The sequence below is a fragment of the Arvicanthis niloticus genome, chromosome 1 (genome assembly GCF_011762505.2).
Source record: "Arvicanthis niloticus isolate mArvNil1 chromosome 1, mArvNil1.pat.X, whole genome shotgun sequence".
Classification (NCBI taxonomy): Eukaryota; Metazoa; Chordata; class Mammalia; order Rodentia; family Muridae; genus Arvicanthis; species Arvicanthis niloticus.
Genome location: NC_047658.1, coordinates 150,159,943 through 150,281,838, shown reverse-complemented (window position 1 = coordinate 150,281,838; position 121,896 = coordinate 150,159,943). Strand labels below are relative to the sequence as shown.

Genomic DNA, 121,896 nt, shown 5'->3' with positions numbered 1-121,896 from the left:
TTCCCAGCATGCCACACATAGACGAGCCCTTCTAAATGTTTTGCCTAACTTAAGCAATGGATTCTTTTCTTGTTGGTGAATGTTGAGAACACTCGATATTTCCTGAATAAGTTATTCAGAAATATTATTTGTGAGTACCAGTCACAACCCCCACAAGGGCGGTAGGTATAGCTTTACATTCCAACGTGTGTGTGTGCAGGGCCTCCCATAAGCACTCTTCCATTGAACCCTTAAAGCTCTTTCTGTCTGTCCCCTGCTTCTTGTAGAAGCTTTAGAATGCCTTGGTCTAGCTGCTGCCACAGGGTAAGACTTCTATTCGTAAATCCCCTCAGACTACTCCCTATGGAATTCTGGGTCTGTCTGATACAGCACCTTGGAGGTAATTCTCACACACCAGGGCCAAATGTTCTGGAGCAGGTGTTACAACCAAGTTTTAGTGGTAAGTATGATACTTCAAATCCCAAGCACAGCAGGATTGGATGAGATACAAAAAGTAAGTGCTCTTTGGAAATCTTGTCAATTTCATCGGAGCCAATGGAGCTTGCCATTCTTAGTGGCCTCTAGACCCCCAACCAAAATCATGACCAAATTAATTAAAGCAAGCCTTTTTTTTTTTTTTTTTTTTTTTTTTTTTTTTGTATTCACGTATATAGGATGCCTCCCCTAAGGTGTGTAATGGGAGATATTTAGAATATGACACTCGGTCCCTTGTTCCTGGGCAGCCACCATGTTTCCACTGCTCCTTGGCTCTGACCAGAACTCTGGCTAACTAGAAATGCCTGCCCTGGTACCCACGAGTCATCAGCATAGTGGATGGCTCTGCCAATCTACCATTCTGCTTCCACAAAGCTCGGCTGAACCCCAGACAATATCTGCATCTACCAGGTAGAAATGAGACTCTTAAAGCTTAATGATTATCTAAAGGATTTATATATTTAGAAATGCTCAATCTACAAGATGCCCACACAATTAGAGGTGTTACCCAATATCTAACCTTTTGATTAGAAGTTGCTACCCAGGACAGCTTTCGACCCATCCGTGGTTCTCCATGGCTGCGCCCTCTCTCCTTTTCTCTTCCCCTTCCTCTCCTCCCAACTCCTGTCTACCTTTCATATTGCTCAATCACCAAGCTTTATTGCAAATGTAGCAGGGAAAATATCCTGCTACGAAGGTGGGGTTCAAGAGATCAGTTTTGAATGTGGGAAAGATAAGGAATTTTTAATATATGTTTTAATTAGGGTTCCCATTGCTGTGAAAAGACACCACAACCAAGACAAACTCTTATAAAGGCAAACATTTAATTGGGGCTGGCTCAGAAGTTCAGAGGTTCAGTCCATTATCATCATGGTGGGAAGCATGGCAGCATCCTGGCAGGCCTGGTGGTGGAAGAGCTAAGAGTTCTATATCTTGATTTGAAGGCTGCTAGAAGAAGACTGGCTTCCAGGCAGTTAGTAGGAAGGTCTTGCAAAGCCCACCCCCACAGTGACACACTTCCTCCAACAAGGCCACACCTCCTAAAAGTACCACTCCCTATGGGCCAAGCATATTCAAACCATCACAATATATAAATATAACTTTTTCCTATTTTTATTTCATGTGCATTGGTGTGTTGTCTACATGTATGTGTATGAGGGTATTGGATCCTCTGGAATTAGAGTTACAGACAGTTGTGAGCTGCCACATGGGTGCTAGGAATTGAACCACGGGTCCTCTGAAGAGCAGCCAGTACTCTTAACCACAGAGCCATCTTTCCAGCCCCAAGATAAGGGTTTAAAAGCATAGGGGTAGGTAGTCTCCAACTGGGGGATTTGGCAAGCAAATAGGAAGTTTTACAGAAGCAGAAAATAACAAGGCAGTCATAACAAGGTGGTCCTAACAACAGGTAGTTATAGTAACCTTTTGAAACAAAGGTAAGAGTTTGCAAGGTGGCCATAACTTTTTTAAACAAAGGCATGATTGCCACTTCCTGGAACTAGGCAACACAAAACTATTTGTTGTTGAGATTTCAGATGGGGCAAACATAGCCCAATCCTTGAAAAGCAGATTTAGTCACAACACAGAAATAAACCTAGTTTGTCTCTGCTATAAAATGGCATTCAACCCTAAGAAGGAGGCAGAGTGGTTCATTACTTGCTGCCATTACAAATCACCATGAATTAAATATCAGAATTTCAAAATCAAGGACTTGTTCTTTCTGGAAGCTCCCGGAGATTGCATTCCCTTACCTGCTCTGACTCTGTCCTCAGCTTGTACCTCCTCCCCTAACTCCACAACCAATGCTGTAGTGTGTCTCAGCATCCATCTCCACTGTCACCATCTCAGCTCAGCAAAGGCTCCTCCACTGAGCCACACCCCTGCTGCCAGGCTCTGATTATGCGGGGCATCTGAATAACCCAGCATCTACCCTTTCCATTCCCAGTCCGTTAATCACAATAACAAAGTCCCTTTTGGTAGTGAAATGTGACCTGTTGTCAGGTTCTGTGTATTCAGTTGTGAACATAGCTATTATAAGAATATTTTTTGAGGTAAATTTCTGATAATGTAAATATAAGCCTGAAAAAACTTCTAAACAAAGATCTAGAGATTACATATTTAGGGAACAGAGGCCACAAAATCTGTTATGACTTAACTCTGCATTGCAACATAGAAGCAAAGATGGCTAATATAAAAATGAAGGAACAGAGCTGTGCTGGAGAAAAAAAGTTGAATATACCAGTTTGTTTTTAAAGATTAAAGGTTCAAATGAGCCTAAAGTAATTTTTATTTTCTTTTTAAAGTTCCACTTTTATGTTTATTTTTACCTAAAAGGGATAATACCTAGTGTATATTCTTTTATTTTTCCTTTTCTACCTCTTCCCTAATTTTTTTTCTCTATAAGAATTGAACTCCAGCTGGGCAGTGGTGGCACATGCCTTTAATTCCAGTACTTGGGGGGCAGAGGCAGGCAGATGTCTGTGAGTTCAAGGCCAGTCTGGTCTACAAATAGAGTTCCAGGACAGCCAGGAATGTTACACACAAAAAGAAATCTCAAAAAAAAAAATAGATAGATGATAGATAGATAGATGATAGATAGATAGACGATAGATAGTAGATAGATAGATGGTAGGTAGGTAGATAGATAGATGATAGAAGCACAACAGTTATTTATAGGAAGTAAAAAGAAAGGCTATGAAAATGGAATAATTCTTACATTTGATTCTTTGAAAAAATTTATAGTCTTTTTCTTGTGTCATTTTCAAATAATGTGAAAACTTTTTAAAAGTTCATTAATAGTCTCTATGGAAGACTACCTCACACTTAAAGTAGAATATAGTCTTTGTTAAGGAAATCTAAGCTACATAAGTTTAAATATCTGTTTGTACAATGTTTGCTAACTGTCCCATCAATGCCTGATTAGTGTGCAGTTGTGATTAAATATATTCTCATTCTTTTGCCTAAATAGAATGTATTTCTTCACATATTTCCAAAAGCTTGCACACAAAATAAGCTTAGAAAAATAAACAAACAAACAAAAAGCAAAAATCCTTACATCGGGCTGGTCCTCTGCTGCTGCTGTTTGCCAAGAAGAATCGGTGTGGTTACTTTGTTTTCACCTTTGCTTCCGAGGAAGCAGTATGGCTCATCTGATGTGGGAGTTTCTGAAGGACAACAAAGAATTGGTTCTATGACTGTCTGAAGGGCCATAGACAAAGTCAGTATTGCTGCTTGTCTGAACGGCTGTAGTGGCGACACTGCTGAGCGAGGCTGAAGGAATTAGAGCAGGCAGGGAGAAAGCTTTGCCTCCTCTAGGTCTTTCTGCAGCAGCTCCTAAGAGTAGAAACTCATAAGGGTAGGATGTGATGCAAACAAAAACTAGCCAACCAACCGACCAACCGACCAACCGACCAACAGACCGACCAACCAACCAACCAACCAACCAAACAAACAAACAAACAAAAAAACAAAAAGACAGGATTTATAAATCCCAGCCTCAACTTTACAGAGCAGAGGCAGGAAGGCTAGATTAGAAAGTGATAAGACAGTAGCTTAATAATGACCTAAGCATCTTTCCATAGTTACAGGACATTTGGAGAGATGTTGCACAGTTTGCTGGGATTTAGTTGACCTTGGAAGACAAGGGGGAACCATTCTCCATTTTATTTCCTCTTTAATATCACTGTAGGTCTCCCTGTAATATCACTGTATAGTTATTGAACAGCCAGTGGGCCAGTTGCACCAGCTTGGTATTTCTGACCAATTTACAATGTTTATATAAAGCCTGAGTAGAAACTGAACACTTTAAAATGAATCTTGATTAGTCATACCGATGCACAGAAGGGTCAACAAACACAGGAAGCGGCCAAAAGATCACCGGAGATGATGGTGGCATTTTGGAGGGGTTTCTAGTCCTCCGTACTTATCAAAACTGCCCCAGAAATTAATTTGCTGACTTAAGAATTTGTGAGGGGAAGATTAACTGACAACACAACAGAATTGAATGTTTATTTAAATAAAATAGTTTTTATTTATATTAAACGACTTTTAAAATGTTAGACATTTAATAGATACTACATAAATAGAACTGGCTGTGAATCTAAGTTCTCTACTGATAATAACACAAGGAGCAGCCTGGGCTGATTAGTTTCAGAACTAAATGGGGAGGTTGGTAGGGCTCTCCTCCTCCATCTTCGATGCTTTATTCTGGTGCACGGCTCGGGGTTGGGCAGTTACCGGTACTCAGCAGATGTAAACTGCTCCTTCGGTTTCCAGTGTTCCCCTTGGTTCAACAAATGTTGTATGTCCAGAAACGTGTTTTTAAAAGCACACTGGAGAATTGTGCGGATTTAGAATGTACTTGAGAGGAAAATAAGGATATATTTTTTTTTAAAGTATAGAACAAGAATGTTCTATTACTTAACTGATTATCCGGAAGTGAAAAAGAAACTGAGCTGAGGAAGAGGGATAAAGGATGCTCTGGTGGCGGAGAAAGGAAACAACAGAGATTGGGAGGGGGAGGGGAGCAAGCAAAAAGAACAAACCTGAGTATCAGAGCTAAAGGTACATCATAGTTCTGACCGAGCGTTAGAGGTACAGGACTGTATTAATCAATCCTCAAAAGTCACTCCCCTGCCACAAAAAAATGGGAGGTCCCTCATGCAAGGCATGCCAGGTTTAATTGTTCTTTCTGAGTACATAGGACAATGGTATTTTTACAACAGATAGACTGTTAGATTTATGTCTACTAATTTGCAGTTATAGGAACTTAGGTTTTAAGTAAGTTGGTAACATTTCAAAAGCTAGCTTTGAAAACTAGCCACTAATCGTCAACTATTTACAATGTATCCAATCTTCGGAGTCAGGGAGGGGAAGGTCTTCCTTTAGCCAACAGTTTGATACCTACCCAAGCTTGTTGATCACCATTCATGTGCTGGAAACCGGAACACTGTTACCTAATCTGGACAGCTTTTAGAGAGCAGGGAGAGTTATGATTTGAACAATGGATGCAGCTATACCCTTAGCCATAATGTTAGCCATACCCTTCCTCTGAGAACCTCACTAAATATGAAATGCTGGATAGAGTCAAGTCTTCATAATGGAGGGTTAAATCCTCAAATGGAAGAATACAACCATCCTCCAGCAAATCCAAACAAGGGCTGTAAGGTTGGGGCAAAGGCAGGCAGGTTTCCAAACCCCAAAAGCTTAAGTCTACCTCTGTCAATAATATAGGACACCAGTTAAGAGATAAAACCAAAATAAACCCACACAGACTCCTCTGATAACCCTGAGTCTTGTGAAAAGCTACTTTTGAAATGCAGGTAAATGAGGAACATAGAATTCAGGCGTCAACAACAGCCTCAAAAACCCGTGCCCAGCACCACCTTACACAACAGCCACAAAAACCCGTGCCCAGCGCCACCTTACACAACAGCCACAAAAACCCGTACCCAGCGCCACCTTACACAACAGCCACAAAAACCCGTGCCCAGCGCCACCTTACACAACAGCCACAAAAACCCATGCCCACCGCCACCTTACACAACAGCCACAAAAACCCATGCCCACCACCACCTTACTATTTAATTGAGGACTCTCCCCGAGACTTGTAAATCACAAACCAGGTCTTATCTGGTTGTGCCCCGAAGCTGCCTGAACCCCCTGGTTTGGACTCTTAGTGTAAAATTTAGTCCCAAGAGGCCTGGATAGCATAGCAGGTAGCTGGCAGAAGCCTTCAAATTTTCTCTTAGAAAGAGTCTGGGTTTAACTTCGACCTCAAAGAATAGTCTCAGATCAAATTGTAAAGTAAATAAAAAGCTCTTACCTCAAAGAATAGTCTCAGATCAAATTGTAAAGTAAATAAAAAGCTCTTAGCAAAAGTTGAGACAACAGACAAAGAAATATGACACCATAAATAATACAATACGGGGGCTGGAGAAATGGCACCAAGGTTAAGAACACTTGCTGCTCTTGCAGAGGGCTCAAGTTCAATCCCAGTACCCACAAGGTGGCTCACAACTGTCTGTAACTCCAGTTCCAGGGGCATCTAAAGCCGTCTTCTGACTTCTGATGCACATGGTACACATATATGCATGCAGGTAAAACATCCATTCAACAAAATAAATAAATCTTTTAAAATTAAAACTAATTAAATTATTAAAATTAAAAATTAAAAAAATAAGTCAAGTAAAAATTGGTATTTAAAAGGCAATAGATGAGAAAGAATCCAGATGCTGAAACTATGAGATGCAAGATGTTAAAAACTGTAATAAACTCAAATGTACCAGAAACACACAAAAAGATACTGAGCCTCCACAGAAGCTGGGGACATACAGCGAAGCCAAAATAAGATCTTAGTTATTATATTCACTGTTTAAACCAGAGCTGCTCAGAATGTACATGTAAACATTACACACACCCTTTCCAAACTGTAGACACAAACGCAGCATCCCAGGATGTGCATAGCACTGATGTTGGTAACAGAGGAGAAACCCAATGCTCGATCCCCTCTGTCAGTAGGGAAAGTATGATCTGCTTGCACAATGCTGTGCTACTGAAGAACAGCCAGAGAGAGTGAGCACAGCCCGCCATGCGCATGATGTAGACGGACTGCAACTGTATTGTTAACAACGGTGTAGCCACGGGAGACAAGCTGCACGAGTTCATTTACAAAGGCAGTAAACACTGAAACAACAGGCAAAAGAATTACGACATTTAGGAATAGCGGTCATTTCTGGGAACAGAGCGAGGGTAGCAAGAAACTATGATCAAGGCGGGGCAATGAGAGGCTTCTTTTCTGAGGTGTGTATGTAAGTGTTTGTGCGTGGGGGACGTTTTAAAGCCTTTGGCTCTGTCCATCTAGTGGTTTTGTTGTTGTTTTGTTTTGTTGAGACAGCGTCTCTTTCTGACCTGGAATTTTCTAAGCAGGCTAGCTCTGCCGGCTGACCGGCTAGTGAGCCCTAGGACCTGACTACCTCTGGCTCCCCAGCACTCAGACTATTATTATCTGCAACTATGCCCATTCTTAAAAAAACAATACCAAGGGCTTCTGGGAATCAAACTGGATCCTCATGCTTTCAAGGCAAGCACCCTAAGAAGCGAGCTATCTCCCCAGCTCAGTTGTGAATTTTCTAAGGTATCTGATACTATCTATTTAAATATTTATTTATGATACTCTTTTAAAAGTGTATATTTTTACAGAGTAGCTGAGACCAGAGATTGCTTGAGCCTTAGAGCTTGGGGCTAACCTGAGCAACAACAACAAAATATGTATCTCTGCCCCTGCGACATAGTCACAAAAACCAAAGTAAAAAAAAAAAATGTTCTTATAGTCCACTAGCCACAGGACCAGCTGCTAGAGCTCTGTGTTGTTCACATTTTCAATGCCAGCTTCCTTGGCCATCAGATAGAAGGGGCCGGTGTTGGACAGCAGTTCCTCAGGACTGCCGTACTCAACAATGTTGCCACTGTCTAGGACCATTATCCTGAAACAAAAGAGGAAAGAAACGCTTCAGAAAGTCGTGTGTGCCACGGCTTACCATTTGTAAGAACCAGGACTAAGTTGTAGTCGATAAATCACCAACAATGAGTGAGCCTCAGCAGAGAACGGGGTCGGGGCTGGGGGGTGGGGGAACAGCGATGGCTCTGTGTCTCTCAGGTGACAATCACTGAACCTCAGCAGTGAGAACTAGCCGTCGGGGTAGGCTCTATGTCTAACACTCAGCAAGGAGCCAATGCAGGAGGATACCCGTGTTTGCTACAAAGTACTTGTTGTTTAAGGATGCTTGGAATAAGACCAGGCTCTTTCCTCTCCAAACAGTGGTGCTAAGGTAGGAACGGTTGAGGCTGTGGTAGCTGGGACGTCCATGTCCACCTCTGTCATCTGTGTAAGACTGACTAGGCTTCCACCTTCCCCTCGTCCATCACTACAGTTTCTTATTTTATCCTTGGCCCCACTAGCTTTTATTAGCTTGATGTACAATTTTGGCAAAATGTATTAAAACTGTAAGGCCTCAGGGTTCCAGATGACATCCTTAAGCCTCCTGCTGTGAAGCGCCTCTGGGTTTCTAGCCGCCTCTGTGACTGCTGCTCTGGGTTAGGTCTGCCCCCTCACTGGTCACTGTGTGGTGCGCACACAGCCTGTGGGCAGTGGTGATGGCCCTCACACACTCACTTGTCACTGTCCATGATAGTGTGCAGCCTGTGGGCGATGGTGATGACCGTGCATTGGGAGAATTCGTTTCGGATGGTCGTCTGAATGAGACTATCTGTCTCTAGATCCACTGCAGCCGTGGCTTCGTCCAGAATCAGGATTTTGGATTTTTGAAGCACAGCCCTGCCCAGGCATAGGAGCTGCCTCTGCCCTATGCTGTGGTCAACAGAAGAAGCCACATATAAGTCCCAAAGACCAGGGGGGAAGCTGTAGCTTGGGGTCAGTTTCATGATTTGGTCCAGTCCAGATTTCCAAAACTACTAAAAAAAAAACTTCCTGTGGTCACCATTATAGGCAATGTTTTCCAAACTTCCTCAGTAAGAAGACTTATCGGGGATACTTGATTTAAAAAGTTTGTTTCTGGGTCTCCTTTTATATGGATTGGGAAACAGCCTAGAGTTATGCATTTTTAATAAGGACTCTGGATACTTTCCTGTTAAAGCAAGTTTGGAAGACATTGGCCCAGAAACAGTGCTTTGTGTTTGGCAACGGTGATGGCGGCGATTGCCAATAACATGAGCATACTACAGCAGTGTCTGCCCTGACACTGCTGACATAGGGTGGCACTTCCTAAGGATGCCCCAGTGCCATTTCTTTGTGGCCTTAGCAAATGCATTCATTATTTTAATGTGCAATTCTAGTCCCAGGCTAATTATCTGTTCAAGGCTTTCTGCCTTGATTAGAGACAAAGCTATCTAATGCGCCTGATGTCTTGGTGTGAGATGCAATGTATGTGGAATTCAAATATACTTGCAAAATGCAAATAGCTTTAATTTGGTAAAAGCAGATAATGAAAGCTGGACCTCTTGCTTACATAAAGGAGCTTTGGGAAATGATGTGGAGGGAAAATTTGGGAATTTGCTGATTACTCTTCCCCTGCTGTGGTCATTAGGGATTGTAATAAACGGTAGTTAGACTAACGTCCTGTAATTCCTCTGTAAGAACATTTCTGCAGGAGATAGGAAACCAAGCAAAATGAACCTCCAGTGTTTGTTTGCAGTGTAAGATCAGGCATGCTGAGAATCATGAACTTAGCTGGTACCAAAGTTCCGCCTGGGTCAACTGTACTTTCCGATAACAGGTACTACCTCGGCTTTCCACTGCTCCCTGGTGCTCACCCACCCATCAGTTACCATAGATATTTTCATCTGTTTTGTTCCTCCTCTGATACATGTAAGTTCTAATTCCCTAAACCAAGTCTGAAACGCAGATCTGAAGTAAAGACACTGGTAAGAGAGTAAAGTATCCCTAGGCACGGACAAGACGGGAGATGTCACTGTCACATCCTAACATAATGTCCCCATGTCCCCCCTGCAGTATTAACAGCACGGCCATTTATCCTACAAGCCTGTCTCTCCCACTATGTTCTATGTGCTTGGAAATCTAGGGTTGGATCTGTGTTGTTTGCCTCCAGTGCCTGGCACATAGTAGGTATTAATACATATTTACTGGCTGCATATTTGAGTGGTCTTTATATGGGGCCAAACAGCTATTTAAGCCTTGCTGCCTCCTGTATCTGTTGAGAGAGAAAGCAAGACAGATGACATTCACTACCAAGTCATGCAAGTGTCCCCCAGGTGAAGTCAGCTTGGTCCTGGGTTCAGTTGGTTTTGAGGGACAGTCTGGATACTGAAACTTAAGTTCTCTGGGTGAGTCCCTTAGTCTAGTTACGGACCAGGGATTTAAGCAGGCTTCTTGGGTTGCAGTGTGCACACAAGTTACCTGGGAACCTTGCTAAAATGTAGGTTCAGATTAGAAGTCGTATGATCTGGGATTCTGGGTTCCTATGAAGCTTCTAAATTGACCCAGAGCTTCCAGACCATTGTCTGATCTACTGACTTTCCACTTCCTGTGCTTTAGCTGCTGCTGGTCTCTGTCCAGCCTTCTACTGCTGAGGTACCTGGGTCAGCAGCAAGAACTGTCCATGAGCTTTCTCTAAGGGCTCTGCTTCTGGTATGTGAAGGGGAAGCCTAAACTCTCACAGGGAGAATGCCAGAACTATGCATTAATAACTGTACAGTGAAGACAGCAAGTAAAGTGTCAGGATATAAAAATATATATATTTTAAGGTAAAAACTATAAACTCAAAGAGTCATTGTTATCAATTTAAGGTGCAATGCCCAAGGGCTTTTCAGGCAGTAAATCTCATCCATGTCCCTTTAGATTGGTGGTTCTCAAACTGAGATGCCTTTTATAGCCTGAGGGAATCTTCATGTCCCCATGTCTATCCAGTCTGTACTTCATAACGAATAGATTAGGTTGGACCAGGGATCTGGTTGTTGCTATTGAGACTCTGTGATTCTCCACTACAGTGACATTTGAAGGCTCATGTGACATCATGCCACACAAAGGGCACATTTCATAACAAAGGTTTTCAAGTGTTCCTATGAATTTTGACATCTCTTTTATCATATGTTTACCCATTAGGAATTTGACCTACACAGTATGAATCGCACAATGCCAGACAGTATCTAATACCAGAACACAAGGAACAGTTCCCTCACATCCTCCCACGGCCCCCGGAAGAAGTAGCTTACCTCAGGTTGTCACCACCTTCTGTCACTTCATGAAGCAACCCAAGTTGCAGGCCAGCCACAAAGGATTTGAGATGAGCCAATTCCAGGGCCTTCCAAATCTCCTCATCTGAGTATTTGTTGAAAGGGTCAAGATTCATTCTCAGATTCCCAGAGAACAAAACAGGGTCCTGCGAGTCAGAGAATGGGGAGCCATCAGGGCTTATACCAGCAAAGGGCTTAGTCATTCTTTGTAGCCAGAAGAACGTGGGTAGGAGTGGTCTGGCATGAACTCTGGGTGGGAAGCTGGTTCATGATGGAGCTTTTAGAGGCCCCTGAAGGCCTGGAGTATCTGCAACTGAAAAACTAAGCCGGGTGGGGGTGGGGCGGTCCTTGGTTTGCACCTGCTTCGTCCTGTTCTATCTGTAGACAACCAGATTTGCTGCCGAATCTCTTTAGAAGATGAAAAGACCATCCTTTCCTGAAACAAAACCTCCTGGCTTAGGACAAGGGAGACCAAGAGAGGTAGGAAAAGATCATATAGAAGCCGGGCAGTGGTGGCGAATGCCTTTAATCCCAGCACTTGGGAGGCAGAGGCAGAGGCAGGCGGATTTCTGAGTTCGAGGCCAGCCTGGTCTACAGAGTGAGTTCCAGGACAGCCAGGGCTACACAGAGAAACCCTGTCTCGAAAAATCACTCCCCTGCCCCCCCCCCAAAAGATCATATAGGCATCTGAGAAGCACTTGCATTTTGAAAAGGCCACAGAAAAGAATGTACTAAACTAAGAAAACACGGGGGGAGGGGGGAAGGTGCTGGGGGGAGGTCTGAAGAGATGTTTCATTGCACAAGCGTGAGGCTCTGAGTTTGAGTCCCCGGCATCCAGTAGAAAGTTGAGCCTATGTGCTCACACTGGGAGGGAGAGAGAAGCAGAGACTAGAAGTTGTCTGGAGTTACTGACTACTGGCCTAACCAAAACGAAAACAAGAGACCAAAGACAAAAATCCTCCAGAGGTGGCTTGTGGTTAAAGCACTTGCTACTGACTGCTTGCAGAGGATCCAGATTCAGTTCCCAGCACCCACACGGCAGCCTACAACTCTCCCTAACACCTGATCTTAACGCCTGGCCTCTGTGAGAACCAGGTCTAAATGTAGCAGCACACTTAGATACACACAGGCATAACACTCATAACAAAATAAAACATCTTAAAACAACAACAACAACAAAAATCCTAAAACAGAGAACTACGGATTCCTGAGACTTTGTCTCAGTGAAGTAGAGGGGAGAGTGACAGAGAGGGCATCTGATGACACACTGTACTAAGCAACGTCAAACCCTCCACAGGCACCTGGCCACAGTGCAGAGGGAGCAATGGTTCTACAACCCCTGTGAGTGGAGAGGCCTCGGCGGCAATCCTTACTCTCCTTACTCGGTAGGGTCTATAGAGCAAGCCAAAGGGAGGGCTTTCTTGCTGATACAATGAATGTTCCGCTTGCTGGCAAAAACCCGCAGCAAATTCCCTCCTCTATCTTTTAGCCACATCAAATGAGGAGTATAAAGCTTAATGGCTTCAAGCTTCGGCAGCAAAATTGCTACTGCTAATTACAAAGGTCTCCGCAAACCCTGATGGGCTAACAGAAACGCCAAGTAATCATCTGCTCTACCTGACTGCTGTCGCGTTGCTGCCACCTACTGGTCGCTTTTAGCAGCCGCAGGTCAGATGCAAGATACAGAACTTGTAGTGGAGAAACAGAATCTCTGAGAATTAGTCTGGAATTGTGGTGTGAAGATGAATCTTGACAGTCAGCTTTTGGGAGAGAGTACCTATATTTGGTGCTTGGAGAGTGCAGATGAAATATGACCATCTGTCTTACACATACGCTGCTATGCCTTACCATCAAGAACTATGCCCCTTCTCAGAGAGCCAAAATAATCCCTCCTCCTGTAAGTTGCTTCTTGTCAGGTATAAGGACAAGAAAACTAAGTAATACAACTGCCAGAGTTGTATTTGTAATTGAATGCATGTCAATGTTTCCCCGCTGCGTGTTCTCATGTAAGTCCTCAAGAACTAACCTGGGGAATGATGGTCAGTCTCCCTCGAAGGTCGTGCAGCCCAATGGAAGCAATATCTATCCCATCAATGATGATCTGGCCCCCTGCAGACTCTAAGATTCTGAAGAGGCAGTTTGTGAGGGATGATTTCCCAGCTCCAGTCCTGCCCACCACACCGACCTGCGAATATAGTTCATTTACATTGACTTCAACATGCAATTCTTAGAGAAAAACATTTTTTAGCCTGCATATTTACAATCACACATGATAAAAAAAAAGAACCCCATACCAAATACATAAAATGGCATTTAGTTTTGATGATAGAAAAAAATTGCCCAGATATCAGGAAAAAAATGGCTCTCCCATACTCTGCCTCAGTTGTGTGCTGAAGACTGTGACCGATGGAAATAGACAAACCCTCTCCGAGGTTGTTGTCACAGTCAATCTTGACAGTTATAGCTTATTCCTTTTTTAAAGGTTTTTATTTAAAAAGTAGAGAGAAGGGACCTTTGGGGTGACTCTGTAGGGATTGGCATTCGCTGCTGAGCCAGATGCCCCGAGTTCAACCCCTGGCACCCGCACGGTGGGACATGCACACTCACAATGTAAACAAAAATGTCATAATTTAGTTTGTATTACTTCTCTTGTCTTTTGAGATTATAACTACACTTCTCCGTCCTTTCTCTCCTCCAAACCTCACCTACCCCCTTCCCTACTCTCTCTCAAATTCATCACCTTTCTCATTAACTGTTGCTACGTGCATACATGTAATGTACATATTCATATGAATACACATACATACACGCCTAAGTATAAGCGGCGTGGTCTGTGTAACTTCGCTTCAATGTTTCCAGGGCTGAGCATCTGCTGTGCTCCTCCTTGGGGCTGACATCTCTCCATTCCCAGCATTCCCTGGCAGCCTGCAGTTCTAAACTATGGAGCACTTCAATCTTGATCTGTGCATCTCCTTGCTCAGAAGCCATGCTAATCTTCCCATGATGCTCTAGTTTGAGTAGATGAGCTTCAGAAGGGCCAGCTGGGCAGTTTGTTTTCTATTTTAGTAGAGAGAAGGAAAGCCCCCTTGCCTAGGTTACTTGCTTGATGGATAGGTTTGCTACATTAGACCTGTAAGAGGCTACGCAGCTTCAAAGACCAGGAGAAACACTAGATTATCTCCTGCTTAGGGTCAGCCAGCTACACACCATTCTCAACAGTTCTTCATCCAGGTCTGAGGCTTCCTCATTTCTTTCCTGAGTTCTTTCTTCCCCACACTTTAAATCCCCACAGGAAACCTGCCAGTGGGCTGCCACGGAGGCAGGATCCAGCCCTCCTCGTGGATTCCTCACGTGTTCCCACAGTACAGGAAGAGTCCTAATCCTCTCCCTGCACCCAAACGATGAAGACCCGGAGCCTTCCTTCTGTGCCCGACTATTCTCTGATCCCCAGTCCTCACAGCAGAGTTGTCTTCGCCACCCACCTTCTCGGCGCTCTTGATGTTACAAGTGATCCCTTTCAGTACCAGATCCAGCTCGGGCCGGTACCGCACTTGATAGTTGATGAACTGGATCTCACCTTTTCTGGGCCAATCTGCCGGAGGCCTCTTGTCAGTCACCCACGGGGCCTAGCAAGGGAAAAGGATGAGAAGTGCTGGACATGGTAGCAGCTCAGCCAACAACTGCCGTGGGACTCATGGCATTTGACAGAACAAGACTTGAAAACTGTTCTTTAAAGCTGAAGATGCCCTCTCGTGAGCATGTCATGGACCTCCTCCCAATCTCAATAAATCTCACCTCATTATCCACATTTATATATTCATTTATTCGCTCGACAGCCACAATGTTGGTCTCTGCTTCTGACGTCATCCTCACTAGCCAGTTCAGGGTTTGTGTGATCTATAGAAGAAAAAAAACATCAAGCATACACACCCATAACACATACACACACACACACACACACACACACACACACACACACACACCCTCAGGTTTCAGAAACCACCTCAATTAGTTATATCACAAGGTTAACTGAGCAGTTACTTTATATCCAAGGGCTGTGGTGGTATAAAAAAGATAATTTTTTTTTAAATTCTTATTTTCTTAGCATAGAAATAAGACCCGTACACTGACTGGCTGGGTAACAACTGAGTACTTAAGCTATGTGGTGCTTATATGAAGGGCACTATGAACTTTGAATAGTTCAGGGGTAAAGCTAGGGCTGAAGAGGCTGGCTCTTGGTGAACTGGTCTCTTGCCTGCAAACCTAGTGCTATTTGTGAAATTGTATATGGTACTCTAAAAATGGGGGTGTGCTATGAAAAGATTCGGGGAATAAATAGACTTTCAGAAAAGCTGCCTTCTCTCTCTGGTCTCAATTCCTTTCAGCCATCAAGGTTGGGAATCCATATGGACCCTTGTCCTCCCTGACACACACAACTCTAGATGTCTCCCTGTCACTACACAGATGTATTTAACCACTAATAAAAAATTTGTCATGGTGCAGGCCGGTCTGCAATACTGGGATTACTCGGATGGGATTACTTTTTCAAGAAGACATTGAGAGTTTGCGCATATCACAGGAGGTTTGCGGAGTGAATGACAGCTGAGAGAGAAAGCCACACAACCCAGGCCAGGACATGAAGACTGACAGTGACAAATTTGTGTAGGATGGATCATGTATAGTTGTTGATACTTGAATATTTAATTTTGGTTCAATCTAACAGTGTGCTACTCTGCCTTGACTGTTCTGGGGGATAAAAAAAAAAAAGTGGCAAAAAGAACCAAGTGACTCTGGACAGCAACTCTTTTGAGGTGCCCTCTCATAAGCCTCCTTGGGCCTCGTTTATCTCTTTTTTGTTTGTTTTTTGTTTTCTGAGACAGGGTTTCTCTGTGTAGCTCTGGCTGTCCTAGAACTCACTCTGTAGACCAGGCTGGCCTCAAACCCACAGAGATCCGCCTGCCTCTGCCTCCTGAGTGCTGAGATTAAAGGTGTGCACCACTGCCTGCTGAGCCTCACTCATTTCTAATAAAGACAGTGCTGTTTAAAGCACATCTGTGACCATGCAAACCTCCAGAACAGTAGTTGAAAGAGCTGCATGGTGAAATGGCCTAATGTTCAAAGTCGCTAACGTGGTGCTAGCACAGCCTCAGACTCTGGGCTGTGACACGTCAGCATTTATCCCCAGTGTGCTGGGCTGCCACAGTGAGATTTGTTATATGTTTCTGTCAGAGTCCTTAAGATAATTTTGTTTGAACTTGTTCTGTGATATAAGAAAAGCAAACTCAGGAGTTGTTTGTCCAAAGGATTTTCTGATTACTCCTGTATTCTGGAGAATAAATGTGTAATCTCTGTTGTCTTGAACCAATGAAGGAAACAAAATGATTAAGAAACCATTAACATATAAACGTTGTCTTTTCAAGTCACTAGGACAGTAAGAGCTGTGCCTGCTTTGCTAGATGGTACTGTGTCTACTTAAACAAGCTAAGCAGAGTGTTCTTGGTGAAGATAAGGAGCCAGGGTTTGAACTGGTCTTCTTAGCCCTTCTGGATCAGAAGAGTAAAAGCCATGCGCTCCTCAGTACACTTCAGACTCAGTTTTAAGTTAATTGACTTAGCCAGACTTTCAGTCCTCAGACTCACATTGAGGGCGTTGGACAGAACAAAGCCCACAGTGTCTCCGGTTAAGGAATTTTTGTAAATAACCAGAAGCAAGGCTGAACAGAAGATAATCAAGTTTCCAACCAGCTCCAGACGGATCGCAAGCCACCTGTACAGAAGCAGAGGGCGGGGGAAGGGGGTCATTAGTCTCTACTCTCTTCTCTGGACCAGGAACTTGCGGGCTTGTAAAACATTCTTAGAGGTGTGAGTTGGTACACTGTGCTCTTAGAAGCTACTTCATTTTGGTTTAGGAATACTCAAAATTTTAATAATCCATTAAATTGATTTTTGAAGGAAATAAATAGCATTTTAAAAGTTCTAGAAGAGTCTCCTAAACTAAAGGAATCCTACAATGCATATTTCCCGAAGTCCCAAGTTATAAAAATTACACAGGGCAAGTGCTCAAAATATAACATACAAATCCATCTAAACTATTCTTAGTCCTTTTGGACCAAGATCTGATTCAAGGCCACCTGTGAGTTAAGCACCTGCATTCCCTTTCTCTTTTTCTTTCTTTGAGACAGGGTCTCATTGTGCAGCCTTTGGCTGGCCTGGAGCTCTGCTGGGCTTTAATAGGCAAGTACCACCAGCCAGGCAAGCATCTGCATTTGAAATGAGCGGCGATTTCTTTTGATCTGCATAAGGAAGCAATGGCCTCTGGAAGGATCCTCCCGTAGAGCTAAGGAGACTTCAGTACATCACTGCCTTCTTATTTCTTTTGAAATGGATAAAAACTGGGAGTAGAAGCAAGTTAGGTGTGAGTTGATGGCAGGGGGATAAACTGGGATTTGTAGGGAGCTGAAGAATAATACATAGTTTAACATCAGTTGTAAAAAGCTTTCTGAAATAAAATATATTTAATTAAATTTGTACCAATAATTCTAGCAGGTATCACAATAAGGACCCAATGGGTTTACTCATGTGCTTTTTTCTTCTTGGAAAGTCTAAGTAAAACCTCTGACCTCTCCATGCTCCAAATAATACTGATCACCACTGGCCTGCTCTGAACATCGTTCAATTTACCCAGCAGTTGAACAGTACTTGAGTTTCCAAATACTCACAAATATCGTGTGACTTTTACCATAACTGCAAGACACGTTGAAAAAGGTAGACACTGATATTTCCTTAGAGAGGGCAAGGCAATTCACCAAGCTTGGTCAACACAGGCCTGGGATGCAGACTCAGTATTTTCTTCTTTCAACTTACATAGCATGACAGGCTATGTGTGTCTGTGTGGCCAGGATGAATTTTATACCACTGGCTATGCCTGCCCTCCCAAGCCAACTGTCAAACAGGTAGACATTCATTTAAGTAAATCCTTCAGGGGGGCCTCACCTGTTGGAGGTGATCCAGGAAAAGACACATTTCTGGTTGGTGTCAATCTGCTTCTCATTGCACGCTAGAAATCGCTGCTGGTGCTCAAAGGCGCGGATAACAGGCAGACCTGAGACAGTCTCACTAAAGTGAGAATAGATTGGAGATTTGGTGACAGAATCCAACCGTCTCAGCTGGCGGGAAGTAGCCACATAAAACACCTGAACATAAAAAACCAAGAGTCAATTAGTAACAGTCAGGAGGCATATACACTCCTCCTCCTCCTTCTCTTCTTTCTCCCCCTCTTCCTTCTCTCTTCTCCTCCTCCTCCCCATCCTCATCTTCCCTCCTCCCCCTGATCCTCTTCCATCCCCCTCTTCCCCCTCCCTCATCTTTCTTCTTCTGCCATGACTCAACATTGTCACTTGATGGCCGTGGCTCACATCTGTACAGGAAGGAGGCCTGAAATACTATGTCTGGCTAGAAAAATAATGAGGTAGAAGGAAGGGAACAGTAAAAAGACTGTAGCAGTGGGGAACAGAGGGAGGCAAAACTGAGGAGACTGAACTGCAGCCCTAGAGATTCAGTTTCTAAAGCCCAGGAGCTTTGTTATCAGGCCCAAGATTTTCACACATTATCCAAACAGCAGTTTCTGTACTGGTTAGAGAAATGGTTACCAAGAGGATTTTGTATGTGTGTATGTGTATGTATATGCATGTATACATATGTATATGTATATGTATGTGTATGTATATACATATACATACACATACACACATACATACATATGTATGTATATATATGTATATATATGTATATATGTATATATGCATATATGTATATATGTATATATGTATATATGTATATGTATATATGTATATATGTATATATGTATATATCATTATATATTATATATTATATATTATATTATATATTTATTATATATTATATATTTATTATATATTATATATTATATATTATATATTATATATTATATATTATATATTATATATTATATATTATATATTATATATTTTATATATTATATATTATATATTATATATTATATATTATATATTATATATTATATATTATATTATATATTATATATTATATATATATGGACCGAGGGGGGTGTATAAAGTCAGAAAGAAGTGACTCAGTGCTTAAGAACACTGGTTGCTTTCGCAGAGGTCCTTGGTTCTGTTCCCAGCACCTACATGGTGGCTCACAGCCATCTGTAACTCTAGTCCTGTGGGTACCAGACATGTGCATGGTGCATGTGCATGCACTGCAGGCAAAACACTCATCCACAGAAAATAAAATAAATACATCTCTTAAAAATAGTTGAGAGTGAAGTGTGGTTAAAATGAAGATGACTAGAGCTGTGCCTCCATGGCATGCGGTAAGGATAAGTTCGGAAGATGTTCCAGCCTGCCAGCGGAACCTGCTGTAAGAGAATGGAGGCAAACTGTCCACAGATGAAGGCATGGTGGATAGGTTCACAGGTTACTGGAACCTGAAAGGATTTGATGAAGCATGAATGAAAACTGAGCCTTTGAGAGTCAGGGTGCAAAATATTATGACTCAGAGTCACCCCAAATAATCCTGCCTGCCTTATAGATGTGCTATGACTAGTTAAGAGGCTGTTCTGGACGTGGACATGTACCTGCTGTAAGAAATACCTGACCGCCGTTGAGAATAGACCACTCCAGACCACGCGGTTCTAAGGGGGAGAAGGTTTATTCAGGAGATGGGGCAAAGGTGGGGAGAGGACGGTGGAAAGAGAAGAGAGAAGAGGAGTAGAGGCCGGCCATGACCACGTGGAGAGAGAGGAAGGGGGGAGGGGACACACAGAGAGAGAGGGTGTAAGAGCCGGGAGTAAGAGAGTAAGAGAGCAAGAGAGCGAGGAGGGGGCAAGCAGCCCCTTTTATAGTGGATCGGCCTACCTGGCGGTTGCCAGGTAACTGTGGGGAGGAGCATACCTGGCTGTTGCCAGGTAACTGGGGAGGTGGAGTTTAGACGGAATACTAACACCTGCAGTATCACACATGGGCACAAGAGATACTATCTTACCAGGGGATACGAGGCAATGCGATCATATTGTGTACCCTGTGAACTGTAAGCGGAAATAAACCCTTTCCTATGCAACTTGTTTTGATCATGGTATTTCATCACAGCAATAGAACCCTAAGACAGGGAGCTCAGGGAACTGTGAAAATTTACCCCAAGTAATTCTCTCTCTCTCTCTCTCTCTCTCTCTCTCTCTCTCTCTCTCTCTCTCTCTCTCTCTCTCTCTCTCTCTCTCTCTCTGTCTCTCTTTGTCTCTCCATCCACTCTTTCCCTCCCCCTCCCTCCCTCTCTACCTTCTCTATCTCCCTCTTTCACCTTCCTTCTCCCTCTCAGTGCTAGGCAAATGCTCTGCCACCAGGCTATATATTCCTACCCCTCAAAATAGGAGAGATGGCTCAGTGGTTAAGAGCACTGGCTGCTCTTCCATAGGATCTGGGTTCAATTCCCAGCACCCGCATGGCAGTTCACAACTGTCTGTAATTCCAGTTCCAGAGGATCTGACACCCTCACACAGACATACATGGAGGCAGAACACCAATGAACATTAACAAACAAACAAACAAACAAACACTCCTCGTCACTTAACAACATCGTCAACAACAGCAAACGTTATCTTGAATTTGAACATGTTTCCTACCTAAGCTCTCTGGGGGAAGTTTAGAGTGATACATGCTGTGACCAACACACTGACTAATAATGACAGCTGAGCTTTGGATGATTCCCCTGCTTTCTTGGGGACATCAGAGCCACTGGAGAGGAGCTGCCACAGTAAACATAAAGGAAGCATCTCAAGGATTTCAGAGGCAGAGAGGGAAACCCAGCTTTTCTCCCCCAAACCTACCTGCACAGATATATAGAGAATGCCGAGGGGGATGATGATGATGGCGAAGACTGGGGTGGCCATGCAGATCATCACGAGAGTGCTGTCTATGGCGAGGAAACACAACAACCAGCTTCGAAAAGTCTGGGGGAGCATGTCATCCACATTAGAAATATCCTGGGGATACACATTAGGAGTGACAATGAGCCAGTGAACTTGTAAGACGTTGTTCATTTTCCTGATTCCAGCCTGGAATGCTGAAATTGTATTAATTCCTTAGGACTTTGCCATTTCATCTCAAGCTGTCCGTTTGTAATAGATCATATGGGTCACCCAAAATTAATCAAATTTCTGTGGTCTCCTTACTTTTCCAAATTCTTCCAAAGATATATGGCAACAATCTTCAGCTTTTCCAATAGACTTGGTGGATTTCTCACTCTCTCATTCATCAACTTCATTAAACCTACATTGCAAAATACTAGAGCCTTTCGGAGAAGCCCTCAGTTTACGGGTTCTCATTCTGTGAAGTACCAGTAGAGTCTGGTGCACCTTAGACAGCCAATATGCACTTATTTAAAAACTCTGGTCTACAAGCTTTGTCTCCCAGATTTACTTATATTCCATTTGTTTCTTCTGCCAAACAGAGTTTCAAAGGGAAAGAAAAAGGGGACTGAATGTATATCTCCCGGCTGCTCAGTGTCCCAACCAAGGAACCCAGAGGAGAAAGATGGCTTTAACTGCCATACTCTCTTTTGTTGAGTGAAATAAACTGAGAAAATTAACAGAATGGCAGATGGTTTGGAACATGCTCGGAAAGCCTATTTTATCTCATGGTTGCCCTTGCCTGGCTTTCCTAGAGGATTACATCATTCCTCTATATCAGTTGTACATGTGAACACTAAGACAAGCCCAGATGATTCTGGAATTTCCCACATTCAGCCAGGGGCACTAGTTCACAAGAGAGTTCTGCATTGGGTATTTCTGAGTCTGTGGACCTGCTCCACACTCAGCGTGCACATATGTTAGCCATGTTGAGGGCTGGCAGAAAAGCCAAGTCCTCACTAGCTACCAGTTCGATGAGATTATTTTGATCCTTACCAACCATAGATTCCTCACTTTTTTTCCCCTTCTATTCTCTCTTTTCTTAAGGACTCTGTCTTTGTTTCTTGAAGACCCCATACCAAACTTGCTCATATCCCCGAGTCACCTCTGCAACATAACTTGTTATATGATTTTGAATTTTCTTTTTCGGGTAGGACCAGTCAGCAAGTCTGACTGTAGTCTAAGTAGCTCACAGAAAGACCCCTGTGTCCATTCCCAGAAGACAGACCATCTATCTAATGACACTAGAAAGACTGTGGAGGCTGTAGAATTCTTCTGAGAAATTTTGTCATCCAAAAGTATGTGCTTCTTACTGACTAACTAGCAGATAGCCTCTTTAAGTGGTCTTCAGTAAGTTACCTGTCTACTTTCTAAGCAATTGCTGTGTCTTCAGATGCTGACTGTAGGCTATGATCCACCCACAGTGCAGGGCTATTTGTACATCTTATAAAATGCTTTTTCCCTTCCATAAGCAGAGAACTAAAACCTGTGCTGATGTCACACTTGACAATCATTCAGAATTGCCTGGTTTCTGCCTCTAATCCTGAAGCTTCCATTTCAGATGCACTTAGAGGAACCCATGAGTGGTTAGGTCTAGTTCATGGGAGGAGGCCATCTTCACATAGAATAGTACCAGGCTCATTGAAGACACTCAGCTCACTGTGGGAAAGGAATACCCCAGTGCCCACGGTCCCAGGATCTGTGCAGATAGAAGCACTGTTTGGGATCCTCTTACCAGATAGATGTCCCAATCCAAAATTCAGACCTAACTTACTGGTTCTTAAAGCATTGGAAGTTTTAAGAATGGAGATACATCAAGGAAATAGTCAGCCTACGATCCCTCCTATTAGCCGTCCCGGGCAGTGGTCTCTTTTCTGGAGCATCCTCCCCTCCCCCTGCTCTATTGCACCCTCCTCACGGCTACCATGATCACTGTTTCTCTTACTTCAGTGATTTAGTATCCTTTTATGATATTCCCCATCCTTGCCATCCGGTTGGAGCTTGCTCTTTTTCTGTCATTTCTTTGTATTCAGAACACCTCTGCACTTGCCATTGCTGTTTTTAACCATATCGTAAGTTTTGTTTTGTTTTAATTTTCTCCTTTACTAGATAATAAGCTTCTGAAAGGCCTGAGGTGTCCACCCCTGAGATTCTTGAGACTTCACAGGAAGTATCCCAGAAATACTTGGATGCTGAGTGGACAAAGAGTCCTAACTGCAGAGTTGGTTTGGGTGAGGGCTCTCTCCACAATTAGAAAGATCCCCAGTATCTAAGCACCCCAATGTGTTGAGATACGTACACCAGCAAATCTGTTCACAATCCGGCCTGTGGGAGTTGTGTCAAAAAAACTCATGGGTGCTCGAAGGATGTTGGTTAGCAGCTGCCCATGCAAAGTTTTGGATGCATTTCTGAAAGCATACATACTCCGTAGAGTGGAAATAAGAAGAAATACACCTAGAAACAGAGTCAGTATTGTTAATACCATGCACACAGACTCTGAAGATCTATGCCTGAGACACAGTAGCAAATGCTTTCCTGAGTCATAGGAAATGTATAGGGTCCAGACACATCTCATAAAGATGTCTATCATAGCCATTAGACATACCTTGTGCTATTCCCAGAGCTCCAAAGACCCCGATTCTCATGTCCCTCTGAGAAGATGAATAGCTGGTCTCATTCAGGTTTTCGGAGTCACTGGTCCAAGCACTCAGCCAGAGGTTAGAGCCAATAAACGAAACATTATATAACACATAGAAGAAGATGACGAAGAGTATGGACCACCATCCTACTGCTCGAAGATATTTCAGGTAGATGGAGAACTTTACCTGCAAAGACCCCATTCAACACAATCCCTGAGGGCTTTGGGTCAGGAATTAAAGAAAACGAACCATTGTGCTGGCTAGTTATTTGTCAACTTGACAAAGAGTTACGAAGAGGGCACCTCAGTTGAGAGAGTGCCCCCACCAGATTAGCTTGCAGATAACCTGTGCTGTATTTTTTTGATTGATGATTGATATGGGAGGTCTCAGGTCACTGTGGGTGGTGCTACTGCCTGGATGCTGTAGGGAAGCAGGCTGAGCAAAGCCACAAGCTAGTAAGCAGCATCCTCCATAGCTTCTGCTTGAATTCCTGCCTCTGGTTCCTGCCTCTGGTTCCTGCCCTGCCTGAGTTCCTCCCTGGACTTCCCTCAGCAATGGACTGTGATCTGGAAGTGTACGATAAAACAAGTCCTTTCCTCCCCAAGTTGCTTTTGGTCATGGTGTTTTGGCTAACTAAGTCAAGGAGCGATGTCCCCTGGAAAAGTTGTAGCAAAACTTAATAGCCTGTGATCACCATTTCTACACTTGGCCAGGATATGTTGATACTAAGTACTGTGCAAGGTAAATAGCCATTATTAATAAGCACTTAACTGTGATGAAAAACACATAGAAGAGGGTATCAAAGGCCAGCATTTATTAAGAGACTGTGCTTTTAAGTTTCTTTAATTTGCATTGTGTGCTCTGGCTCTGACGTTAGTATTTGCCAGCTCCTAGAAGTGTACTTCAGAGAAGTGTCCCTGTTCTCCACACATCAGAATAGAATCAAACATCCATCCTTTATAAAGACATGATTTTCTAGGAAGTCTCTGTCTCTGCTTTCATCTAAACAATGCATTTGAATGCCTACAAATGGATAGAGGTCATTGTTCCAGTAGATCTGGGGCTAAGTTTCAACTAGTTTCTAAGGTTTTTTGTTTTTTGTTTTTTTTTTTTTTTTTCCAGATTCCAAGCCTCCTTATATCACCTGGATCAGTGCCGGGTGTATGTGCGTGAGCGTGCATGTGTGTGTGTCTGTCTGTCTCTGTGTGTGTGTGTTACCTTCCCAGTTTCCATATGTTCCTTCTTAATTAGTTTTTGGCCGTCCACTACTTCCTCCTTCTTATTCAAGGCATTCACATTTTTAATTTTCAAGGAGTTTTTGAGGGACTTCCCACGCCTGCTGCTGGACCTAGAGCTGAGGTAGAGAAGGGAAAACACCCTTGAGCATGTGGACACTTGTCTTGTACAAGCAGGTGTCACCACCTCTCCACTGTGCTGGTTAACTGCCACAGCCCTATCCTCACCACCACCCAAGGAAACAAAGGCAGTGCTGACTCTCCATGACATCTCTTTCCTCAGGAAAAGTCCACATAGAAAAAGAAAGATCAAGTAGAATTGAGGAAGCAGTAAGAGTTGCCAGCTGAACTCACGAGCTACCTGCGGCTCAGTGTTCGGCGAAGGCTATTTTCTCTTCTCATGGTCAAGGAAGCTGCCTCCTCAGGGATTTCCTCCACAGTTGGCATCAGCCCACAGTCATCGTCCTCTTCCTCACTGTCATTATTGACTAAGGAGACAGACATGTTAGGAGTTAGGGAATAACACAGGACTCATAAAACTATGAGAAAGGGGAGAAAAGCCTCCTCATATATTGTTCATCAAGGGATTAATGAATTACTAACCCGGGATAATTGCCTGAGAACTGGCCTTCATGGTACCAGAAAGGCACCATGCAAACTTCCAAGGGAGAAAAGCAACCAATAGTCCTATCCAGCTGTGCCGAGTAAGAAACACAGCAGTGAGTAGCACAGCATGGTAACCCTAAGGAGAAGCAGTGGTTTGTACAGCTTGCCAGTAACCAACAGGTCTTTAATTGGCTTTAAAGCCCACTCTCACCCACTCAACAGAAAGGAACTACGGCTGGTCCTAAAGGGTTGGAGGGAAGAAAGAAAGTTGGGGAGAGGGAATGACGAGTGCATGGGTGTGTGCATACACGTGTGTGTGTGTGTGTGTGTGTGTGTGTGTTTCCTTCTTTAGCACCTTAAAAAGGAACAAATTCTGCTGTCACCTTGATAATGCCTGCATAGCTTCTAGAAGTATAGACAATGCATTTGTTTTGTTTAAGCTATCTAGTTTATGTCACTTTGTTATAGCAGCTTACAGGAACTCACTACACAGAGTCTATATCAACACAACTCACTTTTCTTCCCCTCATTCCAATTAAATTTCAAGTCTCAGAACCAATGAAATATCATGTTATGCTCAGGGGTTTACATAATTGCTCAGAAGTGACCTCTCAATATTTAACACAAGTCCTAAGTTTTGGAATTCTTTTCCAGATCTCTCTTTCCCTCCCTCCTCCCCACCCCCAATCCTGACCTCTCATTTGTGACCGACACCTGATGCTGTACCCAGTACAACTGTTGGGAGATCCCTGGAAAGAGTCACAGTAATCAGGCTCAGATGCTAACAATGGTTATTCAGTGAGCACAGTGGTGGTGATGGGAGCACAGTGGTGGTGGTGGTGGTAGCACAGTGGTGGTGATGGGAGCACAGTGGTGGTGGTGGTGGTAGCACAGTGGTGGTGGTGGTAGCACAGTGGTGGGGAGGGGCACAGTGTTGGTGGTGGTAGCACAGTGGTGGTGGTGGGAATACAATGGTGGTAGGAATTGTTTCTATGGTTCAAACATACAGTAAATTTTAATATATTAATATTCCTTTGTTAAGGATTACCAAAACCATCCTGTGAAGCTGTCCAGGATTTAATGAATTTGAAGCAGTTGGGTAGGGTGTGTGACTTGAGTAAAAGGAGCTTCTCGTCCCTACAAGTCGATACGGTTGCTCTCCCCCTCCCACCACCATAGGGGCCACTTATTCAAACATTCAGTTGTACATGCTGGAGTTTGTTTTGATTGCATGTCAGAGGCAGCAGAGTAGAAAGTCCCACTCATTTGACCCAGTTTTTTTGTTTGTTTGTTTGTTTGTTTGTTTAGTTTTTTTTTCCTTTTATGTTTCTTTACAGAGACTCAGAACACAGAAGAATGGAGCTTGAATCTCTGGGCAATTAAACTCCAAATGTAATTCACTGGACAATAAATACCCAGGATATAGATACTGGTTTACCATCCCACTAAGACCCCATGTTCCATTCTGTTCCAGCCCTGCTTACATACCTGTGGCTTCTCCTTCAGACTCCGAATGCTTCATGAATGTCTTCCAGTTCTTAGCAAACACTCCCTTCTTGCTCAGCAGGTCACGGTAGGATCCTTTTTCTAAGATGGTGCCTTTCCCCAGAACTACAATCTCATCCACTTGGGGAAGGAAGTGAATGCCATGAGTAACCAAGATCCGAGTCTGTAAAAACAAAATTAAGGGCTGGAGAGATGGCTCAGCCATTAAGAGCACTGACTGCTCTTCCAGAGGTCCAGAGTTCAAATCCCAGGCAACCACATGGTGGCTCACAACCATTTGGAATGGGATCCAATGCCCTCTTCTGGTGTGTCTGAAAACAGCTACAGTGTACTCATACACATAAAATAAATAAGTAAAATCTTAAAAAAAAAAAAAAAAAAATCAAGTTGCTGTGATCATTCCAGGCCCACCAGTCCCTAGATTGCTCTAAGAAGAGAAAAACAGGCTTGTCAGTTCCTCCCTGGAACTTTGCTTTAGAATGCAGGCCCAACCACTTGGCTCAGTTTACTTTACCTTCTGTTCCCAGCATCTCATCTTAAAACATCACCCTGTGGGTGAAACAAGACACCTAGAGTTATGGATCTACTCATAATTATTTTCCTATAGCATCAGTGAGGTTTGCTGACACATGCTGGCCTCCATGCTCCTGAAAGACAACCCTGAGCTGAGAGAATCCCTTAGACTAACACCTGTCCTTATACTGTCCAGATTACTGGCTAATTATTCCTTTTCACCCACTAGACCTTCATGTTCCTAGCCAGCTAATCAACTGTATGAAAAAGAACTGCCCAGGTCTTTCAGTAAGTCAGGAATACTGTGGGGAAAGAGACGCCATTTTTATCCAGGCCTTCCTGGAGTAGGACAGTTGACTTATTTTGTATTCCTATATTGATTACTGAGACAGGAACTCACCTCCAGAAAGACTGGAAAATCAACAAGGAAGCCGAATGGGAGCATATGGGATTGTAATGGCTTCTGAGAGGTGACCTAGGCCTACTGCGCTAACCCTCTGACCCACAATGAAACAGTATCTAGCACCTTCTTAGGGGAAACATCTCAGAGATCCTCATCCCTTATGTCTCTGTGCTTTCCCCAAGAGCCTTGGTACGACATGGGGATTCCTCTAAGGTTTCCAGTGCAATCTGTGCAGAGTACCATTAAAACACTTTCTGTTTCTTTGTTTTGTTTTGTCAACAGACTTGCCACAGGGTCATGTCAGTTCATGAATGACTGAAACCCAGGACTTAGGGACAGACGGCTGGACTAAGAGCAGGAGGAAGAGAGTTCCTGCAGACCCACTGAGCTAACACAGAGGCAGAGTCTTGGTAGAACAAGCTGGCTTGTCAGCCCTGTCATCCCCTGGCTAGCAGCATTCAAGAAATCTTGATGGAAACAAGCCAAATACAGTTAGAATCTCCCTGCCTATTGTGAAAGAAAATGCTATTATCAGCAGAGAGACAAAGATATGTTTATTTCTTGTGATAACCACAGGTCTAGCTTTTCTCCCCAGTATCAAAACAGAGAAAGCCTCTTATAGCCAGGTTCAGTCTAGGCCGTTCATAATGGGAGCCTTCAAGGGACAGACATTAACTGAGAACAGTCTGACAGGAAGAAGATAGGCAAGAAAATCCTCTTCAGGACAACACTGTTCCAAGAGATGTGGATGACACACCCCTGCCTCCCCTCCTGCCCACCTCCCTGAATAACACCTCACCTTGTCATTCAACAGGCCATTGGGGCCCACAACCTTGTTGAAAATGTGTTTTCCCACATGCGCGTCCACAGCTGACAGGGGGTCGTCTAGAATATAGATGTCTGCATTTTGATAGGTAGCTCTGGCCAGGCTGACTCGCTGCTTCTGACCACCACTGAGATTTATACCCTGAGGAAGAAAGTCATTTCTATTAAGCAACACACCCTAGGCCTGATTCGAAAGTCTGCTAAGGAGGGGTAAAATGAAGACATTTGCCCAGTATGATTTCAATGCTTAAATGTGGTTTTTTTTTTTTATACAAACAGGTAACTTCTATTCAAATAACTTTAGCCCAAATAATTATTCCTGTCCAACTTTTCAAAATTATTCCTGTCCAACCAAACAAAAAATAAGTTTGCTTATTTAATACTTTGACACTTTCTGCCCTGTGAGCAAGTGGAGCTAACATAAGGGCTGGGGACCTGTCACTAAGTAGTTGCTCAATTAATGGGTTCTGACTTAAAGGAAAAGACAACCTAGAGCTGTATTTTCACTCATCTCCTAGTGTCTCGAGATCCTTGTCTCTAGGAGGGGTGTAAGGGAACCCCTTAGACCAGCACCTCATCCTTACAGAAAGATAACTGGTTAATTGTTCATGTTCAGTTTTAAAATTGTTTTGTTCATCTTTTAAAAAGGGGAGAAAGGATAAAAAATATTTTAAACATCTAGTAATCAAAAATTTCTAAGTAAATTATGGTATATCTATCCAATGGATATAATATAGTTACTAAAATCAATGTTTATTAAAGATTCTTTTATTTGCTTCTAAGTACAAAGCTTAAAAATTTGAAAGTCAGTTCTGGTGGTGCTGGCCTTTAATCCTGGGTAGCAGACACAGGTAGATCTCTGTGAGTTTGAGGCCCAGCCTAGACTAGCAAGGTCAGTCAAGGCTACATAGTTAGACCATGACTCAAAACACATACAAAAACTAGTTATTGATATGCAGTATGCAGCCATACAGACATGTTTTGTGTGTTTGTGACTATCGTGATTTATCAGCATATTTTTTCACTACTGTCCTCACTGTTTTTCTTCAATTATTGCTGTACCCTTCAAGGTTCCTTGCCGCAAGTACCTTCTCTCCGATCTCAGCCATGTCTCCTCCAGGCAAGATTTCCAGGTCTGGGAGGAGCGCACACGCTTCGAGAACTTGCTGGTACCTCTTTTCGTTGTATTCTGATCCGAACAGGATGTTATCTTTGATGGTCCCATTCTGAATCCAGGACTGCTGAGGGACATAGGCTATGGAGCCCTAAATGGAAAAGACCAGACCATCTGACAGTCACGCTTACAGAAATGGAGGCTGGAGAGTGGCAAGGAACAAGCAACACTCAAGTTTGAAGAAGCTATCCAGCTTGGCTCCCCAAGTATCTGATATTTATTAATTTGTTGACTGGGAAGTAAGACCAACATCTGCCATTAAACGTCCTCTTCCCTGCATGCCTTTTGATCCTATTGGTAGCTTGCCATGATCCTGAAAATCAGAAGGCATGTCCGGGCTGCTGAGAACAGGGGTTTTGTCACATCCAATGACTTGGTTAGAGCCAATAGAATGTTAATTCTTTCACGGCATAGATGACACCCTGGGAAAGAAGAAAAATCCAAAGAGGCTGAAATTAACACAGCAAAAGGATAGAGACTGATAAATGGCTGCTTTTGAGAAATAACTGAATTGTAAGTTAGCAATAAAAAGTCTCCTAGAAGGAGTTAGGAGACAGTTAAATCTGTATTCCCTTCGGCTACACTGGAGATGGAAAAACAAGGGAGTGATCTCAGCACGCTGCAAAAGAAGACATGCTTGACTTCCCAAGCGGGTTAAGGTAAAGCAACCTGGTGCAAACTTTCTCATAATTAAAAAGAAAGCCTTAGAAAGGGGCTAACACGATCCTTGTGGTCCAAATAGTGGCAGACTTAACGATGGAAAGTTCCGTATAGCTTCCTGTAAATCTAACTCTGGAGAAGCCAGGGAGCTCATGAAAATGCTGTGAATTCACTCTCTTCTGTTTTCAAACAACCAAACAAAGCAAACTCAACGTTATATTTTAGGAATTCTACTTGAAGATGTAGCTCCCAAAGAAGAAGGTGCGCTGGGCACTGTGCCCAAGCCTGAAATGAGAGCTACTCAGGAGGTTGCGGGAGGCCATCACAGATTCAAGGCCAGCTTGGGCTGCAGAAGGAGACAGGCTTACAACGTGGTTTAAAACAAAATGCAAGAAAAGAGGACTTGTAGAAACTGTTAGTTTTAAAAGCCCAGGTAAAGCTGAACACAGTAGTATGTGTCATGACGTCAGTGCTCCTAAGGGGAATTGGGACGCAGAGACAGTAGAATCCGTTCTGGAAGCTTGTAGGTCAGCTAACCTGGTAAGCATAGTAGTGAGAACAACAACAGAGACAGCTGAGGTTAGCTTCTGACCTGGACATGCACACTGTGGCACAAGTACACACACACACACACACACACACACACACACACACACACACACACACAGGTGTGGGAGGTGTTAAAGCAGAGACAGCTGGGATACAGCTCAGAGGGAGAGCATTTGCCTAGTCTCTACAATTCTTTGGGTTCAGTTCCCATCACTGGGAGGATAGAGACTCCAGACTATGATGTTAGGTGTTGACTTTTCTGTCATTACTGACGTTATTGCTGCTTATTATTGATACTCTGATTACAAGGTAAAGTGTTTTGTTGTTTGAAGATTTATTTTATTTTTGCATGTTTACGTGTTTTGCCTGAATGCATGTGTATCACATGTGTGTCTTGTGTCCAGAGAGGACAAAAAAAAAAAAAAAAAAAAAAAAAAAAAAACCAAAAACAAAAAGGCATTAGCTCCTCTCCTCTGGGACTGGAGTTACAGAGGGTTGTGAGCCACCATGTGGATGCTGGAAACCAAACGTGGTCCTCTGTGAGAGCAGCAAGTGCTCGTAACTGTTGAGCTATCTCTCCAGCCCTACAAAGTTAAGTTTGTAGTTGGCCTGGCTTTTATATTCTATTACAACTTTTCCTAGGTATGCACGTACAAATCACATTGGCAGCTCATTAAAACTGCAGAGTCTTAGGTTCTTTCCCCAGAGTCTGATTGTATAAGACTGGAGAGAGGCAGAGAACCCACAGCTCACAATTGCATCAGGCGTCTCTATGACCCAGATGAGGGAATCGCAGTAAGGCCTGCATCTCTGCATCTGGGGTTGGGCGTCTTCCCTGTTTCACTGCCGCTCACCTTGATGGTGACGTGCCCGTGGACATTTTCCATTTCTCCCAGCATGGCTGATATCAAAGAGGACTTCCCAGAGCCTACGGTGCCCACCACAGCCACCAGTTGGCCTGGCTTTATGTCCAGGTTCACACTGAAAGAGAGGAATGGTTTTGAAGGATGTGGGTGAGTAGGGGGCAGTCGTTCAAGGCATTTCTCTGAGTCTTTATGAAATCTCACTTCAGATAACTTTGCCGTGGATGCCGGAGACCCCGAAGTGCTTCTTTATTATTGCTAAGTTCTAAGACACTGAAGGATGAGCTCCACTTATCAAATTCATCAAATAAGTTCCTATCCAAGGGGCATTTGCAAGAGTAAATGTTCTCCTAGGGAGAGAAAGTTCTCTTAGGACCAACAGTTGACCATCCTCCTCTCAGGAGCCTAGACACCTGATTTGGTTCGGGTCTCAATGCCAATACTGTGGGGCTGGGCAGTTTTGAAAGGTCACTTCCTTTGGACTAAGGTTTTGCTTTTAAAGTATCAGAATTAGATTTTGCTTCTAAACTAAACTCATTACTTAATGTTTCTCAGGTTTATTTATTCTACGAGCAATACTTGCTGAGAGCAAATTCCCTTACCTAACCCTAACACTGAAGATCTGACTTCTCTGGCTGGGGACTGGTCTACACTGGGCTAGAATCCCAGGAACTCTTTGTGCCAGCATGACTATTTGAGTCCCTAAAGCACTTGGCACATCAGGAAGCTGTCACATAGTCTTTTTTCCAACCTGCTCTGGACTGCAACAGTGGGGTGGGAACTGTGTCTGGTTTCCTCTCTACAAAGGAAAGCTTTTGGCTGGGATGGTTGGAGCAGTGCTCTTTGCTCTGACTGATTCTGGTTGGTGCTGACCCCAGAGTGCACTTCAAGGGTACAGGAATGGGAGAGAGGGCAAGAAGTCATGGAGTTCTTTACTTGGGGTGAAAGAACATACAGCTTCTGAACTGCAAGGCATCCATAACCAGAGTGAACAATGGTTCTGGAGTCCAAAATGGGATGGGCTTAACCAGTCCTCTATATGCAACAGCACACACTAATGAGATGGTTTATAGTAGTTACTCACTGAACAGGTATAGTCTAGAGTAGCTTTTTTTTTTTTTTTTTTAAGAGACTTGCTAGATAGCCCAGATGGATCTCAAACTCATGATCACTTCGCTTGAGCCTCCTGGCTGCGGAGATTGCAGGTGTGTATGGCCACACCCACCTCTGAAATCAACAGCTAGTTCCCATTGTCTAGACTGGGGAGAAAAGCTAGATTCTGAAGTTCAGGAAGTGCATGCACTTTCTCTGCCTAGTATGGGGAGGAACAAATACCTTCATGGATTTTAAACTGGAGACACATGCATGAAGGCAGACAGAAAATAGAGCCATGGGGAAGGCTCACGATCTTTACTCTCAGCTCACCCCTCCAGGGCAGAGCCTAAACTAGTACCCAAGTGAGTACAGTCTTTTCTGGTGTTCCACTGTATAGAATCTTCTGAGAACAGGGCAGGGCAGGAGGATCCTGAGGAAGAGCTGGAAAGCAAGGGGATCGAACTCACTCTTGGATTGTGGCTTCCAAGTCCCGGTCCCAAGTAAAAGAGGCGTCTGAGAACTGCACAGCTTTATCTGTTGAGAGGAGGGGAAAGGCCTTCTCTTTAGGTACAGGTAGGTACTCATGAGACTGTCCGTCTTCCCTTAGCCCACGTGTCTGATTCATCGACCAGCCCCCGAAATCTCCTCTGTTAGCTGCTGAGCTTATACTAAAAGGAAGCACCTAAAGTTGGGAACTCCAATTCCTTGGCCCTCTAGATGCCCTGGCTACACCAATTCCAGCTTCAATACCCCCACATCTCCAACCCCCACCCTTTCCCCGGGCCCTCTGTTACCTAGTCCTCCCTGTGACTTCTATGTCCTTATTTGAGCCCTCCCCGTTTTGGACTCTAGATCCACTACTCTGGCAATGGACGCCTTCCGATTCAGAACCCACCTGTTCCATCACCCCCAAGTTACCTTCCCAATCCCCACGCTTGGCTCCAGGATGAGTTCTGTTTCCTGGGTCAATGCAGGATTCCCTGCTTCTCTCAAAATAGCTGTTGGGCTTAGGAATCTGGCTAAGCACTTTTCTTCAAGTGAGAACATAGTTTGTACTGTTTACTGTACAAGACAAATCAATTCAAAGTAGATTCCCTAGCTCTTTCTTTTCATTAGTTGCTGTGCTTAAGCCCTGCCTATAAATAGTCTGGGTGCCAGCACTGCGAATAATTTGTGGAAATAATTTCCAAATTTCTTTACCAAAATTGCAGACACGGTGAATGGCGGATGTGTCCAGATCATCCCCTCCCAGGTACCTCTCCAGCCTGTCTACAGAAACACTGGCCTAGAGAAGGACACAGAGGATGACCAGGAATAAGAACATTCAATAACATAGCCAACACAAGCTGGACTCCATGGTTTTTGTAGTTGCTTCAGTGATTGGTTTTTCGTGAAGTTGAGTGGGTAGGGAGATGGGAGAGAATCTGGAAGGGGTTGGGGGAGGGGAAAGAATATACTCAAGATCTATTATATAAAAAGTCAAAGAATAAATAAAAACCTCATTTAAAAAAGAGTTGGCCTTGTGGAAATAAAACTAAGGGGAAGAAAGGATTTTGACTTTGTCATTAGCCATGACTTTGCTACAGTTGGAACCTCCTGGCCACTGCCACAGACTCAACCATACCTCAGCCCCGCAAGCCATCCCACAGCAAACGGAGGTATATAAAGACAGCATATCAGCTTTCAGAGACTCAGGTAATTCAACTCTGCTACTATTTCTCTCCAAACTTCGCACTTTTCCAGAAACTGTCTACCTTCTTCTGTGACAGAACCTTGATTTATACCTGCTTCTGGGAACTAGGCCTCAGTCTTGCCCCTATTTGACTGAGTCTATGCTTTGATGAACCATCCAGAATTGTAGCTGATCTACTTACTGTATTCTCTGTAGAGGAACTGGCCAAAGATTAAACGTTAGCTGGGCTAAGCACTGGCAGAACACTCTGAGGATGCTAGACAGTGAGGACTTGGGAGCTTTTTAAGGAGCACCCACACGGCTGGGAGGCTTTCAGGGAGCACCCTCATGGCTGGGAGGCTTTCAGGGAGCACCTGCATGGCTGGGAGGCTTTCAGGGAGCACCTGCATGGCTGTTTTTCATTGTCTTTCCTATTTTCTAGGATTGTTTCTCACAGATATCCAGGTCTGTTGAAGTATGAAGCCTTAACCAGTCAGCTGCCTCATGGACCAGCACCTGAGAAGCAGAATGTCCTACTGCTGGTATTACGACACCACCAGACCCTTTTCAGTTCAGTGTTACATTGTGTGAAAAAGTAAAGGCGTGAACACCTTTGCTGATCTGACTTTTGTTGCGTATACAATAAACTATATCTAAAAAGAGAGTGCTGTGTCCTCACTGGCCAAATGCTCTCTAAGACAGGAAGGCCTTCTCTTCAACCTCAGTCCTTACGGCTGGAGGTGTCTGAATCTGGCTACCTCTCAAATGAATGCAGATCAGCATCAAAGCCCAACATTTCTGGTCCTGTCATCAGTCTCCCATCTGCACTTCAGACTTTCTCCTCAGGTCTAGTCCATGCTAACTATGTACTCAGTGACTATGGTACATTTTTTTATGGTACATAAGACAGTGAGTGCCTCAGGCTCATGCAAGCTTTATCCAAGTCAGCTTGAGGTTCTCAAACTTATTACCACATAGGTTCATTCAAAGTCAGAGTCTTTCCTCTTCTTCTGGGCCATATTTACTTAGTGCTATGTCAACATCTCCTTTGCTTTAGAAAAACAAACAAGAAACTCGTCTAGGAAAGTGGCTCTGAGCAGGTGTCGGGTGTAATCATAACAGTCTCATTGAGTGTCTCTGTAAGATCGTCTCCAGTGAAGTGGATGAGGTCAATACGGTGACCCACATTTTAGTCAGAGAGACAAACTGGGGCTCAGAGAGTTTAGGATGTTACTAAGATCAAACCATGTTTCCAGAAACCAGATGAGGTCTTAACACTTACGAGCAGATGCTAGATATGAGGTATGGTAAGCTGGTAGTATGCGCTGTAAGGCCACCAAGCAGTTAGCAGGCGTGTTCCTATGTACCTGGAGGATTGAAGAGATCACCATGGGAAGCATGGATAGAGGGAAGCGCAGGATATTGAAGAGAGTGATGGAGGTGAACGCCTTCTCCGCATTCAAAACATTGTTGCTATCCACCAGAACATAAACAGAAAATGTGATCACGGACACCTAGGAAGAGCAAGGTCATAAGAAACTCACTACTGAAATGGTCCAAACACCTTTGCAAAAATTTCAGGAACACTGGATATCAGAGCTGAAGGAACATTAGGGATTATCCCAGTCTCTCCCATTACTTATAAAAAGTTTGATCCCATTAGAGGGAGAGGTATCTTGCCCAAGGTGACAGTGTTAATGACCAGATTGGTAGGATCAGACCTTGGGTCTTCTCTCTTCCACCACACCCACATCGCTTTCCCCACAAAGACAAGTCCTCCTGTGCAAATCATTCTTGGAGACCACATTCCTGAGGAACGTTCTGAAGCTTCACTAGTGGCTGCCAATCACCCACAGGGTAGAACTAGAGTTGAGGTCACAGGGGTGGTGACAAGGAGTTTGAGGAAGGAGGAACAAATCCCCTGAAGTTGGGGATCTAATCTATAGATGCTTGGACTCTATTAGGAACAGACTTTTCTGTCCAGACTAGGACCTCAGTCCACACTCTTCCTCTGCTCACCAGGACTGGAGTTAATTGTAAGATGAAGATCAATATAGCTTGCAGCTGGCCGAACCGCAGCAAGTTCTTGAGTTCTTTCTTCCTAATGCCGTTGACTTGCTCTTTAAATGAAGGTTCCCAGGCAAAGTATTTCAGGATCTAATGGGTCAGAGGATAACAAAATCCACATTGTCCCCTGAAAAGGGACCACGTACATACATGTGGCCCACCCTTATTTTAGAATAAGCTACCAAAAAATTGGGAGCTGGAAACCTAGATTGGGAACTGTTAATAGGTTAATAGGAGGAAGCTTATATTTACTGACAACCAGCTAAATGTAAAACAATTTAAAAAAAAAAAAAAAAAAACTGTCTTGGCTTGCCTGTTCAAATATGTGCCAAGACACAGAACTCCCCATGTTAAAAGTTGGAAATTTCTGGGCAAATCAAGGCGAATTAGTCATCCCTGCTTTTGTAAGGAATCATTTCCATGTAGGCAATAAGGAAACAGAAGCTCTGTGGAAGGTTTCTCTGACAGAGTAGATCAAGGAGGTGACATTATCTGAGCTTGAAGGAACAATTCCAAGGGGTCTGAGACCCCTGGCTTCATGGGCACCTGTACTTATATGCACGAGCGCGCGCGCGCACACACACACACACACACACACACACACGGGGGGGGGTTTGGGGAGAGAATGCAAGAGAGAAAAAAAATCAAATCTTTTCATAAACAAAACAGTGTCTGTGGAGGTCAATGCCTTGCGGACTCGCTACTGTTGCTTTGCTAGATGGACTTGTCAATCCACCTTCTAAGTGTCTCCACTCACACCCGTAGGTGGCTGCGTCTCTTGGTCAGAGAAGCTTCTCTTTTGCAGGAGGCAGCAATTTTGATGCAGACACTCACAACTAATCAAAGTACTAAGAATAAGTGAATGCCGGCCGAGCGGGGCTCAGCCTGTTGGTTCTACATCACTGCCCTCCTACCCCGACGGCCCAGGGAACAGCACAGAAGAGCATGGAAGATCCAGTGACGGGGTGGGCACTGCAAAGCACTGTTTTCTATACGTGACACGGACATTACACTCATGAACACATAGCAGCTGTCATTATCTACTGATGGATTCTGTCAACAGTTCCCCAGGGATAGGGGAGGGCACAGGTCACACTCTGAGCTGAGGGGCTATTGGTAGCTAATAGCTACTGGGGAAAGGGAAGCAATTTTTCTTCAAGTGTGTAGCCAGTGATAAATTTTCATAACTCTATATTCATGTGCATGCAAATAATATGGGTTAAACTCAGTAGGTCATACAGTTTTTTAAAAGTTAAGGAGGAAATATCTAGAAGTAAGAGGGAACAGAAGGGGATAAGAGAAGAGAATGGTGGGTGTGGGGGGGAATATTATCAAAATTTGTTATCTATAAAATTGTCAAATAAATTAAAATTTAAAATTTATTTTTAAAATTTTCTACAGTAAAATGTAAAGACAAATCATTCAGGGCAAATAAACAGAAATCAAGTTTCAAGAGTATCTGGAAGGAACAGAGGAGGGAACAGGACTTGAAAGTAGAGGAATCAGGAGCCCTCTGACGCCCAGGCTGAGACCTTCTTCTTACCTTAATTCCACTGAGAATCTCATTCATGATTTTTAAACGTTTGTCTTTATTCTTCATATTTTGGACCTGCCAAGAGACAGAAAGACAAAACCCAAATGTACTTCTGGGAGAGAGGGCTCGAGTTTGCTGCTGATGGCAGGCTCCGAGGAAACTGTGGCTGCCATTTACTCTGAACCTGAGGTGCCCAGTGAGGGCATTTATTTCTCTTTAACTCTTCCTGCTCCCCATCCTGTCTCCTGTCTCCTGTCTCCCTCCCTTCTCTCTGACCCTTGACTATGCCAAGCTGGTTCCCACCCATCCTCCTTTATCCTTTACCTGACTGTACTCTCTCCTCAGCCTGTTCCATGGCTGCTGGCAAGGCTCATTCCCTCGTTATCAGGATGTGTGATTCAGAGCTTGGCTTTAGATGCCCACCTAACAAAGGACCTCCTTACTGACAACGCCTACCACTTACTATGACGTTGCAGTAACTCTCTGTGGAGCACTGCTGGCTTTTCTTTGTTGTCTGTCTCTCCTCCCTGGGAGCAGAATAGAATGAGAGTGGAACCCTTGTCTGACTTTTTTGCAGTGCCCTTGGTAAGATGCGCAGTAAAGAGTCTTAAGACAGTATTTGCTACTCAATGAATACAAAACAAGTGAATGAGTAGACCCCCTACTCCGGGGAGCCCACCTATGAAATCTGTGATCCTGGAGGAGCTACAGCAGCAGGATGATTGTCAAGACACAAACTGAAAGTTGAGATAACCCATGTGACTGCTATGTGAGGTTGGCTTATCCTGCTATGTGATGGAGAAACAAGGTTTTATAAAAATAATCACTTCTAAAGAAGCTCAGCAGAACCAGGTGGAAACATTATAAACTGAGTGACCAGTTAGGGGCTAAAAGGGAAGATCAGAGAGCTGAGCTGTAGCGGGATACTTTCCCACTACATTTGTATAAAGGTCAGCAGTTGGGCTGTATGAGAGGTAGGCGGAGTGAGGAGTCAGGAGGAGAGGAGAGGAAGGGGAGGGAGAGAGGAGGAAGAGAGAAGATGGCGGCAGATGTCCAAGTGTCTCTAGCAGTCTAAGGTGGTTATTAATATCAAGGTTAGGTAATTGGGTTTACAATTTTAATTGTGTGGGCATCTTGTCAATTGAGCATTTCCAAATATATAAACCAATTAGATAACCATTAAGCTCTAAGAGTCTCATTCTACCGGGTATGGCGAGCATGGCAGGTATTGTCTGGGGTTCAGCCAAACTTTGTGGAGACAGCGTGGTGATTTGGCAGAACCATCTCCCATGCTAGCATCTCGTGGGTGCCAGGGCCGGTGTTTCTAAATAGCCAGAGCCAGGGTCCAGAGCTGGAGCCTTGGGAAAATGGGGACAAGCTGGACGGGGGGGTGGGGGGGAGCATTTTCTAAAAATTACCTGCAACACTGAGTACTTTTGGGTTGGTAGAAAGTCTTTTGTAAGCTTTGCCCTTCCACAGATCCCTATAGGAATTAGTAGCAAAAGCCAGAGTTTAGATGTTCAATAAAAAAGACATGCACTCGGGTGACTATTCCTTTACCTGAATCTTCCTGATCTTCATAGCCAGAACTCCATTAACTGGGATCAGGAGAATCATAAGCCCAACACCTGCTAAGATGGAAGGACCCAACTCTCTCCACAGGAAGAAAATGGACAAAGAAATCTGTAAAACATTTGACCACACCAAGTGCATGTAGTTGGTCACGTCCATTAGCTTCTGGGTGTCTACAGACATCAAGTTCACCGTCTCTCCAATGGTGTACTGCCTCCTAGCCAAGTTAGATATGGTCAGTGCCTAAAGGAAAAGATTAGGATTTCGGTCAGCAGATAAGACCAAAGATACCGAGGAACAGACCAGGACCTTAAGGGAATGAGGACAAACACAAGGATGGGTTCCGTATGCACGCAGCTTCTCTATGGGTCTATGGCTTTCGAGTCCAAACTCTAATACAGAATGTCATCTCATTCTTGACCACTGGTTTCTCTTATTTTTCCCCTTCATTAAATCCCACCAAACCACACATCTCTTTGCCCCCACAAAACTCCCATCTATCCTTCCGTGTCATCTTAAATGCAACTTTTGAAATGACTGCCAGTCTCCCAAACTTACAAGAGTTACTTCTTTTGTGTACTCGCACAACATTTTGTAGCTGTTTATTTACCTTAATTATAATGAGCCATGGTTGTTTTGTTTTTCTATAATTTATCAGTTGTAAACCATGAGGACGAGGTCTCCATTTACTCATTTTGCTATTGTATCATGGGATATCCAATGCAGGAAGATGAAAGAAAATGAAGAAACGAGAGATGGAAGGAAAGAAGGAGGAAGACAGCATTGTTGATTCTTGTCTGGTAGATTTAACATTTGTATTACGTTTTATTCGTGTGTGTGTGTGTGTGTGTGTGTGTGTGTGTGTGTGTGTAAAACAGTAGGGTCACATGGTCATCAGCTGGGTGGCAGGCATCTATACCTGCTGAGCTATCTCACCACCCCCTTGTAGACTTTTGATATGGCTAACTTATTTTCAGTTACAGTCTTACAAGGAGGATGTAGGCGTTAGGAAGAAGAAGACAGGTTTTTAGAATGGAGATGAAAGCTGTAGAGTTCACACATCTGAGCTAATATGCTTTCTCTACCGCTTGCAGGCAAGTTCACACGCCTGAACCTTGAGAAGTAGGCTTTCTGCTTTCATGTTAGAAAGACCAGGATACTAAAACTCAGAGCTCTGTTCCTTACTAGGCCTTACAAACTACCTATAATAGTTTACACCTGTAATAGCATTTGGGAGGCTGAGGCAGGAGCATTGCTGAGAGTTTATAGCCAGCCTGTGCTACATACGAAGCTCCTGGCCAACCTGATCTACAGTGTGAGATACTATACATTATGACTGGTTTTCAAATTAGAATTGTTTTTAAAAAGTAGATAGCCTTCCCTAAAGACCTGTCCTGGTTGCTTTAACTGATTGATATCAGGGCCAGAGAGAAATGGCTCAGCAAGCAACATTTGCCACCAAACCTTGATAACCTAGGTTTGATCATCAGAAACCACACAGTGGAAGGAGAGAACCGACTCTTGCAAGTTGCACTCTCACCTACACACACACACACACACACACACACTCACACACAAACATACTCACATACCTACCCACCCTCACATACACACATATACCTACATACGTAACACACACACACACATACTCACATATACAGTCACAAAAATAAATATAAGTACATGTAATTTTAAAAACTGTGTATCAGAGGAAAGATGAGCAAAATCATCTCAAGCAAATGGAACAACACCTCCCAAACCTACAGAACTCAGTAGCGAGAGATGTAGTTAAAATAAGTAAGTAAATAAACAGGAAGGGAAGGTTTGCCAACAGCTGAAGATGGAAAACCCCCAGCACCTTCTTTCTGACTTTCCCTTCTTTCCTGAGGCTTTTGATTTTGTCAGGAAAGGCAGGGAGAGCAACTTTGTAAGCCTTCAGGGCTGAACAGCAGACCCTAGGCAGCTTCTCCCCAGGATGCTCAGTATCAAGAACACATTTCATGTTTGATTTCAAATATGCACTAAGGGAAACCTTATAACTAATCAAAATTAAGTGTGGACAGTAAATTTCATTTCTATCAAATTTTCCTCAATCTTGGAATAACTGTTTATGCTTACCAAGTGTTTTATGTTTTTATTTTTGTTTTGGCTATACTTGGCATGAGCACTTACCTTCTTATAAATAGAAGCCATGATGGTTGTCCGTACATTCATTCCCAACACAAAACAAAATTGAAAATAACACTGAAGGCAAAAAGATTGGATGAGAGTCACAACAAACATTAGGATTGCACAGACATATCCAACCCATGCATATGTGTTACGGTCTTTCACGAAGCCAATGAGAAATCTGCAGAAACAAAAGCAGATTAAATGACACTCACTCAGTAGGCCCCCAAGGGTTCCTCCTCCTCCTCCTCCTCTTCTTCTTCCTCCTCCTCCGCCTCCTCCTCCTCCGCCTCCGCCGCCTCCTCCTGCTCCTCTGCCTCTTCTTCTTCCTCCTCCTCCTCCTCCTCCTCTGCACAGCTAAAACCTCACTCTTGCTCTTTCAGTGACCAAACAACCAGAATTGTCCCTGGACCACTCTAAAGTCAGCCCAGAAGAGGAAACCTCAATTAAGAAACTGCCTACATAAGATCAGGCTGTAGGGCCGGGCAGTGGTGGCACATGCCTTTAATCCCAGCACTTGGGAGGCAGAGGCAGGCGGATTTATGAGTTCAAGGCCAGCCTAGTCTACAGAGTGAGTTCCAGGACAGCCAGGGCTACACAGAGAAACCCTGTCTCGAAAAACAAAACAAAACAAACAAACAAACAAACAAACAAACAAAAAAGATCAGGCTGTAGGCAAGACTGTATGGATTTTTTCTTAATTAGTGATTGATTGGGGAGAGCCCAGCCAATTGTGATGGGGCCATCCCTCAACTGGTGGTCCTGGGTACTGGAAGACAACAGGCTGAACAAGCCATGAGGAGCAAATCAGTAAGCAGCACTCTTTCATGGCTTCTGTATCAGTATCTGCCCCAAGGCCCCTGTCCTGTTTGAGTCCCTGTTTTGACATTTTTTTTTTTGTTTTGTTTTGTTTTTATAGACAGGGTTTCTCTGTATAGCCCTGGCTGTCCTGGAACTCACTCTGTAGACCAGGCTGGCCTCGAACTCAGAAATCCGCCTGCCTCTGCCTCCCAAGTGCTGGGATTAAAGGCGTGCGCCACCACCGCCCGGCAACATCTTTCAAGGATGGACTACAATATGGACGTGTAAGCCAAATAAACCCTTTCCTCCCCAGCTTGCTTTTGATCATGATGTTTCATCAAAGTAATAGTAACCCTAAGACATGTGATCCTTGTATTCAGGTGCTAAGGGAGGGGAGCCAAGAGTTTAATGTTAGCTAGCCTGGGCTACATAAGAGACTGCAAAAAAATTTTTTAAAAAAAGTATCTTTAGAGAAATACACACACACACACACACACACACACACAATACCACTGTAATATTTCAGCTCTGTCACAGGGGGTGGCATTAGTCAACTCATTTTCAGACAGTGCAAGCTCATATCCACGTGAGGTACAGGGCTCTCCGGTTGGTTGTTCATTCCATACAGTGGAAGATTGCAAAGCCTTGTCATGAGCACCCAACCCTCTAAGAAAGACGCTGGCTTAGAAGAGATGAAGTTAGTCACTCTCTCCTGAAGCATGCCACCCACCTCTCAGATGTGGCTCAGGTCACACTAGTTCATTTTAATAACAAAGAGGTCTAACAAGTGTGTGGCCTCCTCTTAGGAGAGGAGGCCCAGAAAAGAGGCTAGCCTTTATCTTAGATCAGGGAAACTGCCCTGTGCTTTTCCTGTGCGCAAAGCTGGGGAGTGGAAGAAAAGTCCAAGTGTTTTTCAAAACATAGGAACTCAATGAACACCCTTGCCTACATATACAAAGGGAAGACAACAAAGAAAATCCTGAGTGCGCAGCAAGTCGGGGTACTCACTTCAGCAGCTGAGGATTCAGAAACACAAGAGCATCATATAATAATTTCAGTACAAATGATTTCAGGATCATCACATAGAAGGTTTTGAAGAGGGCCTTGACCAACCAGGATTTGGGAAAGTCTTTGGTGGTCTTAGACTTCTTTTTCTTCTTTTTAGCTTCTTCCTAGGTACAAAACCAAAAACAACCATGTCTACAGAATTGTTCATTACAAGACTGGTAGGTAAGACTGTGTGATCAGAATGGCTCCAGGCTTCAGCAGGGCCTAAGAGCCGGTTATCCTCTTTGTATAGCTGTAATAGTCTCTTCACCTCCTGCCCACCCTCCTGCTTCTCTCCCCTGCTTCTAACTTATCATCTCTTCTGGACTGGGAAAGCAGACAACTAAACTAGAGAGGAAACATCATAAAGATATACACAGACAGACAACTGGAATTCCAGTACTAAGGAGGCTAAGGCAGATTGTGACTTTGAGGCCAGACTGAGGCTACACAGTGAGGTACACAGTGAGTTCAAGGCCAGCCTTAACTACACACACACACACACACACACACACACACACACACACACAAGTTTCAAAAACCCAAGGTCTGAAGTTTTAGCTCAGTATGTAACAAGGTCCCAGACACTAGCACAAACTGACTTCATTATGGAAGTACCACAAAATTCAGCACAGAGACTGTATCACCTGCCAAACAGAAATAAAGACCTAATCCATCCAGACTGCCCGTCTAGTTGGTGGCTGGCTAATAAAGGCATTCTATTGGTTTAAACCCATGTCTGAACAGTCTTCTCTAGTGACTACCTCATAACAAGTAATATAGGACAAGGTCCTGTGTAAGATTCCAGTATGCGGGGGGGGGGGGGGGGGGGGAAGGGGGCGGTTTGGAGAGAAATACCACCTGAAAACAAAGAAACTCTGAGTGGGGGTCTCATGCACTCTGACAATGAAGGAATCTGCTGATCTGTATTTTGGATGCTCAGAAGCCTTTTCTGTTGCTTCTTTATGCGGTTATTGGAGCATGCTGTAGTTTAAATTTTATTCATCAAAGAATGTGTGATGAAGTCTGTGCTGGCTATTCTTTTTTGTTTGGTTGGTTTCTCAAGACAGGGTCTCTCTGTGTAAGTAACAGCCCTGTCTGTCTTGGATCTTGCTTTGTAGACCAGGCTGGCCTCGAACTCCTGAGTGCTGGGATTAAATGTATGTGCCTTCATGACCGGCTTGTGGTGGCTGTTCTTGGTTGCCAACTTGACTACATCTTGAATTAACTAAAACCTAGAACTGGCTGGGCACACCTATGAGGGATATTTTTTTCTTAATTGGATCATTAGAAGTGGGAAGATCCACTTCTAATGTGTATCTTTGAGGTGAATAGACACTTTAATCCAGATCTTTTGAAGTAGGAAGATCTACTTCTAATCTTGGCCACACTTTCCGAGGAAACCTAGATAAAGGACATGGAAGAGGGAAGGTCTCTCTCTTTGCCTGCTTCTTCTGACCTTCAATAGCAAGTCCATTCCTTCCTTGTGGACTGAACAATTACTGGATTCTTGGACCTTCCACACATAGGCAGCCATTGTTGGGCTAGCTGAACCACAGCCTGTAAATCATTCTAATAAATCCCCTTTCTATATATTTATATATACAGAGAGGTTTATTCTCTGAATTCTGTTACTCTAGGGATCCCTGACTAATACAAAGTCCAAACTCTCAGTATCTTAAGAGCGTACTCCTTTTTGGAACTTGGATCAGTGTGAGTGTAAGCCAGCTGGTCTTTAAGATAGTCTGGTCTTTAAGATCCTCTGTAGCCCAACATGACTGGTGTCCTCGGAAGAGACAGGATAGGGATGAGGTAGCTTTGTGACAACTGAGGCAGAGAATGGATTATACACCTACAAGCCAAGGGATGTCTAGGGTTTCTGGCATAGAACAGAAGCAGGAAATGCAGAAATCATTCTTTCCTCCATGTTTCAGGAGGAAATGATTCAGCTGATAACCTTGACTTCAGATTCCTAGCTTCCACACCTCTGGGATGCTACATCTCCCCTTTCCTCTTCCCGTCCCCACATGGTCCTCTTCTCCTTTCTCTGTGTTTGTGGTATGAGGAATCAAACCCAGGGTCATCAGCCTGTGAAGCAGATTCTCACCCTCCCTTCCCTCCTCTGCCCTTCCCAGCCATTTCTGTCTCCTTCTCCTGCTCTGGGTCTCACTGTGTTGCCCAGGCTGTTCTCAAACTTATGATCCTCCTGCCTGAGCTCCCCGAGGAATCACTGTTCCATGCTTGCTTTGTTTTCTCAATAGCATTTCTCACCCTCGGCACACACATTGGCTTGTTCCTTTCTTCCTAGTTCTCTGTAGATGAGCTTTCAATCAGGCTTGTGTGTTGTGCCCGTTACCCAGAGTAGACACACATCTGTGCTCAGTGACTATGTCTGAGTAAGTGAATTGATGCATTAGCCACTGATGCTAACTTCCAATACAGTGCAGTTTCTAGAAATGAGTGTGTGTGTGTGTGCCCGTGCATACGCACATGTGGGTGTGCGTGTGTGTGTGTGTGTGTGTGTGTGTGTGTGTGTGTGTGTAGAGAGAGAGAGAGAGAGACAAAGAGAGAGAGAGAAAGAGAGAGAGAGAATGTTTATGTGTAGGAGTGATGGTTACAGGTATGCTAAAGTGTGCATACAGATGTCAGGCCAACCTTCATGTGTTAGCTTTGGCCTTCTTACCTTGTCTGAGGTCTCTTCTCTGCTACATCGATCTGATCCATCTGCCTAACTGGCCTAAGAGCTTCTACATATTGTCCTGTCTGCATTTCCCATTCCCTGTAGGTGGTCTAGAATTACAGATACTTGTACCACTGTGTCTAGCTTTTATCTAAGTATTCAAACTCAGGTCATCAGACTTGTGTGGTAAGTGCTTTTACCCACTGAGTCATCTCCCTAGCCTTGGTAATGCTACTGCTAACATCATCATCATCATCATCATCATCATCATCACCATCACCATCACCATCACCACCACCACCACCATCACCACCACCACCACCACCACTACTTTACACCATGAAAAATTTTTCAAATATATTCAGTAGGAGAAACAACAGTATATCATACACACATGCATCAAACACTCAGGCATTATTAGAACTGTGTATACAGTAACGTATAGTGCAGTACAAAGCATATAGAATAGTATGAAAATGTGGGGGAGGGGGTAGTCAGAATCAACACTGCTTCTTGCCAGAGACATACAGTGCATCCACACAGACACTTGTGTTAAGGTTACCATGACGAGAACATCTTGGCTCTGACTCTGCTTCTTATTCAATCCGTGTAGTGTGGCTTCAGGTTTCTGCTGGGACTTCTTCAGCCGCCTCTGAAGAGCCTGCCTGGCTTTCTGCAGGTCCTTTGTCATGATCATCTCAAACTTGCTGGTGACTGACTTGGTTTTAAAACCTTCATCAACATCCCAGATATCTTCAAGTGTCAATGGATGCTTGTAACCTTTTAGAACAGTGCTGGAACAAGAATGGTCCACAGCCTGAGCCCCTCTATGCCATGTCAGTCTGCTTCTATCAGAGCCTATGCTCCAGATCTGAGACAGAGGGATGAAGTTTTGGACTTCTCTACTGTTCCACTATCTGTGTCTCCTGGACTTTCTATTGGACAGAAACGTGGGTAGAAAATACAGAGACGACAGAATGTGCTAGAAGACAACATGGAAAAGAGACGGGAGACGCTCCACTGAATCAAATTCAAAGGCATCACATGCTCCTGCTCCTGCTCCCTCTCTGTCAAGTACCGGCCACCCTTCTACACTGTGGCATGTCCTTGATGGAGCTCCATGATGCCCTTAGGAGATGGAGTGACCTCACCGCTGCCTGCACACTCTATCTCTAGATTGGGCCTATCCAGTTCAGGGCTGGAGACCATGAATGGAAGCCTAGCTGCGTCTTTATTTGTAACAATTCATAACTCAGATCCAGTCTTTTCCCCTAATATGAGCATAACATGATGTCTTTCTTACCAGGAGAAACCATAGATGTTTTCACGGCTAATTTTCACTAATCGCTGCTTTCAAATTATGGTCCTTACAAGACAGATATTTAAGATATTCTTGTTGCTGGGCATTGGTGGCGCACGCCCTTAATCCCAGCACTTGGGAGGCAGAGGCAGGCAGATTTCTGAATTTGAGGCCAGCCTGGTCTACAGAGTGAGTTCCAGGACAGCCAAGGCTATACAGAGAAACCCTGTCTCAAAACAAAACAAAACAAAACAAAACAAAACCCAAAACAAACAAACAAAAAAAGATAGCCTTGTCATTTGATATTTAAATTTAATGAATAGATTTTAAAGTACGTGCATTGCTATATCACACATTTGCTTTTTTAACTTTAAATTGTGTGTGTGTGTGTGTGCATGTGTATCCGTATGAGAGTATATGCACATGTGTGCAGGTCCCAGTGGAGAATGGAGACCTGAGATTCCACTGGAGCTGAAGTTACAGGAAGGAAGTGAGCCTCTTGATGTGGGTGCTGGGAACTGAATTCAGATCCTCTGAAAGAAGAGCAAGAATCCTAGCTGGTAAGCTATCTCTCTAGGCCCACAAACTTGCTTTTTAGATATTCTGACTATGTTTATAGTCTGTGTCCAATATATCTAAAATACTTAAGGGTCTCACCAGCCTGTCAGAGGGTCCATGAACTACAAAGATACCCACTGTAGACCCTCTGGTAGCCCAGGCTGCTGTGTCTCCCTTTCCCTTTTCCTGTTTCACACTCCCTGCCCTCTTTCCTGTCTTGCTGCCTTCTGTTTCTCCCATGAATCTCTCTGGCTACGCAGTTTCTCCTCCTCATTCTAATCAGTCCAACCAAGGGGCTCAACTAAACTGACCTATTATACATTTTAACACTCCCAGACTCTAATTGGAAGAGATGGAGGCCACAGGAGGCATTTTTTTTTTAATGAGCTTTTTGGTTTTTTCACTTTCAAAGAAGTGAGCATATAAGGATATAGAAAGCGCACAGTCCAGGCACTTCTTACCTGTCATACCAACTAAATGTAATGTTACTCAGAAATGAAGTTGTGGCTGATGAAGTCTGAAAATAAAATCATCAGAGAGTGAGTCAGTTGGAAATAAGAACTCTATGGGGCTCTAAAATTAGACTCTGACTTCCTAGACCTAACTTTAGAAACTAGTGATTACTCAGATGCTGGCTGGTCAGTGTACTATGTGGAAGTCAGTATTCCTACGTACTTAGCATTCTGTTTGTTTATATATAAAACATTCTATACTACAGGTGGAGTATCTCTTATCTACAATCTGGGACCAAAAATGTTTCTGGTTTGTACGTTTTTTCCAATTTGCAATATTAAAATTGTATAGTATTTTTGAAGGTTTTTAAATTTGGGGAATTTTGGATAAGAGTTTTGGGTCAATGATATTCAGTCTATACCCTATCATGGGCTCATGAGACCTCCATGAAACCCAGGCATCTCCAAGCTACTTATGCTCAGGCATCCTCCAGTTAAATAATATAAGAAACAAGTGTATACAGAATCTCACATGTGATGAGTCACTTGGTTCTGAAAAGGCTGAGAGAATTAGAATGGCAATCTGGAAACCATAGGAGACGAAGAACAGGCAGGAATAGGCCATGTTGGACTTGCTGTCCTGTGGGTGCAAGGCAAAAAACAGACACACAAACAAAATGGAGTCTTTCATCATTGTCAGGCTTATGACTAAAGGCTATCACTAAACCCTTTGGCATGACTGTATCCCTGAACTCAGACTGCTTGAGGTTGTGCTCTCTGTTGGCTACCAGAGGGTCTAGAACAAGCATTTTTGTAGGTAAGGAATCTCCCTTTCCTCCTTACCTGCAGGAGTGCTCGTATCAGAGTCTGAAATTGGAATACACCACATAATATTGAGAGAATCCAGAACATGGACAGGAACCAAGAGTTCTTCTGTATACACCACTGCCTGGTGTGCTGGATCACCAAGACCAGGAGCTGGAGGAAAATGTATAACTCTGAAGAGCAGTGTCGCCACCGAGGACAGAGGAAGATGGCTATCAAAGAACATGGGGGAGATGGGAGCGGAAGGAGGGGACTGTGGAAGCTAATTTGGCCAGGCAGAGAATACATGAATGTCAAATTTACATTTCTTTCCTGATGCTACCGAATCCTCTCTTCTGGCATTTCATCTCTACACTTGGGTGCAGAGTTAGCAAGAAAGCAGAGCACTGCTGTTGACTTAAGTGGGGTTACTCTGAGAGTTGTGAAAACCTTTTCAGGACAGAAGGAAATTAATATCAGGCAGTGGTCAGGCTGAGGAGGAAGATGCTGATGAATTGATACTGGTCAACTACATCTTAATTCTATAATATTGATCAAAGAAACTAATTTTTTAAAACCCCAAACCTTGCCTTGCATCATTTCACTCAAAGATGTTGGCTCCTATATCTAGCGCTGTGCTGGCTAACCGCTGTCTGGAGGGAGAAAAGGCACGATTTGTAGCAACTGTCATTGTCCTGGTGTAAACAATGCTGTTGTGGTAGGTTTCAGTATCCAATATAATGTCACTGAATAGAGTTGGGAAAAGGTCAGCCTAGTCGGCCCTGTGTTAGCCATCTCCAGGATACCACTGTCTGAGCAGTAACCACAGACCGAGGTTCCCGGAGCAGAGTGTCAGCTCATGATACTGAGTGAAGGCAGAGCAAGAGGAGCTCAGTCGTGTTGAACATGAAAAACATCAGAGGCTCTCATTTCTGAGAAAGTTTGTAAATCCAAACAGTTTTGTGTCAGCATCCTCATTTAATATGATAGCAACTATTCAATAGTTTTAAAAAATAATTTGTTTCTCTCCCCAAATAAAGGGTCCCTGTAGGAGAGATATAGCTTCTTCTTCTTTGTCTTTCTCCTCCTCCTCCTCCTCCTTCTTCTTTTTCTTCTTCCTCTCTGTCTTCTCCTCCTCCTTTTCTCCTTCTCTTCCTTCTCTTCCTTCTCTTCCTCCTCCTTCTTCTTCTTTGTCTTCCTCCTCTTCCTCATCCTCTTCCTCCTCCTACTCCTTTTTTTTCTGCTCCTCCTGCTTCTCCTGCTCCTCCTCCCCATCCTTCTCCTTCTCTTTTCCGTCTCTCTTTTGAGATAGGCCAGAGTAGAATGTCCCCTGCTCCCACTGGGGATTATAGGTGTGCATTGCCATATCTGATTTAGTGCTTTCTGATACCAAACTTATATACAGCTTTAGACCTAGTGATCTGATTAGCCAATCAGTAAAAATTAATATTTACATTTAAAAATTATTTTACATCATGAAACTTAGATCTCATCTGTAGTCCTTAGGTGTCAGGATATGAAGGAGCAAGATGAGAGAAGGTTCTAGAGATTAGAACTTAAAACAAGAAGATTTTGTTTCACTCCTTTAAAATCGAGTCATATTTCTCTGTAAATTCTTATAAAAAAAAAAAAAACAGGTGAAACTGGACTTAATTCAATACCCAAAGAGTACATTTCAGCTGCTTATAGATTAAGAGAATTAAATATGGTGATGGTGGTACTGGACCTTACCCATGTGCATATGTAGAGGATTGGATTCGTATATCTAACAGGAGGAACTGTGGCTTGTCCAGTATCTTCTGTGAGTGCAAGAGACAGGTCTATGGCTGCTAAAATAAGAAGACACACGACGAACACCTGAGAAGAGACAAGACCACTGTTAGGGCCATGACACCGTTTATAAGGCTCCTGGAACCTCTTGGGAGGAAGTGATGGATTTGGACGATGGTACACAGTGATTTAAACAACGCACCGAATAAGCATTCCTAATGTAAATAGCTGTATACAGTCCAAGCAAGGATAAAGTTCAACCATGATAACCATGATCCCGGCACATGGGCAACTGAGGGAGAAAGATGAGTTCAAAGCTAGACTGGGCTACAGAGTGAGAACATGTCTTAAAGTCATCCATAGTAGGCATGTTTGGTGTGATGATTTAAAAGTGTCAGTGATTTTTGTTGTTGCTGTTGTTTCTTCATGAACTTCCCAACACTAATGATAGGTGGCTCCATTGCATGTGCTGCCCTCTTCTGGCCTCTGCAGTTACCTTCAGCTTATGATGCGCACACACAGAGACACATAGTATACCCATTGAATGAATGAATGAATGAATGAATACCTTGAGGAGAAAAAAAAAGAAAGTTGTAGCAGGATATTTATTCTGCTACATTTTATTCACAGTGGAGCTTTGTGATTGGGCAGTAGAAGAGGAGGTAGAGCTGGGAGAAGAAGAGAGAAAGGAGAGGGGAGAAAAAGAGGAAGAGGAGGAGAGAGAGGAAGGGGAGGAGAAAACGGAGGCTATGGACCATGGAGGAAGATGGATGGGTTGAAAGCTGTCCTGGGTAGCAGTTTCTATCAAAAGGTTAGTTATTGGATAACAACTCTAATTGTGTGGGCATCTTGTTGATTGAGCATTTCTAAATATATAAATCCTTTAGATAATCATTAAGCTTTAAGAGTCTCATTTCTACCGGGTACTGCGAGGATGGCAGATATTGTCTGGGGTTCAGCCGAGCTTTGTGAATGCAGCGTGATGGATTGGCAGAGCCATCCCCCACACTGTTGTCTTGTGGGTGCCAGGACCTGAGCATCTAGCTAGTTGGAGTTCCGGTCAGAGCTGAGGAGCAGTGGGAACAAACATAGTGGCTGCCCAGGAACAAGCCAGACTGGGCGCCATTTTCTAAATGTCACTCCTATAGAAAGTGGCAAAAGTAATCATATATGGCTGCTGTTACAAGGTCACAGAAAGCTACACAGATGCTTCGTCTTTCTCAAGAAGCCTGCTAACCCTGTCATGAAGACATTTGGAGTGCTCTAGGGAAACGTCCACTTGGTTAGGAAATGAGACTTCTTTATAATAGCCAGTAAGAAGCTGAGGACTTCTGCTAACACTCATGCAGATGAACGTCTTGGAAGCAGATCCACCAGCCAAGAACCTCATGAGAGAGACCTTAAAGCAGAGTCTAGGCAAGCAGTTCAAAAATTCCTGGTCTGCAGAAAATATAAGGTAAATGTGTTTCTTCTTGGAGGAACCTGTTCAATAACGAATATTTTCTAATTTAAAAGTAAGAGAAAATATTTGTGTTAAAGATAAATGGAGAGGGATCTGGGGAGACAGTTCAGTCAGTAAAGTGCTTGCTACCCACTCATGTGAACTTGAGTTTGATGCTCTTTACTCATGTAAAAGAAGCTAGGCAGAGACAGTGATGGTGGTGGACATATATATGTGTTTGCTAGCACATGCTTGTAATCCCAGCTCTGGGAAGGCAGAAATAGGAGGTTCCCTGGACCTTGCCAGACAGTCAGCGTAGCCTACTCGTCAAGCCCAATGTCCCAGTGAGAGAGTCTTTCTGGGAAAAAAAAACCAAGGAGGATGACTCAAGAAATAACACTAGAGGTTGACCTCTGACCTCCACATGCACAATCATACATGTATGTGCATCCATATTAACACGAACATGTATGCACAATTGCACATACACACACTATTCATTAAGCTGCTAAATTCGGAGGCAACGTGTTGCACAGAAACAGAAAGCTATATACTAAGTTTCAAAGGATATTTGAAGCTTAAAAGGAGGCTGTAATCACAGCACTCAGAAATGGAGGAAGGATGATTGAGTCTCAGGACAGCCTGGGCTACAGAGTGAGTACCAGACCAACCAGGGCTGTATAGCAAGATCCTATTTAAAAAAAAAAAATCAATTTCAACTGTTTGACATTCCTCCCTTTCTTTGGTTATGGGCTCTTGGCTTGACATCATAGAACCTTTGAAGTTGATATTGCAAGCAATTGCAATTATTTTACCTCAGGGTGCCCTCATGCCCTGCCCTCAATTTTTGCCTATGAACCCATAAAACATTATCCACATTGTACTGAAGATCCGCCTTGCGACAACTAGGGGAGAATTATATTTTTGGGAAGTTATACTAGTATCCTTGTCTCCAAATGAGGGCCTTTTCTCCCACCATCTTCCCTTCTATCGGCCTTCCTGCCTTCCACATACATTTAAAAAGTTAATTGTGGCCTTACTTTTAATAGTGAACTGTATGTGTATATTTATACAAATACAAGTACAAACACAAATGTTTGCATGCATCCATCACTTGTAAAAGTAATTTTTATTTGCCTTTAATTGTCGTCTTAGAGGTTTACTGCCTCTGTCAGGTAAATTTGGCCTAGTCCTGGAAGCTTCTAGCCTCCATACAATCTTATCTAGGTCTAGAATGTTTTCAGCTTCTGAGACTTAATGCTTGTGATGGTTTGAATATGCTTGGGCCAGGGAGTGACACTGTTAGGAGGTATGGCCTTGTTGGAGTGGGTGTGGCCTGGTTGGAGTAGATGTGTCACTGTGTGTGTGGGCTTTAAGACCCTCACTCTAACTTCTAACTATCTGGAAGCCAGTCTTCTCCTATTTGCCCTGGGAACAAGATGTAGAACTCTCAGCTCCTCCTATGCTATGCCTGCCTGGATGCTGCCATGCTCCCACCTTGATGATAATGGACTGAAATTCTGAACCTGTAAGCCAGCCCCAATTAAATGTTGTTCTTTATAAGAGTTGTCTTGGTCATAGTGTCTCTTTACAACAATGAAACCCTAACTAAGACAGACAGATAAATAGCAGAGAAACCAAACCCCGAGTGCACCTTAAAAAGGTAGCATTGAGAGACAGCCACAGGGCCACCTGCTGCCTCATGGTACTGGTGGCTGGGTACAATCATATGAGCAAGTACATGATGGAGAGTTGGGAGAGAAAGAGAAGCAGAGGGAGCAGTTAGTGCCTCCTTGTTGTTATGCTGGTAACTCTGCCTGTCCTACAAGGGCCACCTTATGCCTAATTTCTTGAAGCCTACACTGTGATCTCATCTTACAGATGCTAAGCCCCAGATGCCTTCAGAAATACAACCACCTCAACATTTCTTGTTTTGCCTCAGTCATCCACTTCCTATTGGATCTCTGGTACAGTTGCTTGCCGAAAGCTATTCTAGTCTTGTCAACAACACTCCCTTTTTGTGAAATACACTCTACTTAGCTGAACCACATACTCTGTGGAACCAGAACTTTCTCCAACTTCACGAGGTAAATCAAAACCCGTCATGATGGTCCTGGACCTTGTGGCTGCTTTAGCTCTGTGCAATGTGCCAAAATTCTAGCCAAAAATAACTGGAGGCAGTGTTCTAGGTAGAGCTCCTGTTGCTGGGATGAAACACTATGACCAAAAGCAACTTGGAACAAAGAGTTTAGTTGGCTTACACTTCTATGTCACAGTCCATCACTGAAGAAAATCAGGATAGGAACTCAAGTAGGGCAGGAACCTGGAGTCAGGAACTGATGCAGAGGCCATGGAAGGATGCTGCCTACTTGCTTGCTCAGCCTATCTTCTTATAGAACTCAGGACCACCAGTCCAGGGATGGCAGCACCCACACTCAGTGGGCCCTCCCCGATCAATCACTAATTAAGAAAATTCCCTAAAGGCTTGCCTACAGCTGGATCTTATGGAAGGATTTTCTTAACCGTGTCTTCCAGTAACTCTAGCTGTATCAAGTTGGCATAAACCTAGTCAACACAGGTAGTTTGCTGGAGGATTCTGAGAAAGGTTTTCCTCACTGATCAAAGTGCTGTCTATAGCTATAACTCAAAGAACTCTTACAACAAAAGACCCAGCCTAATTTTTTAAAGAGTTGGACAGGCATTTCTCCAAAGGAGTTAGGCAGACAGAAGGGAGTATATGAAAAGATGTGTAGTATCATTAGTCATTAGGGAAATTCAAATGAACACTACAGAAAGAAGGAAGGCTGCTTCAGCAGGTAACCTCATGTGCCATGCAAGTGTAAGAACCTGAGTTCAAATCTGGACACATGTAAAAAGCCAAGTCTGGCACCAGTGCATTGTGGGCCTGTAAGCCCACTGCTGATGGTGGGCATGGGAGGGAGAAGCCAGAGGATTGCTGAGGGCTTCTGGCTGCCAGTCTAGCTCCTGCTACTATGAGAGATCCTTCTCTAAGGAGTGAGGTAGAGTCAAAAGAGACCCAGCAATTCTATTTCTAAGGATGCACCTAAAAATTGGAAACCTATGTCCACTAAAAATATAATGTACATGTATGTTCCTAACAGTATCATTTAATATAGACAAAAGTGAAAATAACCCAAATGTCTACTATCAACCGATGAATAGATAAAACAGAATGTGGACATATAAAAGCAATCAGAAAGAGAAAATATAAAAACAATCAGCTGATTGGCATTTCTGGACCTCTTGCTACACAGAATAATAAACTACTTAATGACTAATTCAACAGAAATGTTGTGGTGTGTTGCGGCCCGAGCTGCCCCACACTTGGGGGCCAAAAATGTTGGGGACCGCTCTGTCAATGTTGGAACCCACACTGCCAAAAGCCTTGGGGGCTAAACTGTTAGAGCCCACACTGCCTCAAGCAGCTCCGGTCCTCGGGTCGGAGTTCAGCAAGACAGAGAGTGAGGACAGATGTGAGGAATGGAGACCAGACAGAGTGTGATTCAATCCCGTTTATTCTTCAGTCTCTCTTCTTCTCTCCAAGTGCCAAGTCTTGAGTTCCTAGTCCCTAGTTCCTAGTCCCTAGTTCCTAGTCCCTAGTTCCTAGTCCCTAGTGCCTCCAAGTTCCAAGCTTCTTTCCAAGCTCCCTTCCAAGTGCCTAATACCTAATAATAATAATAATAATAATAATAATAATAATAATAATAATTCTTCCGAGTTCTCTAGTCCAAGTGTCTTCTTCCTCAATGCTTAATTCCTACTCCAAGTTGTACTCTAAGTTGTACTCTCTAACCTAATTCCTAGTTCCAAGTTGTACTCCAAGTTGTACTCTCTGAAGTGTATGATTCTCTGATCTCTCTTCTGTCTGCCTCTCGCCTTTTATATGTCTCACTTCTAAGCCATGCCTCTAATCATGCCCTTAGGTCTTTTCTCTAAATCTAATCTCTAAGTCATGCCCTTAAGTCTCGGCTCTAAATCACAGCTTTAAGTCTCACACACCCAAGGGAAGATCTTGGGTATCTAAACCAAGATGTTATCAGAGTGTGCTCAGCTATTGTAGGCTGATGTAATCAAGTCTCTTTTCAGGGTATATGGCTCAAGATGGCTGCAAGGATGATAGCTGCTTTCTGTTGGCTCCCCACAGTGGTGGAAGCCTTAACTGGTATAAATACATTCTTTGTAGTCTACTCTGATAGTACATTAGTCAGCTTTTCATCACCATGATGAAGTATCTAAGACAAGCATTGTATAAGATGAACTGTTTGTTTATCTTGGTCCATGCTTTCAGTTCATGGTCAATTTTTTGTAGCAGCAGAGACCTTTCCGTAGAAGCACCTAGTAGAACAAGTCTGTTTACATCATGTCAACCAAGAAGCAAAGAGGAAAGACAGAGTAAGGACCAACATCCCTGTATCTCTCTCAAGGGAGATGTTAGCAATTCCTCTAGGCTCGCTCAACAGCTACTTAGTAACAGCGTGTGTCTCTGCCTGCCAGGGAGCCAAGAGCCAGGCTTATAAGGACTGCTCAGCTTCTCTCTCTCTCTCTCTCTCTCTCTCTCTCTCTCTCTCTCTCTCTCCCTCCCTCACTTCCTCCCTTGCTCCCCTTCCCTTTTCCCTTCCTCCTTCCCTCCCTCCCCTTTGTTTCTCCTTCCCTCCCTCCTACTCTTCCCTCTTATGTTCCCAGCCAGCCTCTGCCTCTTCCTGTCTTCCTTCCTCTCTCCTATCTCTCTTTGTCCTTCTCTGTTCCCCTCCTTTCTCAGCCTCTACCTCTGTCCAGGTCCCTTTCCCTTCCCTCCAATAAACCTTCTTCATACTAGGTCTGTCTCATGGCTTGATTGTTCAGGGGAACACCTTGGCAGGGCCCACCAAGATGTTCCCTTCTGCTGCAACATACTGCATTTATAAAACACAAAAATAACTGGTTCAGTTATACCAGTTTGATTCTTCTTTCCACATGCCCACTCCATGACTGTAGATTCCACTAAACATATTAACTACTAATGCAAAAGAAGTGCACTCTAAAGCATGTGAATACTATCCTGTGGAGGCTTGAAGGTAGTCATAGCACTAGTGGTACCCAAAGTAAATTCATCCCAATTTCTGTGGGTAAGGTAGAGAAGTACAGTCTAAGCTGTTTCTAACCTCCCCCTACCCCCACCAGGGGAACTGGCGAGGGTACCAGACAGCTGTCCAGGACTCAGAGCTCAATGCCAGGCGTCAGGGAGAAGTCAACACAAAAAAGGGAAGAGGTCTGCTCCAGCTAGCTATGTTAATTAAGACTTTTATTCATAGATGCAAATGAATTGCTAAGAAATTGAGAAAAACAATGTAAACTAAGAAGATGGACATGATAATTAAGTAAAATGATTATGTGATCAAACACATAAAAGATAGTAAATGAAGAGAATTTGAAAATTAATATTCTAAGACAGACTTGACAAGACATTTTATCTTTTTAACAGGTGGCTTTTAAAGAAAAAAAATACATTCAGAAATTAAGAAAAATTCTTGGGGCTGGAGAGATGGCTCAGTGGTTAAGAGCACCGACTGCTCTTCCAGAGGTCCTGAGTTCAATTCCCAGCAACCACATGGTGGCTCACAACCATCTGTAATGGGATCTGATACCCTCTTCTGGTGTGTCTAAAGATAATCTTAATAATTGTATTATTAAGTAAAGATTCTTAGAACAAATGAAAGAAATCATTGAGAAAATATGCTAGCATATAGAGAAAAAGAGAAAAATATTTTAAAAGGAGAGAGAAGGGGGAAAGAATTTGGGAAGGAAAAATCCAAAGTCACTGTCTGTTTGAAAGACATTCTGGACCACTCCCCTTCTGCCTCTGGCCCGGATACCGGTGGCTCGAGCAGTCTTCCAGCTGCTGATCTTCTCCCCCCTGGAAACTGAGTCCAGAGGCACCCTAGGGAAGGCACAGACCACAGAGCTGCAGAGGCACCCAAGAGAGGTCAAGGACCCTAGAGCTGCAGGCATCCTAGAGAGGACTCGGCCCACAGAGCAGCAGAGCAGGGGACACCATATCCTGAAGCATCCTAGAGGAGCAACTACATTCAGAACAGCAAACACCTAGCTGGTCTACCACTGTGGAGACTCCATATCCTGAAATATCCTAGAGGAGCCACTGAACCCAGAGCAGCTGGCGCTCAGGATCATAGAGTCATCCGTACCCCAAGGAGTTCTGATACAACCAAGATAACTGGAAAGGCAGACTCCAGTCAGAACCAGTGAGTGCGAGTAGAACTACAGCTAACCAAATGGCGAAAGGCAAGCGCAGGAATGTAAACAACAGAAACCAAAGTTACTTGGCATCACCAGAACCCAGTTCCCCCACCATAACAAGTCCTGAACACCATATCACACCAGAAAAGCAGGACTCAGAATTAAAATCACATCTTATGATGATGTTAGAGGACTTTAAGAAGGTCATAAATAACACTCTCAAAGAATTTGAGGAGAACACAGGTAAACAGGTAGAAGCCCTTAAAGAAATGCAAGAAAACACAACCAAACAGATGAAGGAATTAAACAAAACTGTCCAGGATCTAAAAATGGAAGTAGAAGCAATAAAGAAATCTCAAAAGGAGACTACTCTGGAGATAGAAAACCTAAGAAAAAGTCCAGAGGTCATAGATGCAAGCATTACCAACAGAATGCAAGAGATAGAAGAGAGAATGTCATGTGTAGAAGATACCATGGAAAACATTGACAAAACTGTCAAAGAAAATGCAAAATGCAAAAAGCTCCTAACCCAAAACATCCAGGAAATCCAGGACACAATGAGAAGACCAAACCTAAGGATAATAGGTATAGATGAGGGCGAAGACTCCCAACTTAAAGGGCCAGTAAATATCTTCAACAAAATTATAGAGGAAAACTTCCCTAACCTAAAGAAAGAGATGTCCTTAAATATACAAGAAGCCTACAGAACCCCAAATAGACTAGACCAGAAAAGAAATACCTCTCGTCACATAATAATCAAAACATCAAATATACAAAACAAAGAAAAAAAATACTAAAAGCAGTAAGGGAAAAAGGTAAAGTAACATATAAAAGCAGACCTATAAGAATTACACCAGACTTCTCACCAGAGACTATAAAAGCCAGAAGATCCTGGACTGATATCATATAGGCCCTAAGAGAACACAAATGCCAGCCCAGAATACTATACCCAGCAAAACTCTCAATCAATATCGATGGAGAAACCAAAATATTCCGTGACAAATCCAAATTTACACAATATCTTAGCACAAATCCAGCCCTTCAAAGAATAATTGATGGAAAACTCCAACACAAGGAAGGAAACTACAACCTAGAAAAAGCAAGAAAATAATCTTCTAACAACCCTAAAAGAAGGTAGCTATACAAACATAACACCACCGCCAATAACAAAAATAACAGGAAACAACATTCATTTTTCCTTAGTATCTCTTAATATCAATGGACTCAATTCTCCAATAAAAAGACATAGACTATCAGATTGGATACATAAACAGGACCCAACATTTTGCTACATATAGGAAACGAACCTTTGTGAAAAAGACAGACACTACCTCAGAGTAAAAGGTTGGGAAACAATCTTCCAAGCAAATGGCCCCAAGAAACAAGCTGGAGTAGCAATTCTAGTATCAAATAAAATCATTTTTCAACCAAAAGTAATCAAAAAAGATAAAGAAGGACACTTCATATTCATTAAAGGAAAAATGTACCAAGAGGAACTTGCAATTCTGAACATCTATGCTCCAAATGCAAGGGCACCCACATACATAAAAGAAACTTTACTAAAGCTTAAAACATACATTGCACCTCACACAATAATAGTGGGAGATTTCAACACCCCACTCTAAGCTATGGACAGATCGTGGAAACAGAAACTAAACTGAGACACAATGAAACTAACAGAAGTTATGAACCAATTGGACTTAACTGATATCTATAGAACATTTCATCCTAAAACAAAAGAGTATACCTTTTTCTCAGCACCTCATGGTACCTTCTCCAAAATAGACCATATAATTGGTCACAAAACAGGACTCAACAGATTCAAAAAGATTGAAATAATCCCTTGTACCCTATCAGACCACCATGGACTAAGACTTGTCTTTGACTTGGACAAAAACAACGGAAAGCCCACATACACATGGAAACTGAACAATGCTCTACTCAATGATAACTTGGTCAAGGAAGAAATAAAGAAAGAAATTAAAGACTTTTTAGATTTAAATGAAAATGAGGACACATCATATCAAAATTTGTGGGACTCCATGAAAGCAGTACTAAGAGGAAAAATCATAGCTCTAAGTGCCCACAAAAAGAAAATGGAAAGAACGTACATTAATAAATTGACAGCACACCTGAAAGAGTTAGAACAAAAAGAAGCTAATATACCCAAGAGGAGTAGACGGCAGGAAATAATCAAACTTAGGGCTGAAATCAACCAAGTTAAAACAAAAAGAACTATACAAAATATCAACAAAACTAGGAGCTGGTTCTTTGAGAAAATCAACAAGATAGACAAATCCTTAGCCAGACTAACCAAAGGGCGCAGAGACAGTACTCAAATTAATAAAATCAGAACTGAAAAGAAAGACATAACAACAGAAACTGAGGAAATTAAAAAATCATCAGATCCTACTACAAAGGCCTATACTCAACAAAATTAGAAAATCTGGATGAAACGGACAATTTTCTAGATAGATACAAGGTACCAAAGTTAAACGGGGAGCAGATAAACCATCTAAACAGTCGAATAACCCCCTAAAGAAATAGAAGCAGTCATTAAAAACCTCCCCACCAAAAAAAGTCAGGGACCAGATGGTTTTAGTGCAAAATTCTATCAGACCTTCCAGGAAGATCTAATACCAATTCTCTTCAAACTATTCCACAGAATAGAAACAGAAGGAACAATACCCAATTCGTTCTATGAAGCTACAATTACGCTCATACCTAAGCCTCACAAAGACCCAACAAAGAAGGAGAACTACAGACCAATCTCTCTTATGAATATCGATGCAAAAATACTCAATAAAATTCTCGCAAACTGAATCCAACAACACATCAAAGCAATTATCCATCATGATCAAGTAGGCTTTATCCCAGGAATGCAGGGATGGTTCAATATTCGGAAATCCATCAATGTAATCCACTACATAAATAAACTCAAAGAAAAAACCCACATGATCATCTCACTAGATGCTGAGAAAGCATTTGACAAAATACAACATCCCTTCATGTTAAAAGTCTTGGAAAGATTAGGAATTCAAAGTCCATACCTAAACATAGTAAAAGCAATATACAGCAAGCCAGTAGCCAACATCAAACTAAATGGAGAGAAACTTGAAGCAATCCCACTAAGATCAGGGACTAGACAAGGCTGCCCACTCTCACACTACCTATTCAATATAGTACTGGAAGTCCTAGCTAGAGCGATTAGACAACAAAAGGAAGTCAAAGGGATACAAATAGAAAGGGAAGAAGTCAAAATCTCACTATTTGTGGATGATATGATAGTATACTTAAGTAACCCTAAAACTTCCACCAGAGAACTCCTAAACCTGATAAACAACTTCAGTAAAGTGGCTGGATATAAAATCAACTCAAACAAATCAGTAGCCTTCCTATACTCAAAATATAAATAGGCTGAAAAAGAAATTACGGAAATGACACCCTTCACAATAGTTACAAATAATATAAAATATCTTAGAGTGAATCTAACTAAGCAAGTGAAAGATCTGTATGACAAGAACTTCAAGTCTCTGAAGAAAGAAATCGGAGAAAATCTCAGAAGATGGAAAGATCTCCCATGCTCCTGGATTGGCAGGATTAATATAGTAAAAATGGCCATCTTGCCAAAAGCAATCTATAGATTCAATGCAATCCCCATCAAAATTCCAAATCAATTCTTCATAGAGATAGAAAGAGCAATTTGCAAATTTATTTGGAACAACAAAAACCCAGGATAGTGAAAACTAGTCTCAACAACAAAAGAACTTCTGGGGGAATCACCATCCCTGACCTCAACCTATACTACAGGGCAATAGTAATAAAAACTGCATGGTTTTGGTACAGAGACAGGCATGAAGATCAATGGAATAGAACTGAAGATCCAGAAATGAGCCCACATACCTATGGTCACTTGATCTTTGACAAAGCAGCTAAAACCATCCAGTGGAAAATGGACAGCATTTTCAGCAAATGGTGCTGGTTCAACTGGAGGTCAACATGTAGAAGGATGCAAATCAATCCATTCATATCTCCTTGTACAAAGCTCAAATCCAAGTGGATAAAAGACCTTAACTTAAAACCAGATACACCGAAACTAATAGAAGAGAAGGTGGTAAAGACCCTCAAATACCTAGGCACAGGTGTCCTGAACAGAACACCAATGGCTTATGCTGTAAGATCAAGAATTGACAAATGGGAACTCATAAAATTGCAAAGCTTCTGTAAGGCAAAGGACATTGTCAATAAGACAAATCGGCAACCAACAGATTGGGAAAATATCCTAACCAATCCTACATCCGATAGAGGGCTAATATCCAAGATATACAAAGAACTCAAGAAATTAGACTCTAGACAACCAAATAACCCTATTAAAAATGGGGTACAGAGCTAAACAAAGAATTCTCAACAGAGGAAACTAGAATGGCTAAGAAGCACTTTAAGAAATGCTCAACATCCTTAGTCATCAGGGAAATGCAAATCAAAACAACCCTGAGATACCACCTCACACCAATCAGAATGGCTAAGATCAAAAACTCAGGTGATAGTAGATGCTGGTGAGGATGTGGAGAAAGAGGAACACTCCTCCATTGTTGGTGGGATTGCAAGCTGGTACAACCACTCTGGAAATCAGTCTGGCGGTTCCTCAGAAAACTGGACATAGCATTACCTGAGGATCCAGCTATAGCACTCCTGGGCATATACCCAGAAGATGCTCCAACATATAATAAAGACATATGCTCCACTATGTTCATAGCAGCCTTATTTATAATAGCCAGAAGCTGGAAAGAACCAAGATGTCCCTCAACAGAGGAATGGATACAAAAAATGTGGTACATCTACACAATGGAGTATTACTCAGCTATTAAAAATAATGAATTCGAGAAATTTTTTAGGTAAATGGATGGATCTAGGAATTATCATCTTGAGTGAGTTAACCCAATCCCCAAAGAACATACAGGGTATTTACACACTGTTAAGCGGATGTTAGCCCAAAAGCTTGGATTAGCGAAGACTCAACCAGCAGACCACATGAAGCTCATGAAGAAGGAAGACCAAGAGTGAATGCCTCAGTTCTACTTAGAATGAGTAACAAAAATGCTCAAGGGAGCAAATATGGAAACAAAACATGGGACAGAAACTGAAGGAGGGGCCATCAGGAGACCATTCCACCTGGGTATTCATCCCATGTACAGCCACCTAAGCTAAACACTGTTGTGGATGGCTGGAAGTGCATAATGTGAGGAACATGATATAGCTGTCTCCTTAGAGGTCTGCCAAAGACTAACACACTCAGAGGACAATGCTCACAGTTAACCACTGATATGATCAGGGGTTTCCCAATGGAGAACTTAGAGAGAGGACTGAAGGAGCAGAAAGGGTTTGTGGCCCCAGGAGGAAAGCAACAATACCAAACAACCAGAGCCCCCCAGGGTCTAAACCACCAGCCTGGGAACACATAGGGAGGGACCCAAGACTCCAGCAGTATATGTAGGGGAGGATGGCCTTGTCGGGCATAGGTGGGAGAGGAATTTCTTGGTCCCATAAAAAAACAAACACAGAGTGGGGGGGGGGGATGTGAGGGTGGGGAGGGGATAGTGGGGGCGGGTAGGTGCAGTCACTGCTTCATAGAAGCATGAGGAGGGGGATGGGATAGGAGGTTTCTGGGTCGTGGGAGGAAGTGGGGTAAGGGGATAAAATCTGAAATGTAAATATTACAACCAATTTAAAAAGGGGGAAAAAAAAAGAAAAGTTGTTAGAACCAACATCTTTTAAAAAATGTCAGCCTCCTAGGGGGAAATTTTTTTTTTCTTGATACTAAAACTTGTTCTGAGAATTGTATATTGCAGAATACACAGCCTTGGTGTATCTACTCATCAAGCATACTGAGCAGACCTGCCCAAACCTCCGATGTCCTGGAATTCCATCTGGATTCAGTGAAGACACAGCATCAGAGGCTTATCAACTTACTCTTCCCTCCACCCCTCTTCTAATATCTCAACGCCCGTAATCAGCTTGAAGAAGTTACAGAAGAGTCAGCGCCCCTATTCCCTGGGCTTGGGGACTAATGTGGTTAATAATGGTCTGACTTTCTAGGGAAAAGTAGTGGTTTTGTTGGAACAGGGAGGATTAGTTAGGACTTACTGCATAGCCATAACCTATTGGTAGAAATCTGTATAATTATTATCAAGATGAAGTTATAATTTCTTAAATGGTACAAAATTTACTGTGATTTCAAATTTAAGGTTTTCATTGGTACGAGCTTCTTATTAATATAAAAGTGAGATGAATATTGATACTCTCGTGGGCATTGTGCCTGTATGACACATTTAGGAATACAAGGCCTAGACCCAGTCCTTCTTTAACTTTTTTAACTGATTTGGGATGGTTAACCTATGAGTTAAGGGACTATAGCAAATTCATGGCTTTGAGTTTATTGTTAGGAGGTTTCCCATATTTTATTTAGAAATAGCTAAGAGGAGTGAACAGACAACAGTCCAGATTACCTTACATGGATAGTTGGTTTTCAAAACATCAGAAGTCCATAGAATTGACACTACAAATATTTATATATTAATGTCCATTCTGATTAGAGACCTGTCTTTTCCTGACAGCTTCCTGTCGTGGATTCTAAGAAGAAATTGAGCATCCTTGGAGTTATTCCAGTTGTGCGGTGACAGCCACTAGGCAAGAATTGCCTCTTTCCATCTACAGACAAATTACTGTCCAGAAAAGGACACACATGCAGAATAGTCGACTGATTATATCTGCCTAGACAGAGTAATCAGCCCTTAATAATCCTGCAACACTAAGGTCTGTCAGATGACTCTGGGCCAGAAGGCTGAAGATTTGATGCTCCAACGTTTGGTAGTATAGGGGCTTTTCAGGTGTTCAGCAGTCTCTATAAATTGGCTAAATTTTAGAAGCTATGTTTAGTGCTTCCCATAACTTCAGTTAACTCAGTCATTCCGGATTTCTGACGGGGTTGAAGACCCATAGTCTCATAGCCAATCCTGGCTATTTACTTTGAGAGAAAAGATCTGAGTAGATCTTTTCAGCTGACATTCATTCTAAAGCAAAAAAAAAAAAAAAAAAAAAAAAAGCCAGGATCAAAAGTAAATGTTTTAGTTAGAAGAGATGACAGAGGTTCTGGTTAGTCAACAAAATGATGGACTGGGTATTAGGACTATCTTATACCTCACTGGTACAATTAGGAATAAGTATGCTCTAATTTTATTTTGAGAGAAAAGTTTTACTTTAACAGGAAGAGTGATATGTAGTAGGAACTAAGTGGGAAGGAGTACTGAGAGGAAGAGATGGAGTAAGGAGAGAAGATGAAAAGATGTTGGGTCTAACAGGAGCTAAGGGGGAAGGAGTACCAAGAGGAAGAGATGGAGTAAGGAGAGGAGAAGATGAAGGAGAGGAGAAGCTAGGTGATGAGAGAGAGAAAGAGAGAGAGAAAGAGGGGGGCATGGAGGCAGATGTTCACATGTCTCCACCAGTCAAAGATAGTTTTTATATCTAGGTTGGGTATTGGGTTACGCTTCTGATTGAGCATTACCAAACTTATAAATCCTTTGATTAACATTTAAAAATAATTGTATAAAAGTAAAAAGGAAAGGGGGAGCATGGGACAGGGGTTTTCTAGGGAGGGGAAATGGGGAAAGGGAATGGCATCTTAAATGTAAATAAAATATAAAATAAAATTAAAAAAACAAAAAATAAATAAATAAAAACAACAAAAAAAATGAAAGATACTCTGAAGACAGAACTTCAAAGTTAGAAGAAAGGAAATAAAAGAATGCCATAAAGATTTCCCACAAGAAAGCTATGAGTCTTCAGGGTGAATGACACACTGAGTGTGGTAAAGACCTGTGAAGCCAGACTCTGGGAGGATTTCAATATACAAAGAATAAAAAGCACCCTGTGAGGAGTAAGTATCACAAGAGTCTAAGTGAAAGTATAACAAAATCCTCAGAGCTTAAAAAAAGATCATTGTGGAGCCAGAATCCCATAAGCATATTAGTGTCTTCAAGATGGAAAGATTGAGGGGCTCTACAGTTACCCTCAAAGCTTCAGTTGATGGTGTTCTCCTGTAGAGGGACCTAAGAAATTTGAGAACACTAATCTTCTAAAATCCGAAAGAGCATCAGGAGGAAGAGTGTACAGTTAAGGATGAAAGTAACAAGTAGAAAAAAAATGTTTTGGAGAAAAAAAAAATCCAAAACAGAAAGACTGAAAAGACATTCAGAGCTTGAAGGCTTGACTGAGCCTTTGTGATCAGTCGCAGTGGGACAGCTCTGACTGTCACCTCCTTCTCCCCAGCTGCTGCCCCAGACCACAGCCATATTTGTGACAGAGACTCATCATTTATAACTTGACAGATGAAAAATACACATGTAAATACATCACTGGCAGACACAGATGAAACCATCAAAGTGGCCGTCACTGATGCCTCTGCAAAACAGGACTTCAGGGTAGGAAGAGGAAGAAAAAATGTTTGCTTTCATTTGTCCTTTTTTGTCTCTTAATAAGTCAATGGATGGTAAAATAAGACAGTGTTAATCTGGGATGTATCGGAGGGACATCATTATTGGTAGATTGATTTTCTTGCTCTTTTTCTGGAGCTTCCACACTTCTTACAGTAACCACATATTCCCCTTTATCATTAGAAACATGTACGCAGCTCAGTGCAGAGCAGAAAGACATAGCCGTCTAAAGATTCACCAAGTACCCAATATTCTTTGCTCCGATTTGTGATTTCTTAGATTTCAGACAAGGACTTTCTAAAACTCAACTTTCTTTTTTGTGGTTGTTTATTTTTAAGATTATAATTTAATTGTGTTTCTCTCTTCACTTTCCTCCCCAACCCCCAACCCTCCCACATTCTCTCCCCCCACTCTCTTTTAAATTTAGGGCATTTCACTAATTTCACATATTGCATGCACATATGTAAGTGTGTGTACATATATAGTCTTAAACATAACCTGCTGAGTCTGTGTGTGTAAAATGCAACTTTTCATAAAACAATGCATCTTCTTAGTATCAAAGAGGAGACTGTTTATTCAGACTTAATCCTCCCCCTCTGCAAGACCCTCCTTTACTCAGAGCTCTGGGAATGACACATGTAACAGCCAGATCTGCCCTACCCTGAGGGTGCCCACTTCCACACTCCCCTAACCTGACAGGAACACCTCTTTCAGTTCTAGTGTTCTCAGGGGTTACCTTCCCCAGAAGCCTGTCTACTATGAGACAGCATTTTTACTGGACTTTTTTTCCTGCGTTTACTTAGCTAACTGCTTCCACCCTGGAATAAACTCCACTCTCTCATCTCAGCCTTACTTATTAAAAGTCTTCAGGACATATTGGGCAATGTTTTATTGTATATGTCTGTAATTATCCTCATATCTTACTGGTTTGGCCTCAAGTTTGTTTTTCTGTTCCCTTTGCTCTGACTTTAGCATTTCTACAGCTATCAAATATTTGTTTTGAAATTCAGTCTGCCTTGTTGTCTCCTGTTTTCTGTGTCCTCTGAAGACGAATCTTTAAACGAACCTAGGAAATCAGTTACACAGTGCTCAAGCAAATGAACTAAGTCCACATGAGGTAGCACCTGCCATACTAAAGGTCACACAACCGAAGCAGAGCCAACTCAGACATGGAAGAAAGCAAAAACAGAACAAACAAAACAAAACAGAAAAACATCCCAAAGGCAGGGAGAAGAAAAATGACAAGATGGCGATTTTTACAGAAAAATTAACTTAGGATGAATTATGCTTCTACTATTTGAGAGAAAGAACCAATCATTTCAAAATTTTAGAGAAGTTAAACCTATGCCTGCCACCCTCAGAATAGGGGCCAGAAACTTAAAACCAATTTTAAGTGGGTCTCACACTGGAGTAATATGGGCAGATGAGGAGTGTCTTGGGGGGTGGGGTGGGGTGGGCATTGCTTTTTCTTCTCTATAGAGATTTGTACTTTCAATTTAAACACGTTTAAACAGTGTTAGCTCTATGTCTTCATACAGTGGAACAATATTTAGCCATAAAAAGGGAATTAAGCACTTAATATACTATGAAGATGAAGCGTGAAAACAATACACTAAGAGAAGGCAGTCCTGAAAAACCACATACAGCATGGCTCCCCCATGGCTCCCTTTGTCTATCAGAGACAATGAGGAAATCGGCTTCGCTGAGAGGTAAGAGAAACAGAGACTAAAGGATTTCTTTCTCTTCTAATGACCAGAACTGTTCTAAGGTGAACCATGGCGATCACTGTACAAATCTGTGGATATTAAAAAAAAAAAAAAAAAAAAAAACACTTAATTGTATTTAAATGGGAAAATTATCATATCTCAAAAAGTGGATTTTAAAAACTTACAGATTGTAGTAGGATTGGAGTCTGATTTGTACACTGCCCACTCTCTCCTTGGAAATTCAAGAAAAATGGAAGAAACCTCCTGAATTAACTGACAATAACTGAAGCTAAATATTGTCTAATATATGCTTGATGCAGACTGCATAACTAGGCGCATTTGATACCGACATTGAACTAACATGGTGATCAGCCTCAGTGCTTTGTTCTGTGCTGGGCACCTAAACAGACAAAGGGGACAGTGACCCTGTTAAGCTCTCAAAGAATATTCTTTTCCTTTTGAAAGGTTGACAAAACCCCACTCCCAGCCCCCAGCCCCAGCCTGCAGCTCCCAGCCCCAGCCTGCAGCTCCCAGCCCCAGCCTGCAGCTCCCAGCCCCAGCCTGCAGCTCCCAGCCCATACCTGCAGCTCCCAGCCCCAGCCTGCAGCTCCCAGCCCCAGCCTGCAGCTTCCAGCTCCAGCCTGCAGCTCCCAGCCCCAGCCTGAAGCTCCCAGCCCCAGCCCCTACCTTTTACCCAGTAGCTCCCAGTCCCACCTCCATCCCAGGGTTCAGGATTCCTACTGTCATCACCTCTAAGTCCCAAGGTAACAATAGGCCACAGGTACAGAAGCTCACCAAACAAAGGACTCTAAAAACCTCTTTTAAAATGAGGACAGACAGAAGAGAAGAAAAGCAATGAAGGAAGCGATGGTAGATTTTATAAGGTGACTTCACAGTCTCGTCAGACCGCACTTCTCGTCATTACTAGCTGCCTGAGTGCTACTTCTTTCATTCTCTGGGGATCTCTGCTGTAGCAGGGAAGGAATGGTCACTGTGCATACTAACCCTTCTTTCCACCGTGAGTGCTCATCCTGACTGGTGAAAGACTTTGGAAAAATGTAAAACCCCATTTCAGGTCTAAGTTTGGAGAAGTAAGTGACTGTGGGGCGTCGGTGCAAAAGATAACGCTGTACAGTTCGTTTGCATCTCAGAGTAGGTGCCGACTGAATAGCAGCCTCCTGATTTATTAGAGCGGTTTAAAGAGGTTCACGCCTCAAACCCATAAAAGACAACGCTAATTTGACCCCTCGTATGTACTCGAGGAACTTAATATCCACAAGAATTCAGGCTCACTCTTCTCATACAAAAACCAAAGCTACTTTGGCTAAGAAATCTGGCCAGCAAGACATCGGCAGGACCATAGAATGGCTCTACTTGAAATAGGATTACCTGACAAACTGGTTAGAGACTGGGACAAAGACACTAACCCCAAAGAAAACACCCCACCTGTACAACAGGGGCTTAGAGTTTGAAGACGGTGAAATTACTGTACCTGCTTGGCAAGGTAGAATTTAGTTATAGAAGATCTCTTGGTCCTGGATCTGTATACACTGTAAAGTTGCCAAGGAGCCAAGAGCCAAAGAAATCCCAAGGGAATCCACACAAGAACAGTTTGCTCAAAACAAAGAGGCAGGTTGGCTTCTGGACTTTCCAGTAATGAGAGATTCTGGGGGACCAAAAGGAAAAGACTGTTGGATACAAACTTTTAAAAGACACCCCATTGTCCCAACATTCTCCACATGCTTCCAATAAACTTGAATCCAACTCTACGTTTATAACAATAACAAGCTTTACTTCATAACTATGTGTATTTTCTTCAGGCTCATCATTAATACAATATATCACACTAAAACACATTCACCATTTAATGACATTTAGTGGCTTTTCTCCTCTCAAAACATATCTTCATGTGATTTTAAGTGAATTTCTACACTGACTAGTCTGCATAAAACTTACTAAAATATTTTCCAAATTATAGATAGATGACTATTCCTCTACCCAAAGGGAAAAGCAATTTCCCAGACCTAAGAACACACTACGTGGTTTCTAGCACTATTTGAACTCATTGGTAGATACTCTAACCTGCAGGCATCAGACAGAATGGTTAGGTACTCTATGACATTAGCCTATTACAGCTTATAGCAAAAACAAGAGGACCTGGTACATTCCAGTGCCAGGATAATAGTGCACTGTTAGACAGGAAACATGTTCTGAACAAGAGTTTCATGCAATGAAGAGTCCTTGGAGATGGAGTCATAAAGAGGTAAGAAATTCCTGGATCGGGATCAAACAAAGGTAGGCTTTTCTTTTTTCCATAGATACTTTAAAACAGATCTATTGATACTGATGTTTTAAAGGAAAAGTTAAAGTGTCTGACAAGATGATTTGCAAGATAATTCTTGAAAGGAATTCTCTTTCTCTCTCCCTCCCTCCCTCCCTCCCTCCGTCTCTCCCTCTCTCCCTCTCCCTCCCTCCCTCCTCAGGGTTTCTCTGTGTAACAGCCTTGGCTGTCCTAGAATTTGCCTCGTAGACCAAGTTGGTCTTAAACATACAGAGATCTGCCTGCTTCTGTCTCCCAACCAAGTGTTGGGATTATAGGTCTGTGCCACCGTGCCCACCATGCCCAGCCTTCACAGGGGATTTTCAAGAGATAGTTAGCTACCTTCTAATAGTCTTCATGTCTTGACCATGGGGGCATGGGGAGCTTAATTTCTTCCTAACACATTAAGGACTATATAATGTCTTTCCTGCTCCTCTCAACATTACAGAAGGTCACTAATGACATCAGTACACCCCCAAAAGGCTCAGACATATGCCTTCTCTTTTCCTCCTACCCTACAAAGTATAACTTAACAACCCCCTTCCTAGGACTGACTGAAGAAATTACATTTTTCTTTATTTCTCTGGTAAAAGGCTCTTCTGCAACTAGTCCAAGAAAAACATCTGCAATGCACTAAGCAATGCTAAAGAAAAATGGAATGTCTTTCCCAGGTGTTAAAATCGTGTCGCTAAATTAAACATTTTTTTTTCTTAAAAAAACAGAACTTTAGGCCAAATATACCTCTAAATTTACTGGTTCCTACGGGTGGCCATGCTTGCCTGAGTTTGAAAAGAGGAAAACGCTGGGCGGTGGTGGTGCACGCCTTTAATCCCAGCACCTGGGAGGCAGAGACAGGCGGATTTCTGAGTTCGAGGCCAGCCTGGTCTACAGAGTGAGTTCCAGGACAGCCAGAACTACACAGAGAAACCCTGTCTCGAAAAACAAAACAAAAAACAAAACAAAACAAAAAAAAATGAAAAGAGGAAAACATGAGAATAAATGTAATTTCTCACCCAAAAAGTTGAGTTGCAGAACTCATCCATAATGATTTCCAGTGCCCTCTGTTACAACTTTTCTATGATTGTCTTGTTTCTTCTTTACCTTTTTCCTCGAAAAAAGCAGATGTTAAAGAGTAATGTGCTTTTCCCATCCTCACTGCCCAATTAAAGGCATGCCTCCTGACCTTTCATCCTAACAACTTAATAGTTAACTTTGCTGAGTATACACTATGTCATCCCAGTGAGCAAACATGTGACCGGGAATCACCAGGTACAGGGAGGCTTATCACCTCTCTGAAGCCCTGCCCCTGTAGTGTGACCAAATCTAGAAAGAACCAATCAAACACATTAATGTAGTTGGTAGGTCAGGAGCCCAATACACGTTACCTCCAAAAAACCTGATAGAGTGACCTATGTGTCCCTATATGTGGGTTTCACTTCAGTTTGAACTCACTTAAGAGTTCACAGAGATGCTAAATACCTGTTCCTCTGATTTTTGGGTTGTTTTGTTTTGTTTTGGTTTGGTTTGGTCTGGTTTTTTTGAGACCAGGTTTCTCTGTGTAGCTCTCAATGTCTTGGAACTCACTCTGTAGACCAGGCTGGCCTCAAACTTCACCTGCCTCTGCCTCCCAATTTTTGAGATTAAAGGTGTGCATCACCATGCCTGGCTCCTCTGAGTTTTTGATTAAGAACTTATAATGAACATAATACATGGCTTTAAAGTATTATAAACATTGTTCAAAAAGGTCAAGTTATATGAAAGAGCAAAAGCATTGGGAACCAATGAACATAATTTGAGGAATAAAATGTTAGTCTTATTGGCAGGATTAGGTAGTTTTTCTTTTTATTTTCTATTTGTTGTATTTTTGTTTTTTCATAATTATCAAGTATTATTTGCATAATAGCATTTAAAGGTGGATAACATAAAATGTATCATCCTGACTCCTTCTAAGTATATAATTCAGCAGTGCTAAGTGGACTCATATTGTGAATCAATTTCTAGAACTTTTCACCTTGCAAAACTGAAATTTTATGCCAACTATATATGGCCCCTCTCCTTCCAGTAAAGAGAGGTTGTTTTGTTGGTAATAGAAACAACTTAATATATTCTTTATTTATCTGTTTTTTTGTTTTGTTTTGGGGAACAAGGTCTCGATATGGAACCCTGGAACTCATTCTGTAGGTCAGGCTGGGATGAAACTCACAGAGATCTGCTGGCCTCTGTCTCCTGAACACCACCACAGGCCTGGCTTATATTCTTGTTTATCTGAATAAGGCATTATAAATGCGTTCTGCTATTCAGCCTCAGAATTGAGTTTTGTGTTTGTGTTGATTTAAAACACCAGTTCTATATAATCCTCCAGTCTGTAGTGTTTACCATGTCAGCAGACATGTCTTGACTCAGGATGTTCTAATTAAAATGAGATCTGAAGATATTCAGAACATCACATTTTCATTTTCTGCTAGTAAAATATAACATAAAAAATGGAAACATATTTCTTTTCTAAACTGAGGGATTTGCTACATTTGTCATATTCCTGAGCCAGAAAAACAAAACAGTGGTACTCACAGAGGCATTTAAACTCAGTAGCTACTGTGGTGACTGACAGGGACCATCACCTCAGTTGACTTTCCAGGTAGATGCTGCCCCAGTGGTACTCCCAGGAGAATCAGAACAATCAATCACCCAACCAGCACACGAATTATGAGAAATAGTCAAATGTTTTAAGCCACTAAGTAATTAAGCTGCTTTTTCTGCAATGATATTTTTACTATCTTACTATAGTGTGTAACGCGCGCCCCCAAAATCCCTTTTCGCCCGAGAATAAAGACAGGAGGTGATAGTCGGGTTTACTGCCACGAGGAACTTTTTACTACTCCATACGATAAAGCGGAAAGACCCAAGAAACCGGAAGAGGGTCCCTTAAATACACCCTAGAGTGACGTATTCACTTCTGAATGGCTGTTCGCTCACTACCCAGTATTACGCCTCGGGATAGGCCAGTGGCTTGGCGCTCTTTCTGCCTAGCAGCTGCTCAGAATGATTGTTTACTGCTGGGGAAACATGTAGCCAGCGCCATGTTGGAAAACGCATGTGTATAGCCACTGAAACAGTGGCTCACTACAATAGTGTTTTGTTTTTTTTTTTATAATGTTGGTCATTGACCCTCTAAATCACTTAAATGAGCTATAGTTAGCCTGAAAGTTCCCACCAAACCAGACATTACTTTTTTTAGTTTTAGGACTTGTGAGATTTTTCAGGGGGTTCTTGCTACCAAGCATGTCAACATGAATTCAATTCCTGGAACCCATAAAGGCAAAGGCAGAGTAGCAGCTCCAGCAAGTATTCCTCTGACCTCCACACGTGCACCCATGTACATGCACAGATAATGTAAATAAGTGTGGTTTTGTTGTTAGCATATGTCATTTGTACAGTGCAAAAAGTTTCATTATGAGACATTTGCAAAGGTACACAGTGTACTTTGGTCATGTTCATTCATCCTTCAGTGGTTTGTAAGTCCTTGTCCCCTTTGATTGGCTCCTTTTAGCCTCAAATAGGTCTCTACTTTTATGTGTTTAAATTTTTAAATCTAGATTCCATGTCTGAGAGAAAACATGCAATATTATCTTATTTTGCTTGACGTTTTCCTATGGTTTTTTTCCCTAGAAGTTTCAAATTTTCCTATCTTCCATTAAAGTCCCTGAGTCATTTTAAATGAATGTTTTATATAGGATGAGACATCATGATTGAGTTTCTTTCTTCTACTCTGGGACATCTAATTCTCACAGAGCCATTTGTTGAAGAGGTTGTCTTTCCTTCTATGTATGTTTTTAGAGCCTTTGTCATGATGGCTAGAACTTTATGGGTCTATTCACGTCTATCATTGGTCTAAGAATCTGTTTCTATACCAATACTTTAGTGTTTTTGTTACAAGGGCTCTGTGATATAACTTTAAGTCATGTATAATGATCTTTCCAGCATTGCTCCTTTTGCTCGGGATTGCTTTAGCTATCTGGCATTTTTTTTTTTTTTTTTTTTTTTGGTGCCTTCTTGTTATATTTTTCCATTTCTGTGAAGATTTTTGTTGCAATTTTGATGAGTTTTGCACTGAGTCTGTAGATCATTTTGGCGACACTACCATTTCAAAATATCAATTATGCCAATTCATTATTTTATGTTTTAAAGGTTTTATTATTTTGTTTGTTTTGTTTTGCTTTGTTGCTTTGTTTTGTTTTTACCTTCTTATTAGATTATTCTTAGGTGTGGAAGGTTCTTTGAGGCTAATATGAATGCAAATGCTTCTCTCGTTTTCTTTCTTAGCACTTTTGTGACTAGTATACAGAGAAGCTGCTGTATACTAGTGTTTTGCTTTTGTTATTGCTATTTTAAGACAGGGTTTCACTAAATATCCCTGGTTCACAGATATCTGCTGCCTCTGCCTCCCCTGTGCAGGGATTGAAGGTGAGCACCACTGCACCCAGACTGCACCCTGTGTTGCTTTGTCTCTGTGCTTTGCTGACGATACTTGTCAGAGCTAAATTTCTAATGGAATCATTAGCGTGTGGTTAAGTATAGGATCATGTGGTCCGCAAGCAAGAATACTAAGACTTCTTTCTTCTCTCTTTGTATTCTTTTTATTTCTTTCAGTTGCCTTATTGCTCTGGCTAAGAATCCAAGCACTATATTGAGTAGGAGCAAGAGTGAACACCCTCAGTTTTGAGAGAAATGCTTTGAAGCTTTCCCCCATTTTATAGAATGTTGGCTTAGGTTGTTCTATACAGCCTTCACTATGTTGTGGTGGAATCTCTTTAGTTCTAAATTTCTCCCCAACTTTTATAATTATAAAAGTAACTTTTATTTGACTAATGTAATTGTCGTCTTGGAGGCTTACTGCTAAAGTAAGCAGTTACTTTCTAGCTCTTTCTGAACTCTGACTGGCTGGTTCAACTCAGCTGTTCCAGCTCAAACTCCTCTCCAAGCTGACTGGTTCAGTCTAACTTCTCTCAGCTTCTCACTGAATTGCTCTGCTTGGCCTCAAACTAACTCTAGCAATTTGTTCTAATCTTCTGGCTCCTTTTTTCTCTGGCTCCAACTGCCTCTGCTGCCCTGCACTGAATGGCATGAACTCATGAACAAACTCAACTCCACTGCACTGCACTCACTGCACTGACTCCCAACTGACTCTCTGTTCTGCGCGCCTCCTGTGTCCCCTCTGCCCGTGGAAGAGGTACACGTGAGACAGTATTCGGGTATCACCACAGCGAGGCTTTAATCTGTATCAGCAGACGTGAAAGACCTCGGAAGGGCCAAAGACAGGAAGAGGCACAGCTTAAATACACCCTAGAGTGACGTGTTCACTTCTGATTGGCTGTTCACTCATCACCCATAATACGCCCCGGGATGGGCAGTGACTTTTGGAGCGCTTTTGCCTTTTGCACCTGCGCAGTTAATTGTTTACTAGTGGGAGGACACGATGTCCGGGCCATCTTGGAATGGCGGATACTGACATGCTCACTGTGGCTCCCAACAACTCTCAACTGATAGACTCAACTCAGTTCAACTGAACCCCACTCACTGAACTGCCCTCCAATTAGATGTCACTTTCAAACATGGCTGCCACCTCCTACAACCTAACCTTACCTACATTGGGATTAAAGGTGTGTCCTAAGGGTGTGTCTGTACTCCAGCCAGAGGGATTAAAGGTGTGTTATTTCAGACAGATCATATAGAACTAAAAGGTCTTTGGATGTGATCCCTTGCCAGAACAGCCATGTTGTTGGATTAAAATTCCTCTACATATCATGAAGGGATATTGAAATTTTTCAGGGTTTTTTTTTTTAAATCTATTAAGATGATCAAATGACTTCTGTCATCGAGTCTATTTATACCCTGTATTACATTTATTAATTTGTATATGCTGAAACTTCTTTACATCTTTAGAATAAAACGAGCTTGATTCTGGCATATGATGTGCTATAGAATTTGGTTAAGGTATTTTATTGAGAAAGATTGTGTCTACATCATGAAAATTGATCTACAACTTTGTGGTTGTGTCTTTATCTGTTTTTGACATGAAGCAATACTGGCTTTGTACAGTAAATTTTGTTAGTCTTCTCTCCTCCCCCACCTCCTTGCAGTTTTAGAGACTGAACCAGGGTCTTATTTGTGCTAGGCAGGTGCTTTACCAGGGTGCCACATCCCATTTAACTGCTTTTTAATACAAGAATGAACAGGTACCTGGATAAAATAGGAAGGGTATGTTATGACACATCCCCCTCTGGCTGTAGCCATTGTGTTCCATACTTGCCAACTATTTCCTATTGTTGCTATAATATGCCTACCAGTCATTGACACAGAGAAGTGACTTGGCTCCGAGCAAGAACATGTTGACCACATACCTTGTTTTGTTCTGTCTGTTCTGAATGTTCTGTATGTATGAGGTTTGCTAATCTTAAGAAATTCCACAAAGCTTTACACAGCACCCATTAAATCAAAGGTCAATACGAATTGTTATGTCTGAAATATCTTGAGTCAGAGCTGACCACTGGGCAGTACTTCCTGTATCTGCATATGAACTCATTGTGTTTTCTGTGGTTTTACCCTTTATGAACTGACAGAAAAAGATATCCGTTATCTTAGTTCAGATATTCTGAGCTATGTCCCTGATCTGACCAGTATCGGGGTGTATGTTCAATAACCTATTCTTGCTTAACTGAGATCAGTGTTCATATGGTTCGTGTGGGGATTCATGAACCGCAACAGGTGCTTCTATGCTGTGTTGAAAACTGATGGAGAGTCTGATGAAGAGTCTGTGGAAATTAGATCACCATTGCTAACAGAGAGGCCTGTTTATCCACAGGCCAGTGAGGCCTTGGGGAAATTGGGTTACAATAAAAAGGAAACAGAAGCTCAGCATTTGTTTGTTTGTTGTTGTTGTTGTTTTGTTTGTTTTTTTTTTTTTTACAAAGAATGTTATCATAGTTTATTGACAACAACAGCAATGGCTCTAAACTTGTAAAATTTTACTTCAAAGGCAAATCACATATTTCCTTATGAATCACTGGGATAAATGTAGGGCGTGGACCTCAAGTTCACAATGAAGAAAACACAGCTCATAATTCTAAAATAATAATAAACAGTAAAATTGTTTCCTTATATATCAGCTGTGATGAATATATGAAGTTTTGAACTCTCAGTCTCATTCTAACTATGAAGGAAGACCAACTGAGCCTTCAGAACTAAGAAAGGGACGCCTTAGCAGGTCCAGGCCTTATCAGTCCCTTAAAATGGCCTTTGTCTCTTGGTTCAGGGAAAAAGACTATCTTTGTCTATCTTTGGGATAGACAAGCTCAAATACAGGGTCCAGTCCCAGCACAAAGTCAGCACATCTGTATTGGCATCTCTTTTGATTGTCAGGGTTTAGCTTAATAGGATGAGTTAATCAGTTTTCTAAAGAGTAGAAAGGGGTAAATTATAAACTCAGGAGTTTGTTTTAACATCCAGTATTTCAAAGTTAACAATTTAATTATTGCCGTTAAAGACTGTTGTCAACTCAAACATTTAAAGCAACATTTCCTAAAATCTATCAGGCTAAGTTAATCAATAAGTGAGCTGAAGCAATTGCGACAGTCTAGGGATGTCACACCACAGTCTGCTGTGACCCTCCGAGACTCCTCCTGCTCTGACGCATTCCTGAGAAATGACTGAATCTTTTCGGCTAGTTAAAACACTTTTCAAACCGCAAAATGAAGAATGGAGGGAATATCTACTCCACCCTTAGAGCAGGCTGACTTCGGAAGACCTCAGTCCTCACTTTGGGATTAGATTTACACATGCATTTAAGATAAAACTAATGTAATAAACCTGTTAGCCAGAATGCTCTGGCAATCTTTTAATTTCTGTAAAATAAAAAAAAAAAAACGTACCTATGCTTTTTATTTAAGAAGTCAAAGTATAATTTTTGGGTTGGAATCTTTAAGAAGCTAAGAAAGAATCTGACAGTTTTCAGATGGAAATGAGAAGCATTAGGTACCATTCCTCCCAGGTTTCTTCTAAAATGAAAGGCTCAGATTTGGTATATCAAATCTTTCAGTTTAATGACTGTTACAAAGCAAATTTTAAAGCAAGTGAGGCTATCACAGAGATCCCTAATCTTCTCTGAGTGTTTGGCATCTCAATAAATAGTGTTTCTTTAGCTCTGCTTTAGTGAAATACGGGGCAATTTTTATAAGACATAGAAGCATTGTAAAGAACACTAAGATAGCCCACAGCTTGGGTTCTGGAACATTGATAGCTATTTCTCCATATTACCTATGTAGTAGTCTTCCTCAAGAGAATAGTAGATGTATCAGTAAAAGGTAAATCAGATCTAGTGCAGTAGACAGAAGTGTCATAGGGTACCAATAGAAGGAAGGTATAGATGAAGTCAGTTTAATATGATGCTAACCTTTGGCTCAACTACACTTAAATCACAAGCTACTGCTGTTCTTGTTATATGAAGAGGAAAAGGCAAGGACTATATGAAAATAAAAGATCCTCAGAAGTCTATCAGGAAGATACTCCAAAAATTCTTAAATGATATAAAACCAAGTTAATCCAGCTATGAACCAAAAGTTACATCCTGCCGGCTCAGTTTTGTTAAAATAAAATACTTCAGTGGACCTGAAGCTAAGAATGCTTTTGATAAAATGTGAAGAATATTCAGTGATAAAGGTTGCTTGATTTTCTCTTTTATCCCACAAAGCCCCCACAATTTATGTGGCCCCTTATAAAAAATAAATAAATAAAAGTTGCCTAACTCCTGAATTGCACTTCAGAAATGACAGAAGAGAGCCAAATAAAGTAAAATGACAGCTTCGTATCTCTGTCGGAATGAGGGTGAAAAAGAGGAGAAATCTACATTAGGTGGTGTTCTGGAGAACTCAGATTCACATCTGCCTAATTTCCAGGCCATGCAAGGGTCTGCACAACAGCTTAGAGTCTACAGCACCAGCCAGACACATGACTCTGAACTCTTCTGCTGCTAGCATTTAGCAAATGCCAAGAATTGTAGGTATATGTTATTGTAAATGTATCAAAACAGATAGACTACATAGAACCAAGAAGGAATGTAAACTATGAGTTTTGTGTGCTATACAATTATAGAGTAATTAAATAAAGCAATTATAATAGTGGATATTGAAATTAAGGGAGGCTGTACCTTTATGGGAACAGAGTTTATAGAAAATCTCTGCACCTTCAATTCAAGTTTGCTGTGAACTAAAATTGCTCTAAAAGAGATATTTTTGAAAGGATGCTCCTTTTAAAATATTTATTTATTTATTTATTTATTTATTTATCTGAGTGCTTATTCTCTCTATTTGCATGTATAGCTGCATGATAGAAGAAGGCTTCAGACAGAAGAGGGCATCAGGTTCCATGATAGATGGTTGTGAGTCACTATGTGGTTGCTGGGAATTGAACTCAGGACCTCTGGAAGAGAAGCCAGTGCTCTTAACCACTGAGCCATATCTCCAGCCCATAAACACAAATTTTTAAAAAGCAAGTAGAACACATGTTACTTCTTTTTTATAAATATTATGTATTTATAGATTCAAACAATTTGAATATTGTTGAAAATGAGATGGTTTTTATTTGTGTGTTGTTTTTAATTTTATTATTATATCATATCTGTATGAGTGTTTTCCTTGCATGTATATCTCTGCACTATGTGCATGCCCATTGCCCAAGAGGCCAGAAGAAGGTATTGGAATCTCTGGAATACTTGAACCTGGATCCTCTGCAAGAGCAGCCAGTGCTGATAGCCTCTGAGCCACTCCTCCAGCTCCTTCTTTTATTTTTAAGACTGGATCTTACGTAGCTCAGGCTGGCCTCAAACTCACTATTTACCAAAGCTGGCTTTAAACTCCTCATCTTCCGGACTCATTTTCCCAAGTGTGAGCCAAATGTTTGGCTTTCAAATGAATTGCTAATAGTAGTTTTTCTTGGACTGTGAGACAACTAGGGCTTCTGAAACTTGCTTTTTATGTTAGACACTGGAAGCCAGGGAACAACAGCAAAGCTTTTGGAAGCCTAAAATATATTTTATGAGAACTTACATAAGAAATAGCAAGACCATTACCTGGAATCACTGAGAAGAGCAAAAGTATCAGAAGACTGAATGGGCAAATACCTCACAGTATTTTTAATAGAAAAGGATGAAGAGATGCTAATAAAACACACACACACACACACACACACACACACACACACGCACGCACGCACGCGCGCACGCACACGCGCACACGCGCACACACGCACACACGCACACACACATGCCTGACTTTAACTATTGGGAAAAAACAGAATAGTTTGTTAAGTAAAGAATGTTTCGGGGATTAAAAGAGATGATCACTAATGATAGGAGTAAATACTTTAAGAGCAGACATACAAGCTAACCTAGTTTCTGTTTCTGTGTGGTCTTATTAAATAATCAGCAGGCATATATTGTGAGCTGGGCAAGGCATTTGACAAAATATCATGATTTCTGAGTAGTTTAGGATTAGAGTATACTATATTAGTTGAACACTGATATATTCGAAGAAATTAACAGAACGAAGTAATGGGTATGCTGAGAGGCTCTGCTAGTGTCGCCTGCATAATTTTAAACATTTTCCTAATGTGTGAGAGATACACACTGTGTGTATGTGAGGTGTGTGTTGTGTGTGTGTGAGTGTGGGCACGTGTGTACCACAGCACACATGTGGTAGAGGTCAGAGGACAATTTTTAGGAGTCTGCTTTCTCCTTCCACCATGAGTTCTGAGGACTGAACTCAGCTCACCAGGCTGTGTAGCAAACACTTTTACCCTCTGAGCCTCTTACCAGCCCACTTCATTGATTTCACCGGCAGCTTGTAGGCATTAAGAGAACTTGCATTTAACAGATATCTATAACATTACAGTGTTCTCTATGATATCTGGACAGAGTCACTCTGTATAGCTTGCACCAGCCTCCTGACTCACTCCCTTTTGTCTCATTTAGTTATTTAACAATTCTACAAGGTAGGTATTTTTATTCTTGTTTTACCAATCAGGAATCTGGGGCCCAGACAGCTTAAAAGAATTATTCTGTACTCAACAAGTTATAAAGAATAATGTTTCATAGCCATATGGCAGAAATACCAAAAATTCTCTTTCTGTTCCCAAATGAGGTATTAACTACTCTGGGAAGAAGGCAACTAGAAAACCTGCAAGGTTCTAGAATTCAGTGAATATAAAATTTACACAAAAGACAAATAGTTTGATGGTCCCTTTACCTAAAGACAAACCGCAGGACTTTGTTTTACATCGCCAACTCCCCTAGGACCTTGAAGATGGAGTCAAAGTCCAACATATGCAAAATTTTAGGAATGTTCCTAGTCTACCAAGTTAGGCCTTTTATTTCCTTAACGAACTTCCTCCTTGTAAGAGCTACCTCTCATATTTAAAGGCCGTACTATAAAAGACTGTAAGATAATAAAGGAGTCGGAAAGTTGGTTTTATGTAAGAGGATTTCTCTTCATTTCTTTTCTTCTTCGATCATAGTGATGCAACCTAGGACTTTATTTAGGTTAGGCAAGAGCCCTTTACCTCCCTGCTATAACCCCAGCCTCCAAATCTTCCCTTATCTGTTCCCAAAAGCATGTTTTAATAGCTCAGTGTGTGTGTGTGTGTGTGTGTGTGTGTGTGTGTGTGTGTGTGTATGCCTTTACTGCATGCTATTTCAATCAACACAATGACGTATACTCACAGTAGAATTCTCAAAAGCTTCTCTTCTTCACTGATGTTGCTTTACTAACTTGCATGACTTTACAGAAAGAAATTTCCTCATGACACAGTTTTCATCCTTGTTCCGCGATGCACCACTATAACTAAGCAGATATAATTGACAGGAGATGGTTAGTCACAATGACTCAGGAGAAAATGCACTGCATTATTGGTACTTAGCAAGCAAAGTCTGATTAGTAAGTCATTAATTCAACAAGCTAGTAAAAATCTTTTTAAAAGTTTACACAACTTCAGTGACTAAGATAACTCTAAGAGTTGTACACTTCGGGTTAATGATTAGAGATATTAAATTTAAGGAAGGTTTGCCTTTCCTGTGTAATACTTAGACACCCAGAGTAAGGTGACAACTGTAAAAAGATGATCTTTGTCTTCATATTTTAAAATTTATTCATGTATCTAGACAAAAAAATTAAAAAATAGACTATGAAATAGCAAAGACATTTCTCCATCAAAGGTAGTATGTCTATTCTCATACTGCTAAAATGACCACAGGTTTTTGTTGTTGGTGTTGTTGTGGTTTTTTTTTTCACTATCCAGGAACTAAGGGCAAGAGTTCAGTTCAGGGTAGAAGACTTACTTACCAATGTGCAAGGCCACAGGTTTTAAGTCCAGCACTTAAACAAACGAACCAAAAATCCATGGGTCAAATTAAAATTAACGTCATTTTAATATTGTACTGTAAAATTATTTTCATTTCAATTGCCAAAACCTAGAATATAGTGAAATTCTTCCTAAAGGGTAAGTTGCAAAGAACATATTTAAATAATAAATGAACTTATTAAATTATCAATAAGACTTAAAGCCTACCAAAAAAAGGTGCTTAGTAAAAAGAAGTTTATGTGGGTTTCTAAATTCATACTTTCGCCGGGCAGTGGTGGCGCACGCCTTTAATTCCAGCACTTGGGAGGCAGAGGCAGGCGGATTTCTGAGTTCGAGGCCAGCCTGGTCTACAGAGTGAGTTCCAGGACAGCCAGAGCTACACAGAGAAACCCTGTCTCGAAAAAACCAAAAAAAAAAAAAAAAAAAAAAAAAATTAATTCATACTTTTAGCCAGGCAATGGTGGCGCACGCCTTTAATTTAAGACATTTCTCCATCAAAGGTAGTATGTCTATTCTCATACTGCTAAAATGACCACAGGTTTTTGTCTTTAATGGTGGCGCACTTGGGAGGCAGAGGCAGATGGATTTCTAAGTTCGAGGCCAGCCTGGTCTACAGAGTGAGTTCCAGGACAGCCAGGGCTACACAGAGAAACCCTGTCTTGGAAAACAGACAAATAAATAAATAAATAAAAATAAAGTCCATACTTTCAAAATTGATAAAAGTTGGTCCAGCAAGTGGGTGAGGTGCTTGCCAAAGAGCTTGCCAATTTGAGTTTGTTCTCTGGAGCCCATGGAACAGTTAAAGAAGAGTGGCCACTCCCCAAAGCTGCCCTCGCATGTTTATGCATGTCAGACACACAAAATGAAAATAACTGAAGTTATAAAAGCTATCAATGGCACTGAATCAATATTCCTAGTAGGCTCCTAGAATACACTTTGTTTAGGGGTTGCAGGGTTTGGGGGGAAGGGCTGTTGTTTTTTTTGCTATCAGGCCTTCCTGTGTAACCCAGGCGAGCTGGAGCTTCCCATCTTCAAGCTTCAGCCTCCTGTGAGCGCTGAGATTACAGCTTTCAACCTTTGACAAACCACACAGAATGGCACGTCCTAGAAACAATGTTCTTTGGACAGCAAGATAGCAACATAGAAAAAACAATGATTTTTTTTTTAAGATCTTTACTTCACACCATCCCATAAAACATAATCTCGGCAAATCATAACACAAGGGTAAACAGACTAGCACAAAGACCTATGCAGTAGAAGGAAGATGCTCCTCTGAGTTCTGAAAAACACAGGCAATATAGAAAATAAGAAAACATGATGCATCATTTTTCAAAAGGGGCTTTCTAAAACAAACACTGATATGAAGTAGCCAGATAGAAAGTTTATCTGACATAAATTACATACAGAGAAGGCACTTTAGACTATAATATCATGGGGAAACATTCAACTTTCTGAGCACTAAGTATATTACTAGCGAAAGTTGTATGATTTTTCTTGAGACAAGGTCTCACTGTATTGCCTAGACTGGCCTCAAACTCCTGGGCCCAAGCAACACTCCTGCCTGCTTCCCACCTGTTTGGGAATACAGGCCTGAGTCACTGACTAGCAAGAAATCCTAGCCATTGCTTTCAGGAGAATTGAAGGAAATGACACAATCTTGCCTGTACTGGTTTGAATAGTGCAGAATATTGGTTCCCCAAGTTCACATCTGTGTGATCTGGTGATGGTAGCAAGAACTACTATCTTGACATATGCCTGTGAACTTGCTTCATCTCCAAATATCAAATATCTTATAACTGATGACTTAGAGTTATTATAGACAGTAATGTGAACTGACACCATGTAAATAGCCAAATTAGTGGTCTCAAGAAAATTTACTAGACAAATATCTTTAAATTACTTGTGTGCATTTACATATATTCATACATAGATGTAGAAGTTTGCAAACACTTTTATTAGCAGTTAGCTTTTACTTGTTTGAAGACTCCTTTGAAGGTCCACCAATTAGTAATTTTAAGAAGTTTGAACTAAAAGGCCCATATTTTATTTAAATGATACCTCAGTGTAATGTGTGTCTTCTAAAAATTTATCTAATATTGATACATTATTTCTCTGCCAGTGAAATGAGCCAATTCAAGCCAGATAAAAGTATACATAGGCAGGCTTATTGCCATGAGCAGGGACAAGGGGTAGTGGAGGGTGAGAGAACGAGGAGGGACCGAAACATGTGGATATATAGAAGAGCCTCTGGGGTAAAGAACCCTGGGCCGGAAAGTTCAGGCTTGACAGGCAGGGTATGCCAGATAGGACTGAGTGAGGGATGCTGGGAGAACCTGGTGGCCAGGTCTGCTTTGGTATATAAAATATGCACCAACTGGAAGCCAAACATGTATTTGTGCCCGTAAAGACACGTGAGGCAGGACCTGTTGTAAGAACCTGCTAGCTCTCAGGTAATTTTATTTTCTTAACTATTTACAAATTCCAAATTTACAAGCCTGATTCTACAACTAAATTGTTGTAAAAAATCTTTAGACATCTCTGTGTCAAACTACCGGGCTAGTCTACCTTTCTCTTGAGCTCCTCCAAACCCCAGAGGGCTCCTTAGCTCTCTTTCCTGGAATCCTGTTTCACCTGTGTCCTGCCAGCTGCTTCTCTGTGGTTCCTGCAAGCCCAGAGAGAGAATCCTTATCTATTACCTGGAGCTTCTTCCATAAAGCTCTTCCAAGACAAAAGCAAAAGAACCTCAAAGCCAGAGTCAGCCCAAGAGCCCCAATGAGCGCTCTCTCAAAGGTCCAATTGCTATAAAGTTCTCCCTACACCACCCTTGTCAGACTGAGCCAAGTCATTGTCATGGTGGGGGGCTCCAAGCCAAGACGGGCTGGGAGGATAATCAATCTTTACACTGGAGCAGCTCAAGGTCATACAGTTAACTTTGCCTCTCGTGATAGAGCAAAGACTACAAGACCTCTCCCCAAGCACTTGCCTTAAAATAGGAGGGAACTTTCCATTCTTTAGGTCTTATCTAAGGAGGCTTTTATAGGTACACTCAAACTGCATCTCTACAGGACACACCTGAATGCAGCTGACAAATGCAGTATCTTTTTAGGCTTTTATGTTTTGCTAACAACTAGGTTTGCTATGAATCATAATCAAATATCCTACAACACCTTAAAATCTATAATCTATTTTTAAAATCTTTTACTAAGCACGTTGCATCTGAAGGGCTTCAAGCACAGGGAAGGCATACAGATTTGGGCTGAACAAAAAAAATGCTGTTCTCGAGATCATGACTTTGACATGAGAGACAACTGTGTTGTATCAGCCTCACGAGACTCTCTGTGGCCTCTGAAGACAGGGAGGACTATCGCCTCATATCTTGTGATTAGACCCTTGAGAAATAGGTTACAAAATGAGCAAACACGATGACCTATGAGGCAGTGTCCTATCTTCACAGAAACAACAGGGTCTGAGCAATCTTGGGTGTAAAGTGCGTTCTTCCAGGAGCAGACTCAAACTTAGAGCAGATTCAGCAAGTTCCAACAAACTTCTGAGGCCTTTGAACTCAGTTGAACCAAGAGACTTATCTTACTAGTAAGATTGCATTTCCAAAGATAGGTTATCTCTTGCAAATTATTGACACATTGCATAGCTTTAGTTTTCTTAACTCTTAGCAACTGCTAGACTGGGAACTGACTCAATTTTGCATTCGTTCGGGGCCCTTGCAAAGGTGGCTTGAAGGAAAATATTTGTTGGTTTAAAAAACTAAAACCCCGAAAACCTGCAGTGCACACAGTTAATTCCAGTGGCTCTGTTCCATCTGTCTCTCCAATTTTTTTGTTTTGTTTTTTGGCATGTCAGATTTATTCTTTTAAATAGGTGTAAGGTTACGTCAATAGCTTCAGGCAGGACTCCTCTCTAGATCTACATTAAGCAAGAAAGGATCATTTTCAGGAGGACTTCCAAAAGCAGAAGCAAACTCTCTGGCCTCTCAAATGATACAAGTTCCTCAGTCAAGTCCTCACTGGGGAGTGAGACTTGCAAGAGACCCCGAATACCCAGGGCGAGCTGCTTATATACCCTCAGCCCTGGGGGGAGAGGGGTGTAAAGCGCGTGGAGGTGCGCGAGATTGGTCAGAACTGCAGTGCTTCATTAGCATACCACATTAGCATACCCCGCTGGGGAGGGGGTGATTGGTCAGGATCGTGGTACCCCATTAGCATACCCTGCTCGATTGTGGTACCTCATTAGCATACCCCATTCGGGAGGGGTTGGTGCCAAACTGAGTTGACACATGTGCAGTGCACTATTTACTAGTAGCCTATACCAGAGGCCGAGGCTGGTGCCATCTTGACCGGCCGAGTCGGGTTGGTGGCCTACACTTAATGAAGCTCATCCCTGAACCTATCTATGCTGAGGACAGCCTTCTCTAAGGCACTGGTCCTTCGTGGGAAGCCTTAATGGTTTTGTTCCAGTACAGACTCAGGATAATATGAGAGCAAGCTATTTTCATATCAGAAGAGGACTTAACATGTTTTTGAAAAATACATAAAATATAACAAAATTACAAATGAAAAGAAAAGATTCAACAAGGGACAAGGCGATTGTGCAAAACTCACTCTGCTTCCATCTACATAAAGGCAGCAAATTTACCTCTGCTGTTCTCATCAGAGAATGAAAGGAGGGAAACTTGGTAACTTAATTAGTAAAGATAACCACACACTTATGGTCTGGCAGCCAGTAATCTTATGGGGCAAGTCACTGAGGAGGGAGGATTTTTTTTTTTTTTTTTTTTTTTTTTTGGTTTTTTTCAAGACAGGGTTTCTCTGTATAGCCTTGGCTGTCCTGGAACTCACTCTGTAGACCAGGCTGGCCTCGAACTCATAAATCCGCCTGCCTCTGCCTCCCAAGTGCTGGGATTAAAGGTGTATGCCACCACTGCCCGGTGGGAGGATCATTTTTGATAGTTCCAGAAAAGCATCTTTGGTAGGACTGTATTTGTGCTGTGTTCCCATCTCTGGGCCAATGAATGTAGACAAACAAACAAGGTATTCTGACTGACTGGCTTGGGTCATGTGGTCTCTCCTATAGGCATGGGAAATGAAGTTATATGGCTGACAATGTTACCAAGGGGATAAAAATCATTCTACAAGAGCAGCTTCAGAGACAAAAATATTGCAAATTTCAGACAAATGGGATGCTGTATACATTATGCCTGCATTGCATTTACCAGTTGTTGTTAACGAACGGTTCCACCAGACGTGGTGATGCAGGCCTGTTATCATTGCTATGCCGGTGGCTTAGGTAGGAGCATTGTTAGTTCCAAGACTCATTGTTGGGGGCCGACTTTTAGCAGAAAGCGGCTATCAGCTTTGCAGCCATCTTGAGCCATATACCCTGACATGAGACTTGGATTACAATAGCTTACAACAGCTGAGCACACTCTGATAATCTTGGTTTAGATACCTTGGGTGTGTGAGATTAAAGGTGTGTAACTTAAGAGTGTGACTTAGAAGTGTAGAGATCTGATTTAGAGACAAGACCTAAGGGCATGATTATAGGTGTGACCAAAAGGCATGGCTTAGAAGTGAGACATATAAAAGGCAGAGCCAGATGAGAGAATCAGACACTTCAGGGAGTAAAATTAGGAATTAGGAACTAGGAACTCAAGACTTGGGACTTGGACTAGGAAGAGAGACTGAAGAATAAACAGGATTGAATCACACTCTGGTCTCCATTCTTCGAGTTCATCCTCACTCTCTCTCTTGCTGAACCCCGACCCGTAGACCGGAGCAGCAGCTTGGGCCAGGATACAGTGGCTGCCAAACACACAGGGCAGCCCGGGCCTCAACATTTTGCTCAGGCTGCAACATTTTTGGCACCCGAACAGGGACAGCTCAGGCCTCAACAACTCATTTGGTCAACTTCAGAGTTTTCACATCTCAAATGCTCTTGAAAAGTGCTATGTAGGCTTCTGTGGGGGCAAAAACAAAGTGATCCTTTATATCTGTGAATCCTATGAACTATAATACCAACTTGCCAGGCTTAAAATTGGCACAGCTGCTTTGATTTGAAGCTCATTCCACAGGAGGGGGAATTCATACCTGGTATTGTTAAGTCCAGTCAAAAGGCCACAGCTCATGAACTTTTAGGCTTTAAGAGGAAATGTAACTATAGTTGTTTAGCTAACATGAAATGCCACCAAACCAACTTCTATTTTGTTTATATACTTAGACCAACACTTTACACAGCTTTAATCAGAGAAGCTTTTCTTTGCAATGAACTGCACTGATGCAGACTTGTGGCTGCTCAAGGCATTAGGTATTAAGTGATGGTTGAGAACTAAATAGGAAATTCATATCACTTTTCTAAGCCTCAAGGAACCTCACAGTAGAGAAAGCAGAAAGAACGTAAGATTGGGAAGACGGGGAGAAGCCTGTAAATGCTACCTTCTGGGCATCACACAGTCATTACAAACACCTCACAGCAACTAAAGCTGCTTCTGCTGGGTCTTCACAAAGCTGGGCCTGTTACTGGTCAATCATGATGTAGAGGAAGTATTCACAGGACCACCCTTCCTGAGGAACAACTGTGTGGCTAATAAAGGCAGACATTTTCTTCAGTTACATACCCACGAAGTAAACCCACCAAGCTCCAGTGGATCGCTTGAAACCTATGGTCACACAGATATTCCTGGTTAGATTCAAGTGAGTCACAGGACAAAACAAAGACAAGAATGTAAGATCTATAAATGTGTGGGGGTTAACAAGAGTGGGAAGCAGATCATCCTTAACTCTTATTGGGAGCTGCAAATGATTATTCTCTAAAGGATAAATGATAGTACCAAGACATCCATGCACCAAGCTTTTGTGTAGGCACTCACGTACTTACAGTTCTTTGGGGATATCATTGCTGAGTCATGTACTCCTCTGTGTTTAACACTGAAGATTTCCCAGACTGTTCTACAGAGATAGGTGGACCATTTTACATCACCATTATCAGCACATGAAGGTTCTAGTTACCCCACATCTTTTCAGCACTTGGAGTACAGTTGTTTTATGCACACATCCTTGTGTGTATAAAAGAGGAAGTTATTGTGGTTTTGATTTGTAGTTCCCTAGTGACTAAAGACAGTAGCCATTTGTAACTTTCACTTAGAAACTTCCATTTAATCACTGGCTATTTTAGAATTGGCTGGTTTTCATAATTGACTTTTCAGTGTTCTTTATATATTCTAGCTATTATATACTATCAGACATGATTGGAAAGATTTTCCCCATTGTGTCCAGTTGCTCTTCTGGTTTATTGATGCTATCCCTTTGTTTGTTTGTTTGTTTTGTTTTGTTTTTTTGAGACAGGATTTCTCTGTGTAACCCTGGCTGTCCTGGAACTCACTCTGTAGACCAGGCTGGCCTTGAACTCAGAAATCCACCTGCCTCTGCCTCCCAAGTGCTGGGGTTAAAGTCGTGCGCCACCACTGCCTGGCTGATGCTATCCCTTGAAGCTTAAGGTTTTGATTTTGATAAACTCCAGTTTGTTCCTTTTTTACATTAGCCTGGGCTCTTTGCCTGATTTATGGTTACAGACTTATTGCTTTCTTCTAAACAATTTTGCTATTGGTCTCATCTTTAGGTTTAGGATTTATTTTATTTTATTTTATTTTATTTTATTTTTTACAAGATCTAGCTCCAATCTTTTACATGTGGATATCCAGTTTTCCAGCATCATTTGTGAAAACTCTCTTAAACAAAATTTCCCAGTGAATTGTCTTAAAACTCTACTGTATTAATTCTCTGTTGCTGTGACAAAACACAGTGACCAAGGCAAATGTATTTTAAAACACGACTAAACTGTGAAAAAATTAAGGAAAGGATTGCCTTATTGTTTATACTCATATAGTACAGTACAAAAGAAGTGCTGGCTTCAAAACTCTATGCGTCTTGATACTAAGCTAACATGGGAGAAAAGAACAAACAATGAGTGTTTCTTATGTGCCTGGTGCTTTAGTATACCATTTAGCAAGAAACTGTGGTTTAGTTTTTATTCCTGACTCAGGAATGAGAGGTAAGATTCAAAAAGTTAGTGTTCTTCTGATTACATTATGAGGTAAGAAACAATCCGTGGCATGTCTGCTTGCCCACAAGTACTGTCCTTTGTACAACCAACCAAAGTATCTTAAAGATGTCAACTTGACCTGGAAGGTGAGGCGCTGGATGTTCAGTCTTTTAAACGACCGGAATTCATTATTAAATCTCAAGGAATTCATTCACCTCTTAGAGACTTTGTTAATTTGTTTAGATAAAAGAGAGATAACAGGACAATTTTTATTTATGGAGGATTAGACTGTCCAAGCGTGGGAGAGGATCAGGCCAAAACACTAAATTACACTTCTTTGTATATATGATACAGAGTATATATGATACAGAGTCTAGAAACTTATTTTGCCTTTCTTGTGTCTTGTGTATAGGTGTTTTCCCTGTATGTAAGTCTGTGTGTCACATGCATGCTATATGTCCACATAGGCCAGAGGAAGGCCTTGGATCTCCAGAACTTTAGTTACAGATGGCTGTAAGTCATCATGTGGTTGCTGAGAACTGAACCGGCTCCTTCCGAAAAGCACCCAGTACTCTAAACTGCTGCTGTCACTCAAGCTTGTTATTTCATTTTTTGAGACAAGGTCTTAGTTTGTAGCCTGAGCTAGTCTCAAATCCTGGTACCCCAGTCTCCTAAGTGCTGGGATTACTGGCTGGCCCTAGGGACTTTTAAATCCTGCCTTCCAGGTCTGGGGAGTTAACAATTTAAATAACTTTATTATTTACCATGACCACTGTATTGTCCTTAAAGTAATGTGATTTTCTGACCTTGACTGGTTCATCCCTCTTTAGACAACCTAGTGGCCATTTGACCCCCAGAGGTTACTGTATTGATGTCAAAGTTAATGTAGACAACTGAGTGACATAGTATACTGCAGCCCAAAATTCCTGCCTCAAGCTATCCTCCTGCCTCAGCGTCTCCAGCAGTGTGAATTAGAGGCATATATCATTGTACCTGGCCCCAGGATGACGTTCACTTCCAAATTACCACTGTTGAATGTACTTTCTTTCTGAGCTCTGGCTGGCCTTAGCTGTGGCCATCACCATGTCACCCAGCACTTTGAGTCCCTGCCCTCCCTTCAGATATAGATTTTTGGTTCCTATATTGTTAGCACCATTTTTCATTGCAGCTACTGGAAGATCCAGAGAAGTCTAGAATTCCATACTAAAAGACACACCATGTCTTTGCCTCAACTTGGATGACAGATTGTAAGAGAAAGAAAAATAGTCGGAGTTTGGGAATTCTTATGCTGTGACCTTTCATCCATCCCAGAGAAACAAAGCCAATGAGTGAGTACTCAGCAGAAAGAAAAACCGAAAGAAATAGAAAAGCAAAACAGTCTTCTTTCATAGTAAGTTACTGACGATATTAAGTGAAAGAACATGAGACTATAACATAATAGAATAAAAATTTTTATTTTACAAAACAAAAGGCAAAAAAGTGACACTAAATTGACCCCGAAGCAAACTCTGATTTCATACCCTGCAGATGAACTTTGCTAGTTCAATGAAAATGACTAAGCCTCTCTTTGCCGAAAAAGCAAGGACTAAATTTACCCATGATGACAGACAGCAATGACTACCAAAGAAAGTGACTGCATTACTGTTCCAATGTCTTTTTCTTCTTGGAAACATTCACGGCCACGTGGAACGTTAGTGCTGTGTCAGAGATTGTCCGTCCAACTTCTACCTTCACACTGTAATATCCATGTCTCTCAGACAAGTTTAACTAAACTAGGACATCCTTGGCAATAGCATTCAAAGTCCTTACTTTTGTCACATCTGTTACCTTTAGAGAATATTCTGAATGAGCAAGTGAAGCTCCCATTGCAACAGAGGAATTTCTGCAATAAGAATAACAAAAAACAGAGAGTTAATCATAGCGTTGTTAAATACACCCTTCTACTGGCACTTCGCTTTGTATACTAAGTAATTCATGACTCAGAATACGGGAAGGTCAAGGATGCTGGACCACCATAGCGTACAATTTCTATTAATTAATTACTTGAAAAGTCTAGTAGCTAAATCTACCAGGCAAGAGGTTGGATTTTATAGCTGAAAATGTATATACTAAGGGTCTTCCTTTTTTATATTGTACCCCCTCAAGTAGTAAATCAGATGATGATTCAAGTTCAGTTGTAGGAATCCTTTGCAATATTGAAAAACACCACACAGTAGACTAAAGTCCTTAATGAGGATAAAATTTCAAAACAACTGCAAGTAGAGAGCAAAGGTAAAGGAAGACTATTTACCACAGGAGAGATAAAAATGGTATTGAGGCTGCCATGTATCAATGATTAACTTTGTGAAAGGAAAGCGTACAGGATGTGTACATGTGAGCATCTGACTCACTGGATTAGTTGATTTAATTATTATGTTGAATTAATCTATTAAGTGCTTTAGTTCAGTAATGCTTTAATTAGGAAATCATTGAATGAACAATGTCTCTCTTAGTAGACTCACAGACTAGATATAACCTTACCAATGGTGAGGGCTAGCAAGACCAAGCAAAGACTGTATAAAGTTTTACTTATATTCTAAAGTCACTGCTTATTTCTGGTAGAACAACCATCTTAGGAATAGTTTTCAATTGAAAAACAAATCGTAATCTTACTAATCACAGTATTCCACTATTTAATAATGGCATTAGTTAAGGTTTTCTTAATTAAGATTAATTTCATCCTCTCCTGTATATAAAAAAAGAATGTATTTGTACCGAAACTTCATTCCTGAGTCTCTAGAAGATCGGGCAGAACAGTGGAATTCTGTGGCGCCAGAGCCTTCGAGGATCCTTTGCAGATTTTTATCTGTTATTCCACCTCCTGTTATAAGGAAAAAAAGAATACATTAAATGGGACAGAATATCACATAAAATTTAAATATAGATAAATCTTTATTCTACATAAACTCTTCACTCTAATTTTTTTCACTGACTCAAGAATTACCACCTCTAAGCTAAAGTGGGATCAGAAAAACAAGACCTGTCAATGGAAATTTGAGTCTTTAATTTTTAAAGAAAAAAATGTCAAACCACAAAATATAAAATTGTTATTTTCATAGAAAATTATCAAACTGCTCTGGGGAGTGATGGGAGCTACACTTGCTTCCAAAAGGCTGAGAATATGAAGACTGCACTCAACACTGGCAGTCACCACCATTTCTAAATGCACTCATCTGCCTTTCTTCTTTTTTAAGGACAGGAATCATGCATGGGGACTGAGGACTGTAAAGAAGTGATATTTAAGCTTTGGGGTGGGGTTGGTGGAGACCAGGTGAGAGTTCCTAGAGTACCAGGGGGTCTGCACGGACTGGAGAAGAAATTACAGGTATTCCAAACACGTGGAACAAACAGCGCGTGCATGGGTCAGTGATGGGTGTGAGGGAGGCCAGAGGGAGAGATGTGTTTGAAGTACAGGTGCGACTGTGCAAAACCATGAGGACCAGGTTAAGGACCTTGGAATTTGTCCTGCGATGCCAGTGGATACTCTGGAATAAAAAGTGGCTAGTTCCCACACCAGCTTGAAGATTACTGTGGCTGCAGTGGAGGAAAGCAGGTAGGGCCACCCTTTCATCTGCCGGGGCCTCACTGAGCTGCTTTTCTATTGCATTCTTCCTAATCAAGCTGGTCCCTGCTCACCGGTCAATCACGTATGATGTTCTTCTATCAAGAGTTCTTTATGTGGTCTTGAAGGAGTCTAACAAGTGGACGTGTACGTAACTGCTATCTGTTTATAGCTATTCAGTGCATGCTATTACAAACTTATTTGTATTCTTTGCCTTACTGTATACAGACACAAATTTCAAACTATATGATCAATAAAAAACTGTGTGATGAAAGTGTGAAAAAATTCATGGACATGCTAAATGAAAAAACAAAACAAGAGTCAGGACAGTGAAGACCGATCAGGAGAAAGGGGTGAATACAATAGATAGTGTCTTCGCACACTGAACAGAATAGTATGATTCCAAGGATATTAGGAAGATTTTGAGACAAAAAAAATATGTGAGAACCACTGTTCTGTAGCTTTAAAACTACTCTGTAAAGAATGGCAAATTTCGTATATTTGACAGACACACTGGAGAGTCTGTCATATGAATCCCGTGTCAACGTAGTTTGGTTAAAAAAAATTAATTAAAAAGGTACACATGGAGAACAGGAAGAAGAAAACAAGACCTATGCTACAGATGCTGGAGAACTGTAAGGACACAGAGCTTGCAATGGAATCTCAACTCACTCACTGATTTTTGCCACAGTGCTATGCATTACTATCCTTGGATTTAAAAAAAAACTATGTGGGCCAGGAAAATCATTCAGAACTTCATAATTGCTTTCCCCTCAACTTAAGCAAAATCATGCACATGGAAAGGTGAAGACCGGTTTGAGGAAGAGGCTACAAAAGCATCGGAAACTTATGTTCAACAGAGAACCTGTAATGTTTCGCTGACTCAGGGGTGAGAGCCCACTGACTGTACTGGAAATGAATAAGCAAACTATTTACAGCTTGTACATCCAAGATTAACTTTTGTTTCATTTCACTGAAGAATCTAATTTTACTTTATTTAAACCACATAGCCAAGTACTTTAAGATGGCATTTATCTTGATAATCTTTAATATATTTGTAACAGTCATAGTCTGAACTGATACCAATAATTATAAATATGAAATTATTTATCTTTCTATTCTGATATAGAAGATGTATTGAAAACATTTTAAGATGGTATTAGTTAGCACTTAGTACTTTAAGCTATGTTTTAAGTATACTTTTTCAGACTCATTAACTTGGCTTTTTGTGGTGGTTGTTGCTGGTGCTACAGTCATATTGCTGAGCCCTTAAGAACACCATGCCACAGGGGCACGTGTTCCACTATGTTTATTGCAGCCTTGTTTGTGATAGCCAGAAGCTGGAAACAACCCAGATGTCCCATGACAGAAGAATTGATACAGAAAATGTGGTTCATTTACATAATGGAATACTACTCAGCTATTAAGAACAAGGACATCCTGGGTTTTGCAGGCAAATGGATGGAACTAGAAAATATCATCCTAAGTGAGGTTACTCAGACTCAAAAGGACATGCATGGTATGTGCTCAGTAATAAGTGGATATTAGACAAAAAAAAAAAAAAAAAAAAGTACAGAATACCCAAGATACAGTCCACAGAACTCAAAAAGGTCAATAAGCTGAAGGGCCCAAGTGAGGACACCTCAGTCACACTGGGGAGAAGAAAGCAATCACAAGTGGAAAAGGAGGGAGGGACCTGGGAGGGAAAGTGGACAGGGTGGGGGTGGGGGAGAAGAGGGGAACCTGATCTGGTATTGGCTGAAGAAAAAGGACAGAAGCGCTGAGGGCCAGCAGAAAGAATGGAAACAGGCAACCTCGGGAGGTAGGAGGTTGGGGGACACTCCAGAATGCACCAGAGAGACTGGAGGTGAGAGACTCTCAGGACTCAGAGGGAGGGGGACCTTAGATGAATTGCCCACAGTAGGGAGAGGGAACTTGTAGAGCCCACCTCCAATAGAAAGACAAGGCATCAAGTAAGGGAGGGGGTTGCCATCCCACAGTCAAAACTCTGACCCACGATTGTTCCTGTCTGAAAGAACTGCAGGGATGGAAATGGAGAGGAGCCTGAGGAAAAAAAAGTCCAGCGACAGGGCCAAAATGGAATCCAGCTCAAGGAGAGGCCTAAAGACTTGACACTATTACTGAGGCTATGGGGCGCTCACAAAAAGGGACCTATCATGACTGCCCTCCAAAAGACCCAACAAGCAGCTCAAAGAGTCAGATGCAGATATTTGCACCCAACAGCAGCTGCTGACCCCTGTGGTTGAATTAGGAAAAAGCTGGAAGAAGCTGAGGAGGAGGGCGGCCCTGCAGGAGGACCAGCAGTCTCAATTACTGGACCACCAGCCAGGCAGCATACACAGCTGATATGAGGCCCCCAACACATATACAACAGAGGACTGCCAGGTCTAGGTTCAGTCAGAGAAGATGCACCTAACCCTCAAGAGACTGGAGGCCCCATGGAGTTTAGAGGTCTGGAGGGTGTGGGGTGGGTGGTGGGCACATCCTCGTGGAGACAGGGGGTGGGGAGGAGGTATGGGATGTGGAACAGCTGGAGGGTGGACAGGGAGAGGAATAAAATCTGGTGTGATAAATAAATAAATAAATAAATAAATAAATAAATGATTTTTTAAAAAAAGAAATGGAAAGAGTAAGTCAGGCATTGTGGCGAATGTCTCTAATCCCAGCACCTGAGGCTGGAGCAGAATGATCTCAAATTTGACCAGCCTGAACTACATAACAAGACCCTGTCTAAAATATAATAATGAAACAACACAACAAAAAGAACACAGGCAGACAAATCAGATCTAGATTAGAATTCTGGGCTTTCCTATCCTACCTGTAAAACGCCCTGTGATCTTACGGAAATTATTTAAATCTGCTGAGTCTGAACTGATTCTGGTGGAAATTCTCTGAGCATTTTAAATGTAGGCTTGCCAGCTATGGCCTGTTCATGTTGAGCGGTGCTCCTCCTAGCCCTACTTTCCTTTGAACCTATCATGGAGTTGGATTTTGATACGTGACACAGGAGTATGGCTGACAGGACGTCCCATTTACTCAGGCACACTGCCTACACGTGGCTGTATCACGGGACTGCCGCACTGAGCTGGCTTTGCCTCGCTGAGGTAAACACCCGAGTTCCTATTCCACACGTGAGACAGCAAACATCAAGCACCTCCTCCTTCGCTCCCTCGGAGCCGACCTCTGTGAGAACATTCTCTTCAGTCCCGGCAGAGACCTCGTGCTCAAGCACTTTAATCAGCCTATGTATTTTTATCTCTGAGTGCCGTGTTCTAACATTTTTTTTTCCTTTGCTTTCTTGACTCATTTACTCTTCCAAAACTTTATTTTCAGTGCTATAGAAAAAAACAGAGAGATAAATACCTGGCATTACCACAATCCTGCCTTTTGCCTGAAAAGGAGGGGAAAAAGTAAATTTTAGTATCTTTCTCTCAACTGAGATTAATGAATATATTAAAAATTTTAAGTTACTGCTAATGTTTAACTTTTTAATAGCTCTTCTCTCTCTCTCTCTCTCTCTCTCTCTCTCTCTCTCTCTCTCTCTCTCTCTCTCTCTCAATGGTATTGAGCAAAATAGATGTTCAGCATCATAATTTTTTCCAGAAAGATTTTTATTGTATTTCTTTAAAAATGTATAAGGTTAGCCAGGGAGTGGTGGCGCACACCTTTAATCCCAGCACCTGGGAGGCAGAGGTAGGCGGATTTCTGAGTTCAAGGCCAGTCTGATCTACAGAGTGAGTTCCAAGACAGCAAGGGCTACACAGAGAAAGCCTATCTTAAAAAAACCAAACCAAAAAAGTATAGTGTTGTAAACACAAAGAATAAGTGGGAAAATATGCTTTATAGTCATACCACTTTAAGAAAAATCTTATCAGGCAGTGGTGGCGCATGCCTTTAATCCTAGCGCTTGGGGGGCAGAGGCAGGCAGATTTCTGAGTTCAAGGGTAGCCTGGTCTACAGAGTGAGTTACAGGACAACCAGGACTACACAGAGAAACCCTGTCTCTAAAAACAAAACAAAACAAAACAAAACAAAACAAAACAAAACAAAACAAAACAAAACGAAAAGAAAAAAAAAGAAAAAGAAAAAAAAGAAAAAAAATCTTATTAAAAAAATCACAGAAACTTTGAGTTTGTGGTACGTAGTAGGCTAAAAATAGTTACATCTAAGTAAGCTTTTAGCAGAAAAGACAACATAACATAATTATGTATTTACAATGAATGGAGGAAGTGGGAAGGTGGGGATCCACTATGTCTTACCTCACTAACTAAATATCAACAAAATAAAGCCAAAAGTTCATTAACTGAGACTGTAAGAATTAATCTAATTTCTGATAATTTTGGAAGTAGAGACAAATTATAAAATTATCATATTGCCTATCTATTCAGTAAAGTCTATTTATAGTTCCAGAGAATCATTTGTTCCCATAATTGCGCTTCTCAAGCCTCCTCCTCGCCTATTAAATCCATATGCAAGCCCCTAATTCTAAATATTTCTTTGAGCTACATTTCTTTGCTAACACACAGGCACAGGAATATACAGTCATATATGTGTTCTTTGTTGGGTTTTATATGCCTCAGGAACTAAACATAAGAGGGAAGAGAAAAAATCTATCTCATTGGCATGGTGAACAAGACTAAGTTCCTACTTGCATGGAACTTACATATTAAAGGAAGACAGATAACATACAAACATATAAATATGTATTGGGGCTAAATCTGACAATCTGAGTTTAATTCCTAAGTGCGCGCGCACACACACACACACAAATGTAAAAAGATTATTTTTAAAAAGCAATCTCTGACCACTCTACAAATCTAGTTCACTAGAAGAACCAGGAGATAACATTACCTTCTAGGTGATAGATGAAAAAAATGTAAAAGAACATGAGTCTTAGGCTATATGTTCAGATGACAACTATAAATTTTACAGGGTCCCTGCATACACATGGGTCGACAGTAAACAGATGTGCTGTAAAACTAGACAATGCCAGTGACAGAGGAAAGGTAACATTTGCTGTCTTAACTTGACCTGAAGTGCCTTGGTTATTTAAAACACTCATGCAGTAAATAAATAAGAATCATATAAATATACCATTAGCTTTGCTTTTCTTCCACAATCATAGGCAGTAATACTCGTTTTTATAAACTAGCTGAGTAATACAATGTCTAGTGTCACCACAACCATCTTAAGCAGTAAAGAAAAAAGGGGCTGTACCTGGTCTATGAGTTGCTTTATTAGAGGCAGTCCTTCCAGTGCTGAGCTGTCACATCCACTGGTCAAAACGCGCTCAAACCCTAAGGTTAGGAGGGTCTCCAGAGCAGCCATTGGGTCATGAACCATATCAAAGGCTAAAATAAGTAAAACTGATTTGAATTTTGAACAGAAGTCTCTAATTCAATAGTTTCTAAAATGTAGCATATATATATATATATATATATATATATATATATATATACACATGCACACACTTTTATATATAATAATGGTATGCTAAATTTATACTGGCTTACAATAGACAATTATGAGATACTCATAATTTTGTAAGTCAGGCTGGCATTTGAAATTAGTCAAGGAAAAGCACTTAAAGCACAGAAGCCAGAATGCTGCAAATCAGTTTCTCCTTTCTTTTCTTTTTAAGACAGGGTCTCATCATGTAGCTATAATTAGCCTGGAGCTCACTATGTAGACCAGGCTGGCCTCAAACTCAGAGATCCATCTGCCTCTACCTAATTTAGGGTTCCAGGATTAAGGACGTGTGACACCATGCCTGCTTTAATAGCTTTTTGGTTTGTTTGTTTATTCCTAAGAGTTCTTTTTATTTTCGAAGAGTCAGAGTTGGCCAGTATAGAAGTCTACACACCACTGGTGATATGCATGGTTGTTTTATCAGCACATATTTCAATAGGTGCATTTACTTAGATGAGATATGAGATGACAGGTTTTAAATTGTCAGTAATCATAAATATTTCTCTTTGGAATATTCTTAATTTACCTTAAGGAAGTACTAATATATACAGGCAGCACGCAGACATGCCGAGGCTGTATGTGTGGCAGGTGAACGGTGACATCTGGAGAAGTACTCTAAGGCTCCCGACAAACTGCACTGCTTACAGTGAGACATTATACTCACTTGTCTTAGGAGAAACCTGACCTCACATCCATATGTCCTGAGTAATAGTTTGTCCTAAATCATTTGCCTGATATTCTCAAGACCATACACGAGGTTTCACTTGCATTCTACTACGATACATCCCCTCTCAAATCAGGCATGGAGGCACAAGCTTGTAATTCTGGCACTCAGGAGGATAAGGCAGGGAGGATAAGGCAGGAGGATTTCAAGTTCACAGGAGGGAAGAAAGGAGAGATGAAAGGAGGTAAACAGAGGGGGAGGGGTAGGACTTCTCTCTTCAGCACACGAAGGAAGTGGCCTAGGAAGCTTGAAGCAGAAAAACTACCGCTTTGGAGCTCAGCACTATGACGTAATCCAAGAGTTCTAATTTGCGGTGATAAGGTGCTCTGAGTCCTCTGGGACAGACTCCCTTTCTCCCTGCCCCCCTTTTTTGCACAAGGGCAGCTAACGTTTACAGAGGCTTCCCTATTTGGTGCCATCACTTCTCAACATGGCTACACTGCCTTCTTAACACACAATGAAAAAGCTGAAGTTCAGACAAACTACACTGCATAAAGTGAAACTTATACTCACCCACTAATATGTCTATACATTGTGAAAATATTTTTGTTAAGACTTATTGAAGAAAGAGAAAGAATAAATTTGGAGTCACCTTTTAGTTTAAAATTTTTAAAATATACTCTATGTGACTGGTTTACTTCTTAAAACTATTAAGCATGAGCCTAGAAAGATGTCTCAGCAGTTAAGAGCACTGGCTGCTGTTTCAGGGGTCCTGAGTTCAATTCCCAGCAACCACATGGTGCTCATGACCATTGATAATGAAATCTGATGCCCTCTTCTGGTGTATAGATGTACATGTAAACAATACATGTAGACAGATCCTCATATATATAAATATATAAATCTTAAAACTAAGCATAACAAAATTTAAACTATTTTTTCAGATAATGTTCACTAATTTTAAAATATTTTTCACCAGGCGGTAGTGGCGCACGCCTTTAATCCCAGCACTTGGGAGGCAGAGAGAGAGGCAGTTTGGATTTCTGAGTTCGAGGCCAGCCTGGTCTACACAGTGAGGGCTACATAGAGAAACCCTGTCTGGAAAAACCAAAAAAAAAAAAAAAAAAAAAAAAAAAAAAAAAAAAAAAAAAAAGAGAGAGAGAGAGAATAAATAAATGTTGTTGTCGAATTGAGTCAGGAAAATTTACTTCAACATAAAAATATTTTTCATTTTTGAAAGATTTTTTGGTGTGCGTGGCCTCAAGATGCTGACAACCTAAAGTCTTTTAGTTATTTCCATTTTATAAGAAGCACTGCTAATACCAAATCAAGGCAATAGTTTCTGTAGTGTCATACATTTCAAAAGTAACAAATATCTTAACTTCTATAAATGGAGACAAATGTCAGCAATTCAGTTAAGCCTATTTAAAAGAAGAAAAACATTTAACAATTTCTCAAGTATATCAATGTTTTGACTAAAGATTTCTTTCTTTTCATGTGCAACAGTAGAGTCTTCTAAATACTAGTGACACTTGTCCCTCTACTTTACCAAAGCTTAGTAAGATTTAGCCAAAGTACATGGGAACTGCAACTATTAGCATCTATCTCTTCATAAAAACGACTGACTCTTGATCACATATCTACTTCTCCCCATGAAAAGTCTCTATTTGATAAAAATGACCTCACTGCTAGCTCTAGAAGTGGTTTTGCCTGGCATAAGCCAGGCGGTACACTTCATTTCAGTAGCCATGGAGATTTATTCCATTTAGGGTCTAAGACAATCTAGTAGAAAATAAATCTCAGGATTGCTTGGACACACGTACTTACAGACCATGTCTATTAACTTCTGAAGTGCCTGCTCCCACTACCTTCTTAACAACATTTCAGGATGGACCATTCAAGTTTCCCAGACACTACACACCGTCTCTAAGTCTGTAACTTTTCTTCCCAGGAACTAAGATTCTAACTAGTGTCACTGAAACATTATAGAACAGTGTTCATTACAAAGGTTGTGCCGTCTGGTAAAATTTGACACCATTTAACAGACCTACAAACAGAAATGACTCACCTCTGTGGAAAGTGACTGGCAGAGGACGGCAAAGAGCTAGAAGAGAAAGTCATCCAACAACATGAAGAGGCTGACAACTAAATGCAGAATTCTCCTTCTGGGCTAAAGCTTTTTTTATACTGTCTTCTGCTAAGACAGTGAACTAAAATAATAACAAAATGGCAACCATGGCAGCCTTATAAACTCACAAGTCCTATCTTTTCACTAAGCTCTGACTTTTATCTAAAATATAGCTAGCTACACCTTAGGGGCACCAAACAAAAATTATACAAACTGTAAAGACAACATTACATCTATTACTTACTGCTCTGAGGATCTTCAAGGAAAACGTTGGCCTCATAATGTAGGTAGTCTGCATCTGTCCTATCCACCTTCTCCCTCATCACTGACTACGACAACTTCTCAAGCTTTGGTGCACTGGTTAATGTAATCAATGTAAGTTTCTCTTAAACTCCGTAAGAGTTGTCTCTGATCTACAGCACTAAGGAGTGCTGAGATTGCTTTGCCACATGTACACTCTACCAGAAATACACCTAAACAACTTCTTTTTAAGAAGGTGAGTTTACGTGTCTGAAGGTATAACTGAAAAACCTCTTTTGAGATGTTTTTTTCTCTATCAGGAACGTGCATGTGCATGCGCACTCGCTGTGTGTTTTACACCTCAGATATAAACTCTTACCTACAAGAGACAAGCATAGCTCTTTGTCAATGTGTCCATCTTCAGTCAATGCCCCAAATACCAAACCATCAGCACCATAAAGCTTGGCAAGACGAATGTCAGCCTTCATCACCTCCACTTCACGATCTGAATATAAAAAATCACCTCCACGTGGTCGAATCATCACAAAAACTGGAATCTGAACACTCTGTTTTACTACTTGAAGAATACCTTTAGGAACAAAAGCAGATTAACATTCAACTGTTAGATAAAAGGCCTGGAGAAGTTATTAAAATATTATTGGTCACATATGGTTATTCTTGTGTATTATTTCCAAAGGAAAAGAGTTGACAGAGAAAATTGGAAATGAGAATAGAAAGGGAAGGTGGCCTGTGGGGAATGGAGGAAAGCTTGAGTGGGTGTGTAAAGAATGGACAAAGTGCTGAGTGACCTGATTAGACCCTCGGACTGTCAAAGCCTTCCTCTGCATAAGGCATGGCAAACCATGCCTCTGATACTGAGGTATGAGTGTGTTTAAATGACTAGCCAGTGTGTGCAAAAACTAGCAACTGCAGCTTCCTCCTCCCCGATGACTGCAACCTAAGACTGAGACCACATCCTGAGACTAGCTAACTCCTCTACCTGTGCTGTATAACAGACATGCTAAGGCTCCGGGTAGTTGCATAGGCAGTACCACTCCATCAGAGTAAGTGTGACCCACTTCTCTGTATGTTTGAGTGTGTGTATATGTCTTTGCTTCATTTTCTCCTTGCCTGAGGAAAGTCTCTAGGACCAAGCAATGCAGGATGCAGTGCAGGCCAATGAAAAAAAAAACAGTGTTTATGATAAAAGGTTAAGTAACAGGACAGTCAATGGCTGAAGAACAAGTAGGAAAGACTGACAATACTGTGACTTAAAAAGCACTTGTCAGTTGATACAACAAAAACTATTTACCTTTCAATTTTTTGACGTTTGAGAACAAAAATATGTTTAAAACTTTTGATGATGTCATTTATAACCATAAGCATTTCTAATTGGTATCATACTCATCAAATACTTAACATTAAATAGTCAGTTGTTCCAAGCTCTGTATGAGAAATTTGGTGGAAAAAAAAAAAAAAAGATACTTACCCATGCTGGGTGTGGTTCCTCCCTCCAGTAAACCAGAACATAATTCAATCCGACCAGCACCTGTGATAGACACATTTTAACAATCTGACAAAACAAGTTGTTTATCTAAATATGAAAAGAGCCTGAGAATTTAACTAAAAGAAATCAGAGAAAAATACTTTAAATCTCAGTTGTACTCTATGATACTCATTGTGTTACTGATAGCCAAATTAAGAGTTAATTCAAGTTAAGCAAGTTCTCTTAAAATTTGTATTAAAGAGTTGCCATGTACAGGGAAGAAAGGCAGTATTAGACAGAAAAATGTTAACTCTCACCCAATTAGAAATTAACATCAACTTTTCAAAACATTCCTCATTACTCAGAGCTTTAAAAAGCAAAATAGTTACTTTGGAGTAGCTATCAAGGTAATTTTGAGATGAAGGGAATGTTGATAGAGAAAGAACTATCAGAATATTGGGGTCGTGTAAAAAGGTCTCAGCAACAAGGCTCTCACAAGCCAAAGACAGGACATTTTAATCATCAATAAACAAAATAACTATGATAGATTAAAACACATATGTCTAAATCTAGTTTTATAATGGTGAAACAACTCGTTGGAAGACAGCAAACAAATGTGTTATTCTGAAAATCAGTGTCCAGCAAATTTGAAAACATGTAAATACTTGCTCCCTATCAAAGAGACTTTAGCTGACCCATGATGGACCATCAGTTAAAAACTACAGGTGAAGAACTCTGAGTGAATCTGTGAGGGAGTTTCCAGAGAAGTTTCACTGAGGAGGAAACATCCACATTGTATGTGGATAGCACAATTTCATGGGCTAGAGTTCCAAACCAAAACCAGAAAGGAGAGGAAGCCAACTGAATACCAGCCTTGTCTGCTTCCTGACTACAGATACAATGTAACCGGCTGTCTCAAGCTCTGCTGCCACGCCTTCAGTGACAAGATGGGTTGTATCACTTCAAACTGTGAGCCAAACTAAACTCTTCTTTATGTTTGTCTGGTAATAAGTCACAGGAACAAGAAAAGCAACTAATAGAAAACTGAATGACGAACAGATGGGATGGTAGGATTTCCACTGCTGTGATGAAGCATCATGTACAAAAGCAACTCAGGAAAGACAAACTTCTAAGTCCATCACTAAGGGCAGGCAGGGCAGGCACTAGAGAAGTCATGGAGGACTATTTACTGGCTTGATGAGCCTGTTTTCTTACAGCACTCAGAGCCATCAGGCCAGGGGTGGGACTGCCCAGTGGCCCTCTTATATTGATCATCAATCAAGAAAATGCACCACAGGCTTGCCCATAGGCCAATCTGATGGGGATATTTTATTCTGAGGTTCCTTTTTCCCAAATGATACAACTAGCCAGCACATGGGGGTTTATATGTTATAACTAATTCACTTATGTTTGAGAATGTTCCTTAATTAAAAATAAACGGTGGAGGTGCAGCTTAGTAGTATGCTTGACCAACATACACAGGACCCTGGGTTTTACCCCCTAGTACTGCCACAAAATAAGTTAGAATTATTTTTCTGATCCTTAGATGGAAATGTTTATTCTTCTCACAAAAACAAACTCAGAATACAAAACAACACCTTTGGTAAAAAGATAGTAAGTCTAAACCATTGTTAATTTTCATTCTTAATCAAGGCTGGGGATTGAATGTAGGGCACCCAACATGCTACAAGTGCTTTGCCACTGAGCCACATGCTCAGACCCCCAAAGATAGCTTTCAAAATTTTAAATTTGTGTCAAGTTCAATAAAATAAGCATGTTAATCAGTTAGCAGGATCATAGACACTTGACTTGAAGTGTGACCTGCTTGGGTAAAGGAGAGATTAGACAGTTATTTTCCAATCAATTTTTGGTTTTGCTTTACTTTCTGAAGCAAGATCTCTCTATTTAGCTCAAGCTGGCTTCAAACTTTCAACTGTCCTGCCACAAGCCCTCCAGGCTGGGACTGTAAACACTTGCTACCACACCAAGCTCTTTCTGAAAGGACTGTTACTATGCAAGAGATGACAAGGCTTTTTTTTTTTTTTTTTTTTTTTTTTTTTTTTTTTTTTTTTTTTTTTTAAATGGAATCTCAATAGCTCAAATGGACTTCATGGTGACCCTTTTGCTGTAGCCTCCCGTGGTTAGCTTAGCAAGGGCTTTTGAGGTCAGTTCATAGGATTCATTTTCAGACTCTCTAGTTTCCCTTACCTCCTCTTTCTGCATTCACAGCGGACTCCACCGAATCTACACACACTTCCATAAGAAATCCATTTCCTGCTCCTAAAATATATGAACAGAAATTCTTGAAGAAACCAGCAATTCATACAAATCTTCCATAAATACTTCAGGCCTTTACTTGGTGGCACTTGCCTTTAATCCCAGCACTTGGGAGGCAGAGGCAGGTGAACCAGCAATTCATACAAATCTTCCATAAATACTTCAGGCCTTTACTTGGTGGCACTCGCCTTTAATCCCAGCACTTGGGAGGCAGAGGCAGGTGGATTTCTGAGTTCAAGGCCAGCCTGATCTACAGAGTGAGTTCCAGGACAGCCAGGGCTACACGGAGAAACCCTGTCTCGAAAAACAAAAACAAAAAACAAAACAAAACAAAACAAAAAAAAACCTTCATAATTTTGCTGCCCAAATTCACATGTGCAGTAGAAGAATAAACAGATGCACTATGACCCATCGTGTGGTAAAATAGCATTCGTTACAACCGGCATCTCTAGACTGTGAAATAGATATATAGACATACACAAAAGAAACCAAATGGAAACCATCTTTGGTACACAGTAAATGTAAACTAATTTTCCTAATGCACAGACCTCATCCCTGTGTTCCAGCTCCAACTCTCAGAATGTTTCTCGATGCTAGCAGTTATAAGGGATAGATATTTAAAAATAAGAATTGAATTTCAAATCCTGGTTTCACTATTTTATTTGCTGTATGACCCTAGACAAGTTACTTAAGTTTTCTATAAAACAAGAGTAGGTTTCAATTCCTACATCCGGGTAATGAACATTGAGATAACTTACATAAAGAGTATCATACTAAGCATTCAAAAACATTCAATATTAATGTCACATGATTTCCTCTTTATGACTCATTCTCTTCGATCTCCATCTTTGTCAATGATTATACTATCTCAGTTGAAAAAATCCTTCTAGTTTCATCTTCAAATGCTAATCTTTTCCAAGGATCAGACCAAGTCATATTTCCATGTTTTTCTCCCAAAGTAGAAAAGAAGTTCTACTTCTTTTGAACTCCAATAACTTGAATTAGATATTTCTCACTAGATCCCTGGTTTCACTTCTTATTTATGAGATAAATATCTGGTCGTTATGGTTGACATGAAGTTCCTTAATAAGGTCATTATAAGAATTCCTTCTATTCACCTCTCAGAAAGCAGAGGACCTACTGTGCTAACAAGTCAGTCAAATATACAGTAAAACTTGAATTACAAATTATTATGTTGATACTAACAAGTGTGTTGTTAGCAGCTTTGGGGTTCTCCTGCAAATTAAATGTATAACTCATTTTTAATTAACAGTTTAAACATTGGAGCCTGGAAAATGGCTCAGTGGGTAAAGCTATTTAACTGTGCAAGTCTGACAACCTGAGTTCATCCCCTGAGTGTATTTAAAGTTGGAAGGAGAGAACTAACTCACAAAGTTGTCCTCTGACCTCCACTATGGCACATGTACCCACCCTCCTACAAAAATGGCCAACAAAATTTTAAAGTATTTAATTCATACTTCAGGTACTGATCTCGGTAAGAACAATCACCATATTCTAATAGTGGTTACTACTAGGCAATGAATTTGGAATTATTTTTGCTTTTCTATATTGCTTGATTTTTTTCTACCTGATACTGCTTTTATGATAAAAGATGAGAGAAACAAAAAAAATCTGTCACCTCCTAATACCAAGTTGCAATAGTCATTTATTTAATAAAAGACTATCAGTTCCATAGATTAGGACTCAAACATTAACCTATGTTCTTAAACAACAATATACTAACTCTACAGATCTGGTAACAGTCCCACTAGTGGGGCTGATGATGCTGAAAAAGTTTTTTTGTAGGGATCAAAAAAGACATTTGAAGCAGTAGTGCTCAAAGTAAGATACTCCAGATGGCTTTGGGGACTCCGAGTCTGTGTTGGTATTTGTCTTTTCTCTTTTAGCCTCTTGGGAGTGGAATGTAGCTTCAGGACACTATTAAACACACAGATGCAGGTATGAGAATCCAACCTACATCTTCCATTAAGCGAGAAATTAAAGAGATTTGCAAAATACACAGCATTGCCACTTTCGCTGTTTTGTTTAGGGATATTTATCCTTCATAAGAGTTATTTGTGTTGACATATAATAGGCAATTATGGCTATTTTCTAATTTATCAATCAACACTTTTTTTTTTTTTTTTTAAGGAAGACAAGTCCTGGTTTTGAGAACCAAGAGTTCACCGAAGAGAAGGAAGAGAAGAAAACTGTCGAATTCCTGTCTGCCATGATAGCCAACCAGTCCTGGACAACTCCCGCAGGAAGCAACGAGTCATCTGTAACCCAATGGCTGTGGAAACCCACTTGCCACCCTGCGGTCGCAGCTACAGATGGTAGAGCTGTCGCCACACTTTTATTATCTAACAGGGAGCCAAGGAGGCGGATGGGTATGGTGCCCTCTTGTGGCCCTCGAGGAGCTGAGGGAATGCGTGACTGCCCAGGATCCCGGAGCAGCGAGGAAACTCGACCGCGGGAAAGCCTGACAGGCCGGGAGCACCCCGGGGTCCACCGGCCAACCACCCCTGCCCCGCCACCTTCCGCACCCGCCTTCCCCGACGATATCCACGCCTGTTTCCGCTCGCAAGAAGCCCCCTTCTTCATGTTTCCCGCGTTCCTCCCTCGCTCGCCTTCGGTTTCCACTGGGTCCCCGCGGCTGCGCGAGCCACCGAGGAGGCGCGTCCCCGACGCCCGCGCCCCGCAGCCCCCGTAGAGTCCTATGCGCACGCGCAGTGGCCAGCCTCACGCTCCGGACGCCTGACCCGGAAGTGTTTGTCCTTTAGGTAGAGGAGAAGCGGACCGCAGATCGCTGGGGCGTTCCGGCAGAGGCGCTGTACTGTCAGTATGCAACGGTTGCTCCTTCCGCCCCTGAAGGCCTTGATGGGGAGCCGCAGTGTCGGGCCCCTGGTCTCTAGGCTGGCTTCCAGAACACAGGTACCCACTCCAGCTGGCTCCGATCACGGAAGCCGGGCTGGGATAAAAAAGGCCAGGGTAAAGTAAAGGGACCGCCCTGCAAGTCCTAATCTCTTTCACATTTCATGACACATTTCCTTGTGTCCAGACACTTCCCTGAATGAGGATCCGGAAATATTGCCTAGTGTTGTGTATTACTGGCCAATTTATTTAGCGTTTAAGTTTTAATTTCCTTTTCTGTAGAATAGAACTACTTATTACACAAGGTGTTTGTAAGGATTAAAATTTTAAATATACATCAATATCAGTATATTTTATCAGTAAATATACTGATAAAAGCTCAGTAATTTTTTTCCCCACATTTGGTTTTTGCTAAAAGCCGCCAAGCAGTCAGGAACTCCTGTGCAACCCCATTCTACAGAGAAGGGAATTGAGGTTTATTTTAAGTTGCTTGTCTAAGAAACCCAGTTAATTAGAATTAGGAAACTGAACATACATATTTTTACACCTAGTGTTAGAATCAAGAGGACATGTATTCTCTTATCTGTAATCACTAGTAAAAGGTGAAAGATTTTTATGATGTGAAGAGAAACCAGAGAATTTTAGAGATTATCGTTATGTTATGATCCTGAAAAAATAATGCCCACATAGTGCCTGCCCTGAAGGAGTTAGTTCATTCAATTGTTAGTTCATGTGATAAATATGTATTAGGTTCTGCTATGTAAGGGACCAGTACTACAAACCAAGGGAATAAGAGGAAGACTGACTAGAACCTGTCATGCAGAGCTCCCAGCTTAGTGGGACATAGGGGCAGATTACCTGATACATGACAGTGTGCTAAGGGTTGTGGTAAGGGAGGTATTTTGTGCTGTGATACTGATCTGTTCTAAGACCCAGAAAAGTTTGGGGAGTAACGATGCCAGCCCAGACCTCCAGTGGGTCTGGCATTATGTCAGGCATTGATGGAAGTGTGTGGGAGGGGATAGCACACTTAGAGACTGGGAACCCAGTAGGAAAGGGTTCCAGTGGTCCAGATGAGAGGCAGTGTTTAACCAGAGCGGTAGCTGTGAGATGCAGCCTTATGGGGTACTTTACTCCAGTTAAATTGAGACTAAATGTTGGTAGCAGATTCTTCAGTTATAATATTCTGTCTTGCTCTGTAGTGTGGTGGCAGCTATGGCAGCAGGCGTCCTCTGAGGCCAGGGCAGTACAGCACCATCACTGAAGTGGCTTTGCAATCTGGAAAAGGGACAGTGGCCCTTCCTTCGAGGGCAGCCGAGCGGGCAGTGGGCCGATGGCTCCTGGTGTGCAGTGGAACAGTGGCTGGAGCAGTTATTCTTGGAGGAGTGACAAGGTGAGTGTTTACTCTTGCTGAATCAGCTTATCAGTGGAAAAAGGAAGCCTTGGGCATCGTCTAGCTCGCTGGAGTCACAGATGGAAAAACTGATAGCTTGCTGTGTCTTAGAACAGGTTGGTGTTTTATTAGTAGGTCTTTCATTATCAGGACCAGTTTTCAGTCTTAACTGGTAGCTGGGCGTTGTTTCTCTATATGTTTACCTTTACAGTGTTCAGATTTATTTGAACTTTCTCCTCTGCAGTTTGTTTGCTTAAACACATAAGATCATACATATATCACAATCACTTCATATATCTCTTAGGTTGTCTTTATATCTGTAAACAGAGACTTTATGGATTTAGGCTTTCCCTTCCCCCAGCATCTTTTGTTTGTTTTTGGTATTATTGAACAAAGCCAAGACATTTGTCCTGTGGCTACTCAAAGTAACCATGGACTATCTGGTGATGGTTAACATATCCTTTGTCCTGTAAATGAGTAGTTGCTTATTAGATTCAGATTGGGAATGAGGGGACAAAATACTGCCTAAGTGTTGGGGCATTCATCCTGGGATCTGTTGGGGACTTCAGCTGTCTTGATTATCGTTGCCTGAATCCATTATTTCATGAGAGTTCCAAAATGGTAATATTTTTATTGTCATTACCCCAGGAGACAGTCTTTATAGGAAACACAAAATACTTGATTCATTGTCTTCATTTACTAATTTTCAAAATAATGAATCTGTTCCAAGATCCTCCAAAGGCTACAAGTAAAGGATTTGTGTTCATATATTTAAATACATTAGATAGATCCAGTCCACTGTGGGGATTGTGTTAATAGTTTGCTTAAAATCTCCCAGCTTAGCTGGTGAGAATCTCTTGAAATTGGTTCCAGCACCTTCTGACAAGCCCTTTGATAGCATCTTTGCTTTCTGGTATGATAAGGTTTTGCGGGCTTATCTTGTATGTTTCTTATGCTGGCCTTTAGTTTAAAAAACCTGATTCCTTTTGGTGAAGATAGGTTGTGTGCATGTGCATATGCATCTGCACACATGTAGAGGTCAGAGGATGACTTCATTCCTGGGTGCCTCTCTCATTTATTATTTATTTGAGAGCCAGGGCCTACTATTGACCTTGAACTTGCTGAATAGACCATTGAGTTCCAAGGAGCGGTTTGTCTCTACCTGGCCAGCCTGGGATTACAAGTGTGTGCTATTGTGTCTGTCTTTTCTTTTTTTTAAACAGAGGTTCTGGGGCTTGTGTCCAGGCAAGCCCTTCACTGGATGGGCTGTGACTCCAGCCCCTGCTTTCTGATTTTTACCACGTGTGTGTGTTTATCATCATGGTCATTGCGTCCCTGTTTCATAGGCTGTTATGGGAAATTGCAACAAATTGAAATGATACTATCTTGAACATATATTTCTGTAACAAGTCTCTTTTCCTGTATGGGGAAGGTTAGTTTTAGCTGGTATTATATAGAGCTCAATGGTTGAACAAATGCTGTTTATACATTTAATACATATTCCTTTAATCTAAGCATTGTTTTTGCCTATAAAGAGATGCAAGTAAAAGAATTAAGTGGGACCCAGTCATGGGGGCACAGGCCTGCGATCTCAGCACCTGGGAAGTAAGAGGCAGGCCTAGGCTACCTCAGAGACTCTGTTTCGGGAAGAAGAAGAAAAGAAATCAACAAACAATAGTTGGAAGGGGGTGGTTGAATAATAGAGTTGCGAGAATAAAATCAAAGTGTAAGGAATTAAGAGCTGGGGTTATAGGGCCTGGTTTGTGGAAGAACCTGGATTCCACATCCAGCAATACAAACAGGAAAGGGAGAGGAAAGGACTTCATACCCATGGGTTAAGTTCAGATCCACTTGTTACTGTCAACTGTTTATGAATAACTTAGAAACATAACACTTGAGAATTTATTTCTTATCCCAAGGTTGACGGAGTCTGGCCTCTCAATGGTAGACTGGCATCTAATAAAGGAGATGAAGCCACCTGCAAGCCAGGAAGAATGGGAAGCAGAGTTCCAAAAGTACCAGCAATTTCCAGAGTTTAAAATGTAAGTGTTAGAAAAAAAATGGATAAATATATTTGTTTCTGTGTGATAAAGGTACATAAGTGCCTGTGTAGCAGCTTGGAGATGCCGTTTCTTACTGAACCTGGAGCTGGGCTCACCGATTGCAAGTCTCAGTGACCTTCCTGTCCCTCCTCCACAGCACTAGAGTGACAGGTACACACAGCCAGGTCCAGTGTTTTAGATGGGTGCTGGGGATTTGAACTCAAGTCTTCACACTTGTGCACTGAGCCCGCTCACACACTGACCCATCTCCAAAGCCCCTCAAGTAACTATCCCATCGTAGTTAAGGTTACTATTACTGTGATGAAACACCATGAACAAGGGCGACTGGAGAGGAAAGTGTTTATTCCACTCACAGTTCCACATAACAGTTCATCAGAAGCAAGGAGGGCAGAAACTCAAGCAGGGCAGAACCTGGTGGCAGGAGCTCATGCAGAGGCCATGGAGGGTGCTTACTGCTCTGAAGGTGGTGGGACCTGGGAGACTGGAACCTAAAAGCAAGGCAGTCTAAAGTCCCATGCAAGAGCCAACTTTATCCAGAGCATCAGGCAGTTTATACTCGAGGGGTCAGAGGAGTCACATGAGTATGGTGTTCAATCACAAGAGCAAACCACATGTGGCAAAACGTGGTTTTCCGTAGCGGTGTATGACTAACAAGAAATAACCCACTCCTATCCACTATGCCTGGGAGGAGTGTGAAAACACATACCAAGAAAAATCCTGTGATTTGAAGAAACTGAGGTCACGAGACTGTTGTCCTGTTTTCTTGGGGTTTTCTCAGAAGCACTCAGAATTCTTACAGGACTTCATTCTTGGACTGTGTCCCAACACAGGGGTGCTGTTTACTGGCTTGCTTCCCATGGCTTGTTCAGCCTCCCTTCTTTCAGAACCCAGGACCATCACCCCAGGGATGCTCCTACCCTCAATGGCCTAGGCCCTCCTACATCAATTGCTAATTTTAAAAATGTTGTACAGGCTTGCCTACAACCCTATGGAGGCATTTTCTCACTGGGATGTGCTCCTCTCAGGTGACTCTAGCCTGTGTCAAGTTGACTTAAAACTAGCCAGCACATGTCCTAGTCAAGTTTTGCTTCTTTAAATCCTTTACAGTGATTAGATTTATTTCTTGATTTTTGGTTCACTGAAGTATAGTGAGCTGCCTGCTCTGAGCCTTTTAAGGCCCGAGTCATGTTAAAGTTCCTGGAAGAGGAAGAAGGCAGAGCTAACAAGCTGCAAGATTGAGAATGTTTCTGCATTCCATAGGGAACTGAAAATCAAATGGAGGAGGTGGAGAGATGGCTTAGCAGTAAAGTGCTTGCTGCATAACCATGATGACCTACATTCAACCTCAGAACTGAGAGAACAAGCCAAATGCCATGGGGGACATCTATATCCCAGCACTATTGGGAGGTGGAGACAGGGGGGTCAGTCAGAAATTCAGGGCCAGCTCAGCCTGAAGTACATAGTACAGTGGTGGGTGTAAGAGAGACCCTAGTCAAACAAAAGGTGGGAGGAGAGAACTGATTCCCCAAGGTTGTCTCTGACCTCCACACATGCTGCAGCACCTGTGTGTCCACGCACACAAAATAAGTACAGAAATCCACCCGTTCCCTCCTGCTTCATTTCTGACTCCCATCTCACCTAGCCTGAATCATGACATGACGCTGGCGGAATTCAAGTTTATCTGGTACATGGAATACTCACACCGGATGTGGGGTCGAGCTGTAGGCCTTGCATACATCCTGCCTGCTGCCTACTTCTGGAGAAAGGGTTGGCTCAACCGTGGCATGAAAGGACGTGTCCTTGCCCTCTGTGGCTTAGTCTGTTTCCAGGTAAGATTTATTCAAGATTGGGAAACCAGAGCTACTCCAAAGAGTTGGCATTGTTTGAGGAAGTCATACAATAGAGTAGGTAAGAGTGGGCATTTTAGAGCCAGAGGCGTGGCCTTAAGCCATCTGACTTCTGTCATATATGATTTCCCTTCTGTACCTAGATATAGAGGTTAGGCCTGGTTCTTCCTCCCAGCCCCATGCTCCCAGAAATAAGACTCAGACTCAAAATATATTTACAAATACCTTGGCTATATTGCTAGGCTTTTTTCTTATTAGATCATAACTTAAATTATCCCATTTATTTTAATCTACATTCTGCCATGTGGCCGGTTACCTGTGCTCAGGTACCACGTGTCTGTCTGGTCACCTCTTCTCGGCCGAATCTCCAACACCTGGCTCTATCCCTGAGTTCTTTCTGCCTCCCAGATGTCCCACCTTCTATTCTACCCTTCCCTACAGACCATAGGGTTTTTAATTGACAGGTGATGCATCCATACGATATACAAGCTATTCTCTCTACAGGTGGAGATAGTAATAGTGCCACTTGGGAATACAGATGTTAAATGAGATAATAGCTATCAAACTCTTTAGTTGGGTGTGTAAAGTAAGAAAGTTGTCAATAAGAACATTATCTTGTGCTACTAGGAGTATTGCCTCTATCATGGTCCTCTTCCTGTATTCTCTTCCGTTTTCTAACTTGTCTACTGACTAAGAAAGAGTGATCCCTACTGGAGTGGCTATAGAAAGCCACTCTTCTCCACCCCTTTCCACCCCCTAGCACTAAATAGGAACGAAGAAAGGACAGAAAGCAACGGGGCCACATTATTGTTATACTACTTCCTGCTGGTGAGGCACGTCAGGTTCCTTGAGGCAAGCTTGATCTCAGCCTTCAGGATATCTAATTTCTTCTTGTTATTTCTTTTTTGCATATGACTATGTAACAAACCATGACCAACAGCAGCCAACAACCACCCTGCCTCTCAGGGCCCTAGCATTTACATACCCTTTGAAAAGTCCCCAGAACTTCAAATGTCACACAATCACGGAAACTATCTGCTGCTGGCAAGACCACAGCCCTGCTAGAGCATGAGGCAAATCCTAGTGAGCTGCTGTGGACAGTCTGAAGCACCCCGCATTCCACACCTGCCATTAAAACAAAAGCGTAACATTTCTGTGTTTTTTAAAGAGATCAAAATTCTAAAATTGTCACTGTAGAAAACTCCTGAAGAACAGTTTGTGGGATGAAGGTTGGATACAGATGTAACTGATGTTCAAGTGTACATGGTATTTAAAAGTCTGTAAACTAGACTTTTGTTAAGGAGAAGAGCTTTGCAAGATTCCCACAGTCAAAGCTAACAGCCAAGAAAAGGAATTAGAGAAGACACCTGCAAGTATTTGGGTCAAAATATAAAGGTCCCGATGGTGTCACAGCATCAAAGAAACATCAGCATTTGACCTGTAGGAAAGTAGGTGGTTAATATAACTCAGAAGTCACATCAAGGAGATGAGCTAGTTAGAGGAGCTTAACAAGCTGGAGAGATCCATGGTTAAGAGCACTGACTGTTCTTGCCAAGGACCAAGGTTCAACTCCAGGCGCCCACAATGCAGCTTTCAACTGTTTATAACTCCTCTTCTAAGGGATCCGATGCCCTCACACAGGCATACATGCAGGCAAAACACCAATGTACAGAAAATATAAATAATATAAATAATTTTTAAAAAGAAATTAGTGAGTCAATAGAAACTGCAGAAAAGAATTAGACATTAATAAAAGTTATGTTAACTTTTATTATATTTTAGTGACTAAGCAAAATTAGATGGAATTATTAGAATAAAGCTGTCACGGTTGTGTGAGGAATCAAGTGAGGCTAGAGAATTTGCATGGTATATGCCTTCATTTTTCCGTGTCCCTGCAAATAGGAGGGAGTTATGATAGCCAGGCTAGTCTTGAAAGGGGAAGGAACTATCCACAAAGGATTACCTGAAGAAGTAGAAGAAACTCACCCCTTTGACCTAGTCATGTGGGGTTGAGTGTGTGTTATGATTGTGTCTTATCTTATAAGATTAGAATTGATATAGTTTGGTTATTTTCTAGTTAAAGCAGAGAATCATGAAGTATGATTCATTCTGTGAGCTTTCTAAGCAGAATCGTGCCTTTTGTTGAGGAGGGGTGGGGTTCTGTTGTCATTTGGCTGGTTGGTTTGGCTTGGATTTATGAGACAGTCTCATGTAGCCAGATCTGACCTCCAACTTGCTGTGCAGCCAAGTGTGACCTCATGTTGCTGATCCTGCTGCCCCTGCTTCCCAAGGGCTGGGATTACAGCCTGTGCCACATCTGGTCTAAACATGTGCTTTCTTTACTGATCTTCCCTCTTCCCCTCCCTCCTTCCCTCCCTCCCTCCCTCCCTCCCCCCCTCCCTCCTTCCCTCCCTCCTTCCTAAGAGCCGGAAGTCTTTTGACTGTGAGTTTGTAGTTCTGCTTTAAATTTCCTCATCTCCACAAATTAAAGTTTCCAGTTTCATTTTTCTTAGGGAGAGGGAGAGGGAGAGGGAGAGGGAGAGGGAGAGGGAGAGGGAGAGGGAGAGAGAGAGAGAGAGAGAGAGAGAGAGAGAGTATTTACAAAGCAATCTGCGTATAAAATCTTACAATTTGTATGACCTTCTCCCAGACTAGACTTTTGTGTTTATCTTGTACCTACCTATCTTAACAGTAATTAAATGCAGTGGTGGCACACGACTTTAATCCCAGTACTTGGGAGGCAGAGGCAGGCGGATTTCTGAGTTCAAGGCCATCCTGGTCTACAGAGTGAGTTCCAGGACAGCCAGAGCTACACAAAGAAACCCTGTCTTGAAAAAAACCAAAAAAAAAAAAAAAAAAAAAAAAAAAAAAAAAAAAAAAAAACCAGTAATTAATTTTAAACAGTTAGAGTTTTCATAGAATAAGCTATTCTGTTTTATTGGTTTACATGTTAAATTATATAGTGCATTTGTACAGTTTTGGGTGCAGATAAACATCTGTATGATCTTAGATACATGAACTATCTTCAGCAAAACATAAGTCTTTAAACAGTGGTCAAGCACTAATACTGTTAATATAGAGTTGTCAACAGGTCTTAGATCCTGAACACTGGCTGTATAGGAGAGTGTAGAAAACGGGTCAGTAGGGCATTCTTTCTGATAACGTAGTTTCTCAATAGAACCTGACAGGTCAAACCTTGTTTGATTTGCCTCTTTCTGCTTGACTTCTAGGGTCTGTTGGGTTGGTATATGGTGAAAAGTGGATTAGAAGAAAAACCAGAGTCCTATGATATCCCTAGGGTCAGTCAGTATCGCCTTGCAGCCCACTTGGGGTCAGCACTGGTTCTCTACTGTGCCAGCCTGTGGACCTCCCTGTCACTGCTTCTGCCTCAGCACAAGGTAAACATCAGTCTGTGGGGTCACTACAGCTGCCTAGTGCTGACATGTCAGGGAAATGGAAAATCTGGTTCTGATGAAAAGTTAGTAAGTCAAAATCAGATTGCCGTTAATGCCTGTTGCTTTCACTTTGGCTGTTACAAAGAGTGTATCTGTGAGATTCTGATTTCAGTTCTTTGGGAGATATAAGTATGTACATACACACACACATGAGATATATGTATACACACACACAGGAGATATATGTACACACACACACAGAGGAGATATATGTACACACACACACACACAGGAGATATATGTATACACACACACACATAGGAGATATATGTATGTACACACACACATACGCACATATGCACAGGAAAGTTGCTTGATACTATAGAGGCTGAATACCTTGTCATCATTATTGACTGAGGAATGTAAGAGCACTAATTGTAGGAGAAAGACCGGGGGAGCTGACAGTAAGACACAGCCCAGCCACTCTAGCCCTGGCTCCCAGAATGGATAGTGAGCAGCAAGACAGTGGAGACTAGATCAAGAGCTGTGTTTGAACTTTTGCTGGTGAAAACCAGCCCCATTGTGTGGTATTAAGTGGGGACATAGCATTCAGTCTAACACTGTATTAAGTCATAGTGATTTGTGTTTTAAAAGTACTTTTCCGTATGGTGGTTTTTCTTTAGGAAAATGTCAGTTTTTATGGTTTACTCTTTGACTCAAAAGCAAGTTACATTTTTTTGAGCCTTTCATTTATAAGAGAAGTCTCAAGTTACCACAGTCGTTTAGGACACTATTATCGCTCTTTCTTTTTTAATTTTTTCACTTTTTTCTTATGTTTTCAAATAGTGATGGTGGCTGGGCCAGGCTCAACAAGCCTGAAAGCGTAAGTTCAGTCCTCTGACCCAACATAAAGATGGCGAGGAGTGCAAGAGACTCCACAGAACTGTACATACTGATAATTGAAAATGTTTAATCTTAAAAGTAATAAGTAAGTAAATACTAAATCATGAGTCAACCTGAATAAGCTTGTTCATGGAGAAAATCTTGACCTCACATCAGATTTTTCAGTAGAATCATCTAATAGGTGTTTAGAGTTAGGGGCTTGAGTTCCAGTAAGGACTGGAGATGTTCAAAAGAGAGTCAAATATTGAAGCATTTTCATAGTGAACACTTTTCATCTGAAAAATTCTTCTTCCTCTGATTTCCAAGGGAAATTTATAAAATAAACTGCCTGCATCTGTAGCTGTTTCCTGACAAAGTAGCCTTTCTTTCTAACCTGTGCTTTTCCCATTCCTTCCTAAGTACTAAGTGTATGTTGGGGCAATATCCGCTGAGGGTTTAGCCTGTTAGAGCAGTGCCTGCTGGGAGTACTTATCCTGTGTTGGAACAGTGTCTGCCGGGAGTACTTATCCTCGTCAGCAGACAGAGACCATCTGACCATAAATTGTCTGGATTTGGATTTGGAGATCTTGCACCTCCGTAATTCCTACCAAGCAGCTTACCTGATCATCCTTTTCAGTTACCAGAAACCCGACAGCTCCTGTGGTTGAGACGCTTTGCTGGTGGAACAGCAGGCCTGGTGTTCCTCACGGCTCTCTCAGGTAGGGCTCAGCCCAGCATACACAGAGCTTCCCCATCCAGTTTGAAGTAGCATTTGTTGCCTGATGCTCTGTTCTTCCTGCTGCCTCTTCATCTTTTCCTGTCACACTCGGCTCTTTCACACCCAGCATCTGTTCTGTTTCCTGCTCCTCTGTCCACTCAGTTAAACAAAACTATTGAGCATTTACTTCAATCCACACTGCATAAGTTCACATCAATTTCTAGCTTTAACTGGGAACTGCAAGCTGTGTATAAAACAGAGATGATGACTGTAAGTCCTGTACATAACGTGCTTAGAACAGTGCCTGGCATGTAGCAAAAGCTGTGTTAGTTGTTATGTAAGCGTTTTATTACACATTACACCAGAATGGGTCAGACAGATAGCTGTCCTCAGTGATGATCAAAGGTGACAAGGTCATTGGAGCTCAGATGTAGGCCTTTCCTCCTAAGAGTTTAAAAATTTTTTT

At 41.8% G+C, this 121,896-nt stretch overlaps 3 protein-coding genes across 7 annotated transcripts in view; 1 reads left to right on the top strand and 2 right to left on the bottom strand.

Annotated features, from left to right (window-relative positions):
- Nucleotides 1–4,473: 4,473 nt before the first annotated feature.
- Abcc2 (ATP binding cassette subfamily C member 2) lies at nt 4,474–83,797 on the bottom strand. Of its 3 annotated transcripts, XR_013106760.1 has the most exons (34): nt 83,683–83,797; nt 72,929–73,016; nt 71,088–71,261; nt 51,666–51,791; nt 49,974–50,108; nt 49,663–49,770; nt 49,140–49,195; nt 47,383–47,614; nt 44,102–44,265; nt 42,296–42,473; nt 40,112–40,366; nt 38,561–38,626; nt 36,970–37,107; nt 36,318–36,464; nt 34,479–34,563; nt 33,746–33,812; nt 32,175–32,301; nt 30,026–30,202; nt 28,912–29,079; nt 27,179–27,359; nt 25,446–25,572; nt 25,068–25,203; nt 23,816–24,035; nt 23,510–23,664; nt 21,130–21,285; nt 18,237–18,436; nt 16,884–17,010; nt 15,040–15,141; nt 14,727–14,870; nt 13,271–13,429; nt 11,224–11,390; nt 8,648–8,842; nt 6,299–7,958; nt 4,474–6,248 (listed from the first exon to the last, which is right to left on the bottom strand). XR_013106760.1 is itself a non-coding variant. In XM_034511876.2 (32 exons), exons 1-32 carry the CDS (start codon nt 72,956–72,958, stop codon nt 7,829–7,831), a joined length of 4,632 nt encoding a protein of 1,543 aa, XP_034367767.1. In that variant the 5' UTR covers nt 72,959–73,085; the 3' UTR covers nt 4,474–7,828. The 3 variants fall into 3 exon arrangements, 1 of the variants encoding a protein (XP_034367767.1); XR_013106755.1 differs by lacking the exon at nt 83,683–83,797 and having other exon boundaries at nt 72,929–73,085; XM_034511876.2 differs by lacking the exon at nt 83,683–83,797 and having other exon boundaries at nt 4,474–7,958; nt 72,929–73,085.
- Nucleotides 83,798–93,807: 10,010 nt separating this feature from the next.
- Cutc (cutC copper transporter) lies at nt 93,808–111,019 on the bottom strand. Of its 3 annotated transcripts, XM_076921905.1 has the most exons (10): nt 110,805–110,963; nt 108,352–108,552; nt 108,190–108,261; nt 105,985–106,044; nt 104,875–105,084; nt 104,196–104,231; nt 101,212–101,345; nt 99,358–99,385; nt 95,127–95,232; nt 93,808–94,254 (listed from the first exon to the last, which is right to left on the bottom strand). In XM_076921905.1, the coding sequence occupies exons 2-10, from the start codon at nt 108,398–108,400 to the stop codon at nt 94,140–94,142; spliced, it is 810 nt and encodes a 269-aa protein (XP_076778020.1). In that variant the 5' UTR covers nt 108,401–108,552; nt 110,805–110,963; the 3' UTR covers nt 93,808–94,139. The 3 variants fall into 3 exon arrangements, with proteins under 3 accessions (XP_076778020.1, XP_034356656.1, XP_034356664.1); XM_034500765.2 differs by lacking the exon at nt 108,352–108,552 and having other exon boundaries at nt 110,805–110,998; XM_034500773.2 differs by lacking the exons at nt 104,196–104,231; nt 108,352–108,552 and having other exon boundaries at nt 110,805–111,019.
- Nucleotides 111,019–121,896, top strand: part of Cox15 (cytochrome c oxidase assembly factor COX15) — a 17,383-nt gene continuing 6,505 nt past the window's right edge. The window contains exons 1-6 of the mRNA XM_034500752.2: nt 111,019–111,192; nt 112,335–112,525; nt 114,445–114,567; nt 116,231–116,417; nt 119,666–119,833; nt 121,350–121,431. Coding sequence (XP_034356643.1) covers nt 111,103–111,192; nt 112,335–112,525; nt 114,445–114,567; nt 116,231–116,417; nt 119,666–119,833; nt 121,350–121,431 — 841 coding nt within the window. The 5' untranslated portion in view covers nt 111,019–111,102. The remainder of the gene's footprint in view (nt 111,193–112,334; nt 112,526–114,444; nt 114,568–116,230; nt 116,418–119,665; nt 119,834–121,349; nt 121,432–121,896) is intronic.

Excerpts from the sequence above, each read along its gene's own strand:
- Abcc2 (XM_034511876.2), bottom strand. The coding sequence starts at position 72,958 with ATGGATGAGTTCTGCAACTCAACTTTTTGG. Across the intron at positions 42,474-44,101 it reads CTGAATCCTCAGCTGCTGAA|ATTTCTCATTGGCTTCGTGA; the intron begins GTGAGTACCCCG and ends TTGTTTCTGCAG. Across the intron at positions 24,036-25,067 it reads AACATATGGAAACTGGGAAG|GTAAAGTTCTCCATCTACCT; the intron begins GTAACACACACA and ends GGGTCTTTGCAG.
- Cutc (XM_034500765.2), bottom strand. The coding sequence starts at position 110,862 with ATGAAGAAGGGGGCTTCTTGCGAGCGGAAACAGGCGTGGATATCGTCG. Across the intron at positions 104,232-104,874 it reads GCTATGCTTGTCTCTTGTAG|CTCTTTGCCGTCCTCTGCCA; the intron begins GTAAGAGTTTAT and ends TTTCTCTTCTAG. Across the intron at positions 95,233-99,357 it reads CAGGATTGTGGTAATGCCAG|GAGGTGGAATAACAGATAAA; the intron begins GTATTTATCTCT and ends TCCTTATAACAG.